The 144,179-nt window shown below is 39.1% G+C and overlaps 1 protein-coding gene and 1 long non-coding RNA gene across 3 annotated transcripts; both read right to left on the reverse strand.

Annotated features, from left to right (window-relative positions):
- Positions 1-3,708: 3,708 nt before the first annotated feature.
- On the reverse strand, positions 3,709-9,932 carry LOC123645939. Its single transcript, XR_006737742.1, has 3 exons — positions 9,893-9,932; positions 7,367-7,474; positions 3,709-3,726 (listed from the first exon to the last, which is right to left on the reverse strand). It is a non-coding gene; the product is annotated as an uncharacterized LOC123645939 (long non-coding RNA).
- Positions 9,933-32,599: 22,667 nt separating this feature from the next.
- MELK (maternal embryonic leucine zipper kinase) lies at positions 32,600-99,360 on the reverse strand. 2 transcript variants are annotated; one of them, XM_045562415.1, is made up of 18 exons: positions 99,254-99,360; positions 92,654-92,749; positions 90,689-90,774; positions 88,854-88,970; positions 85,394-85,537; positions 84,435-84,503; positions 82,584-82,676; positions 77,736-77,834; positions 65,128-65,196; positions 63,606-63,704; positions 58,403-58,489; positions 52,184-52,315; positions 48,185-48,307; positions 43,947-44,178; positions 40,431-40,527; positions 39,241-39,409; positions 35,330-35,433; positions 32,600-33,125 (listed from the first exon to the last, which is right to left on the reverse strand). In XM_045562415.1, exons 2-18 carry the CDS (start codon positions 92,709-92,711, stop codon positions 32,948-32,950), a joined length of 1,956 nt encoding a protein of 651 aa, XP_045418371.1. In that variant the 5' UTR covers positions 92,712-92,749; positions 99,254-99,360; the 3' UTR covers positions 32,600-32,947. The 2 variants fall into 2 exon arrangements, with proteins under 2 accessions (XP_045418371.1, XP_045418372.1); XM_045562416.1 differs by having other exon boundaries at positions 98,668-99,360.
- Positions 99,361-144,179: the final 44,819 nt, after the last annotated feature.

The raw sequence follows: 144,179 nt of genomic DNA on the forward strand, positions 1-144,179 counted from the left end.
CTGCCATCAGGCAGTGCTTCTTGCTGGGATCCCCAACCCCGGCCCGTATTACAATGCAGATTCCTGGGCCCCAGCCCACACTTGATAAATAAACCTTCAGGGATGGAGCCCAGACAGATGCATCTTAAATTAACTCCCCCAGTGGCTCTGATTCACGCTAGAGGTTAGGAGCCACCACAGAGGGTGGGTGCAGACAGCGCATAGCCCCTGCCTCTTGCCTTGCCTCAATCCAGATGCCCCTGCAGCCGGGCCCCATTCAGGAGGGTCCAGAATCCTAGCACCCCCACCACTGGGACCTTTGACCTCAGCTCCTTCCTCTGGGACCTGTCACTGCTGTCCCACAACTGGACAGGTGGCATTCAAAAGCTGCATTTCTACTCTGGCCCCTGGGAAGAGCCCGCAGTCACACCACAAGTACTCACAGGAGCTGAGCGCCACTTTTACTCATCACATGCAGGCAGCATACATGCCCCTCTCCCGCCAGCTTCACCGTGAACTTCACTCCCCACCCTCTCTATCCCCCACACCTGCCTCTGCCTACCGCACCCTCCTCCCTCACCTGGGAGACTCCCACGGCTCGTTGAATTCAGGACATCATGTTCTCCCTTGAAGACCCTGTCCATTTTACGTAAGTCATTAATAGATGGGTACCTGTCACCCCAACCTGACCACTACCCCATCAATACAGAGACAGGATCCAGATGGTGCTGTATCTCCAGTGCTTGGTACCACGCTTGGCATTGTAGAAGCCTAATAAATAATTGAATAAATGAATAAATCCCCACATCCTACAAAACAAGAACTATTATTATCCTCATTTTTACAGCTGAGAAACGGAGGCACAGGGGAAGGAATTCATTCACACTGCTCAGCTACTAATTGGTGGAACCCATCCTGAGGTCCCCAGACCCCCACGCTCTTGCCCACCATGCTAACACAGCCCTGGGGGAGCTGAGGGGCAGGCAGACCTGGGCCTGGCTTGGCAGCTGCTCTGCCCTCTGTCCCCAGACTGGGCAACGTCTCATTTGTAAAGTCTCTCCTGTTCTTGCTCCTAGACTTCCACTTCTGCTTCTCTTTTTTTCTTCTCTCCCCTCTCCCTTCCCAGGGATTCCCTGCCCACTGGGTGCACCGTCTGATGGAGTCACAAAGACCTGATGAGCTCTTAATGGGGAACTTTTCAGAACAAAGGCAGAGTCACAGTGGTCACAGTGGAAGCAGAAAAAGCCCAGCATCACACCCAGGTGAGTTGGAGAAACAAAGGCAAGTAAGTATCTAAAAGAATTGGTGCTTTTTTCCTTGTAAAGTCTGCCTTCAATATGAAAGAAAAATGAGAGGAGGGAAAAAAACAGCTCCTGAAGATGAAAAAAATGAATATTTGGAAAACTTGAAGAAATAGATATAATAATGATAATTGGAAACTGGCTTCCACCCTTTATAGCAAATCCTGATGAGATGCATTCTGAACTGTAAACAGATTTGAACAATAAACTTATTGAACCATATACAATTATTTCTGGAGAGAAATGGATGAGCGGTTGGTTAGACAAACGGAAGAGGTGTGAATGATTCTTAACACTCTGATCTGGCAAAATGGTCCTTGGAAATTAATGGAACAAAAAATTATACCAGGGAAGAGAAGCATCATCAGGAGAAAGTACTAAACATAGGAACCATGAAATGAAAATGCATTCTTATGAATAAGAGAATTAATGAAATGAATTTAAGAAAAGGTCAAGTTGGGGAGAATATCAGATGGGCTGCGCCTCCACAAAGCCCCTAAATTTACTGTGGCATTTGAAGTGCAGGACTTTGGAAGCATAGAGTCCCCGAGAAATCATCCATTCCATGCCCTGTTTCCATAGATGAGGAACTCAGGTCCAGCGAGGGTGAGTGACTTGCCCAAGACCACACAGCCAGGTGAGTTTCAGTCCTTCACCGAATTAATTACTTGGATCAAGGAAAGCTGTGCTTCCATCTGCTTTGGGCTGTTTTTAGTGACAGCTGCTATACTTTAGAGGGGGCTGAGAGGCAAGGGACAGGCGGCAGAGCTGGCTCAGAGTCTCCATGCAGAGAACACACATTCTAGAGTCGGGCATGTGATTCAAATCCTGACTCTACCACTTACCAGCTAGGACCTTGCAAGTCACTCCACCTTTCTGAGCCTCAGTAAATGGGGCCAACGTTGCCTATTTTGCAGAATGAAGTGAGATAGCCCAAGAAAAGCACTAGTACATACAAACTCAATAAATGGTGCTAATATTTTAGGCATGACCACAATTCATTGCCTTGAAATTCTAAAGCTAGCCAAAAAGGAAAAAAATAATTAATGGCAACAAAGGGAAAACAAAACATCATGACAGAAGGAGAAGTCTGACAGGAGGAAATCAGGCAGTTAGCAATGGAATGTGGTGCAAAAGCTCGTCTTTCCTCGGAGAAGTCAAAAGGCCCAGGATTGCAGAAAAAAATATACTCGATGGTGGGCGTGGCCTGGGGAAGTGTCAGCATCTATTTCCCAGCTTGGTTCTCGAGCTGCCTTTGGGGATTCCGGCTGCCTGTCCCCAGGTCATGCCACGGAGGGTCTTGAGGCCAAACTCCCTGTATGGAGCAATCCCCCCATAACGGGTGGTGCCGGTTCTGCGGGGCAGAGGTCTGTGTCACGTCCCCCGCTTTTGGGGGTGGGGGCGGAGTTCAGGTAACAGAGGTAAGAAGGGCCCTGGTGAGGAGGCGCCACTTCCCCCCACAGGGGGCAGCAGGGAGGCGCCGACCTCCCAGGCTGTCTCAGGAGCGGCGCTGCAGGGGCCGCCCGGCTGGGGGTTTCCTGGACATCATCTGTAGCGCACGCGGGGCTGCTGAGGTCTGCGGGGCCCTGAGGTGTCTCCACTCTGCGGGGCCCTGAGCTCTCCTACCTGCGAGGGAAATGAGGCTAAGATCTAATTCTTGCTCTATTCCTATTAGAAGCCAAAGTATATTTAGCAGGAGTTACTTTCACAAAATAGTACCATGAACCGCTTCCTAGAAAAGCTGTAGGGCAATAAACTATTGAGCGGAGTGCTCTGCATGGCCATGACGCAGGACTTGCCCCTTCAGCAGATCCGACAGGCTCGGGCACTGCACCGCGCGCTGAGACCGTATGGTCACAGTTCTCTAGATGCTTCAGATGAAGCTGGCTGTTTTGACTGCATTAACTAAGCAACAGTGACATCCTAGTTCACATCCGGCCATGCTCATGATGCTACCTTGTCAGAATCATTAACTGCCTCCTCTAACTCCTGCGGCTCCCTGTTGACCACCGCCTTTCTGGAATTTAAGACGTGGCTGCAGGTCAAGTGGCAGCAAGTGAGGTCAGGGACCACCTTTTCTTCATCCCCAATGCCTCTAGCAGCACCTAGCTGGGCACCTGGCACTTGGCCAGGGCTCAGAAGTGTTCTTGGAATTAAATGAAATGAAACAATTGTGGCAAATGTGGCACCGGGCCAAATGGACTCAGAGGCCAAAGTTTCCTGCAGTGGCTTTATTGTTTTGATGTGCCTGCTCTCCCTCGGGCAACCCAGCTTATACCAAGGGCCTTACAGGAAAGGGTGCTGGACTCTGTGCTCAGCCGTGGTGGGCTTGGGGTGGCTGGAGGGCTGGCCTAAGGGAGGGGAAAGAGGCTTCCCTTTGGTGATGGATGAACCTAGGGTCAAACTCCAGCTCTACTGTTGACTGCCTCGGGCTTCCTTTCCTCATCTGTAACAAGAAGACGATAGTATTTACTTTGCAGGATTGTAGTGGGATTTAAATTTGACAATGTGCAAAGTACCTGGCTCATAGTAGGCCCATAAAAACTGTTGTTTTATTCTCCTTTCACATTTGAAAGTGACATGAAGGGCTCAAAAAGGGCTCAGGCTTCAGAGCCGGGCTGGCCTGGGCTAGGTCTGGAAGCTGCCTTAGCCATATACCCGTGTGTGACTTTGGGCAAGGTATTTAATATCTGTTGCCCTCTGTTTTCTCATCTGTAGAATGGGAATAATAGTAACTACTTTGTGTTGTTTGGGGCAGATTAAATAAGATTAGTAAAATGCTGAGAATATTGTCTGGCACTTATTTAATTCTAAACAAGCAAGCACTATTAGTATGTTCTTCCTTAGTCTGGAATGAGACATTACCAGGCCCACAGTTAGGGTCAGGCTTTGTGATGGGCTCTATGGATTTGGGGTCCTGACTGAGAGGGCTTGCCAAGACCAAGGGGCAGAGGATCTTGCTAACAGTGGAAAGCCCTCTGTCTGGTCAGCACCGTGGACAGCTCTACCAGTGCTGTCACCTGAGTGTGGAGATAATGCTTTCCAGGGGATTCCTAATACAGACAACTTTAAAGAAATCGATTTCCTAGTTCTCAACTTCCACATGAACTCTCCTAAAACTGATCTGCCTGTGATGGGAGCATCATGCCAGTTTTCCATTCCCGCTTTTCCATCTATAATCCCCCTTCTATGGTACAAAGAAACTTGTATCTTTTTCCCCTTGAATCTTATTCTTGTGCATTGTCCTGTTCAGTCAAAATTTCTGGGATCAAATAAAGGGACAATTTGACAAATGGTGTTTTCAATGTCACCTTTAATCAAGGCACTATAACCACCACTCCCCAAATCCAGGGTGGATAATAGTGGTGGTTTGCAGTGGACAACCTGAACTATGTACAGATGTGCAGGTTGTCCACTGCAAAACTCCAAGGGTCACCATCAACATTATGGTCTATGTGAATGGCTCTTCCAGGAATTTATAGTGCACAGCCTGCATGGGTTATGAGGCAGTCCTGCCCACATCTATCTCAGTAAGAGAAAATTTTCTAATAAAATTTAACTGTTTAATAATTTTTTATCAAAATTTACAGTACATTCATATTATTTTATCAAGTTTATATTACTAATAGTTGAAATAACTCAATCCAGAGAATTATTTTAATATTTAGAGGCTTATGGTCACAGGAAATAAAAATTTCAATTCATATACATCTTTTTGTTGTAGAGAAATATGATAGGAAAATCAATAGAAGACTTTCAAGCATAAAAGTACATTATATTAGGATAAAATTCTGTGGGGGAAGTGGATTGGAAATACAATTTCCTACTGTTAAATGAGAGCTCATTTGCGTATTTTTTAAAAGGATGATGGTGGATATCAAATTGCTATGATATCTGTATTTTATTGGATGCATTTAAAACACCAATGCAAGACTTTTAACTTATAATGTCTATATTATAATATACCAGACATTGCATCCTTTGTAATTATTTAACATTGTTATAAAATATTATAAATGTCAACTTAAAATGTTTCAAGAAGGGACAAAGATTTTCAAAATTATTTGGGGCTACATGGAGCAGAAATGGTTAATCCCACTGATGTTGTCAACCCCATTTTAGACACAAGCCAACCCAGCAAGAAGCTGCATCCTTTGCACAGAAGAACACATGTTTGTTCTTTGCTTCTCTTTGGAGCAAGCTCAGGCCTTCCAGGGTAGGGAGATATTGCTATGTGAGAAGGATGGCCTTTGGCTACCAGATCAGATTTGCCTGGTTGTCTGCTGTCATTCCTTTCCTTGCCAAAGAACTTGGGCTTTCTTCTGTTTGGCAAGTGCTCACCACCGCTGGGGCCCCAGCAATCTCCCTATCAGGCAGATGAAGGGGTCTGATCAGGCCTCTTCCCACACAGACCCTACGTAGGGGACTCAGGTGGTGGTTTGGGACTCTGGTTTCTCCTCCCTTTCTTCACTGTGCATCTGACATCACTCCTGGCACATGACAGGTAAACATGCCTACAGTAAACATGCCTAACCATGTGACAACCCCAAGTATAGAGAGATCTGCCTTTTCCCAATAAGAAGGTCCAAAACAAAGCTTTTAACCAACTTGCATGTATAGACTTTCAGGAATATAGATGAGATAATCAAAGATCCACTTATCGTATTTAATTGATTTAACATTTAATGATACATATATTTAAAGTCACACAAAATATATTACTATAGCAATGTAGTAGTTATAAATTAATGTGTTAACTGGAAATTAAAATATTAATATAAAGTCTTATACTAATTACAAGTATATTTAGAAACATTTTTTTTCTGTGTTCACATTTAATTCATGATCCAATTGAATTCACTCTTCACATACATCTTTGACATTGATATCTTTGTCATCACTACAGCCTCTTCTCAAGTCATCTAACACAGCCTTCCAGAGATACTGTCTTCACTTCCATCCAAGTCATTTATGATACAGGACGTTTTGCATCGTGGATGATGCTGTCACTGAAAATTATGTTCCTAGCCCCAAGTACCCATTCGCTATTCATGAGTTCTGCAAACCAGCCACTTAGTGTATTGTTTTTTAAAGAGATCTTTAAAAGGCTTGTTTACAACATCCAACACTTGCAATTATAAGGAAAAATAACTAAATCTATGCTTAGTGTTTCTGTCTCCGTTTTTGCTCCAATAAGTGACCTTTACAACCATTTGGAATATAGCATTGATTGAAGTTATTTTGGACAAATATGTCATCCCCAATGGTGCTTTATGGGTCAAAATTAAGTGATTGAGAGTAAGCTTTATTACATGAGAGATTCACTAAGGACTTGAAGAGAAGGTAAACCTCACCCTTCTGAGAGATACTGGGTGATGGATGAACAGTTGGAAGTTGAAGTCTTTGGCTAAATTCAACACCGTCCCTCCCAGATTGGGGCTTAGCGAGGGCTGCCCTCTGGGGGCCTCAGTGTCCTTCACTGGAATCTCCCCCAACTGACCCACCATAACACTGGGGGCCAGTCTGCGCAGGGAGAGACTGGTGGCAAGGAAGCCATGTTGACCAGATGTTTCCTCTTTACAAAGTGCTCTAGAGCAGCAGTCCCCAACCTTTTTGGCACCAGGAATGGGTTTCATGGAAGACAATTTTTCCATGGACGAGGGATGGGGATGGGGTAGAGGCAGAGCTCAGGCGGTGATGTGCGGCCCAGTTCCTAACGGGCCACAGACTTGTACCAGGCTGCTGCCCAGGGCTTGGGGACCATAGCTCTAGAGTCTTCTCTGCTGCCACCCTGCTAAGTCTCCCAGCCAGGCTGTGAGGTGGGTGTTTATGTGCATTCAACCACGAGGAAATTGAAGCTGTAGGCATTTTTTAACAGCGTTTACAGAGACATGAAAACCTGGCCAATAATTAACTCCCATGTGGGTACAAACTTCTGCCCACTGGCTCAGAACTAGCTTTGGAGTTAGACATCTCAGGTTTTAATCCTTGTCTTTCCACTTAAAAAATATTTGACCAGTAGTGAGTCATTTAATTTTTCTGGACTTCACTTTTCTTATTTATAAAATAGGGGTGATAATACCTACCTCATAGGGTGTTGTGAGGAGTTAAATGATGGTGCCTACACCAGAACCCAGTACATTGATTGTAAACACTGCCAGTAAGAACCTGGATCCAGGCAGCTCAAGCTCTGCCTGGAGAGAACACAATATAAAAAAAGAATCAGTTTCTCCTTGGGAAGACACAGCTTTCCCTGCACAGCGAGTGACCATATTGTTTATCTTTGCACATGCAAAATTGCAAAAAAGAAGACAGGCTTTAATAACCAAACTGGCCACCCACCCGCCCAGACACAGTACCACATGACTTTAGCAGGGGTGTCAGCATGTGACAACCATCTTAAAAATCATGTTTGTGGCTTGTTTCTCTTATTACAAAAATGATTTTTTTTACAGAGGAGCAAAAGATAAATTACAAACATCTAATCCCCAGGGATAACGTTAGTTATTATTTTAGCATACATCCTTCTAATGCTTTCTGTTTTATTTATTGGTTGTTTGGCTGTTAGCTTGCTTTTCTTTTCAGTTACAAGCATAGGATCATATTCTCCATATTATTTTGTAACTCACTTTCCTGATGTAACACTCCATGAACATCTTTTAATGGCATTAACTATTATTTCACATCATTTTAATTATTATGTAATGTTCTACTGAGTGGCTGTGCCATGCTTTTGAATAACAAGTCCCTTTTTCTGGAGGCTTTTGAGTTGTTTCTCATTTTTCCCGTGGTCTCTTAGAATTTTATGGTGCTGAAAGCACTCCCATCACTTTAGATCTTCTCATTTCTTGGGGGGAGAGCAATGTAATGATCATTCTCCTGTTTAACAGATGAGAAAACTGAGGCTCGTGAAGAAATAGTGGCTTGCTCAAGGTTGCTCAGTAACTGGTAAAGCGGCACCCAACCTAGGTCTCCTGGGCCCCCAGACCAGCCAACTTCTTGACCCTCCTTTTTTTCTCGCAGAGAAATGAATATTCCAAAGGGTGCCTGTGGCTCTTCCTCCCCAGGAGTGTCTGGCTTTAGAGGAACCACTTACCCAAACCAGAAACCCTGGACTTCCAATCCAAAGGAGCCCCTCATCCTCTCTCTAGCCCATCACCCAGTTTTATATTGATCATTATAGTTATTGCTACTTATTTTCTTGCTTATTCACTTGTCCTTTATACAGTTCAGTGACTCTCAGTGGGCAGAACCAACCCTAAGAAGGTATCTGGGTTGTCACACTGATTGGGAGGCAGAGAGGGGCAAGGACACTAGACGTCCCGCAAGGCATGGACTGCCTCACGTCTTCACAACATTTAAATCTTAACAAGGTGTCCAGGTAGGTCAAAAAGCATTTCTAATTATCTAAATCTAGAATCTAACTCCAGTTTGCACACAAACACAGGATAGTCTGCTTGGTTGAATTTACACTGACTTCTCCAGGAATGCAACCAACATGGAAGCTGTGAGTTTGGGGTGTTTTGCTGTTGTCGTGGTGGTTGCTGTTTTTGAGAGATTATTTTACTTTCTTCTACTTGGAGTTTCATTGTTTCAGAAAATGACGTCATAAGTGGCAACCCAGTTCATGGAATTTAAATCACTGACACTACTCTTGCAACAGTTTGCATTTGTGACTGTCACATTCAAAGCGATTCTATTTACCAATATACTTTTTTTAGCCCTTATTTCAAAATGTCAAAGACAAAGAGAAAATGTTATCCACATTCAGTTGGCTATTTTCCAATATTTTCTTAAGTTCAAACATTCATTTTAAGGAAATGTAAGTACCTGAGTGCTTCACTGTGCTTTCTCATGTAGTTATAGGACCTATCATTTTATTCAAATTATTTTTCTTTTCTTTCTCTGTCATATTACAGTTAAAACATTATATTGATTTTTAAAATTATGTGGATAAGTAGAATATATTAACCTGTGAATTTAATTTTAGAATGACAAAGGGCACTTCAACACTATCTGAATTACCAAGGGGCCTCTGGGTCCAGCTGTGCTGAGAGCCACTGGGCTGGTCTGGCTGCCCCACCAGTTCCATGAAGGCAAGGCCTGGTCCCGCTCTCACTACAGATCAGTTGACCCAAGGAATGATGGAGGCATTCCAGGCACTGTAAAAAATTTTGAGTCAGGGAGATACTTATAGTGGGAGTTCAGCCTTAGACAAGCCGATCAGGTAAGATTTCTGAAATTCCTTCTCTCCAAGTACAAAGTGGGGTAGAAACCCTGATCTGCGTGGGGGCCGAGAGGATGCCAGGAGACCCCGGATCTGGAGACAGCTGGTGCAGGGCCTGGCGGAGGCGAGCGCTGAGTAAATGAGGGTTGTTGTTGCCATTATTAGATTTCTCAAGCAGTAAACCTTAACTCTTTATTTTCATCTACCCCTCCTGCTCTGCTCAGAATCTGGTAGTTGTTACTAATCCATTTTCCTAAGTGCCTCCTGTTCCCATTTATTTCCTGCCACCTCCCCCACCCCCAGCCTGGGCCACCTTCAATAATCTCACTCTAATTGGAAATTGGGGCTGTCAGGATGACCTTCCTCTCTCCTCCCCGATTCTCACCTTGGTCCCTGTGTGTGACAGATGCAAGTGTCCCCACAGCTCCAAGCAGAAGCCACAGAGCAGGAGGGTGCCGGGAGGGGCAGACTCCCCCAGGCGCGGTGGCAGGCAGGCCCGTGCCCAGACTTCAGCTGCCACGCGGGGTGTGGACCCGGCTCCTCTGCCAATTCTCGGCGGTGAAGCGCCGCCGTCCCCGGGAGCCGTCTCTAGCCTTCCACGGTGGCTCTGCGGCAGGTTTATCACACTCGCTGAGAGAAGACATAATCAATTCCCCAGCTGGCACTTTGCGCTGAATACCCACTTTTTCAGCTTGATAGCAGGACTAAATTAGTTATTTAGCAACTAGGCCCTAATTTAGAGCGAGCGAGAGCCTTGACAAGGATCATTGTTCAAGGCCATCCCCCCTTTGCCTTCAGATAGGAGGCCCACAATTCCCCAGAAGGTGATAAATAGACAATTAGAAAATAGATATATTTGGTTAGATCTACAAGGCTCCCCAGCGCTGTCAGGCTCACAATGAAGGGGGCCGGGGTAAATTGGTGGCCAATGAACGCCAGCTGCACGGCCATCCGTCCTGCAGACACGCAGCCATATGTGGCCATTTACAGGCCGTCCTGCAGAATAGATCGGACCAATAAGACCAGAGGGAACTAAAAATACTTGACAAAGTTGGCTGCTCTTCATTTAACAAGAATAAAATATCTAATGGGGTGTAATGGAGGCCATCAATCAGCAGCTGCCAGAGCCGGCCGCGACGCCACACGTTTAACTATTAATGCAACTTTTTTCTCTAATAAGTGGGACAGACACATCCGCTTTGTACGCAGGGTGGATGTTTGGGGAGTGGAGATGAATGGGAGATGCTGGAGAGCTGTGGCAGAAGGTGACTTCCAGCCTAAAAATAGAAAAGGGGTGGTGGAAGTGTAAAAGGGTGCAGCTGAATTGGAAAACAGTATGGCGGTTCCTTAAAAAGTTAAGCATAGAATTACCGTATGATCCAGCAATTCCACTCCTAGGTATTCACCCACATTGAAAGCAGGACTCAGATACTTGTCCCCCAATATTCATGGCAGCATTATTCACCACACCCAAAAAGTGGAAGCAACCCAAGTATCCATGGATGGATGGAATGGATAAACCAAATGTGGTCTATACATACACTGGAATACTATACAGCCTTAAACATGAAAGACATTCTGATACATGCTACCACGTGGATGAACCTTGAAAACATTATGCTAAGTAAAATGAGTCAGACACAAAAAGACAAATACTGCATGATTCCACTTATATGAAGTACCTAGAATAGTCAGATTCATAGGGACAGAAAGTAGAATGGTGGTTGCCAGGGCTGGGAGGAGGAGGGAATGGGGAATTATTGTTTAATGGGTACAGAGTTTCTGCATGAGATGACTAAAAAGATCTGGAAATAGATAAAGATGATGGTGGTACAACATTGTGAATGCATTTAATGCCTGAGTAGTATATTTAAAAATGATTAAAATGGTAAATTCTATGTTATATATCTTTTACCACAGTAAAAAAAAGTTTTTAATAGGAAAGGGAGAGCAGGTAAGACATTTGGAATCATCTACTCGAATGGCAAACACTGCATGCAGTGGCTAGGGGCCACTGTGGTTACCTTCTACAAGGTGAAGTTTGTCCATCCGCTTCTTTCAGTTCCCAGAGGCAGTCACTGAGCCCTCCTCTACGCAGAACAAGGTCCTAAGAGGTAGGATTTGTGCAAATCGGGCCACGCCTGCCCTCAAGGAGCTTTTCTTCTACTGGAGGAAACACACATGTGCACAAAGAGCACAGAGGACCATCAGACCCTGCAGCCCGGGAAGTGGCACAGGAGAGTGGCAAGGCGTCCTCAGCATCCCGGGGAAGGAGAAGTGGGGCCTGCTAGGGGGCTCTGGCACTGTGCATGAAGAGCAGGCCCTTCGGATGGGGTGTAGAGGACGGGTCAGATTTGGCCAGAAAGAGATAGAGGAAAGGTCCTCCATGCAGAGGAAAGAATGTAGACAAAGGGAAAGACCCTGGCAGCAGGACACGCATATCCATTTAGCAGGAGTGGAGGGTACGTGAAGGCGAGAAATAGAAGATGAGATGGACTTGAGGTTGGAAGAAGTCAAAGAAAGCCTTAATTTATTCATTTGTCCATTTACTCTACAAATATTTGTTAACTGTGACGTGCCAGATACTGGAATTTGTGGAAGAGAGATATATAGGTATAAAAAATAAAGTTTTTGATATGTCAATGATTTTCACTGTGCTTGGCTTTATAATATCAGATTTAAGAATTTTCTTTTAGGATTCCACGCTCTGTCCCACAACTCCATCAGAAGAGAAAGGTCCAGAACCACTTTACCTGGAATGCTAACATCTGCTTTTCAGTCCAAGTGAAAGCCCTACCCCTATTCCATCCCCTAGTCCTGCAATATGGCCATGAAACCAATTCTGGCCAGCAGGGAGGAGTAGAAAAGAGATCAGCACTTGAAAGTTAAGTTGCATTCAGCCGTAACAAACAGGAACACTGGCTGGAGCTGGCCTAAACAACAAAGAAGTGTATTGAAGTCAGAGACAGAGCCGGCTCCTAGACTGGTTGATTCAGAGGATCAGCCTTGCCATCGAATATCCAAGACCTTTGTGTCTCCAGTGGAGACTGGATGCTCTCTAATCCATTTTCGTTTTTCCAGAGCACACAGCTAGAGTACATTTCCCAGTGGCAGTTGGGTATGGCCACATGACTGAGTTCCAACTAGTAGGATGTGGGTAGAAGTGTGCACCCCTTCGAGCCTGGCACATAGAAACTTCCCACACACAATCCTCCATTGTTCCTTCCCTCATCTGCCAACCAGATCTGGAGGATGCTAATGTCCATGGGGATGGCAGAACCACCTGGATGAAGGAGCTCAATTCCCTGAATTACCACACGGACTCATTTGCTAGGGTTGCCATAACAAAATACCACAGACTAGGTGGTTTAAATAACAGAAATTTATTTTTGCACATTTTTGGAGGCTGGAAGTCCAAGATCAAAATGTCAGCAGGTTTAGTTTCTCCTTGTCTTGAGACGGCCACCTTCTCACTACGTCCTCACATGGTTCTTTCCTCTGTGTATTCACATCCCTGGTTTCTCTCTGTGTCATAATGTCCTCTTATAAGGACACCAGTCAGACTGGATTAGGGCCTACCCTAATTCTAACTCAATCACCTCTTGAAAGACCCTATTCTTTGATACCTCACATTTTAAGGTACTAGGAGTTAGGACTTTAACATACAAATTTGGGGGGAACACAATTCAGTCCATAACACCACATGAAAGGCCTTTGTCCAGACTCCTAATTGGAGTTTACATGATCAAGAAATAAACCTTTGTTGTGTTAAGACATTGAGATCTGGGGGTTTGTTTGTTAAACAGTTGATGATAATTACCCTGACCAATGCACAGTTATTCTGGTTTGTAGTCAACAGTGAGCTTCATCAGGAAGCTGGTTGCAAGACAGCTACTGAGAGAATCAGGGATGTCTGCTTCCTTGTTTACATCCCTTGGTAAAAATAGGGTCACTTCCAGAAGCTCTCCAAAAACAGAGAGTACCCTTCTTTCCCAGAAGCCCCTAGCAAACCTCCCCTCATGTTTCACTGGACAGAAATGGGTAACATGCTCATGATCAATCACCATGACTGGGGAGATGGAGTCATTCTGACTGGCTTACATAATCAAGGTAAATCAATTTCCCCCCAAGTACATGGCTACATGGGAGAAGAGGAGATACTTGAACAAAATTGGAATTTTGTTAGATGGGGGAAGAGAGAACAGATGTTGGGAATGCAACCAAGGACATCTACTCCAACACTTTCATCAATGTTCTCTTTGTTCTAGAGTCTCTAGGGGCCAGCACTCTGTAAAACCCAGCCCTTTGTGGGCAATTTTTAAAAGGACATATGGAATGTAAGGACCAGAAGAGATTTTTGAGATCATCTATTCTAAACTAAACCCTGTATTGTATGGATAAAGAAAATGAGGCCCAAGAAGTCAGCAATGAAGCCAGGACCAGATACAGGGGCCTTGACCTACATCCCATGCTTCCCTCAGCCCACCAGTGGTTACCAAACCTTACTGCGCATCAGGAACTCCTGGGGAAATTGTCAGGAATACAGAGTCCCAAATCGTGGCCCCAGGCTAAATCAGAATCTCCAGAAGTGAATCACAGCACTCCATCTTTTAAAAAATCTCCCTAAAGGTAAAAAGGTTCGGCACAGCAAAGGAAACAGTCAACAAAGTGAATACGCAACTCACAGAATAGGAAGAAATATTTGCGAACTATCCACCTGACAAAGGAGTAATAACCACAGTATACAAGGAGCTCAAACAACTTAATAGCAAAAACATAAATAATCCAGTTAAACAATGGGCAAAAGATCTGAACAGACATTTCTCAAAAGAAGACATACAAATGGTCAACAAGTATATGAGAAAAATGCTCAACATCGCCAGTCATTAGGGAAAAGCAAATCAAAACCACAATGTGATATCATCTCAATCCACTTAGAATGGTTTGTATCAAAAAGACAGGCAAGAACAGATGCTGGTGAGACTGTGGAGAAAGGGGATTCCTCATACAGAGTTAGTGGGAATGTAAATTAGTACAGCCAGTATGGAGAACAGAATGGAGGTTCCTTGGAAAACTAAAACTAGAACTTCCATATGACCCAGCAATTCCACTACTAGGTATATATCCAAAAGAAAGGAAATCAGTATATCAAAGAGTTATCTGCACTCCCACAGTTATTACAGCACTGTTCACAACAGCCAAGATATGGAATCAACTAAGTGTCCATCAACAGATGAATGGATAAGGTTCATATGCACAATGGAGTATTATTAAGCTATATAAAACAATGAAATCTTGTCAAATGTAGCAACATGGATGGGACTGGAGGCCATCATGTTAAGTGAAATAAGCCAAAACAGAAAGACAAACACCACATGTTCTCATTCACATGTGGGAGCTATTAATAAAAAAAAAAAAAGTGGATCTCATGAAAATGAAAATAGAGACTAGGCTAGGCACGGTGGCTTACGCCTGTAATCCTAGCACTCTGGGAGGCCGAGGTGGGAGGATCGCTCAAGGTCAGGAGTTCGAGACCAGCCTGAGCAAGAGCGAGACCCTGTCTCTATTAAAAATAGAAAGAAATTAGCTGGACAGCTAAAAATATATATAGAAAAAAATTAGCCGGGCATGGTGGCACATGCTTGTAGTCCCAGCTGCTCAGGAGGCTGAGGCAGGAGGATCTCTTGAGCCCAGGAGTTTGAGGTTGCTGTGAGCTAGGCTGACACCACAGCACTCTAGCCCAGGCAACAGAGTGAGACTCTGTCTCAAAAAAAAAAAAAATGGAGACTAGATTGGTGGTTACCAGAGGACAGGAATGGGAGGGGGAGGGGGAGAGAAAGGGCAAAAAAAAAAAAAAAAGAATATGAATGTATTTATTACCACTGATCTGTACACTTAAAAATGGTAAATATACATAAAATATATATGTGTATATTTTACTTCAATAAAAATTTTTTTAATCTCCCTAGTTTATCTTGGTTCAAAGATAAACCTTGGGAACCTGAATACCACACTTTTTCTAGAACAGTCGTTCTTATATTCCAGCTTGCCTTTAAGACAAAAAAAATCTCATGATTCAGTTAATCTAGGAGCATTTTTTTTTAAAAAGTCAATTCAGAAGATGGATCTTCTCTTGGGCAAGTCATATTCTGTTGAGGTCTCAGTTTCCTTGTCCACAGATGACAGATAGCAATCCCTGATCCCGCAACTTGCAGAGGTACTGCGAGGCCCACATGAGACGAGAGGGACATGAGCATCCTGCATTAACTGTTAAGCACAATTGTCTAATTTGCCAGCCCGTGCCCCCTTCCAGCCCAGCTAAGCAACATTTAAGGAAACACACTAAAAGTACTTCATCCATATGGACTGAGCCATCAATCTGAAAGATCCCACGGATGGAAAGTCAGGTACCCGCAGATGGAGGCCATACCCTGTCCTCAACCCACCACCAACTTGGGGAGGCTCCCACTTGGCCACTGCTGGTTTCATGCATTATTCAGCCACAAGAGTCACCCTACAGTGGCCTGATGGTGTCCTTCACACAGTCTGAGAGTGTCTCCAGGTTGGGCAGACAAGGAACAAGAAGCTGAATGACTTTGAACACACCTGCAGAATGCAGATGAGCCAGGTGCTCTGGCGGCGTGGGGCTGAGTGCTCTTCGTGGGAAGGCAGAAGAGGTCTGGGCATTAGCGGGAACAATGACAGCTACAGAATGTTGGCCATCACGTTCTTGATAATGCCTGTGGTTCGGGCTTTTGTAGTCTTTTTCTCCCCAGAATGCAATTTGGGTTTATTGTGAAAACATTCCTTCTATTTCAGTTTTTAAGCACTAAACTCATTTGATCCCAAGAAAACACCTTATACATAAATAGATTGAATATTTCCTTCTCTTGAATCCGGCATGCTCTGCTTTAGTCCTGGTTCACCAAGTTTGAAATCAACTCAGTCCCTCTGTTCACTGTTTTGTGCACGATCATGAACAAGTACCCGACGTCCCCTTTCTTTTTCTGTCTGACTCATGCCCAATAACTAATTCATTTAGCAAATGTGCTAGGATTCACAAGTAGCAGAAAACCAACTCAAATGAGCGTAGGGGAGAAAGAAGAAGTTGTTAAAAGGGTAAAAGAGCATCTCATGGAACCCAAGAACAGGACTGTGGTAGGGTCCCAGATGCAAAACTTGTGAGCTCTGACTTTTGCCAGGACACTCTTGATCTCCCGTCTCTGGCTGGGTATCTGTGATTTCTCTCTTTCTGTTTCTCTTTCTCTCTCTCTCCCTCCCTCCCTCTCTCTCTCTCTCTCTCTGTCTGCCTCTTCTCAGAACAGTTTTGTCCAGTTCTCTGGTTCAAAGACAAATAAAGCTGGTGGCCAACAGTTCCTGAGCTTTGCTTCTTCTGTTTCTACCCACTGGGAAGAAAAAAATCTAACCTTCCTTCTATCCCCAATTTTAAAAGATACACTCCTGGCTCAATCTCCAGTGGGAACCACCATGTGGATAAAATAGGGGGTTGGGGGTAATCCTAGAAGAAGGTGGATAGTGGATTAGTGCTGAGAAACAAAATGTGTCCATTACACAAACATTTTTATAGTCTGCCATGTGTGACATTCATTCATTCAAAAATATGTATTGAGTGCCTACTCTGTGCTCATCACTGTAGTAGGAGCCTGAGATAAAGCAGTGAACAAGACATGACCCCTGCTGTCAGGGAGTTTACAGTCTAACTGGCAAGATATAATAGATCATATAAATCATATCCAGTAATTTGTTGCAATTATGGTGTTATGAAAAAGGAGGCCGGGATAGAAAGGATACATTTGGACAGGATACAGAACAAGCCAGGTCAGGAGATATATATGTATATATATCATTTGACCTAGTTTGGATGGAGGAGAGTTCTTCCCTGAGGACGTGAGATTGAAGCAATGACTGAGGATGAGTAGCTGGAAATTACTGAGTGCTCTGAAAATTTAAAGATGAAGACCCTGTCTTCAAGAAATTTCAATCTAACAGAGTAGTGTTTCCTGAAGAATTCCATAGAACACTGAGTCCACAGCATATTCACAAGCTTGTAATTTATGAAAAAGTTTCTGTGGTCAAATACATTTTGGAAACACTGGGTTGGACAAAGTTAAACTGTTCACTTTACTGCAAAACTTAAAGATTTTTATACGCCACAGTGTCCTGAGAAGCTCTTTGGAGATTTCCCAACCAAGACAAGTCTTTATAAGTCTTTAAATGCAGGCCGGGCACGGTGGCTCACACCTGTAATCCTAGCACTCTGGGAGGCCGAGGTGGGAGGATCGCTTGAGGTCAGGAGTTTGAGACCAGCCTGAGCAAAAGCAAGACCCCGTCTCTACTAAAAAATAGAAAGAAATTATCTGGACAACTAAAAATATATAGAAAAAATTAGCCAGGCATGGTGGCGCATGCCTGTAGGCCCAGGTACTCGGGAGGCTGAGGCAGAAGGATTGCTTGAGCCCAGGAGTTTGAGGTTGCTGTGAGCTAGGCTGAAGCCCAGGCACTCTAGCCAGGGCAAAAGAGCAAGACTGCTTCCAAAAAAAAAAAAAAAAAAAGTCTTTAAATGCAAGTGAAAGTGCTCTGTTGGAAAAAATCTACTGATTCATAGAGGGAAAGAGATGTACCCAAGGACACTCAGGTCATTAACAATAGAATCTGGACTCTATTGAGCTTCCCACTAGCCTTTTCTCTTCCCCATCTTCCTTGCAGGATAGAAGATGTAGATGCAAGATAACTACTTTCCAACCTTGTTTATAGCTTTGCATGACCACGTAACCATTTGTGCTAGTGAGATGGCAGGAGGATACTGCTTGAAGGCTTGTGAGAAAGACTTAGCTCCCGATAGAAAAACTATACAGTGAGTTCTCTCTCTGCCCTCCCTTCCTGCTTTTGGACTCTATGGACAGCAGATGTGGGGCTCTGAGCTGCTGCAGCCATCCTGTGACAATGAGGGAAGACATCACCAACACCGTGAGTGTGGTAGAGCATAAAGCAGGTGGGAATGGCGATAGCCCTTTATTACATTGTTAAACTGCTGGACAGTTTAACTGTGACCGTCCACCTCTGTGCTTCTGGCTGTGAACACCCACTTTAATGAGGATGTTCTGTTACAGCCAAAAGAACATCCTTACTAATTCAATTCTCAACGCTGGCCATCTATCTTGGACTTTTAAATACAGAATGTCTTCATGTGTAACATTTTCCTGGTAGAATGCCTCTTAGTTGTAATACCCATATTTCATAGAACATATGTATCTTCTAATATATTATTTCAGCTGGTATTCATAAAGGAAAAAATTTATATTTATGACTTCAAAACCTCATGGTGACATCATTAACAAACCAATGTATGAGGAAAGTCTCAAGTTATATTCCAACTCCAGCTGGTAGATCATCAGAATCACATATGAAATTTTGAAACAACAAAAGGGAGGTGTCTGTCAGATGGAGCTGGCACTAAAAGAAGCCCTGTCACTGCACACAAATGACTGTTAACAACCCAATTTATCATTTAATGATGAGAAGGGGTGTTGTAAGCATTTTTACAGCCTGATGTGATAGTTTACAATGTAAATCAAGGCATTTGATTATGTTGTAGTTATGTTTTAGGGAAATTTGGTTAAAGGTTTTGGGTTGACCTATAACATTTCATTTTCTTCCCATTTAAAATAATGGAAAATAGGCTCCCAGTCAGCATTTTTGTAGAAAATGTCTGATTTTCAGGAATGGATTATCGAAAGTCCAGATACCTGTAATTTCATGTGGCAGGAAACCTGAGTTTGAATTGTTTTAGAAATGTCTTCACTGAAATACAAATCAATACTCCTCTTGTATTAGGAATCGATATGATAATTGGCTACATTAAGAGTTTCTGCTGCTTCTGCAGAATAGCAATTACTCATTAGTTTTTCATAAACTACTGAGCCATAGGCCTGGCTGTGCACCACAACCACCCGAGGAGCTTTTCAAATACATAGATGCACATGCCCCACCCCAGACAAATTAAACAATCTCTGGGGATATCAGTATCAGTATTTTTTAAACTCCCAGATCATTCTAAAGTGTAGTCAGGTTTGAGAACAACTGCTCTAAACAACAAATTCCTCCAAGAACTTAGAAGGCAAACATTGATATGACAAAAAGAATTATGAAACCCACTAGTTGCTCTTTTTATCTTGGCTACCAGGAAGCTCAACTAAACTTAATTATAATATTCTTGTCCCTGGTTCTTACTTCAGTTAACTCTCCAGATGTCCAGATGCTGCTTCTTTTATTTTAATTCACTTGTATTGCAATAAAATCCCAAATCTTCTGTGTCCTGCGATCAGACATTGCACCTACCCTGACCAACCATTCTAGCATACATGACCATACGCTCACACACACCCCCCCAGGGGTTAGCCTACTCCTAGAAGTCACATGTCCTGCTTTTCACTTAATCTTTTTTTTCCCCTTTCCAGAAGTTTGATTGCCTTAAATTTGTTCTACAGTGGTTAAAACCTTGACTAATCCAATTTTCTATGAATCAGGGATATCAAATATTAATATGACTCTACTTTCTACAGCAAAAAAAATATTTTACTTTAGGAACAAAATATATAGCTTCATTTACGCTGGAGTTCATCAACCAGTTAAAATTTTTTGTGTTGTTCTTTTCATCAGCTCTGACAAAGTGATATGGAATTAGACACCCTGTGAACTGTTTCTTTGCTCTAATGTGTGAGCTGCGCTTCACTAGAGGGAATAAAATAATCCACTGCCATTTCTGTTTTTATCATATTCACTTTTGGCAGAGAATTTATTCACTCTTCACTATATAGTTATTTATGTGCTACAGTCTTGCGTTTTTGCATTCCCTAGAGAACGCACCATTAAAACTCTTAATGTGACACCTCATATTTTTTAGTAGACTAGAAAATAGTTACAATTTTAATTTAAATTGAAATGACTGTGTAATAGCTGGACAAATCAGTTTGCGATCCCCAGAGCTCTTAATTATAATTTTCCATTGTTTTCTATGCATAAATTTCTATTCCAAAGTGCTCAGTTTGAAATATTCACTCATTTTTTTCAGCTGTTCCATGCTCATTCCAAACTCACTTATTTAATAATTTTCTATGGTTAACAACTTCATGATTAAACTTTAATGTTAAATATAAATGGTTGAAATAATAAGCTTATTAAAGTGTTTAGAAAAGAAAGAGGATTCGACATTTGAGGAATGATGAATTTAAGTATTAAGAAAAGGAGAGAGATTCTAGCCAAGAACAAAGTAGAGACACAGATTTTGGTAGTTTAAATAAATATATATATTTATATGGTACAGGTCCGGTTGAGTAACCCTTTTTCAAAATACATGGGACCAGAAATGTTTCAGATTTTTTCAGATTTTGGAATATTTACATTTTAATTACTGGTTGGGCATCCCTAATCCAAAAATGTGAAATCCGAAATGCTTCAATGGGCATTCCCTTTGAGCATCATGTCAGTGCTCAAAAAATTTCAGATTTTGGAGTATTTGGGGTTTCAGATTTTCAGATTAGGGATACTCAACCTGTAGATATTAATGTTTAAGTCTTCTCCAAGCAATGGGGACAGACTTTAATATGATTTAATGTGACGACATCAACTTTAACATGATGGAATTCAGGACTGGAAGCAGCAGTGAGAGTATTTAGTCTAACCCACTCATTTTATGAATGAGTAACACAAGGTTCAGAAAAGGAAGTGATTTTTTTCAAAATCAAATGATTTATTAGCCAAGACTAGGCTAAGAGAAGAATCAGAAATGAACTAAAAGAAGAAGGGAAAGAATTCTACGAAAGACAGACAGCCTCATTCCAGAGTCCCCACAGCCACCAACACGTGTCAGACTGAGCAATAAATTATATCATAGCCTCTCATCACTTATGTGCTGAGGAAATGTTTCAGGCTATCTGACTCTTAGTTTAAAAACAACAATAAAAACAATACCTGAGATGCTGTAAGATCAGATTTTAACTTAATCCTGTCTGGCAGTGTTAAGAAGGTGAAAAATGTCTCCAAGAGAAAACTGGTGCAGTGCATCTCAGATAAGCCTTGAAGGGGCTGCTCAGCTCCCTCGAACATTGTTTTCTAAGCAAGAACATCTATTCTTCCTCTCCCTGCCGCACACAAACCCCCCAGGACACACACACACACACACACACACACGCACACACACACGCAAGAAAAGCCTAATGAAGGCTGACTGCTGAGCTGTCACTTTATTTAATGAAGAAGATTTAAACCACCTAGAAAGGAGCCGTGGACAGCTTCCAGGAGATCTGGAGTCTAAAACTGACCCTGCACTAACTGACTGTGACTGGGTCAAGTCCATTTTCCATTCTGGGCCTCAATTTCCACATCTGCAGAATGAAAGTTAGGCCTAAGGACCAACCCTTCCCTCTAATTTTCCATGGTCCCAATTCCATCCCTTAACCCCATCTTCATGCCCTTTATTCGACGTTTATTGAGCATAAACTACAGGCAAGACTGTGCTTAGCACAGGGAATGTCAAAGTGAGTAAGACACCCCTCTGCCCTCCAGGGGCTCAGAGTCTACAGGAGTGAGACAAACAATATAGAATGTGGGAGTTAAGCAAGGGCAAGTTTATGATAAATACGGCATGGGCATTTGAGTGGGTGGTCATGCCATGGTCCAAAATGGATAGAGTGACCATATAATGTATCATACAAACCCAGACACTTTTGAAGTAAAGGATGGGCTTATTAATAATTATGCTGTCTACCACATTGACCATTAAAAGATAATAATAATTATTATTATGTGGGGACAACCAGCTTAAACTGAGACTATCCCAGGCAACCTGGGATGAACGATCACCCTAAAGGTGGGGCCTATAGAGGAGAATAGGTTTGGGAGGATAATAAGGTTGAGTCTAGAATTGTCACCTTCCAGGGTGCTATGGAGCATCCAAAAGGAGTGGTGCAGTGAAGAGGTGGACCCAGGCTTGGAGCTTTGGAGAGAGAGCTGGGCCGGAGATGCAGGTCTGGGAGCCGTCAAGGGCAGATGAGACCATGCAGAGCGATGTGAAGAGTATGAAGAGAAGACAGCGAAAGTCAGAGCCCGCAATTCACAGGCAGCAGAAGAGGCTGGAAAGGAGACGGGGAAGAGTGGTGGGGTGGCGGGAAACCAGGAGAGGATAACAGCAAAAGCAGAAAGACCTCCAGATGGAGGAAGCAGTCAGTAGTGTCAGAGGCCACAAAGAGGAACAACAGTCGTGGAATTCAGCAGCCAGTGGTGCCCTGGAGACTCTTTCCCTGGCGTTTCCTCCACAGCCACACCCCATATCCCCTCTAATCCAAAAGATTGTTCACCTCCCCTTTAGAGCCAGTCCCATCTGCACATCCTCTGTGTGTGCATCTGAAAAATGGAGACACTATCCAAAGGCTTCAGAGTACTACCTAAAAGACCAAATCGCATCGTGGACCTGAAAAGCACTTTGCGAAGGCATAAACGCCGTGCTGAAGTTCTCTCTCTCACCTACCTAACATCTTTTTTGTCTCCAATGTAAAGCTATTTCTCCTCATCTTCATTCTGCTTCCCATCTGCCTTCAATTTTCATAGGTCTCATTGGTCTGGCCTCTACCCGATTGTTCTTGCAGCCAAATCCACAAGCATGTGGCCTGAACTTCTTGCCTCCACCTCCCAGCTGTTGTTGTGTCTTCCTAAGGTCAAGCTTCTTTCCTATCAAACTCTGGAAACTCCTCCTAGTTCCTGCTTGATAGCTCCAAGGCTCTCTTCCCACTCCTCAGTCTGCTTGCCCTCTGTAGCCTCCAGTACTGCTGACTGTCCCTCCCCAAAGGTCTTTGCTCTTGGCTTTGGAGACTCATTGTTCTCTCTCCCATCTGTCTTCCACTCCTTCACCTATTTTTCAGAGCCATGGTTTACAATGGCTGAGTCCAGCCAGTTTGCCCACAGCTTAGATCTTGTCACATAACCCTGGGATTAGGAAGATGCTGAGCTATTAGACAGGGACCAATTTCCCCTTCCTGAAGCCAGAGCCTACACTCAAACTTTCTATCAAAAAACCCCTGGGGCTCCCACTCTACAACCTAACATCCAGGTCCTAGATCCTGAAGTCAAGAACCTCATAGAATTATTGCCTCTCAGGGTTCAAAGGGAACACCAAGTGATTTAGTTCAAACATCACCTAATCCTTATAACCCTTCAACAGTCCCAGCAGAGGGGACTCTCCTGCTTCCGTTGAGCACTCCAGGGACAGGGGACTTGCTACTTCCAGAGCAAGCATCTTTTCTTCCCAGACAGCTGGGTAAAAAATCCCAGCTCATACTGAGCCAAACTAGACTTATTATCCCCATGCATTTGGTCTTCTTTATACTTCATGGGTCTACTCAGAAGCCAAATCCCTCTTGTACACATCTGCCGATTTTTGAAGTTGCCCGTCCCATCTCCTCCCCAGTCTCTCTGTAGAGCCTGGCCACTTCCATTCCTTCCAGCACTCCTCACGTCACACAGCTTCAAATCCTCTCACAACCCTGGCCCGCTCATCTACGTGTAACCATTTCCAGTAGTGAAGAGTGTGTGTGTGTGTGTGTTAAGTGAACAAAGGGAATTTCTTTTAGTTTTTCTTTAAGTAGTTCCTTTTTGCAAACATCAGGGAACAATTTCCAAGAGGCAGCATGACATATGATGACATAGGAACAAGGTTATCCAGAGCCCAGCACATCAGACAGTCTGAAAAACCCTTAAGTGAAGAATGCTTGTCTCCATGAAACCTTGATAATTTAAAAGGGACAATGACTATCTGAAGCAGTCAAGGTCTCCGTTAAATCCAGCAATGCTAGGCGGCTGGAAGGGGGGCTTCTCATGCAAGGGGACCCTTTGGTCTTTAGCGACATCATTATCTGTGGGTTATTATCATTACTACAAATACTAATACACTTTTATTAAGCACTGGCAATGACCCAGGGCAAGTGAGTTTAAGTTCATATTATATCCATTTTCATTATCGAGAGAAAAGAGGAGAATGAACAAAGGACTATAATGTGAAATTCTAAAGTAGGAAAAATGAAAAAAGGTTAATTAAAAAAAAAACTCACAGAGTAAAGAGAAAGGCTCCAACTGTTCATGGTCAGGAGCCATGATGGATGGTGGATCTTGTCACCCTGGACTTGTCCCCTGTGATTTCTTTTCATCTCTCCCTCTAAAAAAAGATCCTCCTCTCAGCTAAGGACATGGCAGGGACAGGAGAGGGGTGAGGAGAAGGGAGTAGACTTTTATCTCAAGGGTCCCTTTTGGATCTGAAATTCTGCAAATCAATGCTTCATAATTCTAGCCCCAAACAAATCAAATTTTACCATCAAGCATACATTAAAATGTAAAAATAAGATAAAAATATTAAATCCTGAGAGACATCCTTTTCCCCAAAGATTATTTTTGTACCTCCGACACTAAAATATTGAAGTATTCCACTCTCACCTTTAAGTACACCCTGGCCTTCTGGTTTATGTCTCTTAGAACATACGTAAGAAGTTTTCCATTAACCACAAACTTCTTTGCAAGTTCCTATGAAATTACATCTTCCTGCTCTATAACTCTGTGCTGATCATTTCGATTAGGTTTCTATGCAAGTTATTTTTCTCCATCAAGGTAATGCCTGAGGTTTTCCAGGTGTATAAACCAGACCAAGCAGGTCAGCAGAATGGACACCTCAATGCAGAGGAAGTATGCTGTCCAGGCCAGTGTCCTTGGAAGGAGTATTGTATTTTGAGTGTATACTTATGTCATATAGTGACGTGATTGTAGCTACCCTGTTGGAGCTACTTATTTTAGCTGAAATGGACCCACCATTTCAAATTATATATCAACCTTTGATGTTCTTTGTGGTGTCACTATGTTATGAGGAACTCTAAAATAGGTGTGTGTCATGTTTGTAGAACAAATCTGGAAATAAGCACTGACTTACCCAAGGTTATTCAGCACAACCAGGTCTGGAGTCCAAGTGCCTGAGTCCCAAAATCCAGTTCTCTTCCTGCTAAAGTACACGGTCTCCTAGACAATGGTAAAAAATACCACAGCTGCTCTTAACAGAATTCTTTACAGTGCCTCAAAGTAGGAATAAAAGGTCATACCCCAACCCCTTCTCCTCACAGGCTATGAGAAACAGGTGTCTCTTAGAAAGTTGGCTTACAGTGAGGCTGTGTAGAAAGGAGACGCCAAAAGAGCCCACCTGTGAACGTGTGTACGTCTTGGCGCTGCCCAGGGTGTTTCTCACTGAGGCCCCAAGCACCTTGATGGCAGGATAATACATGCACTCTTTTCCATATCCCACCTAGTGCCAAGTATGAAGTTCAAATTCAATAAATGTTGACTGAAGAAATGAACTAAACAAAAGTAGGAGTCAAGAGTGAATATTCAATAAATGGATGGTACTGGGTCAACTGGCTAATCACGGGGGGAACAGTGAAGATTGATAATGGAAGAACTAGGGTGGGGGTACATATCAGATTTGTGTTTTGAAAACACGAGAGACAGGAAAATACTCTGATCTGCGGCTGACTTTGGGCAGACTCTGTGCTATGGGTTGCACATATATTCTCATTATTCTTAAAGCCGCCCTTTGAGGAGGGCACTATTTTTTGTGTGTTTTATAGCTGATAGCCTGAAGCTTTAAGAAGCTGACCAATTGCTTAAAGTTACCCTGTTAGGAAGTAACAGAGCTTTTACATAAACTGCCATTTCCAACATCTTAAATTTAAAAAAATCTGCCAATAATCCCAAGTTCTCTTCCACTTATGACATACTCCCATCAATGTGAGTTTTGTTGTTGTTTCGTCACTTCCTTACTTACTAGCACTATAATCTTTCCAGACTTATCTTGTGTATTTCCTACCCCAGTCCCACAATCAGCCATTTCTCCAAGTTACCTGGTTCCTTTTACAGGAGAATGTTATTAGAAACAAAGATCTGGTCACCAGGTGTGCTTATGACTACTGGGATGCCTTTTAGGCCCTCTCACCTGACAGAGCAAAGAAATACATGTGTGTATATTATGGTGCATATATACATATCCATAAGTATTTCTATGTGTAACCATCTCTATCTATGTTAAGCTAAACATGTGGTCATGATGTCTCCTTCTCTAATCCATTATCAACATAGGTTGTTCTAGCCCCCTTCCCTTGCTTATCTGCACATTCCCACTCTAACAGTGAGAAACGTGCTTTTTACCATCTGCCATCTATTTACTTAGTTGTTCAATTCCAGTATACATGTATCAAATTTTCAATCTGTACTCCTACAGGAAACAACTTTATCAGCTAGAGTACAGTGCTTATGTGTGGTTTCATTTGCCTTTAGTCTTACAGACTCTCATTTCTAAAGTTACTTAGGTCAATGCCTTTTTTCCTACCCCCTTCAGTGAGGTTGTTTCATACATTTGCATACAGTTAGATTCTCCTGCCATGATATACATTTCTTCCTGGTATGCCCTAACAGTTTAAATAATTTTTTTAAAAATTTGCATACACTAAGATTTACTTTTTATACAGTAAAGTTCTATAGGTTTTGACAAATGCAAGTATATCACCATGTAATTGTGCACAAGTGTCATGCATCCACCATTATAGTATCATAAAAAATAATGTTACCACCCTAAAAATCCCCTGTGATTCACCCATGCAACACTCCCCCCATCACCGCCACCACTGGCAATCACTGATCTTTTCAACATTTCTATAGTTTTGCCTTTTCCAGAATGTCATATAATTGGAACCATACAGCAGGTAGTTTTTTCAAACTGGCCTTCTTTCACTTAGAAATATGCACTTAAGTTTCCTCTATGTCTTTTTTTTTTTTTTTTTTTTGTGGCTCGATAGCTCATTTCTTTTTAGTGCTGAATAACATTTGTTTGTATAGATGTATCACAGTTTATCCATTTGCCTATTGAAGGACATTTCGTTGCTTCCAATTTTTAGCAGTTATGAATGAAGCTGCTATAAGCATTCATGTGCAGGTTCTTGTGCAGACCTAAGTTTTTTAATCAACTGGGTAACAACCTAGGAGCATAATTACTGGGTTGTATGGTAAGATTACGTTTAGCTTTGTAAGAAACTGTCAAACTGTCTTTCAAAATGGACGTACCATTTTGTATTTCTGCTAGCAATGAAAGAGAGCTCGTGCTGCTCCATATTCTTGTCAGCATTTGGTATCCAGTGTTTTTTTTTTTTTTAATTTTTAACTATTCTAAAAGGACCTATTGGAAGCTGCTGTAAATATAGCAGCTCTCAGTTGAAAGCCTTGGCTCAACTGAAATCATCAGTTCAGTCCTGATGGAACTGCTGTGATCACCTTTGACCCTTTCTGTCTGACAGGGAACACAATGAATTCTCCTTGAGGAAGATATCATCTGGAGCTTTGCCAGTTTTTAATATACAGTATCTAGCATAAAATTCAATAAAAATTACTAGACATGTCAAGAAACATGTTGAATAACCAAGGGAAAAAACAGACAATAATTGACCTACAGGTAACTAACTTTGAATTGGAGTTATTAGACAAGGACTTTTTTTTGAATCTCTGAGATTTATATTCAAGAAAATGAAGACAAAATGAAGAAAACAGATGAAAAGATGGAAAATTTCAACAGAGAATTGAAATCTAGTTTTTAAAAAGAATCAAATAAAAATTTACAAGTTAGAAATATAATTACCACACTTAAAAATCAATAGATGGGTATGACTGCAGATTAGGCACAACAGAAGATAAAATTAGTGAACTGGAAGACATGTCAGTAAGCAAACTGAAGCACACAATGAAAAAGAGGGGAAAATACACAAAAGAGTATAAAAGATAGGTGGGACACAATGAAAAGGCTTACTTTACATGTAACTGGAGCCCCAGAAGCAAAGAATGGAGTAGAAAAACAATATATGAAGAGAGAATGGCTGAGAATTTTTCAAAACTGATTTTTAAAAATGAAGATTCAAGTCTCTCAATAAACCCTAACCAGCATAAATTCCAGGAAACAAAACAAAACAAAAACACATACATCAAAGACAGCCTACTGAAAATCAAAAACAAAGAAAAAAAAAACTTTAAGCAGCTAGAAGAAAAGGAACATTACCTTCAAAGAAGCAACAATAAAATGATTTCCCAAAAGAAATGACAGAAGGCAGAACGCAATGGAATGACATCTTTAAAATGCTTAAAGAGACAGGAAAGCAAACTTGCCCATCTAGAATTCTATACCCAGTGGGAAAATCTTTAAACATGAAAGTAAAACAAAGATGTCTTCAGACAAACAGAAACAGACAATTCACCAACAGCAGACCTGTGCTACAATGCATATAAAAGGGAGTACTTCAGGCAAAGGTCACAGGTAAAAAAAAAAAAATAAAAATGACCCAAGATAAAAACATGGAGATGCAGAAACAAATAAAGAGCAATGAAAAGGGTAAATGTGTGGGTAAATATAAATGAATACTGACTGTAACACATAGTAACTACAATGTCTTTTGAAATTTAAAATGCAGACAACAATAATGCAAAAAGCAGAAGCAGGTAATGTATTTAAACTATTGGAAAGTTTTTGTTTTGTAAAGTGCTATGGTAGATAATAAACTAATGATGCATGTTATAATCCAGTATGAATACTAAAAAGAGAATATCGAAATTATAACAAGTTAATAGATGGCAAATAATAACATAAAGTATTTGATCTAAAGGAAGACAAGAAAGGAGAAAGATGAATATAAAACAGGCAGATTAAAGAAAAACAAATAGTAAAATGGTAGCTTTAAATCCAACTATATCAGTAATTACATCAAAAGTAAATTTATTGTAATTTACCATACAAACAAATTTAAGAGAAAAACCATATGATCATCTCAATAGATACAGAAAAAGCACATGACAAAATTTAACATTCATTCACAGAAAAAAAAATCTAAGCAAAGTAGGAATAGAAGGGCACTTCCTTGATCTGATAGCAAACATCTACAAAAAACCTACAGTTAACATCACACTTAATGGTAAAAGAATGACTCTTTCCCCATAAGATCAGGGACAAGACAAGGACATCTTCTTTCACCACTTTTATCTGACATCATATTGTAGGTTCTGGGCCATGCGATATGGTAAGAAAAGGAATTAAAAGGCATACAGATTGAAAGGGAAGAAAGAAAATGGCCTTATTCACAAATGACATGGTTATTTACACAGAAAACCCTTAAGAATCTACCAAAAAAAGCTACTATAATTAATAAGTGAGTTTAGGAAAATTGCAAAATACAAGGTCAATATATAACTCAATTGTATACACTAGCAATGAACAATTAGAAATTGAAATTTTTAAACTACCATTTTCAAAACCATCAAAAGACATACAAGCATTGATGAGAGAAATAAAGAAGACCAAACACCATGTTTGTGGGTCAAAAGAATCAATATTAAGATTATGTCAGTTCTCCCCAGATTGATCTACACATTCAATATAATCTTAACCAAAATCCCAAAAAGCTTTCTTGTACAAATTGACAAGCTGATTCCAAAATTCACGTGGAAATACCTGTACGATTTTAAGTTGGAAGATCCACACTGGTTGACTTTAAGCTTACTATAAAGTTATAGTAGTAATAAAGATAGTATGATATTGATATAAGGATATAAATGTAGAACAATGGAACAGAATAGAGCCCAGAAATAGACCCACACACATACAGATCATTGACTTCTAACAAAGGTGCCAAAGGAGAAAGGCAACAGAGCAAGACACTATCTCAAAAAAAAAAAAAAACAAAGTAATGTACTAAAAATTTCAATTTAAAGATTACAATCGTCAGACTAGAAAGTTATAAGAGAAAACAGAATAGGAAATAGTATCACTTAAAGTAAGGCTAAGCAGTGTTATGTGTAGTGGATCCCAAAGTCATTAGTGGAATGCAAATTAAAACCAAAATGAAATACTACTAATGCACAAGTGTTTCCATTATGTGTACTTGCTCTTTGCTGTGGTTCATGGTCAAAAAATTTTGGGAATCACTTCTAGACCATGCCATCTCCCATAGGATAGAACATTAATCCTACTCCATGTTTTACAAGAGTAGATAAACTAGACTTCAGAAAATTAAAAAATTTTGTTCAAAATATACCATCAAGAAAGTAAAAAAAAAAACCCACAGAATGGAAAAATTTGCATATCATATATTTAATATTATATCATACATATTATCATACAGTTGATAATGGACTTATATCTAGAATACATAAAGAACTCTTACCATTCAGCAGTAAAAACACAACCCAATTAAAAATGTGAAAGGATCTGTATACTTCTTCAAAAAAGATATACAAATGGCCAATAAGCACATAAAAAGATGCTCAACATCATTATTAGGGAAAAGCAAATCAAAACCACAATAAGACACCACTTCACACACATTAGGATGGCTAAAATTAAAAAGACAGACAATAACAAGTGTTGGGGAGAATGTGGAAAAATTAGAACCCTCATACAATCACTGGGTGCAATCATAAAATGGTGCAGTGACTTCAAAAAACAGTTTGATAGTTCCTCAAAATATTCAATAACCCAGCAATTCTACTCCTAGGTATATATACAAGAGAATTGAAAACATATGTGTACATAAAAATTTGTACACAATGTTCACAGCAGCATTATTCAAAACAGCCAAGTGGAAACAACCCAAATGTCTATCAACTTATAGATAAATGTGATATATGCATACAATGGAATATTATTCAGCTATAAAATGGAAAGAAGTACTAGTATATTCTACAATGTGATAAATCTTGAAAACATTATGCTGAATGAAAGAAGCCAAACCCCAAAGCCTACATATTGTATGATTCCATTCATATGAAATGTCTAAAACAGTCAATTCATAGAGATAAAAAGTAGATAAGGGGTTGCCAAGGGCTGGAGGTGGGGAGGGTGACCACTAATGGGTATGGGGTTTCTTTTGGAGATGTTAAAAATGTTCTAAAATTAGATCATGGTAATGGTTGCACAACTATGAATATATTTTTAAAAAACACTGAATTGTACACGTTTTAAAGGGGTTAAACTTTTATGAATTACATCTCAATAAAGCTATTATAAAAAACCCTTTGACAGCTCTCCTTTGCCAAAAAAAAACCACTTAGTTTAGTGGAGGATTCAAGATCCTTTATCGCTTACTTCCATCTAAACTTTAAACCCTCATCTCCTGCTATTTTCCCTTGGACCACCTTTTCTGCTTCTACTCCAAACACATAATGCTATTTTGGAATTCCATGCCTTTGCACATGCTGCTCTTGCTGTCAAGAACGTCATACTCCCTTTTCTTTTTCTGTTGCACTCCTATATATCCTTCAAGGACAAATGTTGTTTCTTCCAAGAAATCATTCCTAACTCCATAAAAAGTTGATCATCCCCTCTATGCTATAAACACTGGTTTGTGTTGTGCATCTGCCTCTGCTAATAGACTCTGAACTCCTTGAGTTCAGACGGTATCAACTTCAGCCCCAGGACCTAATGCTTGTAAGCACTTAGTAAATGCTTATTGAATAAATAAATGACAAAACACTCTCCTCACTACTGACCAGAAATAGTGCTATTTTTTCTCCAACTAGTTTAATTGTAGTAAAATCCATACAAATGTAACTTGAGATCTGGCCTTTAGAGACCAACAAAATGAAATAAAAATATAAATTTGGGGCCAACACTGAGACTTAGAGAAATTACCATAAAGTAACATTTCATGGGGTTCATGGTTCAGATACTTATCATTGTTGACCGAACATACTTACTGAAGTCAATATTCTTTTATTCAACATATTAAATGTATTGTTTAACTCTGGTAACCACAGCTGTGACTTAGTTAACGATCTCAATAAATCCTACTTAAATCAGAGACAGGAAAAAATTATGCAAATGAATTCTTATCTGTTTTTCTGCCCAAGGCATATTTGATAACATATAAAACATACTCCAAATAGTCTCTACTTAATAGGAAGCCATTTGAGGTTTTATTTGGATCAAAATCAAATACAAAGAAAAGAAGCTTGCTATATGCACAAATGGTTTTATTTCAGAGAGAAATTATACATTAAAAAGAGATGTAGTTAAGAGCTTATACTCACATATGGAAGTGAATCTAGGAAAGTCAACAATTATTAATATACAAAGCCACATGATTTAAAAAGACAGTAACAGATAATGACAGATGGGCTTGCCTTAGATTCATCCACGAAATAATATCTTTTGTTTAAAAACAAAAAGATATTGGTTTTAAGATAGCTCTTTTGAAATGAGTTTGTAGTTCCAATGGACTTTAAAATCAAACCGATCACACCAGTCACCATGTAGATTATATCACACCCACACTCATCCAGTGGGCTAGAAACCATCCATCAATTATACCTTGCAGCTAGACAGGATGTCTTCCACTAATCTCTTGTAAACCCAGGCATCGCCCTTAAGCCGCTGCCTCCTAATACCCACCACATCAGGTTTTTGAAGCTGGCACACTTCTAGTTCAAACTGCATTGTCACTTTGCCAAAATCTGACTGTGTTTGACACTTCAGTGTATAACTGTGAAAAACAAGATAAGAAGCGAGTTAGTAGGAGAACCATTTTCTGTATAATACAAGAGTTTTCTAAGCCTCTAGGAGGCCAGTGGAGAAAATGAACCATTATTTCATATTAAGCAATGTATTACTGTTTACAGTTTCCAAATGACCTAGCTATGCTTTAGTAATGGAGTATGACTGGTGTTTTCCCAGAAGCTGAACTAGGATTCTAAGAAAAAATAAGCATGAAAAGGCTTTACCAGAATTCTCCCGTGCTCTAAAGAAAAGCCCTTCTTTCATAGCTGTACATGCCATTCATGCTCAAGAAATCTGGTGTTCTTCATGCACCCCTTTCAACATTGTAATCCGTGAACATTAGGCGATTTCTACAATGTTCACAACAAAGGAAAGCACAGGGAAGATGAGGAATATTTTGTGTGTGTGCACTTCATCAGAAACTTCTTTTATACAAATAAAGCTGAAGCCACTCACCTGTCAGAAGGCACCCAGGTTTTTGAGGTTTGTCTAATAGTAATAAGAAGTTATGATCATCAAATTTTATGACATAAAGAAAAGCAAAAGAAAGCCCAAGGAGGTGGTACATTCCCATAGCTGAAATGTATGGAATTTATATCTAGAACTGTCACATTAGCTACTTTGATAATGGAAAGCCCAGTCTAAGTGAAACCTTAAACTCACCTTAAGAAATAGGTATGATCCTGAAAAGTTGCATACATTTAATTCATGTCAATAAAATTTTTTGGATTAGTTTACATTATATTAATATTTTAGATTTATATTTGTCTTACTGATCTTAAATAAACAATAAACATAAACAATAGGATCGATTTTAAATTTCAGTTCCCTAAATATTTAAGGGCACATGATTAGGCACTATTCCACAGATGTATGGAGAAATTACATTGTTTATTATGTATTATGAAGTTTGACAAAATATCAATCTTTTTCTTACTAACTTAGTTATGTGTTTTACAGAAAGGGCTTGATCTCTTAAAACTAAGCAGTCAATATCAGAAATGCCAAAAGGAGCTCCCTTAGTTAAGGTTCTTGACAGGATGATGAAGGATAGAACAATTTAGTCATATGGAAGATAGGAGTGAGTAATTCATCCTGATTGGAAAAAGATGATAATGGAATATAACCAAAACTCCTAACACCACTCCACTGAAAAAGTTAACTTTTGTCTTTCTTTCTGCTTTGTGTCAAAGAAGATAAAAACAAACAATGAAGGTAAAAAGAAAAGAAAGAGGTCAAGGCAGAGACCTCCTGGTTGATTAGGAAGTTAGAAGGACAAAGTATTGGTTAATAGCTAGTTAGTAATCTCTTGACAGAGAGCTCATATACTAAAGGAAAGACCATGGAAAAGATAGAGATTTGGCCAGAGGTTCTGGAACCATAGATAAGCCCCAAGCATGAAGAAGAGATCACAATGAGTTAGATGTGTTCTAATGAAGCCTAAAGAGGAAAACCGGGGTTCATGTAAGGAATGCTTGCCAACATTTACAGATAAGTAAAAAATACAATTATATTTGCAAAAGATTGTTTCTTAAAATTGTACTCTATACTGACTATTCTGTTTACATGATTAAATCTATTTGTGGCTCTACTGGTTGCTCAGTAAAAAAATTTTAGAGACATAACTGAATGGAAATGCTTATGAATGTGGACAGCTTGTGTAACCAGAAGATGTCTGGCTATTCAGACCATGAGATCATAACCAAAGAGCCTTTGATAGCAATTCATTCAACAGTAGGAAAGAGTTAAAGTGAAATAACTTCCTGAAGCACTGAAAACCCTGTAAAATAGCCAGTCATAAGGAGGATTCTATATAATTCCCTGATTTGTTTGAAATGTCTCACAAATTTAGATCACAACTTATAAATATTATCATAAAGCTGAAAAATCAAAGGAAATAGAAGATCTAAAAGAAAAATGAAAGAAGTTCAGATTTTCCTATTTTGAAATGAAATGTCTAGCTTTGAAAGTGGGACAACATGTGTGCTTTAAAAACTTTTATAGCTCATACAAAATAAAAGAGAATAAATGATAAACAATGACACTACCTTAAAAGCTTTTTGGAATGAGGTGGGAGAGATGTATTTTTTAAAAAGGACAGAGGGTGGGAGGTAAGGATCAATCCATATTTTTTTAAAGTCCAAAAGATATTAAGTAATAAATGCAACAGCCTGTAAGTGTGCTACTTACCCCTTTTGCACGAAGTCAACATGCTTCTCTGGAAGAATAGACATTATTTCATTCAAGAGTTGATCTGGATTCAGTAATCTGGTTGTAGTCACATTATAGTGAAGCTTAAAGAAAGAAAAAGAAGGGGTGAGAAATAAATCTCTATATCAACACAAAGGCCATCCTACCAGACCTACAGTTCCAAAACTCCTCAACATAGTACTTTTCCAAATGGAACTATTTCCAGAAAAATACCCCAAAAATTTACAGCTAACTCTTGGTAAATTAATGGCACTGTGAAAGCTTAGAGAAATGAATTTACTATCTTTCCTTTTTATACTTCCAACTTCTGCTCCTACCTTTTTTAAAAAAATAAATATTACATAACATCAATCTATTTGAGCTTTACCTGTTTCTCCCTTCCCACACTATGATTGAGACAGTCTTGAAATGTAAACTGTGGGAAGATGAAACAAATACCCTACAAAGTTTGGTTTGTATATAGTTGGGTACGTTTTCTTCATTCTTTCTGGATTATTTAATATTATAGAATTCCAGGAGCTGATTCTTTGACAATTCTATGAGGAAATGAATATAACAGGTACTTCTTTTAAAAAGCATTTTTTCTCATTGACCAAGAGCACAATTCTCAGAGATAATCTTTTTCTTTTCTTTTCTTTCTTTTGAGATAGGATCTCACTCAGTTGCCCAGGCTAAAGTGCAGTGGTGTCATCATTAGTTCACTGCAACCTCAAACTCCTGGGCTCAAGCAATCTTCCTCCCTCAGCCTCCCAAGTAGCTGGGATTACAGGCATGCACCACGACTTCCCACTAATTTTTTAATTTTTTTATAGATAGGGTCTCACTATATTGCTCAGGCTGGATCAGAGATGATTTCATTCCTACTTGGTATGCATTTATTCATTCATCCAATAATTATTTATTGAATGTTTACTATATACCAGGCACTGTTTTAGTAGGTCCTAGAGACATAAAAATCGCCACCTTCTTAGTAGTACCTTCACTGTCAAACAGAATCATAATTTCTACATCTTTCAGATTTGAGTTCTTTTCATAAATAATAAAATGCTGAGATAGGAAAGGAACCAACTACCTTACTTTTCAAAATAAGAACCTGTGGCCTGAAAAAGAGATATAAATTTCTTAAGGTAGGGTTTCCCATAGTATGATGCAAGATATACAAGATGACTCTAGGTGGTACATAGATAAATATTTTTTGCTATTTATGTATTTGCTCCAATCTGATTTAGAAAAATATGCTTAGCAAAAACTAGTAATATGTAGTTTCCTTTTATATAAATTTGAGTTTTAAAAAAGTGGTTTCACAGGTGTTATAGATAATACCAAAGCATATTAATTGTATATTTATTTTATTTTATTTTTATTATTTTAGAGACAGGCTCTTGCTCCGTTACCCAGGCTGGAGTGCAGTGGCACCATCATAGCTCACTGCAGCTTCAACCTCCTGGGCTCAAGTGATCCTCCCGCCTCAGCCTCCCAAGCAGCTGGAACTACAGGTATGAACCATTGTGCCCAGCTTGTACGTTTTTAGTATGTACAGTTTACTATATGTCAGTTATACTTCTACAAATCTTTTTTCAAGAGATGAGGGTCTCACTATGTAGTCTAGTCTGGCCTCAACCTCGCAGGGTCATGCCATCCTGTCTTAGCCTCCCGAATAGCTGGGATTATAGGCACATGCCACCATGCCCAGCTTATAAATCTGTTTTTGAAAAGAGAATCAATATAAAGAGAATACCATATAAATAACAGTGTACATGATATGTTGATATGGCAAACATTGTGAAGGTGAGTGTAAATGATGGGACCCTGGCTCCCAATCTAAGGCTTTTCCATTAAACTAAATTGGCTCTGTCAAGGTAATAATAAACTGAACACTTTCGAATCACAATTTAAATTATTGCTTTTGTAAAATAAAGAATTCATACTCTTATTTAAATTTCAGGTTTTTATAGATTGCTTCCTAAAAGAGGGCTTAACTATATACAATGTGCTATCTTAAAAAACCAAGGTATTTTTCATATTATTCTGTCAACTTTTCTGGTTATAGTTTTTTAATGCTGCATAAGAAGTTAGTGGAAAATACGAAGATAATTTCCTAAAGCAAGTCCTTCAGTTCGGCAAAACTTAAAGCATTAGATTCAAAGTTAGATTAAGTTTCAGATCTAAAGTTTGTGCTAATTAGCATTACAGTTCTGCTACATGGAGGTTAAGATGCTCAACATTGATAATAATAATGACCCCTGATGATGGAACACTGCCTTATATTAATAAAGCATTTCATATGCAATGTAGCACCCCATGTGTGGAGTCCTGTGAGGTTGCTATGACAGGCATTATCTCTAGATTTTACAAAGAAATTGAGCAAGTCAAGGATAGAATGACTTATCAAAGCTATACAGTATAAAGCTGGAGCTAGAACCCAGGACCAATCTTGTGGCTGTTCTCCTACATTCTACAAGTACTGGGTAAGTACCAGGAAAGCTAACAAACACCACAGGAGTTTCTATTGAAAAATGCATTAAGGTTCCAAAAAATTTACATTAGGTGAACATTTTTGGAACATTAGTATTAGTACTTGATAACTGCTTAGCTTCTCAATAATGTATATGGTGAAACAAGTTTCCTTAATTTTATTTATTTAATGTTTTTTAGTGGAATGGTACAGTGGTTTTCTTACTACCATAGTTTGAAGTAGTTCATAACTGTCTCCAACTAGAGAAACCCCAGAATAAAAGGATAAAGAATAGGTCTAACAAATAGCCACATGTAATGTAAACTTAGTGCACTACATAAGTTCAACAAGGCAGTGAATACTAATGGACAAGTCCTATCTTCTTCCACTTTAAGATAGAATATAAATAGGATCTCAGAACATTCTCATTCTCTGCTTAAACACCCTTCTGCCTAACAGCTCAGCATTTTCCTTCTCTCAAACCACCCAGATTTGTTCAGTATAGTAGTCTACTTGCAAAAACTAAACATAGATCCAGTCCCCAAGTCACGGGAACACTACCGACTTCTCTCCTCCCTCTTCTGGAGCCACACCGCTTGGAACATGTTTTCACTATAGCAACGAGCCCAGTGTGTCAGAGCATCACAGCCTGTGTTCACTGTCACTCTATGAGTTCCTCAAGGACATGGGCACCTTTACCTCTTATTTTCTTATACTTCCACTAAACAAAAGTGTCATTCATTAGATGCCTAGATGAATGCTCAGAGAGAATCCAAGAGAGTAAGAAGTATTTTGTATCTCCTAATGACTTATTTTCCTTTCTCTTCTATCAAATATATTGTCCACACCACTGATACATTAATCTTTTTAAAGTATAACAAGTCTAGCAAATAAGATCCAAATCTCTCAGCCAGGCCTTGAGGACATCCCGGCCTACCTTGCTAGCCCACCCACACTATTTTCCTCACACACCATGCTCCAAGTTCAATAATCTTCCCATGCATTCAAGTATTTCCCAAGGGTCTATAAAAGAAGCTATATGTCAAGGACTCTTCTATGTGTCAGAGACACAATTGAGCTCAAGTTCCCCATCCTGAAGGCATCTCTCAGTTTTCCCTATGTGCCCCACGCTTCCTCACCTCCAAGCTGCCTCTGTGATTAATCCTTCCACCTGCTCCTGAATATCTGAATTATAGTTGTTTGGTCCTTGATGGGAGTGACTATATCTAATGAACCTCTGCATTCTCAAAGCCCCCTGCACAGTAACATGCATATGTTAATTGCTCAAAAACTATATATTAACTCAACGAATAAATAAGGAAATAAAAAATACTAATCAATTCATTCAGTACTTTTCTTTTTAAAATAAACAAAAAAGCAATGCAGCGAGCAGTCAGCTTCTGATATTCATATTAAAGAATTCCAGTCGATTTACCTTTAGCCTTCGTGGCCCATCTTTGGCAGAGCCCTTCTTTTTGCTCCTGGTAAGCACAGTGATAACCTTATCTAGTCCCCTTTCAAGGCTCCCAAACACTTTGGCTCCTTTTCTTTTTGGAGTATCCTCCATGTGTGCTTGGTTGAGATCTAGCTCCACTGAGCGGCACCTTAAAAACAAAGCACAAGTAAAGTTGGGCCTCTTGCCTGTTGGGGCCCTCAAGGGTGGGCTTTTGTCCCTTTACACACATTAGGGTGCCTCATTCAGGTACGTCAGGGCCAGATCACCTCAATCCTCCTCAGGGAGCACCAAAGCCATCTCCCTCTAGAAAGGAGCCATCACCCTTCTCCCAGCCAACTGCCACTCAGCAAAACTATTAATATTTTTCCCCTTCCTTTTCATAAAGTGTCAAATAAAAACACTTGAAAAGTTGAAAGAACGGTACAGTGAACACCCACATATCCTCCTAGATTCAACAATTGTTAATATTTTGGCACATTTGCTTTCTGTATGTATACAGATAATAAATACATTAAATATATTACTTATTTGCAAAGCTATGTGAAAGTAACCCAGCTAAAGATATCATGACACTCTACTCTGAAACACTTCAGTATACATCTCCAATGAATAAGGATATTTTCTTACATAATCACAATGCCATATCACATCAAGAAAAATAATAATAATTCCATAGTATCATCTAATAACCAATTTACATTCTACTCTCCCAACGGTCACCAAAATGGATCACACTTTTAAAGAATAGCTATAAAAGACAATGAAGGGTGATATATACTGCAGAACTTTTCAAATAGGAGTGGGTTTTCTTTGAAACACCAGTTAGTATCTTTACTATTTGATATCTATACTCTACTGAGAGAAGCATAGGGAAAGATGGGGCTCAGCAAGGAAAATACATGCCTGGGGTGAGGGCCACTATCTTTCTAGCCTGCTATACTTTAAGGTGCCAGTCCTATTTCTGATCAGTTTCACAATTCCACCCCATGAGGAAAGCAGTGACGACAGGTCCATTAAAAGCCACAGACCATCCTCATATAGACAGATATTCCCACAGTCTCCAACAGAATCTATGTGATGATTCACCTTAATCAAGTTTAACACATATGAAAAAGGAAATCTGGTTATATATACTAATGATCAAAGAGTCTGAAAAACTGAACACTCACCTCCTCTCAGGGCTAATGACACCTGCCATTAACTTGTCTGTTCCTGTTGAATTTACTGGCGTTTTAATTGGGGTTTCTTTCAGGCACTGGTTTCTAGCTATAAGAAACACAATGAACACAAACCTTATGTAGCTGATATACTATGACTCCAAAACTCCTATCAATAATGCATACATCACCTTATTCATTGACTCAAAAATATTGTAATCACTTGGCCAGTGATGTTAAAGGCTCTAACACTTTAAAGAAATGTTTCTGTGTGATTTATAATAAAAAGAAAATCATTTTGCCTTGCATGTATGGCTCCTCTTTTTCTTTACTGCAAACTGAGGCCATGCTTATGATTTTATTATAAATATCATATGATAAATCTAAATAGATCATATAAATACAGATCTCATAATTACCGATTCTTCTTTCTATAAATAAAAGTCAACCTGTAATTATACATGGGCCCAATTTATGCTTTTAATTGATATGGTATTGAAAGGTATTAATTCAATTCATAGCCCTATTCAACTCCTTTTAGGCAAAGAGAACAGTTTCAGGTAAAAGCTTGACATAAGTTATTACAGAAATGTGAGCTTTGATTATTTTTTATATTCCCTGTTCCAGAATTTTGTGTTTTATTCTAAGTAGGGTATTTGCATCCCAGATAGTTTGTGACAAATTTGCATTAACAAATCTGGTTACCACTGACTAGTTAACTTTTTGTTCATGATCTAAAACTTTTATACCCTTTAGAGGTAATAATATTCACATTAGAATAACAAAGATAAGATACCAAGTTTTTAAAAGGAGATCAGGAGTTTGGTTTTATTTATGACTATTTAGCTTTATTCTCTCTAGGCTTTTTTTTTTTTTTTTTTTTTTTTTGAGACAGGGTCTCATTTTGTCGCCCCGGCTGGAGTACAGTGGCGTCATCATAGCTCACTCAACCTCAAGCTCCTGGGCCCAAGTGATCTTCCTGCCTCAGCCTCCCTAGTAGCTGGGACTACAGGCACACACCACCATGCCTAGCTAATTTTTTCTATTTTTAGTAGAGAAGGGTCTTGCTCTTGTTTGGGCTGTTCTCAAACTCCTGAGCTCAAGTGATCCTCATACCTCAGCCTCCCAGAGTGCTAGGCTTACAGGCCTGAGCCACTGTGCCCAGCCTATTCTCTCTAGTTCTATAAGAACTAGAAAATAAGAGCAACCAGAAATATCTGTGAAAACAGTTTTCATCTTTGTATACTGACAGTATCTACCACCACACATAGTTGCCTTTCAACAAACTGTCACTGCCTGGATTGTACAGGAGTCACAAAAATGAAATTAATGTTTCTGTAAAAAATAACTCACAGTGAAAGTAAAATGCAAAGTGCTAATGGAAGCTATCAATTGTGGCTTCAGCCACTTGCTCCCTTAGGTGGTTCTTATGTTTAAAGAAAAACAGCCAATAATAGCTTTTGATCAACACAATCTTTCTCACAGAGACAAGGTATATAAACTGTGGTACTTCAAGATTACAAAATAAATTTCACACTGCCTATATTGCAAAACCTTCAGAGTTACATAAAAAGTAAAAACTATCAATAATGGAAGGGACTATAGCAACAAAAAGTTTTAAAAAAGAAGCCCTTAATGAGCCAAGGTAAGCTTAAGGTCTATCTTCTCTCCCTGCCCAATCCCATGATTCACAAAGGAAGCTATAGTTATATCAAGAGAAATAACAAAAGAGAAAGAGACCCTCTTGTTGGGAAAAAAATGAAATAGCAGCTACTACTGAGGTCCTACCACGTGCAAACATTATCCCACTGAACCCTCACAACAATCCCAGGCAGCCACATACACAAACACACATCATCACACCAAACTGGCCTCACATTTTTTTGGAAAGTATTGAGTTGATAAAATGGAGAATGTCATTGATATAATTGGGATATTTGTCCCCTCTAAATCTCATATTGAAATTTGATCTCCAATGTTGGAGGTAGGGCCCAGTGGGAGGTGTTTGGGTCATGGGGGTGGATTCCTCATGAGTGTCTTGATGCCATCCTTGAAAGAATGAGTGAGTTCTTACTCTATTAGTTCACATGAGAGCTGGTTGTTTAAAAGAGCATGGCACCCCTCTTTCCTCTCCCTTGCTTCCTTCCTCCTGCCATGTGATACCAGCTCCTCTTCCCCTTCCACCATGAGTAGAAGCTTCCTGAAGTTCTTACCAGAAGCAGATGCCAGACCATGCTTCTTAAACAGCCTGCAGAACTGTGAGCCAAATAAACCTCTTTTCTTTACAAATTGCCCAGCCTCAGGTATTTCTTTATAGCAACATGAAACAGACTGAGACAATCATTAACATAATAATGGGACTTCTAGCAAATATTCTAACAAATCTTCCATAATATCTTTATGGATAAGAAGTTGATCTTTTGAACTGGCTATCAGCCCCATCAGCACAATGCAGGATGCAGTTTAGCAGCAGTTCACATGGCAATGCTTCAGAGTTTAGGTTCATTAGGATCTACGTAATACAATAGAGAAGGTCACAATTGCTGGAAAAAAGGCTAATAAAGTTTAAATATTTTAAAATGTCACATAGACTAGATCACGGTAAATAAAATTCCTTCAGACTCTCTCTTATTCTTTCATTCAACAAATATGGCCCCTACTCTGTACTAGGCATCAAATACCTACTATGTGCCAGCCAACAAATATGGCCTCCACTACGTACTATGCCATGCTGCAATAAACATGGCAAAGTCTCTCCTGTCCCAACACTTACCATCTTATCCTAGAGAGACCCACTCCCAGAAAGCTGAGTTCAGGTCTAGGCATTATATTTTAAGAGGCACACTGACAAAATAGACTATGTTCAGATTAGGCCCACAACCAAAAACATTGAGGAGTCACAAAGAAAACAGTTTAAATAACTGGTGATAATTAAACAGAAAAGGAAACCAAGGGAAATGAGGGAGCTGTGGTATCTGGACATACACATAAATATCCATAAGGGCATCACAGATTTTCCCTGCTGCTGGGCATGTGCAGTAAATACAACAGGGCAGAATAGGACCAGACACCAGAACTGGAGATCCAGATGCGCAAGAAGGGCTCAGTAGAGACTTCAGCTTGAGTCATTAAAAATGGGAATAAATGGGCAAGCAAGGTCTAAACCTGGATATGTGACCTTGGACAAATCACATCCCTCCTCTGACTCTCAGGTTCCTTAGCTGTGAAAAAAGGAGTTGGATTAGATAAGCCCTAACTTGCTTTTCAGCTTTGATACTCTAAGATGCTATAATTCAATTTTATAAACGTGAAAAAGAGAAAAACTTAGTATCATTTCAGAAAAATTAGAGGTTAACTAATATGCTTTCATTTCAACTAATGCAAATAACATGATAAAAAATCAGCTTGACTTCTAGAAATTTCTGAGAGCAACATTAATGATTTCTGACCTACTATGTGTTTATTTAATACGGTAAGAAGTATGAAATTTGAAGTTTTTTAGCACTGCTTAATATACTTAGCAAATACCTTTTGAGGGTGTAGTATAACAATTTGGTGTGGTAAGTATTTCTCTCTTATGCTGGTTCTTATTAGCTGGAGTCTTTGGCTCAGGAATTACAAAGTACTCTTCATTCTTTACAGCAGACTTAGGAGTATATACATTCTCTTTGTTCTTTAATTTATTTGCAGATGTTTTGCATAATACTGGAGTTAATGATTTCGATTCCAGCCCATTTGATTCTGTCCAATGCCTGTTAAACTGGAAAAAAAAAAAAGTTACTGGATAAAGCACATTGAAGAAGAAAAGTCAATTTCTTTTACAATATGCCTTAATAATTTGCAAATTACCTTGCACTATTTTTATTAAAATAGAATATTATCAAAAAGACATTATTGGCAATACCAGGAAGTTTGAAAATGTATATTCAGGTCTCTTTAGTACATGTAGATCACTTTAGTCTGTTTTACTGACAGGTAATTTTCAACATGTTTCTTCAGGCCAAAAGTTTGAACATACCCAGATCCCAGGCCTCAAATAAATCCCTAAGAAATGCTTCCCACACCTAGATTGCCATGGTTTGCCTATAATATGTACCAAGTAAAAAAATTTAGTCTTTGATTAGAGCAGAAAAAACATGTTAAAATATTCTAACAGAAATGTTGAATAAAAGGAAATTTTAATCCTTTCAAATTTATGGTTGAGCTTGCAAAAGAGGAAGGAAAATCCTCAGAGGCCAAACTAAAAACATGAGCATGAATCCAAAGATGTAACCAAGGTTGAAACTTTCTGCTGCCCTAAGGGCATCTGCCTACTATCTCTGATAACCTACAGCAAGAGTTTTAACAGTCACAGAAGCCTTAGGCCTATACAAGGTAGTAAGCTAGATCCAAAGCTCCCATGTGAAGTCAGGAGGGGCTATAATTAAAATGAAAGCGTGAATTAAATATAAATCTGCCCTTTAAAGGGAATCAGGGAGAAAATATGTCTGTCTTGGCCTTGGATCTGGGGGAGGAAAAAAAGTCTCTTTTAATAATTTGTAAATAACCAAAGGACAGTCTTCACATAGGTACAAAGTCCAAATTAGTACTACCTGCATGGTCCCAGAAGGGACTTCAGCCTAAATTTAATTTAAAGTCATCCTAAATTGGTTGTTCCCCAGGAAACTGGTAGAAGCAAACATGGTTCCTAGCTGAAAAATAAGCTTAAATACAACCCAATCCAAGCCCTCAACACTTAACCCAAGCCTCAAAGAATTCCCACAGAGTTCAAAGAAAAATGAACCTATAACAAAAATTCCAGAAGATGTAAGCACTATGAGCAAAAGTCAGCACACAAAAATAAAACCAGTACGTACAATCAGACCATAAAGATGTCAGATACTAAAACTATCAAATATAGAACATAAATATGTTCACGTTTAAAATAATGAAAGAAATTAAAAACATGAGAAAAGAAAGAGACTAAAAATGTTCAAATAGATTTGAAAAAGAATAAAAACCTCTAGAAATAAAAAATATAATGATAAAAGTAAAAAACTCAATAGACATATCAAATAACAGATTAGACAGACATAAAAAGAGAATTTCTGAATAGGAAAATAAATTTGAAAACATTATCCAGAATGTAGCCCAGGTAGAAAAGGATATGGGATATAGACAGATGATTTAAGGTAAGTGGAAAATGAAGTGAGATAGTCTAACATATGCCTATTCTAAGTTCCAGAGATAGATAATATGGACAATGCTAAAGAAGCAATTATTCAAGGAATTTTCCAAAATTGATTAAAGATACAAATCCTCATATATAGGAAGCACAATGAATCATAAATAGGATAAATAAAAAGAAATCCACATCTATAATTCCCAGGTTATACAACTCTAGAGGACACTATCCACACAGACAGCACACAGATGGTGTCTGTTCCCTGGAGTTGTACAATGTAGCAGCCCTAATGGAGAAACTCCACAACACCAAAAATAAAGAGAAGATCCTGAAAGGTGCCAGAGAGAAAAGACAGACTAACTAGAAAGAAACTAGTTTGACACTGATTTCTCAACAGCAACAATAGAAGCAAGAAGAGAGTGGAGTAATTATCTTGAATAACTTCCTGTGAATCCATAAATATTTCAAAATAAAAAGCTAAAAAAATTAGAGAGCTAAAACACTGGACACATCACTAGCATGTAATTTAGGAATGGTAATCAGAGATTAAGTGTCCTAAGGCTCCTGTCCCCAACCCCAAGGCCATAGACCAGTACCCGTCTGTGGCCTGTCAGGAATTGGGCCACACAGCAGGAGGTGAGTGGCAGGCCGCGAGCAAGCAAAGTTGCATCTATATTTAAAGCCGCTCCCCATTGCTGGCATCATTGCCTGAGCTCTGCCTCCTGTCAGATCGATCACTCACTGTCTCCTATCACCCTCAGATGGGACTACCTAGTTGCAGAAAAACTAGCTCAGGGCTCCTGCTTTATTCTGCATTATGGTGAGTTATATAATGATTTCATTATATATTACAATGTCATAATAATAATAGAAATAAAGTGCACAATAAATGTCATACACTTAAATCATACCAAAACAATCCCTCCACTCCCCAGTCCATGCAAAAATTATCTTCCATGAAAATGGTCCCTGGTGCCAAAAAGGCTGGGGACCACTGCAGTAGACTAACCAAAAAGATTAAAGGAAAGCTGAAAAATAAGATGTCCATAGTGACTTCAAAAAGCTATGAAATATACCTGGGAATCTAGAAGGCCACGTATTAATACATGTATGGGACTGCACTGACGCCAAAGACTGCATTTACTCAGGAAAGATCTGAGAAGACTCTAAGCTCTCACCTCGAGCTGACCTTGAGGTTCTGTGCAAACAGGAAGCGAAAGCTAAGACAGAGTTGTCAAGTGCCTGGCTGAGAGTTGAAGACATACCCCAGATGTATACAGAGTCGCTTAAAAAGCCTGAAAGACTTACTGATTCCTGGCATCTAAGAAAATCTCTCCAAGCATTAGCTGATCACTATGCTAAATGAGCAGAGACTTCTGTAGCCAAATACAACAAAGTAAACAGACTTTACAGAGATAGTTTAGAAAAGTCACTAAACAAACAACAAAGAGCAACACCACCAAATCCTGAGGAGGGAGGTAAATCTGATTACCAAAGTTGCCACATTATATTATTTGAAATGTTCAGTTTTCAACAACAAAAAAATTATAAGACATAGACTTGCAAATTAATAAGAAAGTATGGCCCATGTACAGGGAAGAAAAGCAGTCAACAGAAAGTGTCCCTGAAGAAGCCCAGACATTGGACTTACCAGGCAAGACTTTTAAATCAATTTTTAAATATGTTCAAAGAACAAAAGGAAACCATTATCTAAAGAACTGAGGAAAGTGTAAAAACAATGTCACAACAGAGAGTATCAATAAAGAGATAAAATTATTAAAAAGAACCAGACAGAAATTCTGGAGTTGAAAAGTACAATAAAAATAACAAAAAACTTACTAGAAGGGTTCACTATCATTTTTAGTAGGCAGAAAAAAGAATTGGAAACTCAGGAAAAAATTCATTTAAATTACCTAGTCTGAAGAACAGAGAGAAAAAAGGAATAAAGAAAAATGAACAGTCTCAGAGAACTGCAGGGCACCATCAAGTGTGCCAATATACACATAAGCCCCAGAAGACAGAAGACATAGAATGGGGCAAAAAAAATAGATTTGAAAAATAATGGCGAAAAACTTCCCAAATTTGATAATAAACATTCATCTACACATCTAAGAAGCTCAACAAACTTCAAGTGGGATGAAAAGATTATCAAAAGGAAAGAAAAACAGATTAATTGCTGCTCAGAGCTGGGGAGTGGGGGTGGACCACAAAGAGGCTTGAGAAAATTTTGAGAAGCAATGGAACTGCTCTATATCTTAATGCTGGTGGTGGTTACACAACTGTATGCATTTGTCAAAACACACAGGACTGCATACTAAAAAGAGTGAATTTAATTATTTAACTACATGTAAATCATACCTCATTTTAAAAAAAGGAAAAGGAAAAAAAAGGAGCAGTAATCCAAAAATGGAATCATCAGCTTTCTTCAACTTGGAAATAACTGACTTCCCTTTCATTTGTATTCCAATAATATATCATTAATGTTTTCAATGGTTTAGGGATTCATTAAATTTGCAAGCACCCACTTGGTTTCCTGTTAGTCTAGTTGTTTTTATAATTGAGACAATATATTCTGCTTTAAATAATAATAAAAATTACCAACCTGTGATGTTTGGGGAGTAGCCACAGCTGTTGATAAATTATCTTCATACCATTCATAGTCTATTAATCCAGCCACATTTCTTTCATCACTTGTGGTCACATCTTCCAGACTCAGATTCTTTGACTATTCGATGAAAAAACAATAGCACTGTGATTCAATTTTTAGAATACAGTTATGCGTCACTTAATGACAAGGATACATCCTGAGGAATGCATTGTTAGGCGATTTTGTCATTGTACAAACATCAGAGCATACTTAACACAAACATAGATAGTATAGCCTACTACACGTTAGGCTATATGGGATAGCCTGCTGCTCCTTAGGCTATATACCTGTACAGCATGTTACCGTATTGAATACTGTAGGCAATTGTAACACAATGGTAAGTATTTGTGTATCTAAACATATCTAAACACAGAAAAGGTACACTAAAAATATAGCATTGTAATCTTATGGGACTACCATTGTATATGTGGTCCAACATTAATCAAAATGTCATTATGTGGCACACAACTTTAGTATATTTCAGGCACAGGGCAAGACCCTGAAAGCAGAAACAAATGAGAGACTGTTATTGAGGAAGCTCACTATCCAGTACGTGAAACAGGAAGTCAGAAAATTTTAGGTCAATTTATGATAGGAAAATCTCTGACTCTCAAATAATATATCTTGCAACATTCTTGTGTTATATGGCATGCTGCCTATCTTATCATTATCACATAATCACTATAATACAAGACACGTCCTTTGCAAATTTACAAATAAAAAGATCTGACAGAGCAGAAGAGATGGAGGGGAAATGACTTTGAAATACGGGTTTCTCAGCTGTAAGAAATACAGAATAGTTTCTACCAGAAATAATTAGCCTTACCAAAGATCTCCCAGGGATAGGACATTTGTGACATATGTATGTTAACACTACCATGAATAATTTATTTTCTGTCAGTCTTCCCCCTCTATAAACTAAGGGTGTATTAGATATACCCTGAATTCAAGACTGTGGGGGTATATTTGGATTTTTTATTTCTCCCTCCTTCCTTTTCTCTGAACTTCTTGTTAACCTGGCGAGGTAATTTTACTTGAATTTCTTATACCCCAGCCTTCTTTACCAGTCCCACTGCCACTATCCTAGTTCAAGGACAAATCTTCTCATATCCGGATTATTCAAACAGACAATATGGTCTCTGCCACTAATCTTTCCACCTTCTCAACCAAGGATGACAGAATTCTCCAGGAGTGTCAACTACCATCAATTACAACTGGCTGCATGGAGTGCCAGGCTAAGAAAAATCTTAAAGCTAAGCCTAGACTTGGTGGGGAAAGTACAGTATTGTACGAATGAGGGCTGTCACTGGTACTACAGTAGGGAGTAACAGCACATACATCACCCCTAACTGAATGAATGATTCTATACACCACTGGATAAATTTTTCAAAATCATAGTCATGTCTCTCTCTCTTGCTCAAAAATCTCCATTTCCTATTGCACAACATCTAAAACTCTGGCATGGCATTTCTAGGTTCTCTACAATCTAGCTCTTGCCTACCTTTTCAGCTCACTTACTCTGTCTCTATCACTCTTCCTCTACTTGAACTCTTCTTTTTAACCAATCAGGTCTAGCCACTGTCAACAGAATAGATCAAGCACAATAATTCCATTTATCTTGCCTTGAATATTGTGCTCCTTCTTTTCCACTTTTCTAAACTTGACTGTTCAGTTTAGATCTCCCATGGTGATGACTCCCATCCTCTAAAGCCCCCACAGCACACTTCTAGACATTCCTCTGGCCCCTATCATCCACTACGATGTAGTGTTATTCATATATATGTCATGCCTCAACTTGACTATTAGAGAGCAAGTACACCACTTTATACTTGTTTCCCAAGAGACTAGCATGGGGCCTGAAAATGCTAATGATGTTGAAGATGATATGGTCTTTTGTGATTCTAGGATCAGACTGAATTACTGTTTCACTGAAAGTGTCATTTATTGATTGGTGGTTCAGGATTACTTACTTTTTTATAAACAACAACTCAGAGAAAAAGGGTGATTCTATCAAGGGGGAGAACAGTATAAAAAGACTATGTGGCTTGCCTTAAGTATCAATAATTTGCATATTGCATAATGATCAGAAAAGAACTCAAACTTTTATTTCTACTTCATTTCTTATCATTAAAATGCCTCTCGATGTGTCATAAAAATTGATTAATATGACTGCCCAAATAATTAAATTATTAGGTAAATGCTTGTTATGTAGTAGATGGAAGATAAGAGTAAATATCTTCCCAGATATTTTCTACTTGGCTACTTTACAAATCATATATGCAGCTCAATTGAGACCAAGCCAATTCAGAGATAAGAAAATCCAATGGCTCAGACCTCTTAAGTGGGGTGTTATCAATTTTAAATTTTAGCTAAAATGATTATCCTAAGTATAGAGGTATCTAATACCTTTCTGAAATTACCTCGATTAGAAGCAAAGTTCTTGGTTTTGCATCCTCCTAGACCCAAATGTGTTACTTGAATCTGAAAGTTTAAAGGGCTTGGCAATGTGAGCAGAATGGGTGATGAGCTGCTTCATGTAGCTCAGATACAAAAGATCTGCCTGGGCATGGGGTATTCACCAGCTTAATAAAACTTTCCAAGAATAGACTAGAAAACCATCCCAGGAATAAGATTGTTTTCCTTCAGAAACTTCTTAACACAATAGCCACTTGCACTGACACTTTTAGTCCTTTGTTTGGTGAAAACACCAGTTGAGAAGGAAATAAGGAAGGCAGGGACATAGGACCCCACTATACCTGTGGTACATGATTGCAAATGTCAAAAAGAGACCTAAATGAGGTGTTAAAGGAATTTGGGGGCATGGGGAGGGTTCAACAAAAGATTGTGAAAGAGGTGACATTTTAACATTTTTTGTTTTACAGTTTTGAGACCTATAGAAAAAAATAATAATAACCTCATCCACACAGTCATTTCGGTTATCTTGGATTCCATAAAGAGAACCAACTTCTCTCTGAAGAAAACAAAAGTACAGTTCCCTAGTGCTAAAATTATTTAAATTGCAACCTGAATTAATCTGGGGAGGATTACATTACAAAGTTCCATACACAGCTGGCATAGCACTTGTATAGCTGAATTTTAAGCCATGGAAGATACAAAGAATCACACAAAAACCAGAAGGCAAATGAAAGCATTTAGGAATGACATGGAGCTTCCAAATATGCAACACTTTTCCACCATTCTAAACGTCCATGACAAAACTGAGACAAAGACAACAAAATAGAGAAAAATAATTTGGTTATAACTAACTCTCTTACAAGGAATTTGAGTTGCATAAGTTATAGCTACTGTTCAAAACAAAAACAAAACAAAAACACAGGAAGAAACACAGAGACTAATAAACATGAAACTGCCCAATCTCCATAAAGGAATGCAAATTTAAAAACAAAAAATATACTCTTAATATAAATATCAAAACATTCCATGTCATATAAAGTACAATATATCCTATGTTCACAGATCTTATTCCCAATAATTTTTAAATTGTTCACTACAATTCAATACTGTGTTCTTTAAAAGCATTTGAATGTACATAAATTATATGAACAAGCACACTAAAAAAACAACTGAAAAGACACAGTAAATATTAACTATTAAATATCATCTAAAGCTAATAGGTTTATAGGTAACTTCTATTTTCCTTTCAGTTCATCTGTCGCTTAAAATTTTTCTACAACAATCAAGAATTGCTTTTATGAAAAAAAAAAAGGAATGGTAGGGGATGAGATTTGTAAAATGTTGTCTTAACTCCAAAATTTTATAGTTCAAGTTCAGAACTTCACATTTTTCTCATCAAAAATGTTTAAATCATAAAATGTCTTTCCTCTAGCTCCTTGACACCAGAAAGTTTACTTTCCCAGTGGTGTATCTACTCATAAACAGGGTAGACACATGGCAAGACCAGCAGGTGTTCACATAAAAGGCTCTAACGTTTACCTTGATGTCTGTGAATGGGGAAGCACTGGCTTGTCCACAGGAAAAAGAAGGAAGCCTTAAACGAACTGGTTTTCCCCGAGCCTTCTTGGTTAGAAGTACAAGATAGGTAGCTGTGAGGTGATCGTATTGCCACTAGAGAAAGAGGAGATCAAATTGTTTAGAAAACTAAAGTTGTTTGTTGAAATAATGTTTTATTTAAAATTAATTTTTTTCCTAAATGTAATAGACATTCAGAATTTAAAAAGCCAATAGCTTTACAAGCCATGCAATGAAAAGTAACAATCCCCTGTACATTTCCACACATAGACAACATCGACTTTCCAGAAGGAACCACTTTTAAACACTTTTAGCTTTTCCTTCTGCTATTATTTAATAATTCTGTGTTTCTAAATTAAGTGCTTATATAGCTTTAAATTTTTTTCAGCTTCAGAGATTATCTATAAATTTCCTAGTATGAAAAATGAGAATTTAGGTCTCCTACAACTTCCTCCCTTCCCCACAAATCTCCTCCCTGGATCCTCCCTCCTACTATAATTTTATCACAAGTTTTAGCTAAATCAATATTTATATTATTATGATTACATAAATAGTATTCACAACTAAATAGGGCTAATGTTCAAAATATTTAATTGGTACCCTGACCCCAACCAATCAGAACAGAGGCCAAGAGGTCAGTAGGGTCCTGAGAGACCCCTGTCTTGCCAATTATTAACCTTTTAATTGCAAGATGAGGGGAGAAGGTGGTACCCAGGGTGTTCAAGGGAGATAACAGGGCAACAGGGAGGTAGTGATTACTTATCAATCATCATATAAATACTCTAATATTTTAACAACCAATATGGCCATACTGGCTGAATATCAGCCCTGCAGCTAAACCACACAGGGTGCTATTCTTGCAGTTCTTTTTTTTTTATAACTTTGTTTTTCCTGAAGTTAAAAATAAAAGAGTCAGTTATTCTCCTTACAAATTCAACCCCACACTCTCCAATACTCTTTACCCCCTCTCAACATATTCACACATATCCACTAACCTGCTTTCCCCCTTCTCTTGGAGACATTCCACCTGATGTTTGTATTCCATGCTCTACTCTAGACTGGCTTCTTTCTCAGCCTGCTACTCAATTGTCAGTCTAGGAATTCCTGTCACCTCTATCCTATGATGTACCTCCAGTTTCCTAGATCCTAAGTATTCCTCTTTCTTGGTTTATTTTCTTGTTTTGGTGAAACACATCCTCCAGTAACTTCCTGAGGATACATGCATGGAAGGTAAATTTTTTGAGTTCCTGCATGGCTGATAAATGATTGCATTCTGTCCTCACTCTTCATTCTGGGGTTTGGCTTAGTATAGAAGTCTAGGTTAATAATTTTCAGTTTTTATGGAATTATGGTCTTCTTGATTCTCGTATAGCTACTGAAAAATCTAGTCTTTCTGATTCCCAGGCCTTTGTGTACGACCTTTTGTTTTTATCTCTGAGTACTTTCTGAATCTTGTTTTCTTACCCAGTTTTCTGAAATTCTACTAGAACAGGCCCTGGTGTGAATCTATTTTCATCCATTGTGCCAAGCCCTGATTAAGCCTCTTCATTCTTAGAAACTCATATCCTTCAGTTCTGGAATATTTCTTCTTGTATTATTTCTTTGATTCTTTCTTTCCCTCTTTCTTCTCTGTTTTGTCTTCCTGTCACTTCTATTATTTGTAGGTTAGACCATTCTTACCCCTTCTCTTCTATTTTTGCATCTCTTTGTCTTTAGGTTCTACTTTTAAAAGATTTCACATTAACTTCATTTTCAAACATTTCTACTGAGTTTTTAATTTCTGTGGTCACATTTTAGATTTTTAAGAGTTATCTCTTGGAATCTTCCTTTTTACTCATCTTACTCTTATTTCAAGAATGAAATAGCTTCTCTTATCTCTGAGAATATTAATTAGTGGTTTTTAGCCATTTTCTTCCATTCCCTGCATTATCCATTTTTTTCTCAGTATCTTTATTTTTCCTTCTTTCCTCCCTCTACCCTACTCCATTTGTTTTGATCTCTAACTTTCATATTAGAAGTTATCCTCAAATTTCTGGCAATCTTTGGTTGTCTGTTTCTATTTAAAAGTGAAGAATTATATCACACAGTTGATTAGAGGGTCTGTGTGTAGGATGCAGCTGCTCATTACCTTGTGGGCTTTTCTCATCAATCTACCATGCTTAACTGAAAATTTCTAAATAATGTACTCATAAGACTATGAGACTCTCTGCCCTACCAAAGTATTAAATTTTAATAATATTTAATAATCTTTAATGCTACGTATCCCCCTCACAAAGTACATGACTGAAAAAAGTCAACTACCAACTTTGTTTTTGTTAATACATTTTATCAGTTAATATTTTAGATGGCCATAATCATATGATTTTAAATTTGCATAACAGCAAGCATAAAATACTGTGACATATTATTATGGAATGTTTTCTTCAGTCCAGACAGGATGAGGGAAAGAAAGGAAAGAAAAAGCTTCACAGAGAAGGTATTGGGAACTGGATGAAAACTATGTAATCACTCTCCACTTTCCAAAAACTACATTAAAGTGTTTTTTTTCCCATCCCACATCTATAGTCTCAGGTATGATAGCTGCCTTTTTGAAAGAGATGTCATAAACTAATTAGAAACAATGGATAAGAAACAAGTTGCCACTTATCAATAATGGCATTGTGTCACTTTCTTATCAATAACGGCACTGTAAACAAATCCCAGATAGTGCTGAGTTCTTTAAACATGCCTAGGAGTTTTACCGCCCTCCTTTTCCCTAAGCAAAAAGCATTCTTTTTATAACTTTTTGCCATAGCCACAGTACACTGCTCATTATGATAAGATACACAGGCAAGTTCTGTGTTCAATAACAGATAAATCAACATATTAGTTTTCAGGTGATGTCAATCCACAAATGTCTCCCTGATCTTATAGGCAATTCCCTCTTATGAAAATCAAATGTCTGAAAGTAAAGTGATAGGTTTACCTATTAGAAAGAAGCTTCCATTTCTAGAAAACTAAATCCATTTCAAAATCTCCAGTTAAATGTTAAAGAAGTTCTAAGGCAGCTGGGCTGAGGAGAGGCAGCTACTAGTCCAGAGCGGCAAAGAAATCGAGGGTGGCCCACTACCCTTCCCCTGACCCTCCTCCTGAAGCTCTCAATCTTTACACACATGGCTATTTGCATCGCCAGGGTGGAGGAAAGGGATCTGTCTTGATCTGACTAGGTTCTCATATGAACATGTGACCCTTAGTGAAGTTTCCTACCAGATGACTGGCTGTTCCCACAATCTAGAGCCACTCACGTCTGGCAGAACGGAGAAAGTAAGGAAAGCAATAAGCTGGAAGCTCTAGCACCACTGTTGGGAATCTCAAAAGGCTACAATTAGATCACTCAAAATCATGAGATATGTGAGACTCTGACTACTGCATATAAAAATCAGTTCAGAGTTCTCCTGTATTCAACATAAAAGTGGGAGTTCTCTAGGAGTCAAATGTTTGAGAATAATATTGTTTCTCCCTCTCTTTGTACACACAAAGATCAGCAGCACCATACCAGCATGGACCCACAATGAACTAACCTCTCTCTGTCCTGCCTAATCAGCCCCAAAAGTAAAGGCAGGGCTTCCAAGATGCCTTAAAAAAAAGTTAACAGACCAAGCTAATCTCAAACTTGGTTTTCTTGAGGCTCTTCAAATTGGAAAGTACGAAGAGGCAACATGAATTCTCTGAGAGTACCTAGACCAGGGTTTCTTAGCCTTGCCACTATTGACATCTGACCTGGATAATTCTTTGTTGCAAGGGGCTCTTCTGTGCATTGTAGGATGTTTAGCAGCATCCCTGGCCTCTACCCACTAGATGCCAGTAGTAACACACACCCCTCGGTTGTGACAATTTAAAACGTCTCTAGACATTGCCAAATATCTCTATATGGGCAAAATCACTCCTGGTTGAGAACAATGGACCTGGACTAATAATTCTCAAGCTTTAATGTACATATGAATCACTTGGGGATTAAGATGCAGATTCCGATTCAGTAGGTGTGAGGCATTTCTAACAAGCACCAAAGGGATACTGATGCTGCTGGTCCTAGACCACGTTTTGAATAGCAAGACACTAGAGCAGTGCTTTTCAACTCCTGGCTGCATATCACAATCATTTGCGATGCTTTTAAAAATTCTGATGCCTTGGCCATATCCCAGGCCAACTGAATCATAACTTCTGGGTGTGAGAGTTATAAATCTAGATTATTTTAAAAGTTCCCAGGTGATTGCATAGTACAACCAAGATGAGAATCTCTGATCTAGAGTGAATAGCCTAAATTCTTCTGGAACTTAAGTACAAACAGGCATTTAAGGATGAAAGAAGATTGGGAGGCCAAGGCAGGAGGACCACTTGAGGCCAAGAGTTTGAGACTAGCCTGGGCAACACAGTGAGACTCTGTCTCCACAAAAATTGATTTTAAAAAATTAGCCAGGCATGGTGGTGCACACCGGTAGTCCTAGCCACTTGGGAAGCTGAGGCAGGAGGGTCACTTGAGCCCAGGTGTGAGAGGTTGCAGAGAGCTCTATGATCACGCTATTACACTCTAGCCTGGGCAACAGAGTGAGACCCTGCCAAAAGAAAGGGAGGAGAAGGAAGAGAAGAGAAGGAAAGGAGAGAAAGAGAGAGAGAGAAAGGAAAAGAGAGAGAGAGAAAGAAAGAAAAGAAACAGAGAGAGAAAGAGAAAAAGAAAAAAGAATGAGAGTACAAAGGAAGAAAAACTATTACGGTCCTCACTGCATTCTGTGTTAGTCACACTTAACTTTCAGAATAACTAAGAAGAGCTTTAGAGATGTAGCACCAGAAAACAACCTCTAATATGCTTCATTATCTATATGTTTTTTCCATCAGAAGGAAAGCAATTCATTCATATTTCCATTTCACTTTTGAGTTTGAAAATTGTAGGTAAAGACCTCATAAAAGATACCATTTGAAAGACTTATTTTTTTCAATGATTCTTTTTTTCAATGATGTTACTTTTAATATTCAGGTTTTAAAAGTTTGTGAATCCCACACTAAATTTTTCCTGGATAAAATGACATGATGTCTGTGATTTGCTTTGAAATACCCCACCTGGAAAGGGTAAATGAGAGAGGGTGCTGGGATACAGATAAAATTGGCAAAATGTTATTAACTGTTGAAACTGGATGATGAGAACATGGAAACCCAAGTGTTATTACACTATTCTATGTTTTTAGGTATTCAAAAATTTCTATAACAAAAATTTTTGGTATCTGAAATATTATCTTCTATTAAAGATCATCCCAAGAAAAAAGTTCTACAATTATTTTTAGATTGCTTAAATGGCAACTTAAATTGATAAAAGACTAAGGACCTGATATATCTTGCCATTATCTTAAAGGCATTACCCATGAAAAAGTAAATTACATTTCCATTTTCCAGACACATTCCAGAACCTTTGCTTATTATGTCATTCAAAAGAATTCTTTTATATTTCATCCTCACTGAAAAGCTTTGTTTAGCCAAAAGAAAAAAAATTGCTTAAGGATTCTACTTTGCAAGTTAAAGAACAGAAAAAACAAATATAAATCATAGATGATGAAAGACTGGGCCAGGAGCAAAGCTAGGTACAATCCTTGCCCACTGCGTTAGACTGCACTCAGAAGCAGCTGAAAATGCCCCATCTCTAGAAAAAAACACAGGTATGATCTAGAGATTGAGCACCTGAAAGAGCTAAAATGATCCAACACCAGAAATCTTAATTATGATTTCATGGTATTTGGTTCATAAGCTTGGGGGCGATGTGATGCTAGTTGCTTTTAGGTTAGAAGAAAACTGCTTTGTGTTTACCTCATTTCCACAGCAGAATCATAGTTGTCTGTTAGAGAACTTTAAAGGGGTAAAAATTAGAACTCTGCTGATCCTCTGTGGACTAGTTTGTTCTGTTTTTTAATTATTTTTTCACTATAATTCTCTATCATCAGTGTCTTAAGTGTAGAGTGTTCATTTTTAAAGAAGATATTCAGCAGACAGCAGAAAATAACCGAGCAGAAGTCATGTATAAATATAAAATAAATGCAATATTTATACCCATAATAAAATCTTAGGCCTGAAAAATGCTATACTATTTTTAATGCACTGATAAAATAAAGAACAATGAAACAAAAGATACTACTCTTAAATTCATGTTGTCTTTCTTACCAATGAAATTAAATCCTCCATTGTTTTCCTGTTGTTTCTGTGATGTACAGAAAGTTCTGTTACACAATCATCATCAAGGTGAATAAACTACAAAAAAAAGTGTAAACCTTATTAACCAAAAATTACAAATACCTTATAGCTTTGAAATTTTAAAATCAGCATAACTACTTTATAAAATCAAACACCAATATGTAAAAACAACATGAATTTGTCAAACTCTTGGGTAAAAATCAACAGTCTTCATAATTTTTTAAGATGCACGCATATGACAACAAGCATTTCCAGATGAACTCTTGCCCAGCTCTTCATATCCCATCATGATCTGACTAATAGTTAAAATTCTGTTGCGCAGCCAAGGGACACTGTAAGACCCACACGGGCATTTTCATCAAAGAGCAGCCAACTAGGCAGCTAAAATCAGTGGCTGTACAATAGGCTAGTAAAAGAGTGACTCAGACTTGTAGCATATTGAACCTCAGGTTATGTTTTAGGTTCAGCACAATCCAAGGAGGCCTTACAATGGTGCCATAGATGCTGCACAATCATTACTATGCTGAAGGTGCCAGCACAAAGCACAATTTTAAAAAAGAATAAGTGAGAGCCTCTATACGAACTTTGTTTTGGTTACGGATAGAAATTACCCAAGTATTCTGATCCTACATGATGGCACCTCACCAAAGGTGGGTCCAGAAATGGGTTCTCAGAACTGAATAGGGATCACCAAGATCAAAAAGGTGGGAATGGCCTGGCCTGGACCTGAAAAAGAACTTATAAGATCATATGGGAAGAGAATCATAAGGAATATAATTTTAAAGTTCATCTTTCCAACATAAAAATTCTCTTCACAACAGCCCCAATAAGTGATGTTTTACTTTCTGCTTAAAGTCCTCCCCTCCAGGGGACTCAGAACAGTTGGGATGGTTAGCTTCTCCCTCCCGTTGTCTGAGGTCTGTCTCCCCGTGATCTCTCTCCACTGCGAGTCAGTACAACCTTACAGCTAAAAGGCTTTGGAATTAGACAAACTTTGGTTTTAATTTCAACATCACTTAATAACCATGTGACCTTGAGCATGTTACTATACCTCTCCAAGTCTCAATTGCATCATCTGTAAAAGACATGGTACATGCCTTGCAATATATGTAACATATGGGGAATTTTCAGTACAACATGGAAACAAAGTATGTCCTCAAAAAATGGTTAATTATTTTCACTAACAATCATAATTCTATTTCCTAGAATTATGAATATAAGAATTATATTGCCTAGAATTATAGACTATAAGAGCCTTTCAGAAGTTTGAAAATTCCTATCATAGGCAAAGTCTTCTCTTTTCCAGTTCCTTCAACCAGTTTTAATGATCAACTCCCCTTACCATTCTGGCCCTTTCTTTAGATCACACACTCCAAGTTGTCACTAACCCTCAAGGTGAGGCATTCAGAACCAAACATTATAAAAGAGGTTTGCCTAGCCCAAGGCAGAGCAATATAACGACCTTCCCTGGTTCTGAACATCATGCTTGTAACGGTAGGCTCAAGAGAGAGTCATGCTGCCATCATGAAAACAAACAGTAAAGACAACTTTGGCCCTTCAAAATCCATATGTTGAAACCTAAACACCATTAGGAAGTGGGTACTTTAGGAAGTGATCAGATCATGAGTAGGCTCTGCCCTCATGAATGGAATTAGTGTCCTAATAAAAGAGGCCCCAGAGAGCTGCCTTTCCCCTTCCACCACGTGAGGACACAGCAAAAAGGAGCCATTCTATGAACCAGAAAGTTGACCCTCACCAGACAACGAAGCTGTTGGCTCCCTGATCTTGGATATCCCAGCCTCCAGAACTGTGAGAAATAAATTTCTGTTCTTTATAAGCCACCCAGCTTATTGTATTTTGTTATAGCAGCTTGAACAGACTGAGACAGCCTTGCATTACTGGCTGGTATAAGCACAACTTCCTGGATTACAGAGAAAATGGAGACCGCAAGGGTTAATACTCGTGCTACTGTGAAGGTCCAAAGCGCTAAGAATAAATTTTCACTGTGTTGCTTTGACCTTTGCAGCTCCTAGAACTATAGATTCCCCCTTCAGGATGGTCTCAACCTCAGAAGCCCAAACACTTTAACACCAAGTTAGGTATCTTCTTGACGTCATCATTGCTCAAGCAAGAAGGGAAAGATTTTGGGGGTCCCCTCCATGATCTTAAGTTACTCCCCTAAAAAAAAAACCTCTCTTCCATGGCCTCCTGCTCTGTACCTTTACCACAAGATATTAATAAGTACGGGAAAGGGAGGAAAGGTAGGAAGGAGGTACTAGCATCTCTGCTGGGCTCCTGAACTGGAGAGAATGAAATGTCTCAGAAACATGGTTAATCTCAAGCTTGGTTTTCCAAAGAGACTCAATACTTTAAATGCTCTGAATTCTCAGCCACAAACACTCAAGTTAAATTAAATACAAAAATGCATACCAAAATCTAGCCAATTATTTTTGATTATCCGTACCTACTACATTTCCTGTTCACTAGGGCAGAAAATAGAACTGAATCTAACTTCTATTGGATACAATACTTGGGTTCTCGAGCTGTGTGTGAAAATGGTAGGAGGAGATCATGTGTAGAGTTATAGAACAGCATCTATACTTTAAATATTAAAGTAAATCTGAATTACTTTTTATAGTTCACTCTTGATGAAACCTAAAACTGAGGAAGAAAAGCAAATACTTCAAAAAGCAACAATAATCTCTTACACCTCTTCTGCATATAACTCATTTGATCCTATAACAGCTCTGCAAGGCAGGCAGATGAATGATACAACACGTAAAGGTACTCTAAAAATGGCAAAACATGACCCAAACATGCATAAGAGATTGGCATTAGAATACCCATATTAGAAGTGATAAAACGAAGACTCAGAAAAGTTACTGTGATCTGTCCAAGACTGGCATTTTCCATTCCTAGCCCAGGGTTTTTCTACCACAACACAATGTCACCTCTCCATAACTCCACTCCAGTAGCTATTTCAACAGAGACCAGACAAGCAATGCTTTGCACAAAGGCTACAGATGCACAGGATACAGGCCCTAAGCTTGAACCAGCTGAACTATCAGATCCATTCCATTCCACAACTCTTCTGTCTGGGTTCAAATCCTGGTTCTACACTTTCTAGTTGTTTGACCTTGGGCAAGTTACTTAATGATTCTGTGTCTCAGTTGCTTCACCTGCAAAATGGGAGCAATAACAATAGCTACTGTGGAGGGTTAGTATGGAGATTAAATGGGTTAAAGGAGTTAAAAAAACATAAAGCCCATAGAATAGGGCCTGACTCTTAAAGGTACTACCCTAAGAGTTTTATTTATATTATACCATAGTATAAAATACAAAGAGCACCTACTATAATGGTATACTATTCTTGTCTAAGTACTCAATAAATATTAGCAATTATTATATTAAGATGTAAGGAAAACTGGCTGGGCACGGTGGCTCATGCCTGTAATCCTAGCACTCTGGAAGGCCTAGGTGGGAGGATGGCTTGAGCTCAGAAATTTGAGACCAGCCTGAGCAAGAGTGAGACCCCATCTCTACTAAAAAAATAGAAAAATTAGCTGGGTGTCATGGCACATGCCTATAGTCCCAGCTACTGTGGAGGCTGAGGCAGGATGGCTTAAGCCCAGAAGGCTGAGGTTGCAGTGAGCTATAATGACTCCACTACACTCTAGCCCGGGCAACAGGAAAAAAAAAAAAGGATGTAAGGAAAACTGTATACCCTTTTGGAACACTCAAAAGTTTATATATTTTTTTCTTTACACTGTGGCCCAAATAAAAAAAACTTTTTGGATTGTAGAAATCAGAGACTTCTTCATTTTGGCATCTGTTCTGTTGCAAATGGTAGTGTATCCTATTCTATTAGGATCATGGCTGAGGGGACATGCAAAGCTCTCCACACACGGAGAAATGATGACCCCCAATGGCTGAACACAGGCATTTGCACCACCCGCTCTCTCCACCTCACAAGGGGCACACCACATCTTCCCTGGCCCTGCTGTTGCACTGCTCAGACACTTTGCTGTTCTCAGCCTCTCAGCGTTGATAGTTGTTAGAATTACATTGTATTTGCTCAGTAGATATTAAAGATGACCTGGAGGGATGGGGAGAATGTGGATAAGAGAAATTTTAGGAGCTGACAGTGGCAGGAAAATCAGGAGAGATTTCAGCTCAGGTTGCACGGCTGTAACAGTGGGCAGAACAGTGAGAAGGGGCTTGAAGCAAGTATAGTCTACTTTTCCAAGACCAGCTGGCCACTGGGAAGAGTATTTACATTTATTGGTGTGATTATTCCAGGAAGCAAATACTCCACAGCTGTACCAAGTCTACACTGTAGCATATCTGAAATCCACTTCCAAGCTGTTCTGTTGGTCCACATACATGTCCCACTCCACTACAGAAGTTTTGGTGGAATATCAGAGAATAGCCCAAATTATCTGGAATGGCTATTCAAATACTTCTCCCTTTTCTAATTATATATCCATGTAAGGCTGCGCTTTGTTCATATGCTTCAATAAAAACAACATACAAAACAGGCTGAATGCAGAAGCAGATATGTATCCAAGTGTCTTCTATTAAGCCAGACTTTAAAGAAATTCACAAAGATGTAAAACAATGCCACTATTTTTGCTAAATTTATTTTTTAAATGGTTATTCTTCATAAAAATATTTGGAATAATATGCAATAGGCTTATTACTGCTACTTTAAAATGACTTAGTAAATAAATATTTAAGAATGTAAATGGGTCCCCAACAGACTAAAAAGTTTGGGAACCACTGTAACCTCATAACTACTCTGGGAAGTAGAACTGGTTTAACATACTTCTTACAGATGAATAGATTTTGCAAAGGTAAGTAACTTGCCTGAGATGCCCAGAGCGCTGTGACTGACTACACGTGAGAAACCGCTGGGAGCTTTTAAAAATACCCATTAGGTGTTCTGGGATACGGAGCAGGCATTTCTTTTCAAGGTCCCAGGAGATTCTCCTGTGCAGACCCAGGTTAAGAAACCACTGACCATTAAGTTATAAGTCTTCAAAACACCAATCTGATGAGTAAGTCTATAAAATATATTTTCTTCTATATTTAGACCATATCATTGTAGGCTATAAATTCACACAAATACCACACAAAGTGAAAAAAAAATTCTGCTGTATTTCATTTTACTTACAGGATTCTTGCTTTGCCACTCAACAGGATAGTTGTAATCCTGCATGATCCAGGGATGGTTCAATAGATTTTTCACAGAAATCCGTTTCTTTGGGTCCACCTAGTGGCCATTAAGAAGTAGCTAGAGATTAACATTTCAAATAGAGACCATAGAACACTTTTCCTCCTAAGAACTGAAAATGCATCAGAACAGATGTAAACTTTATCATCACAAAAATGTTGTCAAAGACCTTAAAATGGCCTTGGAATAAATTCTTTAAAAAATGCAATAGAGGCAAGAAAACTATAGCAGCCACCATAGGCTTAGAAGACAAATGTTTAACAAACATGAACTTCATTGGTATGGACATTATTCATGAAGTTCAGTCAATCTATTGTATGATGTAATAGTCTTTTGCTGGAAAACCTATTCGCAGGAAATATTCACCAATTTAATATTCAAGCACCCACAATGCAGGGCATTCGTACTGAATATGCAATCTCTACCTCCAATGAGCTTACAATCACATAGAACAAGTTGAAAAGCACATCTTTCCTTTCCATTTGTGATTTTCAAATGTGGAGAGAAAAATTAATCAACAAATATTAAATTTTTTGGAATCTAGAAGAAAGAGTGAGGCACTTTCAATCTCATTATGGAGATTTGCTAGCCCGGCCATACTTAATCAAGGTGGGTGAGCCTGAGGTAAATTTTGAATAATAGGTGGAGATGACTTAATAGATGGAAAACCTGGAAGATATTCTGAATACATAATGAAAAAATATTGCACTAATAAGGTACTCATATTTTCAAAGCATTTCCTATCAATCTCATTTTATCCTTATAATACTACATAGCAGTGAGGCTCCCATTTTATAGATGAGAAACAGTTTAGGTGAGATGCCTACTGATCAGTAGGATGGATACCTAGACTTCAGCACTCCTATGTTTCACCCTCAGAGGCTCATTCCACTAAATCAGTGGTTCTCAAAGTGTGATCCCAAGACTAGCAGCATCAGCAGCATCTGGGAACTTGCTAGAAATGCAAATTTTTAGTCCTACCTCAGATCTATGGAATCAGATACCCTGGGGCTGGGGCTCAGCAATCTGTGTTTTAACAAGCTCATCTGGTAATTCTGATACTGTTAGAGATTGAGAACCACTGCACTAGATCATAGGGCCCGTTCAATTGTACATCAACTCCTTCAAGCATTTACTCAGTATCTGCTACATACCTAATGCGCAAGAGTGGGAACAAGAAAGTAAAAGAGTGGAGTAAGAGCTATTAAAGAAAACAGACAATGCTCAAGAAAAAGAAAAACCATACCAGCAAAGATATATGGCAGATGTCTAAAAAATAAAAAGGGAGTAAAACATAATTAAGGATCTAGTAGAAGATATGTGCAAGGTAGATGCATGATGAATGGAATTTTTCCAAGCCAATAGATCATAGTAAATGTAGTAGTAAGACAGATATCTTAAAAAGCTGCATCAAATGATTACAATAGACTTTTTTTATTTTAAAATAAATAACAAAGTTTACCTGTAGCATTTGTTGAAGAAGCAGAATGCTGCTGGGAGAAAGCCATTTAGGAACATCATATTTTCCTCTCTACAAAAAATAAAACATTTAAGAGATTTAAGTTCATTCAGCCTTTACACAAATTTCTAAGGTTTGCCTCCAAGCTTAAAGACTTCACCCAACTGCAAGACTTGGAAAACATTATTAATAACAAGAAATCCATTTCTTGCCTTAAAGAACAGTATCTAGTAAATTAAACACTACTGTCACCTCTAAATTATCCACATATCAGAGAGCGGCTAGAGCAGAGAATGTAACAGTGGAAAACATTCATGTATACTATAGCTTCAAAATCTATAGTATGACTAAATGAACAAGTATACATTGTAGTCAACTTTTGTATTGCTGAAGCCAATTTTAGTTTATAACCTCAGAGTAATTACCAACTGACAAAATGAAGCTGCAGAAAAGCATACTTGGTGGCAGGCACAGGCTGTGGTTAAAAACAGGTCACATTCACATGGCAGAATTAACAATCACTGAGGGAAACAATGAAAGCCACTTTCTAAGTCAAGTACCTTTGGGGAATGGAAGAGACTCAGGAGACAAATGTTTACAACCTCACATACTCAGAAATTATGATTACTAAGTCATCAACCAAAGATAAGACCAAGGACTTGCTAAACACTAATACTACCTCTTTACACAATGTGTCACACCCACCTCTTTTTCAATTCAGAGGAAATGATACAGTAATTTCTCACAGCACGATCACATTGTTTAAAGATGCTCAGATATCAGGTTGATTAGCTGAGAAAAATGATTGAACTATATATAATTCAAAGTATATACCAAAGTTAATTCCATCCAGATTAAATGCAAATACAAAACCATAAGAGTACTTAAAGAAAACATGGGTGATTATTTTTAGAATCTCTCTAGATATGATGGCAATGCCAAAAACTATAAAGACCAATAAATATATGACAAAATAAAAATTTGACATTTCTGTACAACAAAATACCACTAACAAAGCTAACAAACAACAAATTGGGGAAAAAACTTTTCCACCTAAATGGCAAAAGATTAATATACTTAATCATATATAAATCTTTCATAAATCATGAAGATGTCGCTACCACCACCACCAAACCTGTTCTTACCACATTTCTCCCAGTCTCAGTAAATGGTAACTGCATTCTAGCAGTTGCTCAGGCCAAAAACCTTGAAGTCATCTTGAACTCCTCTTTCTCTCATACCCCATATCCAATTCATCAACATCTTTTGACTCTATGTTCAAAATATATCTAGAGTCACTTGTCACTACCTCCACCACCACAACTTCATCCAAGCCACTAAGCATCTCTCATCTGGCATGTTGTAATAGACTCCTATTAACTGTTCTTACAGATTCTACCACTGTCCCCCAAAGTCTAGTCTCTGCTCACTACCATCAATGTTCTTTTAAAACATTGAGTCAAGTCATGTCACTTTACTCAAAATTTTCCAATGGCTTGGTTCCATCTTGCTCCGAATGAAATCCAAATTCCTCACTCTGGCTCCAAGGCTCTGCATGGTCTGCATCCCCACCCCACTCCTTTTTGCCTCTCATACTCACCTGCTAACTCTTCCCCTTACTGGCCAAACTACAGTCCCTTGTGAAACACAGTCTTGCCTTAGGGCCTGTGCACTCATTGTCCCTCTGCCTATAGTGCTTTTCCCAGATATCAGCAGAACTTATGCTTTATCTTCTTCAGGTGTCCACTTAAAACACCTGTGATATCAGTGAGGCCTCCCCTGACCACCTTAATAACATAGCACCTCCATTATCATTCTCTGCCTCCTTCCCTCACCTAATTGTCTTTCCTGTCCTTATCACCACTTTTCATATTATATTTTATTTATTTAGTTTCTGTCTCACTACATTGGAATATAAGCTCCTTAATCACAGGGATTTTTGTCTATTTTGTTCACCTAGAACAGTGTCTGGCCCTAGTATATAAAAGATACTCAATTAATACTTGTTGAATAAATGAAATAATGGGATAAAAAGCACACATTCCAAAACAAAATGGACAAGGGATATTCACAATTCCCAAAAAAGAACTTTTAAATAACCAGTAAACATGAAAATATGTTCAACTAATTTAGCAATAAAAATTAAACAAAAATATGATATTACCCATCATTTATCAAACTGACAAATTTAAAAAAAAATCATCCGACATTAGTAAGAGTTCAGGGACAAGACTGCTTATATTATACACACACACACACACACACACACAACTAGAGAATATAAACTTTTCTGAAAAGTAATTTGGAAATATGTACAAAAAGCATTCAAAATTTCCTATCTTTGATCCAGCAACCTCACTTCTAGCAATTTATCCTAAGCAAACAATTTGGCATACAAAAATTTATGAATGATAACATTCATTACAGAATTGTTTATGATACAAATGGAAACTAAGGAACTAGTATATGGCAAACTCTAGAGGGGCTTCAAAACTAATCAAAGAAGACAAAAATCACTGAATAAAGATTCTGGGTGAGAAATCAAGTCCAAGGGAGACAAGGACAAGTACCAAAAAAAAAAAAAACCCAGCCAACTGTAATTTAATGAGGCTAGAAGGGTGGAGGCAGGTAGGTAGAGAAGCCATCAACTAGCACCAGCACTGGGGTTCCCTGTTCTTATGAACTGTCTAGGATATAATTGTTAGAGAAATCAGTCCAGATTAAAGGTAAGGGGAGAAATGGAGAGGTACGGGTTACTCAGAATCCTAAGATGATCCAGCAGGCTGAATTTTGATTATGTTAAATAAGTTTGCAAAGTCCCAAAGAAGCATTGTCAACCAATGAACTTAAAAAGGTACAGATGTCCAAACTCAACCTCTCTGATGAGAGTAGACAGACTGACCTACAAGTGTTTCCTAGGAAGGACAAAGGCTTTTATTTTATAAATGACATTTACAATTATTAAATTTTTCATTCCCTTTATTTAAAGCACTCACTATCACCCAGAGAGTCTATTCTTATTTATACCTTGCCAGGAGACCTTAATACTTGTCAGAGTCAGAAACTGACAGTTTGTTTTTGAATCATGGTGATGAAGCCTCTAATTCATTTCTCTCTACTGTCCCTCATCTACAGCCAACTGAACCCCAACCTGAAGGCTCGATACTGCTTGGGCCCCACGCCTATCCCTGGGAAGGAAGGATTTTTAGGTGCTTTGGCCAGCTCTCTGGGACTCAGCAGGAAGTCACAGTTGCTGCATGACTGGCCCTGACCTAGTTGGCCCCACTCCCTTATCTGAGCTTTTCTTTATCCCCGAGACCAAGGCTTCTCATGATTGCAACTTATAACTTGACTTGCTCTTTTTCTTGGCAAACTGTCCACTTTCCTGGTCTGTGAAACATTTTAGCTTGCTCTTGCCAGGGTCCCATGGAGAATGTAGAGACCAGCCTGGGACAAGGACCCTCCTCAGTCATGACCTGCCTGAGTCTCTGATCACAACCTGCTCCCAGAGTGTCCTCTGTCATGCTTCACTCACTGGTCAGGACCTTCACGCACTCTAGGTGGTCTTCCCTCATGCTGATTGTTTACAGGGCCATTTGCTGCTTACTGTCTGGATGCCATCTTTACTGGGTTGAATAGTATTCCCCTAACTGTGCGAGAATAAGTTTCTGTTGTTTTAAGGCACCACTCTGTAGTACTTTGTTACAACAACCCTAGCAAACTCATACACCATCTATAAGGGTTTAGCTTCCTCACATTACCTCCCTCCAACCAGCCTCTGTCCACCTTAAGGACAAGTCTGGTTCCAGGTTCCAGTCCTTTCTGCTCTGCTCCAACATACAGATAACAAGCTCATAACCAGACCTATCATAATATAACAGACATTATGCCTTTGAATTCAGAAACTACCATCCAAAACAAAGTAGTCTTAACAAAAAGTAGGAATACTCCACAGAAAACAGATGTAAAAGTAAATAATCAGACCAAAGTACTGAATAAAGAGAGATTCTTGGGATTAATTCCAAGTTCTTCTTTGCCTCTTTTTATCACCCCTTTTTATCATCTCATTTTGAATTCATGAAGTATCTTTTAATAGATCCCCTGTGCTTCGTTATAAACTAGCACCATGGAAGCAATCCTACCCAGAAAAAGGCAAACAAGTGAATGAGAAGTGTGGTGTTTGGCACATTGGAAACAGCAATGGATTGGAATCATACATTATGTCTGAATCCCAGTTCTGCCTCTTACTGGCTCCGTGAACTTGTACAAGCTATTTAATCTGACTCTATTTCCTAAGAGAGTAGGCTCTGAAAACAAATCACCCAGGTTCAAAGCCAGGATCTACCACTTACTAGCAGTGTGACTTTAGATGAGCTATTTAACCTTACTGAGGCTCAGTTTCTTCATCTATAAAAAGAAGTATAATAATAGTACCAACTGCATAGAATTGTTGCTAGGATTCAATGATTTAATATACATAAAGCATTTAGCACAGTGCCAGAGACACAGTAAGAATTGGATAAATGTTAGTTTCTTCTACTAGTACTACTACTACTATTGTTGTTACTATCTGTAAAACAATTAATGCCACTTATAGGATTATAAAAGGCATAAAAGAGAATGTATGTGAAAGCATTTGGCACAACACCTTGCACAAGAGACAATAAATGTTCATTGACTATGAAATAAATAGGAGAAGGAAAAAAGTAGTGGACCAGAGACGGGCATGCTGGCCAAAAGCCATGTATTCCAAAGGGCTAAATACTCAGTATAGCAAGAAAGGCTAAAGCCATTCTGAGGAATGTCACATACCCTCCCAAAGGAACTTTACCCAACTGCACAACCTCAGAATCTCTGAGGATTGTCTGGTAAAGAATATATGATCTAGTCAAGCCCTGTTCACATCACGTCCTGAAATGCACCCACCCACTTTGCCCGTTTGTATAGAACATCTCTGTAGAGTATCATCCACAGCAAGTCATAAAGCCTGTGATGCATTTCCGTGTCCTGACATTCTCAGCTTCATTCTCTGCACTGAAATACCAGCAGAAATAGAGTCCAGAGCAGAGTTTACTGCCAGGCTCAACCCAACCTCTTATTAGTACACAGTACTTTAAAATGCACAGAACACTTATACATATATTTCACCCTGTGCAGTGGGCAGGGATTATTAACCATATTACACAAATGAAGAAACCAAGTCTCAGCAGAAAGATTAACCACTTGTATAATATAACAGGGCATTGGTCCTAGAGTGGGGATGATTTGTCCTGCAGGGTACATCTGGCTGTGTCTGGAGACATTTTTGAGTGTCACAACTTGGGGGCCACTACTAGCATCAGAAGGGTAAAAACATGGATACTGCTAAACATCCTACAATGCACAGAACAGCCCCCAAAACAAGGAATTATCTGTTTCAAAATGTCAATAATGCTGAGGCTGAGAAACATTGTTACAGAGCAAAAAAGGGCAGAGACAGGACCAAAAGAGAGATACAGCACTTTTTCTATTGTACTGTGCTAGAAGGCCCAAGGAAGCTTATAAGCAGAGAGAAAAAGGCTACTTATTTAAATATTAAAACATCTACCCAAAGATAAAACAGAAAAGACCTTGACAGGGACAATTCTGCTAGGGAAGAGCATTTCCACAAAAGGCTCTATGTCAACCAGGGCTGAGCCACCTAAACCCTTGTCTCTGCTAATTCTTTAAAGAATTCTTGTTTGTTTATTTAAAAGACAATTACCTTGCAAATGAGAGCAAGAAAAGGCTAACAGGGGGAGAAATGCAAGGGATGGGCAGGTGGAAGAAAATATCTGTGAGCTAAGAAAGATAATTCTGGGAATTCTAGTGGCTTGAAATTGTTCATTTTTCACATGGTCCTAAGAAAAGCAGGTGATCTCTGCAACACATAATCATAGTACTGTAGTCAACTCTATAATTGCAAAAATATAATCTCATAAAGAGACAACTTGCTCATTTTCTTTAAAATTATAAATTATAATTGTTAGGAAGCAATTTTACTTTCAAGCTACTCAACTTTCATTTACTACATTATTTATATATTTCCCTAATATTTGTAAACCAGGACTGGAGCACAGTCATGCTTGTCTTTGAATGAAGTGATGGCAAATGAATATAGGTGACATTAATAAGATTAATATTCAATCTATTAGTAATCATGCCAGAAATTGCAGTTGAGCATTTTGGTTAAAATAATCAACAAATGCAAAAGCTAAACAAAGTCTGCCTCTTAAACAAGAGTTACATACAGTGTGTCAAATATTGCTGGGTTTTTCAATCAAACCAAGAACTGAGGGAAGTGTTATTCCCAAGTGAGGAATTTTAGAACATTCTAGGCAAAGATACATACTGCATGCAAGTGATACGACACCTTAATTAGATTCAACCAGCAGACTGTATTACACTGCGACTCGGAACAATAGTTCTGAGCCAAGATTACAATAAATTTCAAAATCTATAATGTGTGAAATTAAATTCCACAATAATGCATAAAAGTCCTAATTTGAATCAATTTTCAACTTGCAAATACATGAAAAACTAAAAAATGAAATTCAGAGTAGGAGAAACAAAGAATATACAGCATTAGTAAATAATATTAATTAGGAAGGCCAAATCTCTCCTGAACAAGAATTAGACATTTTCTATCATATTCATTCCACTTCAAAGATATTTGATTTTCCAAAAATATCAGAACTTGGATCTAACATCTACTGTTAGGATGTACCACTTTTGTATTATTTTAAGGTAAGCTTCCTCCCTCAAAGGATCAATCCAGGATCCACTAGTGTATTCAAATAAATAAATAAATAAAAGTAGAAAACACTAAAGTTTGCATGTTGGTACCTTAACCTTTTATTGATGAAACAATATATTAATAATAGCATTAATTCCATGGCTGCCATATGAATGTTAACTTGTATTAACAATAAATGAAGACAAATAAACAACATAGAAGTATATGGTCCAGATATGTAAAAATAAAGCAATGCTTAGGGTTAAGTCAATAAATAAGGAACACCACAGACATAAAGTAGTTCAATTTCTGTAGGGTATTAACAGTCATTTATTTCATCTTTGTGGATAAGACTACAAAATCTTGGTTAAGTGTATCTGATATAGACTAAAAACCAATACCCAGAAAGCTTAGGAGTGGTTTTGTTCTATTCAGTTTTTTAATCAACAACTTAGATCTTTAAGAAGTGTGCAAGTGGGCAGGGCACGGTGGCTCATGCCAGTAATCCCAGCACTTTGGGAGGCTGAAGTGGGAGGATCACTTGGGGCCAGGAGTTCAAGAAGTGTGCAAGTGGTACAATGCTGGAGGGACAGCTATTATGACATCAGTGCAGAATCAAGATTCAAATAACAGAAGAGAATACTAGGTTAAAACAAGAAAAACTGAATGTGAATAAACAGAAGTCAAAGAACTTCAGCTACTCCAGAGCTGGAATGGATCTTGGAAGTACTGATTTCTAACCCTACTGATAAAGGAAACAAGAACCAGTAAGTACCCTTCTGAGGTGACACCTAAAGAGTGGAAAAGCTGATGCACAATAATACATACTATGAACTAGAAAAACTAACTTGTGCCTTGGTAAATCTGAAAAGATGGGATGTCTGGAAACATTCCCAAGTTAATGGGCACAAAAAGAAGCTTGGAGTGGGGATCACTTTTCCTCTAGGCATCCATGATTCTCATGAGACTAGCAACTGGAGCTGAGAAACAGTATTTCATGGTGGTTATAAAAATGGGCTCTGAACCTCACTATCTGGGTTCCAATTCCAGCTCCAGAGCCAGGTGTGGTAGCTCACCTCTGTGATCCCAGAGGCTTGGGAGGCTGAGGTGGGAGGATCACTTGAGCCCAGGAGATAAAGGCTGCAGTGAGCTATGATCACACCACTGCACTCCAGCTTAGGCAACAGTGAGACTCCTTCTTAAAACAAAACAAAACAAAACAAAACAAAACAAAATTCCAGCTCTGCTACTTACTAGCTATAAGACCCTGAGTAAGTCATTTAAGGCCTTTGTCCCTTAGTTTCCTCATCTGTAAGAGGAAGATAATGGTAACAGCTGCCTCACTTAGAGCAGAGACTGCCTGGCAAATAACAAAAGTTCATGAATGTTAAGAAGTATTACTTTTGTAACAATAGAATGAGAATATGCATGCCAGCAAACATTTTATTTTCTTCTGAGTAACCATGTGCAAGGGCCACAAAGATATGGAACATACACACTTCAGAAAGCTCTATCCCCTTGAAGGGGGGAGCAGGGGAAGGGAATAAAAATTCAACAATAAAGAGACTGATACCAATACTCTAGACAGAAGAGATTTCAGCACAACTCAAATAAACATACAGCTCTATTTCTGTACACCTACAGAGACTCAGATCTGGCCTGCATAAGGTACCTCCCCCATTTTCCACATAAGTTTTTGTGGTTCAAAATTCACTGAAAACTTTACTATTCTACTTTTTAAAAAATCAACACTAGCAAACCAAATTCAACAACATAGTAAAAGGATTATACACCATGACCAAGTGGGATTTATCCCTGGGATTGCAAGGATGGTTCAACATACTAAAATCAATCAATGTAATACACTGCCTTAACAAACGAAGAAAAAAACCACATGATCATCTAAATTGATACAGAAAGAGCATTTGACAAAATTCAACACCCTTTCATGATAAAAACACTTAACAAACTAGAAATAGAAGGAAACTAGCTCAACAAAATAAAAGCCATACCTGAAAAACCCACAGTTAATATCATATGCAATGGTAAAAGACTGAAAGCTTTTCCTCTAAGATCAAGAACAAAACAAGGATTCCCACTTCTATTCAACACAGTAATGGAAGTCCTTGCCAGAGCAATGAAGCAAGCAAGAAGTAAAATTTTTACATGATTCAAACTTTAAGAGATACAAAAGGGCACAGAATGAAAAGTCTCCCTTCTCTCCCCTAGTTTTCTTCCCCAGAGAACAACAATTATCCACTTCTGGTATATCCTTCTATATGTGAGCAAATAATATAAATATGCTTCTAATTCCTTTATGTTTTACAAAAATGACAGTACATTAGATGCACTTTTCTACACCTTGCTTTTTCACTTAACAGTATGTCTTGGATATCACTATCAGTATTTAAAGAGCTTCCTAATTAATTTTTATGGCTGTAGAGAATTTCACAATAAAGATGTACATAATTTAACATTTTCTAAAGAAAAATAAAGCACTATTAAGACCCACAGACCCATAAAGAACTAAGAAATAAAAAGGTTAAGTTGTGAACAGCATTATGTTACTATGCTATGAGAATACAGATCCTTGGAGGGGGTATGAACCTCATACAACACAAAAGAACACCCAAACCAGGCCTCCCTGGCTCATTTGTTTGCCATTATCAACACGACAGATATGCTACCAAACCATCCCTTTTTAAAAATGGAGTAGACTTATTCCATTAAATTATGGACCCATTAGCTTTCCAAACATTCCATTTAAAAAATACACCAGGGAAAAACAATCAGGCAAATTCTAATGGAAAAATAGAATAATAAGAGGAAGGTAATACTACCTGGCATTAAATATATGGTACTATAACTGTACAGTAATTAAAAAAATTAAGTATAAGACAAGAATAAACAAAAAGATAAATACAATACAGAGCCTAGAAAGAGAAATGTATAAATATAGAAATTTAGTATATAATAAAACCACCATTTCAAATACTTGGGAAAATGATGAATTACTGAATAAATAGTACTGGCACAACCAGCTAACCAGCTGATAAAAAATAATACTGGATCCCTAGAAACTATCACAGACCGGAGGAGGGTAAGGAGACATGATGACTAAATGTAATATGGTATCCTGGAAGGATCCTGGAAAAGAAAAAGGACATTAGGGAAAAACTAGCAATGGCTATGTTGCCATCACAATTAGATCTTTAAAAGCTAGAATCCAGAATATAAAAACAAATCTCTACAGTTTTTTTAATGATATTTAAAGTCAAGAAACCACAGGCTGGGCACAGTGTCTCACACCTGTTATCCCAGCACTTTGGGAGGCCAAGGCAGGAGGATTGCTTGAGGCCAGGAATTTGAGACCAGTCTGAGCAACACAGCAAGACTCTGTCTCTACAAAAAATTAGCCAGGCATGTGCCTGTAGTCCCAGCTACTCAGGAGGCCGAGGCAAGTGGATCCCTGAGCACAGGAGTTCAAGGTTAGAGTGAGCTATGAGCATGCCACCATACTTCAGCCTAAGTGACAGAGCAAGACCCTGCCCTTAGAAAAAGAAAAAAAAAAGTATAACTGGAAAAATGTTACTGAGCAGCATGCCCAAAGACCATGCTTCCACTTCTGTTGACTGAAGTGAAGCCACAAAGCAATCCTAACACCACTCTCCTCTGTATCCTGCTGTTGACAAAGTGGGGTACAGCTCTATGTAGTCTGAACTGCTGCCAGTCAGCAAGCAGGAGCCAAAGCAGCAACTACCCCTCAAAGCTTAGAGGAGGCTCAAAAAGGGAAAGGAGGAAATACAGGCTGTCTTCGCCCCAGCAGCAGGCCTCCAGCCCACTGCCACATCTGTCTTCCCTTCCCAGGGAGAAGCATGTGCACAACCAGCTCCCCAAAGTAGCTACTGCTAACACCACTTCCCTTTGACCTGCAGAATTAGAGCTCCTCAGCCTTCAAGGAGTTGGAACATGCAATTCCAACTCTTCCCAAAACTATTCATCAATTTTAAAGGGATTTCCAGAGTGGAATATAGAAAAACCTGGTAAGTCAAATAAGCAAAAATTGCAGATTGAACTCAGTGCCCTTAGACTTGGTGATCTACAGAGGGGCAACAAGCCAACCAGGACTACCACTTTCAACTCTGTGCTACTTCCCAGAAATGAGAGTTGACTTAGGTAATCTCCCTACCTAAAGGTGTTAGAGACCCAATGGTCCAGCCACATAAAACTTCTGAACATTGCTCCCCATATCTCTCCCATCTCTACTGTCTGGCTACCAGGAATGCTCTCACCCACACCCTTCTGTGACGCACTTCTACCCTTCTTTTAAAACCTTGCTTAAATCTCATTCCTCTAAGATGTTTTCCCAGACCCCACCCCAATTCTTAATATTACCTTCATTTATAAGTCTGTTATAATATGGCATTCCTCACCCTTTGCCCTTTTCAGACAGCCTTATAGCTGTCTCTAACAAGAAATCAAGCCCTACTGGACAACAATCAAATTTCATAGACCTTTGTCCATGCCTCTCAGCATCTTATACAAAGGAGACATTCAGGAAATATATGATAAACAGAATTGGATTCAAACATTATTCAGAGAAGTTGCTCTGCCAGTCTGACCTTGGTTTGCTATGAAACACAATATGATGCTCTTTTTTCCTCTTTACATATCTTCTTTTCTTAGCTTGATTTGAATATGAACATTTTAAAAGAATTTTACTATTTTCTTTGCTATATATAATTATTTTCTGATTTTTTAACTGAATATAATTCATATACCATAAAATTTACCCTTTAAAAGGGTTTTAATATATTCACAAAGTTGTACAATCACTACCACTACCTAATTCCACAATGTTTTCATCATCTGCCAAAAAACCCCCACATCCACAGGCAGTTATTCCCCACCACCACCCCCATGCAACAACTAATCTGCTTTCTGTCTCTGCTATGTATGATTTTAAGAAAACTTTTGGTAGGTAATCTTAACTGTGTGGTTTTATTATACTGTAAAGCCACATTTTTACCTTCCAAAAAAGAAAAGGGGAGGTTCTTATTTTACCATAACTCAACAGGAAAACGTGATTTAACTTTAACACAGAAACTGACTAAAGTATAATTTCAGGATATAAAACAAAAACTCTTATCAGAAAAATCATCTTACATGCTTACTTACCTCAATTTCAGGACAACCTAAAATACAAAACATTTTCTGTTTGTTTTTGTTAAGCTTTTTATTGAAGAAGTATAATATACATATAGAAGTGTACATGTCATAAGAGTGTACCTTGATAAGTTTTCATAAACTGACTACAGTAGTCCCTGTTTATCAGTGGGTGACACATTCCAAAACACTCAGTGGATTCCTGAAACCGTGAATAGTACAGAACCCTATATATACTATATTTTTTCCTATACATACATACCTATGATAAAGTTTAATTTATAAATTAGGCACAGTAAGAGATTAACAATAACTAATGATAAAATAGAACAATTTTAACTACATACTATAATCAATGTTATGTGAATATGGTCTCTTTCTCTCTCCATCAAGATATCTTATTGTACTATACTCACTTACTTTCAGGCCTTGGTTGACCCTGGGTAACTGGAACCGCAGAAAACGAAATCGCAGATAAGGAGAAACTACCATATACAAGTGTAACCAGCACACTAAACAAGAAACAGAAACCTCCCCAATCCTCCCATAACTGTCTCCAACGAATAACTACTATCTTGACTTCTGACAGCACAGATAACTTTTCCCTGTTTTTATACTTTTAGAAATGGAAGCATACAGTATACAGTAGAGAAAACTTTTACATTGAAATTCTATGCCTTGTAATACTCACCATAATCTTCTTGTATAAAGCCATGACATTATCATCATCAAATGGTAGAAATCCACACATAAGTACATATAAGAGTATCCCCATGCTCCAGACATCAGCCTAAGAGGGAGAAAAAAAAAAAATCACTCAAAAATTCAGAACATATTTCAAATTGGCGGGACACTTAACAGAATTGCAGAATCTTCACAAGGCTGGAAAAGAACTCAGAGATCATCCACTTCAACCTGCTCATTCTACAGTTGGGAAACCTGAAGCCCAGAAAAAGCAGGCTCATCCAAAGTCACCCAGTCAATGGCAGACCATCCCAGAAGGCCTCCTGATTCCAGTTCAGTGCACTTTCCTCTAGCTGAACCTAATACTTAATAGGAAATAATTTCCAGTTGGCTGGGCTGGACTGGGCATGATAGGCAGATGAGGCTACGTCTCTAATTCTGAAAGACAATTTTACAGTGCTACTGACGGTTTAGGTTACATATGAGATTAAGTAAACAGGCATGAGGATGTCAAACAAGTCTTAAAATGTATTGATAATCTGCAAATATGACTAAGCTGCACTGTAAAATCCTCTCTATGTAGAGAAACTTTAATAAAGTTCAATGATTGACTTTTTAAATATAGAGGCTAGAAATTAGCCTGCCAGCACAAATAGTCCTACAAATCTCAAAATCCCAGACAGGAGCTTAACCTTTACATGGAATATCCATGTGTCCCATGAGTCCTGAGCAGTAACTATTTATTCATGCAGTATTTGGCTTTAGTCAACAAGGACACCATCATTAGCTAAGGAAAAGTCACAGCTCCCACCCTCATTTGAGCCTTAGGAAAATTTTAAGAGGTAAGAACAGCATTCAAAAAAAGAAGAAAGAGTTAAAATAACTGGAGCAGCATCACACATTTAGGTAGCACCTATACTAAGTAACCCAAATCTGACTCCTAGTCTTGTCTATTGGATCACATCAAATTATTAGGATTCTATTATGATACCTCAAGTGAACAATTGGCTTTCAAGCAAACAACTGATTTCCCTTCCAAGTTGCAGGTCAGAAACTGACCATTTATGCCTCAGAGATATCAAATATTTAATCCACAGTTGAGGCATGATGGCATGGCATGGGTTGTTAAATTCAGAGCAAAGAGGCTACACAGGAAAGAGTGAGCTAACATGGTCTTATCAAATACCTTAAGAGGTCAATAGAGAGATTATGTCTGGAGTCAGAATAAAAATGAAGAAAATGACAGTAACAGCCCCACAGAAATCTATCAAAGCATACTAGAGAGGAAAGCAGAAAAAGTACTCTTCCATTACCTCATCAAAGCACCTTCACTTCACTGTTTTGAATTAGATAGAGAATAAATTAATCAACTAAAATCATAAACCAAAGCGAATGCAAGTAAATCCACAAACTACCAATTGATAGGAAAAAATGACTGGGGGAAGAGGGATTTGAAAACATTTCCTGTGAGAAATTACTGAAGGAATTAGAGATATTTACCATAGAACATGTCCTCAATGCATGATCTGGAGCATGAGCATCAGAATCAAATATTTTATTTTTAAATGAGGATTCTCAAAACCCCACCTTAGAAACAAAACTAAAATCTCTGAAGGTGTTACCACCCTAAGCTCTGTATCTTTTAACAAGTGCCACAGATGATTCCTTGGTGCACTGTCCTTAAGATACTGTCTTAGAAGAATGGAAAATCGAACATGGACAAGAAAATATAAGATCATATAGGAAAAATTCAGATACACTCAAGCCAGCAAGGGCTCATCGCCAGCCCTCTCAGAATCTCGTAAGATTAAGCACATGATTACCACTCCTTCTGGGAAACAGGATGTAACATTGGAAAGCCCACTTCACTCAGCTCAAATCTTTTTTTGTTTGTTTGTTTTTGAGACAGAGTCTCACTGTGTCGCTGTGGGTAAAGTGCTGTGGCATCAGCCTAGCTCACAGCAACCTCAAACTCCTGGGCTCAAGGGATCCTCCTGCCTCACCCTCCCAAGTAGCTGGGACTACAGGCGTGTGCCACCACACCTGGCTAATTTTTTTCTATTTTCAGTAGAGACGAGGTCTCGCTCTTGCTCAGGCTGGTCTCAAACTCCTAAGCTCAAACAATCTGCCCGCCTCAGCCTCCCAGAGTGCTAGGATTACAGGCGTGAGCCACCAACGCCCGGCTCAATATTTTTTATTTTTTTTTCTTTTTTGAGACAGAGTCTCGCTCTGTCTCCTGGGCTAGAATGCCATGGCATCAGCCTATCAGTGCAAATCTTGATCCATAGTTACCAACTATGTGACCCTATAAAGGCATCTAATTCATATCTCAGTTTCTTCATCTTCCTTATCTTATGGAATAGGGTAATAGTACTCACTTCATAGGATTTTTGTGGAGCTTAACTGAAAATTATAAAAGGAACCTAGCATGTGAAACTCTTGTGTACTGTTGGTGGAAATATAAAATGGTGAAGCCACTGTGGAAAACAGTAGAGGTTCTATAAAAAATTAAAAACAGAATTACCATATGATCCAGCAATTCCATTTCTGCATATATACCCAAAAGAATTGAAAGCAGGATCTCAAAGAAATATTTGTACACTCATATTTCTAGCAACATTATTCACAATAGCCAAAAGACAGAAGTAGCCCAAATGTCCATCAACAGATGAATAGATAAACAAAATGTGGTAGAAACAATGAATATTATTCAGTCTTAAAAAAGAAGGAAATCCGACACATGCTACAACATGGATGAACCTTGAGGATATTATAAGTGAACTAGGCCAGTCACAAAAAGGTAAATATTATATGATCCCATTTTTATGAGGTACCTAGAGTAGTCAAATTCAGAGACAGAAAGTAGAAGCGTAGTTGCCAGGCACATGGGGTAGGTAAGAATGGGAAATTATTGTTCAACAGGTATACACTTTCAGTTTTGCAAGATAAAAAGAGCTCTGGAGATTAGTTGCACAATAATGTAGATGCACTCAACACTACTGAACTGTACACTTAGAAATGGTTAAGATGGTAACTTTTATGTGTATTTTACCACAATTAAAAATAAAAAGTATCTAGCATGATTCCAGGACTATAAATGCTCAGTAAAAGTTTGTTCCCTTTCCTATCATGCACTAAGAAGGCCACAACATCACTTTTGTGGTATTTCTGCCAAAATGTATAACCTGAATCTAATCATAAGGAAACATCAAACAAATTCAAATTGATGGACATTCTACTAACTGGCTTCTTCAAAAACATGAAGGTCAAGGAAAATAAAGAAAGCCTAAGGAAGTCTTTCAGATTAAAGAGGACTAAAGAGACACAACAACTAAACACAATGCATGATCCTGGACGGAATCCTAGACCTGGGGGAAAATAAAATTATAAAGGACATTACTGATACAATTAACACCATTTGAATATGGCCTGTGGATTAAATAAATTGTATCAATGTTAAATTCCCTGATTTTGATAACTAAAATGTGGTTATAAAAGAAAAGGCCCTTGCTTTTAGGAAATATATACAGAAGTATTTAGTGATAAAGGAATATGATGTTTCCAGCTTGCTTTCAAATGATTCAAAAATAGAATATGCATATTTATATATATATAAACATAGAGTGAAAATGATAAAGCAAATAGGAAAAAATGTAAACAACTGTGAATTTGAGTAAAAGATATACCACAGTTCCTCATTCTGTTTTTGCACTATTCTGTAAGTCTGAGATTATATCAAAATAAAAAGTCACCAAAAACAAGTGAGTTCCCATCTTCTCATGTTATGAAGTAAATTTCTCCTACATAACACTAATTCCAAAAGATGTTCCACATAAAAAGTGGATCCCATAGCAAATAAAATCAGGACCGGCAGCTACCTATGATGTTCACTTCCGAAAGGATCACAATAACATACTAAAGATCTGAAGATGACCTGAAATAAGAACCCTGTTCAACACAGCACTTCCTGAGCTTCTGACAGCTAAAGTTTTTGGTTTTTATAACCTTATGATTCTAACATCAGCAAAATTGGTACTCCAGAGAATGGGAAGAGCTCACTAGCTTGAGTTAGCAAGTGTAACGCAGGCAAAGCCCAGGACTTTTGACCCTGGACTCCTACACAGGACTGCCGGCTTAAGAGTGAGCTACGAATAAGTACAGGTTTTCTCTGTGCTAACCAGCGTCTCTGAAGCTGAGCCTGCACCTCTGGCGTTGTGCTCTACCCAGCTGGACTAACCAGTCCAAACTAGGCCCTGTTTAATACAAAAACAACCACAACAAGGACACCAGAAATATATCCCCGCTTCATAAGTATATTATGTTTATTACAAGTTATTCATTCCATTTATGAGTTTACATATCTTACTCTCCAAATAGACTGAACTCTTTGATTAACAAGATTATTTCTTGGGCCAGGCATGGTGGCTCACACCTGTAATCCTAGCACTCTGGGAGGCTGAGGCGGGCAAATTGTTTGAGCTCAGGAGTTCAAGACCAGCCTGAGCAAGAGTGAGACCCCGTCTCTACTAAAAAAACAGAAAGAAATTAGCTGGACAACTAAAAATATATGTAGAAAAAATTAGCCGGGCATGGTGACGCATGTCTGTAATCCTGGCTACTCTGGAAGCTGAGGCAGTAGGATTGCTCGAGCCCAGAAGTTTGAGGTTGCTGTGAGCTAGGCTGACGCCACAGCACTCTAGCCCGGGCAACAGAGTGAGACTCTGTCTCAAAAAAAAAAAAAAAAAAGATTATTTCTTATTTCATTGTTATACCCCCAATGTGCAGTACCTAACTCACCACAGGTCACCAATAAATGCATGTTGATTCTACATTGAATTAATCAATGAATAATTACCTCTGATCCAAGATATGAGTTGCCTTGTATTAATTCAGGTGCTGCATAAGCAAGACTTCCACAGCATGTCTGTAGGTGGTAATCCTTGTCACCCTGTCAATAAGATAAAAATGAAACACTTACAGCCCTTAAGAGAATTAAACCTTGATAAACATTCTTTGAGCACAAGCAAAAAGAAGCTATATGAAGATCCCCAAATATACGGGATTTCTGCAACCAACCCAATACTCCATGCATACATGTATGCATGTATGGTCTCTGCTTCTCTGGATTTCCAATACCACTAAAACCTGAAACAGATATTTTGCCCCTTAGCTCAGTCAAGTCCATTCACATAACAATCAGCCTAGCATATATTCAAGAATATACGTCTTCCCACTCCCAAGTACTTGGGGCAAAAAAATTATTTCTTTACTGGATCCTATCTCCAATATCACATCTTTACAAATACAGAAGAGCTTCTTCTTCCTTAGAGGGACAAAAAGCAATATGGTACATAGAATAGTACACCTTGGATCTGTTTTCTAGACTCAGTTATAAAACAAATCACTACCTTAGCTTCCAGATCTGTCAAAATGAGAAATCTATTCATCCTCCTCTCCCACAGAAATATCAAGACATAATGAAAATGAAGCTACTGCCCAACACCTGTATAAAAGTTCTACAGCAGGCAAAGGACTTGTGAAGTTGTGAGATTTCATTTATAGCTGAAACAACATGCCCAAGAGGGAGTTCCTCAGCAAAAGGCTAAGGCAAGCCTCTCCCAGGCCACCCCTGCTTTCTTAGATGGTGTCTGTGTTGGTTGAATCCCTGGCAGCCATGCAGAAAGGTTCACAGAGTCTGTCACAAACTTTCTCCATTGCCTCCTGTGGAGAACATGACTTAAACAAGTTTATCTGCTCAAAAGTATGTTTTCTCTTTATATGTCTGCCAATCAAAAAAAAAAAAAAAAAACTGCCTTCTCACATTTGGTTCCCAGACAAAAGGCTCCACTGATAATCTTTGAAGAGCCAAGGGAGGGACAGGAGAATCAGAAAGAATCAGACTTTCAGCCAAAGGGGCAAAATCTGCTTCCCTCTGCACCTAGCTAATTCTGACTGGGGCAGGAAACAATCATGGGACTACAAAGGGCTGAGACAAATCTGCAATTTCAACATTCTTAATGAGTGTAGACAGCTCATTTTAGAGATTGTGAGTACCATCATTAGAGAACTCAGGAGGAAGCCTCCAACAGGCAGCCACACAGGAGATCTGCCGAACACAGCAGAGCTGGAAAGTTCAAAGTCACCTCAAAGAGAAGTTATGCTGGAGAACACCAGTACTTAACTATGGAATACAAATTAAGGAAATACATGATATAAATTTAGAAGTGCATATGGACTTTTTCTTCCTTCTTTTACGTGAAAAAGGGATTATCTCTCAAAATGTAACTTGCTGTTATATAACCATTTGGATAACAAAGAATAGATTTATATTAAATTTTCAACTCAAATCTAAATAAACAAAGCCATCAACTAGTGACAACATACTCAAACTGCAAGCACTTGGTCAATTCAGCATTCCTGCTGTAATGGCCTCATGTCATGTCCACACTACAAATTCTCTCACAGTATACCCATGGGGTCTTTAGCAGGACCAACCCTAGTACTAGAGCAGTGGCTCTCAATCTTGGTTGTATATTAGAATCATCCAGAGAACTTACAAAATTTATTAATGCCAGGAATGAAATTTAACATTCTTCACAATGAATGCAACCAGGTTCAATACAGACTAAGTGGAAGTCAATACAACATAACACACTAAGAGATGCATTTAGAAAGAAAATAAATGCATTTTTATATCTGTACTTACCTTGGGTTTTGCACACAGACCAAAGTCAATCAGCTTTAATTTATGATATTCATCAAACAATAAATTTTCCTGGGAAAATAAAGATATTTTGATAACTATACACTGACATCCTTTTATCACATCCCACCTCTAGCCATTTCTAAAAATGTTTTAAGATTATTTACATTAAAAAGCCTGGGTACAATAGAGTGAAAAATCACTAAAAACTAACGAAAAGATAAGAAGTATAGCAGAGGAAAGAGGAAGAATGTTGACAACTCTAACAATTCCCTTCAAACACACTAGCATAAACCATTTGTCCTTTGTGCTCTGAGGTTCAACTATAAGCAAATACAATTTGTGCCAAAAGCAAGTTTAAACCAAAAGAATGAGCTCAAATCAAAGAGTTAGGTATAAACAGACAGAAAAGGATAGTTTCTCAGACCAATTCTAGGTCCCTGACTTTGGTATCAAATAACATTTAAGTCCATATTCACTATCACCCACATTAGTCAGAGCCTGCAAACTTAAAGAGTATCCACATTTTTATTCTGTCCTTAAAAAGTAGAGTCTGTTAATTACATTGACCTGTGACTTTCTGATGAATAATGGAATTAAAATTAAAGGAAAATGGGGTTAGGAAAATAGCACTGAATGGAAAATGCTCAAGTACACAATATACTCATAGAAAATACTCAATACTCCTCTTTTCTGGAGACACAATCCTGATTACAAAGACAAATGTTAGACATAATTGACAAATAAATCAAACACTAATAAATCCATCCAAAAAGTCTACTAAAAGTCAAAGGTAAAGGAGAAAAAAAGGAATGTGAATGATTTTGACTGGACCAACAACAACAAAAAAGAAACAAAGCTAAGATAGATTCCTAAACAGAAAAAAATCTGGAAACCTAAAAATGATAGGTAAATGGTATTGAACACTCAGGTAAGCATCTAGCTGTGATGCAGTCACTTACTGGTTTGAGGTCCCTGTGCGCATAGCCCTGACTGTGTACGTAAGCAACAGCAGATACTATCTGACGGAAGACAACTCGGGTCTCCTCTTCTGACAGGCGATCCTGGGAGATTATGTAGTCAAACAGCTCTCCTCCAGGGCAGTACTTCAATAGAATCACACAGATATTGTTACAACTTACAAAAATCATGTAACAAGAATTTAAAATAAAAAATTATACTTAACTCAAAGATATTATTAATTCAACTGTATAGGCAAGGGAACTGAGTAAGGCATATTCAAAAATACACACTCTCAGGATCAAACAACTCAATAATTATTCCAGGAATGAGAACGATAACTCTTTCCTCAAGCAGTTTTATTACCAGTAAGTAGAAGTAAAACCAACTACCACTGTGATTTTAAAAAGCTCACTCAGGGTTTTATATTTTTATAGCAAAGTACTAAAACCCATTCTCATCTTAATGTACTCACATTTAGTGTAATTACCTAAAATTAAAAAAACCCAGCAATAATTATTGTTTCTCCATCTTAAAGACTAGCGGTTTTCAATCTGTACCAGAAGCAGCCCAGCTGTACAGAAGTACCCCAGCAGCTGTGAGAGAATAGGTACCAGAGCAGAGCCTGAGGCTTTCCATCCCTTCTCCAGAGAAGCTCCACTGTTCTATAAACTGGGTTTCTAGTCAAGATTTCATTCCATTTTAGCAGTATCACTTAAAATTACAAATGCATATAGTCTTTCACCTCATAGTTCCATATTTACGGATTTTTCCTACAGATGTACTCACTCACACGAAAAAACAATGCACATTAAAGATCGTTTGCTGAAGCAGCAATGTGTGTAAAAGCAAAAGACTGGAAAAATTGTCTTAGTTCCTTTGGGCTGCTATAACAAAATACCTTACATTGGGTAATTTATAAACAACAGAAATGTATTGCTCACGGTTCTGGAGGCTGGGAAGTCCAACATCAAGGTGCCAGCAGATTCAGTGCCTGGTGAGGTCCTGTTGCTCATAGTTAGCACCTATTATGTGTCTTCACATGGTAGCAGGGAGCAGATAGGCTCCCTCAAGACTCTTTTGTAAGGGCACTAATCCCATCCATGAAAGCATTACCTACTAAAGGCCCCACCTCTTGCTACTATCATATTAGGGATTAAGTTCCAACATATGAATGTCGAGGGGACACCAACATTCAGACCATAGCAACAACCTAAACTATATAAATTATGACACAGCTGTAAAATGGAATTCCAGGCAACAATTTAAAAAAAAAAAAAAAAGAGAGGAAACTTTTTATAAACTAATAGGGAAGAATCTCCCGTACAAGAGTACATATTGATATGGTGACTTGCAAAAGCATTATGCTGAGCAAAAGAAGCCAGACACAAAAGAATGCATACTGTACAATTCATTTACATTAAATTCTAGAGTGAGTAAAACTAATCTACAGTGACAGAAATCAGGTCAGTGGTTGCTGATAAGGGCAGGATAGGTGCAGTTACAGGGATGAACTTCAAAGGGACAGGAGAAAATTTGCTGGGGTGATGGAAATACTTTATACTTTGCTGTGGGAAGTACATGGGTATACACATTTGTCAAACTGCATACCTAATGTGTATATTTTATTATGTATAAATTGTATCTCAATAGTAAATTTTTTAAAATGCTATCCAGTAAGACTTACAAAAAGAATACAGCCTACTTCATATTTTCAAATAAAGAAATACAAAATAAAGAGAAATAAAAATATCTAAAATCTCTACAAATGTACGTAGATGGTCTCCAAGCTAAAATGTTAAGTGGGAAGAAAACAAGGTGCACAGTATTATTATAGTTTTTGACCATTTGTGAGACAGAAACCAATAAGCTAAACACACACACACACACACACACACACACACACACACAAACATACACATGAAACATACATAGATATCTATAGGAGATACACGAAAAGTAAGTGGATCACTCAGAGGAAAGGAAGTTGGATGGCTGGGACACAGGGCAGAGAAGATTTTAATTTTTAATATATGTCTTCTTGTACCTTTTAAATTTTATCTCAGATTCATGGATATTTTAAGGGTTTTATTTATTTTCTAAGAAGTTAATTTGAACAAAGGGATCAGCTAAAAATAAAAAAGGTTTAAAATCATCAGTGTAGACCATGTGGGTGGATCTGCAGTAAAGAAAAAATAGCTCTAGGTCCAAAACTTTCAATATTATGAATTTCAAAATATGCTTTGAAAACAATGCTAATCTGTGAAAATGATGTGCAGTTACAAATCATTTGGCTGAGACTAAGGAAAATGAAACAAGAGATGAATAAAAGTTCTAAAGACTTTGTTTCAAGCCAAAAAGGGCAGGTTAAAACTTGAAAGAGCTTTTGCATAACATGCACTGGCAGCTACCCATATACCGCGGCTTGAACTGTGTCCCCCCAAAAATATGTTCAAGTCCTCATATTAGGTATCTGTCAATGTGACCTCATTTGTAAAGAGGGTTTTTACAGATATAACATGTTAAGAAGAGGTCATACTGGATTCAGATGGGCCCTAATCCAATGACTTGTGTCCTCTTAAAAAGAGGGAAATTTAGATAGAGACACAGACACACAAAGAGAAAAATACCATTTGAAGATGGAGACAGAGATTGGAGTGGTTCATCTCTAAGCTAACAAATGCCAAGGACTACGAGCAACCACCAGAAACTAGGAAAGAGACATGGAACAGATTTTCCCTCAGAATCTCCAGAAGAACCCAATCTTGTCCACACCTTGATTTCAGACTTCGAGCCTCCAGAACTATGAGACGATACATTTCTGTTGTTTTAAACCACCAAGTTGATAGTAATTTGTTACAACGGCCCTAAGAAATTAATCCATCATATAAAACTGAAACGAATCCTTCCCTCTAGGAAAAAATTCTAACATTCTATCCCCAAAACCACACCACTCCATTAGAGGTATATTGGAAAGATTACATTTGCAATGAATCTCTAATTTATTATATAGGTCTACTTGACCTAAACTGCTGTTACAGATAGAACAGGTAAGCCACTTAACATTTATTCTAATCTTTCAGGTTCAGGTGAACTGTACTTTTCTTTTTTTTTCTGAGATACGATCTCACTCTGTCACCCAGGCTGGAATGCGGTGGCACAATCACAGCTCACTGCAACCTTGAACTCCTGCTCAAGCGATCCTCCTGCCTCAGTCTCCCAAGTAGCTGGGACTACAGGCATGTGCCACCACACCCAGCTAATTTTTTTTTTATTCTTCATAGAGACAGGGTCTTGCTATTGGCCAGGCTGGTTTTGAGTTTCTGGCCTCAAGCGATCCTCCTGCCTTGGCCTCCCAAAGTGCTAGGATTACTAGCATGAGCCACTGAGCCCAGCCTACTTTTCTCTTAACTATTGATAAGGTGCCCAAATGTTTTTAGATCTCTAGAACACACTACTAACCTCAAGAACCATGAATATTTTGTTGGCTGTCTCTAGCACATGGTAGAGTTGACATATATGCTGATGTCTCAGGTTCTTCAAGGCATCAATCTCCGTTTTGATCCGGGGCAAATCACTCTGTGAGAAAACATCATATGGAGTGAGCAATAAGTTTATTTGGCATGTGTTCCAAACATCAATATTAACAGCTTTAATACTAAGTAGCAAAAGCTACCAACAGCCCCAAAACAAATGGTTCAACAACACAGAATACTCTAATCAAACTTATTCATATGTACGTAAACAAGGCCTTGGGGATTTTATGAAAGAGAAGTTCAATGGGAGTCAATAGCACAACGTCCAGAAAACAATCTCAGACTACTTTACAAGGTTAGCATTCCAAAAAAGAAAAATGACAGAAACACTTTACTCAGTTGTTATGCCTATGCTACCACTTTTGGTCTCAGCAATGCCCCTTTAGAAGCATGCTGAGCTAAAAACCAGCGCATTTAGGTAAAAGGTATGTGGCTATTCACTGTCTCAGTCTCCTGACTTTTCTGGAGGCTTGAAAATTTTCAAAACAGGCGGGGTGTGTGGGGAACTCACACCTGTAATCCCAGGCCAAGACAGGAGGATCACTTAAGTCCAGGTGTTTGAGACCAACCTGGGCAACATAGCAAGACCCTGTCTCTACAGAAAAATTTAAAAATTAGCCAGGCACGGTAGTGCACACCTGTAGTCCCAACTACTTGGGAGGCTGAGGTGGGAGGATCACTTGAGCCCAGGAATTTGAGGTTCCCATGAGCTACAATCATGCCACTGCACCCCAGCCTGAGTGACAAAGGGAGAACTTATCTCTAAAAAAATATAAATAAATTTTTTTTTAATTTTTAAAAATGTTTTTAAAAAAGAAAATTTTCAAAATAAAAAGTTAGTTGAGGAGGAGGATAAGCCAAAAATTTAAAAGACAGAAACCTAGAAATCCCATAAAGTAACAAATAAAACTTTATTATAAAAAGGGATTCAATCTAATGATCAGTGACTTAAGCTCCAATTATCTGAGACTATGCAACTAGATGTCAGTCAGGTCTTGATCAAGAACCAACTGTAACTTTGACTATTCTGATATGATAATCTTTCTTTTTCTTTATTGGGGGGCAGGTTGGGGAGCCTGATGACTAAAACCATGGAAGTAATCAAAATATTATTAAAATCCTAGAAAGTAACTAAAATAAGTAACCACAGAAAATACAAAAACAAGTTTAGAAATAAGGAAGGCCCAAGAAGACCATCAAAAGAGACAACATTTTTTACCTCAATATAAAAAAAATTAGGTACGTTGTACCCAAGACTGCAAATTGAATGGGCTGCTTTAGGAGGTAATAAGCTGCTAAATTCTGGAAGCATTAATATAGAGGAATAAGAGGCTGAGTAGAAAAAGGATTTCATTACATAACTTCTAAGGTCACTTTGAGCTTAGGACATAAGCTGGGACATAAGATTTATCTACCTACTTATCTATACTACAAAGTAGATCAACATTTAGTAAGAATATCATGAAAAAATACAGATGGGACATATTAATACCCTGAAACATCTACAAGACTATGAAACAACTATAGAAAAATGGATGCCACAGATTTCAAATATGTGCCATTGCCCTGCATTAAAATCTGAAGGATAAAGTAATCTTTCTCCAGGTTACTTTTTAAAACCACAGATCTATACATTTTTAAAAAGGTATGTACATAATATTCTGAGGAAAGAACAGTTACCAGAACATAAAAACAAATTTGGGTTTTAATTCACAAAACTGATCTATAGATAGAACATTAAAAAAATAATTTTAAACTTACCCCTAGTGCATTTTTATCCATGATTTTTATAGCTACCATTTCTCCAGTAAGGATATGGCAGGCAAGTTTGACCTTTGCAAAGCCACCTAAAAATAGGAAAATGTATCACGAAGACATAAACAAGGACTTAGGCATAAATATCTTTTTATATACTTTTAAAAGGCTCTATCAAGTCATATTTTTCTAGAAGTTTGTGGCTTTCTTCCTATTGCTTCCAAAATGTTAGCCACAGACTCTGCCTCTTCTCATCCAATGTCTAGCTGAAGTTTTGAGGGTTTTTTTTTACCATAATAATGTATCTCTAACTTTGTAATTAAAAAAACAGAATTCACTCTAGAAATTTGCTTTATGATTAACCCTGCAATTAAATTTGCTTTACAATTAACATTACCAGGCTGGGTACAGTGGCTCACACCTTTAATCCTAGCACTTCGGGAGGTCGAGGCAGGAGGGTTGCTTAAGGACAGGAGTTTGGACCAGCCTGGGAAACATAGCAACAAAATATTTAAAAAAAAAAAAAAGCCAGGCATGGCAGAGCACGCCTGTGGTCCCAGCTATTCAGGAGACTGAGGAGGATCACTAGAGCCCAGGAGTTTGAGGTTCAGTGAGCTAGGATGTCATCACTGCCCTGCAGCCTAGGCAACAGAATGAAACCCTGTCTCAAAAAAAAAAAAAATTAAAAGCCTATTAACATTACTAGAATACAATATAAAGTTGCTGAGAAGACAAATTATATGAAAATTCCATTCAACTTTTAAACTATGAAGATTATATTCAAAACTGGATCAAAAGCTGGATAAATGTCTCCACTTAGGTATCTAAAAAAAATTTCCAGGCCAGGCATGGTGGCTCACACCTGTAATCCTAGCACTTTGGGAGGTCAAGACAGGAGGATTGCTTGAGGTCAGGAGTTCAAGACCAGCCTGAACAAGAACAAGATCCCGTAACTACAAAAAATGGAAAAATTTAGCAGGGCTTAGTGGCAGATACCTATAGTCCCAGCTACTCAGGAGGCTGAGGTGGATGGGTTCACTTAAGCCTAAGAGTTTGAGGATGCAGTGAGTTATGATAACACCACTACACTCTAGCCAGGCCAACAGAGTGAGATCCTGTCTAAAAAAATTTTAATTTTAAAAATTTAAAAGTTTACAAATTTACATTTCCAAAAAAAGTTCCTGGTAGTATCTCCCATGGTCTTCCTCATTTCAATAAAAGACAACTCCATTTTCCAGGCACTCAGGCCAAAAACTCTGGAACCATCCTTAGCCCTCTCTTCCTCTAGCACTCCATACCTAATCTGTCAATAAATCCCATTGGCTCTATGTTCAAAATATATCAGTGGTTACCTTGGGAGAAAGGAGGCAAGTACTGACTGGAAATGGTCTATGTCTTCATCTGAGCAGGAAATACATGGTGGGGGCAGTGTATACATATAAATAAAATTCCATCGAGATTAGTATACTTTGCATATTTCACCATATGTTAACACCACAATAAATAAATTAAAATACAAACGCACATACAGAGTATATGTGTAAAGAATCCCACCCCATTCACTACTTTCACTACCATCAACTTGTCCAAGCCACCATAATCTCTGGCATCACTCACCTGAATTACTGCAAAAGCCTGCTAACACCCCTCTCCTTCTGCCCTTGCCATCTCCAACCCAATCTTTTCTCTACCAAGCAGCCAGAGTGACTCTGTAAAAACACAGGTCAGATTACTCCTTTGCTCAAAACTCTCCAATGACTTTGATTTAAAATAAAAGTCAAAGTCTTTGCAATGACCTACAAGGGCTCTCCTACTTCTCTCTACTCTCCTTGTTCCACTTTTTCTTACTAAAGTAGGTAGAAGAATTTTAAAACTACATAGGTTAGACTAAAAAGCTCATGCTTGCCCAAATAGACTATACTTTCAAATAGTTGATCCATCCTCTGCTTCCATGAAAAAAATAACAATTACCTGTCCCAATAGTTTCATATAATTCATAGTATTTGAGAAGTTCATCATAATCTTTCATAGTCCTCCTGGAAGTTTATTCCAAATTCGAAAAAGAACCTATAAGACAGAGATAGTACATAATCAATAAAGGAAATAATACCAGATTATCTCCTCTATTCTTATAACAGCAAATGTAAGTCAGTCTTAGGCATATAATACTGAAAAACTGATCAGCCATATGAAAAGAAAACTGGATTCCTAACTTATACCATACATGAAAATGAATTCCACATAAAGACTTAAGTATGAAAAATAAACCTTTAAACTTTTTTAAAAATATTGTCATTATTTCAGGATAAGAGAGGATCTTTTAAATAAAGTGCTAATCATAAAAAGATTAATACAGTAAACAACATTAAAGTTAATAACTTCTACACATCCAAAGATACCATCAAAAAAGAAAACCATAAATGTGAGAAGATATTTGCAACATGTATAACAATGGATGTATATATGGAATATATAAACCATAACACAATAAGAAAACCCAACAGAAAAATAAGCAAATGATATAAAAAACATTTCATAAAGAAATACAAATGGGCCAGGCGTGGTGGCTCACGTCTGTAATCCTAGCTCTCTGGGAGGCTGAGGCGGGTGGATCGTTTGAGCTCAGGAGTTCTAGACCAGCCTGAGCAAGAGTGAGACCCCATCTCTACTAAAAAAATAGAAAGAAATCAGCTGGACAACTAAAAATATATATATATAGAAAAAATTAGCCAGGCATGGTAGCGCATGCCTGTAGTCCCAGCTACTAGGGAGGCTGAGGCAGGAGGATCGCTTGAGCCCAGGAGTTTAAGGTTGCTGTGAACTAGGCTGACGCCACAGCACTCTAGCCGGGGCAACAGAGTGAGACCCTGTCTCAAAAAAAAAAAAAAAAAGAAAGAAAGAAAGAAATACAAATGAGCAATAAGGACATGAAAAAATGATCATTTCATTGGTCATCAGGGATATGCAAAGTAACACTCTAATGATATACAATTTTATTATGTATAAGATACATATAATGAGTATATTTATTATACTTCACAACTTACATGTTACACATACTCTTAAGTATGTATCAAATAATATATAAAAATTAGTTGTAAAAAAAATCTTAGATAGATAGTACTGATTTTGTTTCCCTAAGTTCTAAAGTTACATAGTATTACAAAAAAACATGGGGATGAGTACGGCCCTATTATGCTCATTAATACACAAATTCACACTCATGCCAGCTTTGTCTTACTTGTGGAGAATATGTTCTTAGTTGACTTTAACTAGAGATCAACAGTGTGTCTGGCAGAACTGCTAATGAGGTTCTAGACTATTAACCCTGAATTTGCTTTTATTCACTCATTTATTCATCTAGATGTTTACTGAGCACCTATGATGTGTCAAATGTATGCCCGGCACTAGGGCTATAATGAAGAAGAAATGTGGTTCTATCTTCATGGAGTGTTCATTCTAGCAGAGAAGACAAAAGGCAAATAAACAAGCAACAAATTAAATAGTTATAATTTGTAATAAACACTAGAACAAAAATAAGCAACAGCTGTTAGAGTGGGTCACAGAGAAGGTAATATTTAAGCCAAGATCTAATCCAAAGGGTAAGAATTGAGAAAAAGAAAATCAGCCCTGCTGGTAATCAGACTGCAATATTCCTATCAAAACTTGAACCACAGTTCCAACAGAACCTGAACGTGACCATGTAAATAATATTTCTGTACAAGACTGTTAAAATGATAATGATCCATTATTTGACTAACTGCTTTCTCATCAATGACATCCTCAGCCCCACCTTATTTTTCCCTTCTCCTGCTTCCTAAGATACACAAATGCAGAAATGCCCCAGTTCTTTGATAGCATCCATTCCAAAACTGCTCCCTGCTTCCCTAATCCCTTCTTAAAATGACCCAGTACAGGCCCAAATCCTCTAAGCCCCTCTCATCTCCCTCTGAGACTACCTAAAGTCCTCAGATGTATAGTTTCTCTTGCTGCAGCAAGCTAAAAACACCCCATGGCTTTTACTACAGCTGTGTTCTTAGTGGTCTTTGGTCTGTAGGCCTTAACAATTGTTAGCCCACAATGAATTAGAGGAAGAACATTCCAGAAAGAGGAAACTTGGGTGCAAAGATCCCATAGGAAGAAAAAGTTGACATGTACTGAACTGAAATTGCTTTTAGAGGAACAGCAAATGGAAATGCATGTTTTGGAGCTGGGACAATTGGTTAGTCGTATAGGAAAAAAACAACAACATTGGATCCCTATCTCATACCATACACAAAACCAGTTAGTTGTTGTAAACACTTAAAAATGAATAACAAATCTTTAAATGTTTAAAACATAGACAGTTAAGGCTTACCCATACCAAATGTATTAGCTAGGAGTGGCAAAAGGAAGCAGGGAGAGAATGTTTAGAAAAATAACAATTAGAAGAAAACACTTCATGAAAGCCAAGAAGGAAGAAAACACTAAAATTATTTAATAATAAAAGAAAGTTTCTAGGAAGTAGATTTCTAAATAAATTTTCTAAAAGTGCTTGAGTTGAGTTTAGGTCCTACAAAGTAGAGCTTTCTTGATAGCTAGACATGGGGTTAAAGCTTTCTGAATCTATACAGAAATGGTTTTTCTAAGGGACTCTTCTTCCCAAAAGCTGGTATAGAAAGAAAGACTTGGGATCTCAACCTTGGGAAGAGATGTCCCCATATCCCTTAGAAAGCCAAGCAGGAATCTGAAGGGCTCAGGGGAAGTGGAAGTCACTGAGACAGGCAGAAAGAATCTCCCACATAGTTCAGCACAGCATACCAGGGCTATAACATTCACAGAGGTTTGAGGCCAAGGCCCAGCTAGTAATGAAATCCTCCTTCTTGCTTGGCCTCTCACCTGAACACAAATCTCCCTTCGTGACCTAGCAATGGACTAGTAATGGCAGCCCAGTGTTCAGAATCTCAGGAACCCCTTCTCTCTAGCACTTCAATAGGTTAAATAAGTACATTCATAGCCACTTGTGACTCAGGAAACAAAGTTCTACCTGGAAAGGACAAAGCCCATGCATCCTGATCACTGCTTCTCAATAGTGAAGACTTGGTGCTAGTGCTCATTTCTGGAGCCAAATAGTCTCACTTCACTAACAGGCAGAGCTCTAGTAATCCCATTTAAGGCTCTGAGATTGAAAAATGGCAGGTAACATGTTTACTACCTTTACCTTCAAGTTCTCTGTTTTTCATCCTGTCCTGATCCAGAACTGAATGCTATTAAGCCTTAATAATAGTCATGAATTTGAAAGACCTAGAACATGAGTTCAAGTTCAGGAGAGTGGTGTGCTTATAAAGGAAGACAGAGTAATGGGGTAGGCCCTTCATACGATGAGGATGGATCATCTCCTTAAATTGAAGTTGAGAAAAATCTGAATGAAATTACCAAAACCCCCAGAGCCACAAAGGATATTTTTTGAATATCATTTTTAAATGCCTAAAACATTGATTCCATGAATCATTTTACTTGAAGAAAAAAGGTAAATTATTAACACAAGTAAAAAGCCTTTAAAATTTATCAATGAACAAAAAATTAGAATAGAAGCTTTGGAAGGAAAAACTCAAGAAAAACTTGAATCAGCTTTAAAAAAACAGGTTTTAGTCTCAATGTCAAAGCAGAAATAGCAAAGAAAATGATAATAGGCAAAAGAGGTTCTGATACAATAAAAAATATTAGCCATTTCCTAGGAAGACATTGCAATTGACTAACTTAATAAGCAGGTTGAATATTTAATCTGGCTGAACCTGCATGAATAAGGTAGGCAAACATCAGAAGAAGTAAGGTCAGGTCCCAGGGCTGAGGGAAAATTGCTAATATAAGGTGAATCTTTTCTGCTTCCACTAGAGTGACAAAAGTTACTCAAGGGAAGGAGATACTACAGAGGACACATTTATTCTCACTGGACACCTGAAGGCACAGGATTAGAAATACTCTTAACAGCAACACTAATTCAGAAATATTTTAAAGGGTATTTGTCAGTGGGCAAATACAAGAGTGAAGTGGAACCCCATTCTAAAAACACAGGAATCACAGTACTAAGAAATTCCAAAACAAGCAATAAAAGCAGAAAAAATATAGAAGTCAACCCAAGGCTCAGAACTCTCTGGGATCCTGAGAAGAGAGAGAATGTCGGGCTATAAATCTGATTAGAAAGTTGCCGGCTATAAAAGTAGACTATCAGGTTCATTAGAGAGCAAAGCCCCCAATTAATGCAGTATTGGGGTACTCAGAACACAGGGGCTAAAGAGGAAACACAGACATTTCAAAGTTTAAAAATCATGGAAGGTGGAGGTGGAAATGGAAAAGGGAAAGTAGGTGTCAGGAAATAGAAGAGTCCTAATTGCCAACACTGCACGTCTAAATTCCATACAAAGGACTGGACTGTTCAAATTCACTCTCAGAAAGAGAAAGCAATTTGTAAAATGTTGGAATTCACTTCCCCAGATTAAGGATCTAAGAGTGTCATAATTAATTTCTTGATAGTTTTCTTCCAAATGAGTTATAAACTTCAGGTCATGGCCTCTGGACAACTAGTTGTCAATCTAACAACTAAGACTGAAACCATGCACCTTTTTTTTCCTTCCATTTTTCTCTATCTACCCCCTTCCCTCAAATTACACTATGTCTTGGATGAGTGAAACCAATGTGGGCCTAGATTACATCTACCAAATCTAAGGAATATCAATTTTGCTACTATTAATATATAAGAAAACTAGTGCTTACCTTACAAACTGCTATACTGATGGCAGATTTTTTTTTAAGAGATAGGGTTTCTGCTCTGTTGCCCAGGCTAGAGTGCAGTGGCCTGATCATAGCTCACTGTAACCTCAACTACTGGGCTCAAGTGATCCTCCTGCCTTACCCTCCCTAGTAGCTAGGACTACAGGCATGCACCACTATGCCTGGCTAATTTTTTGTTGTTGTTGTAGAGATGGGGTCTCACTATGTTACTGAGGCTGATGTCAAACTCCTGGCCTCAAGAGACCCTCCCACGCTGGTCTCCCAAAGTGCTGGGATTACAAGCGTGAGCCACCGCACCTGACCTACTAATAGCAGACTATACTTGATTTTTAAATTTTGTGGATATGGAGTTAGTTCTAAATATTCTTAAGTGCCCTGTTTATTCTCTAGAATTTGCTAATACAGAACACAAGAAAGACTTGTGATTGGAGTAACCTAATTTTGTAGCTGCTAAAGGAAGTATTTTATCAGTCAACCCAGAAGGCAGCCTCTCAACTGTGGATAATGAAGAAGGAAACCAGACCCCAATCAGACACCTGAGTGTCCTTCTGGGTATGACTAAATAGAAGAATTAGGGCGTATATAATTGAGATATTGAACTTCACTGAGGAAACAAGGAATTGGCTTGATAATGGGAGGTTTGCGGTTAAATTTTATAGAATAGTAACAAATTGGGGGCATTTTGTTACCAACATAGTATTATTTGGGCTTCTCTATTACCTGCTGCATAATACATTTATCTTGTCTAGTAAGCTTGGTAAGAATGATGCTGAGGATAATTTCAAATAAGAATACAGAATGGCTTATAATGTAGCCTTGTAATACAATTAATTAGCATCCTGCCCTGTTCCCTTGCAGAGGTTCCTGAGAGCACCGACAAAGAAGCCTTCGTTCCTAAAGGCATTAAGGGATTGATTTGCCCATTAGTTGGTCCACAGTAGTTACACATGGACAGCTCCACTGATGAAACAAGTCCCTGAAAGTGCAATAAGGGCTTTTCTGATTTTCTGATTTCTGCTGCACCCCATGGGAAACAAACCAAAATACGAACAAAACAAAAAAGTTAGCAATACTGGCTTCTAAGCAAACATCCAGGCTCCTCTGATACTTCCCACCTTCCCTCATTCTACTAATCAAAGAGAAATACCAAAGATGAAGCTCAAAAACAATTATTCATCCCAGGTGCTAGGATCCTGATCACTCTCTTGGGATACCTTCTTTGGGGAGTCTCCTCCACAGATTTCTTGCGGGGAAGCAACCTTGCTGCTCCTTTTACTGCTATAGCATTCGGTGCATATTCCCCTTTTAGTGTGCGCCTCTTAAGCCACAACTTCGGGGAGATGAAGGGAGAGGAAGGATTCGGAGTCTGAAAACGGAGTAACAACACACTTTCCTTTTTTACTGGACTGCCCCAGTAAACTGAGTTGCACAAATAGAAATAACCAGAAATCCTTCTTTGAACTTCTTTCGCGGAAACAGGGTCACGGCAACGGAAAACTGGAAATGGGAATTCCCATCTCTCGCAGCCTCCTAGGTGGCAAACGATTTGCCTGAATACCTCTTCAATAACTCTGTGAGGTAGGTACTGTCATTAACGCCACGTACAGAGGAGAAAACCGGGGGTCGGAAAAGCTAAAGATCTCATCCAGGAAGCAGGGCTGGTGATCGGGGTCTCCGATGAAATTTTCCAGTCTCCCGAAGGCCAGCAGCAAAGTGGGCGTGGGCCGCCGCGCCCCGCGCCCCGCACAGCCCAGACCCCAGCCCTCACCTACGGCTGCTGTGGGCAGGCAGAGAACTGACCTGAGGGCGGAGGGCCGGGCGGCGCGGGGCGGGGCCGGACGGCCTGCCAGCCGTCCCGAGCGAAGCGGCGAGTGCGCGGAGTTCCTAGCGAGCTTTTCGATCGTGGGATTCTGGTCGCTTCCGCCCGCCAAGAGACTCAAATCTCCCGGGCCGGAAGGGGCGGGGCGCGCGCGGAAGGCGGGGCCGCGCGCGGCACCGGGGCCCGGGAGGGGGTTGTTCACGGTGTGCTCGGTCGTAGGTCGACCCGGAGCTGCTAGCGGTACCGCGGGGTGGTTCCGTTGGCCTACTGAGGGGTGGTTGAGGGTCTTGGTCTTCAAACTGGGGATGAGCCTGAAGATTTTTCCAAGTGACATGGAAAGTTTCTTACTCAACTTTCTTACGTTTGTTCTGTTTCCTAAAATTGATCTGCCAGAGAAGTCCCTAGTAGTCAGTTCGCATTTTCCTCTTTACTTGCCCAGTGGCGGTGCTCCTATCCAACAAAGACAGGTTTACCTCTCCCCTCTCCTGAATCTTACTAAAATGTGTTGCCACGAGAAATAAGGACCCCCAGGAGCCAGATTGTCCATCAGATAAATCATGGAACCGTAAACACCAACCCAGCATCCCAATGGAAGTCTTTCTGATCCGTTTACTGTTGGTCACTACGTAATTTTGATAGACTGTATGAATTACAGTTGTTATGATAGTTCCATCCAAAATACCAAATTAAAAATTATGGCCTCGGGAAAGAAAAAAATATTAAATTTAAGTATATGCATGTATTTTTATTGCAATGAAGTGTGATAGGGTGCTGGATAGAAGATTTTCAAGCAAAAAGATTGAATTAAGATAACATTCTTTGGAATGGAAATATGACTAAGAAAAAAGGGAGAAAAGGAGCTACTATTAAAGAAGAGGGTGTGTATTTTTTTTAATGAATGATGTTGGGCATCAAATCCCTGGTATTTCCAAAGCTTTGGAGACCCTTAAAAGAGTCATATTACAGCTTTATTTTTAAATGTTTTTAATAATGCAGCTTCTAAAAATACAGGCATACTTCAGAGATATTGTGGGTTCAGTTCTAGACCACCGCAATAAAGCAAATATTGCAATAAAGTGAGTCACACGAATTTTTTGGTTTCCCAGTGCATATAAAAGTTACGTTTACACTATGGTGTAGTTTATTAAGTGTGCAATAGCATTGTGTGTAAAAAAAAAGTACATACCTTAATTTTAAAATAGTTTATTGCTAAAAAATGCTAACGATTGTTAAAAGAAAAACTTTAGGCAAATTAAATTTTACAAAGTTTAACTGAGCAAAGAACGATTTGCAAATAAGCAAATTCCAGAATCACCCAGAACCTGATTAGGTTCAGAGCGACTTCAGGGCTGCCACATAGTTGGATAACATTATGGACAGAAAATGGAAGTGAGGTATAGTAACAGCTGGATTGATGACAGCTCAGCTTCTGCCTTATTTGAACAAGGTTGGAAAAGTTGGCCACCTGTGATTAGCCTAAACTCCACCGCTGAGATTGGCTACTTGTTACCAAAGTAAGTTACAGTCTGTTTATGCCTTCAGTTGGGTTACAGTACACTATGTATGGAGAAGTCTTTAGGCCAAACTTAAAATATGTAAGGAGGCAGCTTTAGGCTAAACTTAATTTAACACAATTACCTGAGCCTTCATGAAGTCATAAGCTTTATGCTGATGGAGGGTCTTTCTTCAATGTTATGGTTGCTGACTGATCAGGGTGGTGGTTGCTGACTGTTAGGGTGGCTGTGGCAATTTCCTAAAATAAGACAACAATTAAGTTTGCGATATCAATCGACCCTTCCTTTCACGAGATTTCTCTGTAGCATGTGATGCTGTTTGATAACATATTCCCACAGTAGAACTTCTTTCAAAATTGGAGTCAGTCCTTTCAAATCCTGCCACTGCTTTATCAACTAAGTTTATGTAATATTTTAAATCCGTTGTTGCATTTCAATGAATGTTCACAGCATCTTCACCAGTAGATTCCATCTCAAGAATCCTCTTTCATTGCTCATCCATAAAAAGAAACTCTTCAACTGTTCAAGTTTTATCACGAGATTGCAGCAATTCAGTCACATCTTCTAGTTCCACTTCTAATTCTAGTTCTCTTGATATTTCCACCAAATCTGCAGCGACTTCCTCCACTGAAGTCCAGTTGGTGGAGCAGTCAGAACATACACAACATTTATGGATTAACTTTGCCATCTCATATGGGCACCTTTCATGGCACCCCAAAACAATTGTAATAGTAACGTCAAGCATCACTGATCACAGTTCATAACAGATATAATAATGAAAAATTTTGAAATATTGTGAGAATTACCAAAATGCAACACAGAGACACAAAGTGAGCACATGCTGTTAGAAAAATGACACTGATAGACTTGTTCAACACAGGGTTGCCACAAATCTCCAACCTGTAGAAAACGTAATATCCACAAAATGCAATAAATCAATGTGCGATAAAATGAGGTATGCCCATATATTTATATTTACAATAATAGGAAATTACATCCTTTGTAACCATTCAAAATTATGATGAAAAATTTAGATGTCTGCTTAAAATTTTCAGGATTATTTTGAGTGTACCTATTCAAAACAGTTTGAATACCACTGAATTAGGCAGAGTAATTATGCAGCAAGAGAAAACAGCCCAGTGCAAGGAGGCAGCAGCTCTGAGGTGTAGGGCCTGAAAGATGAGCATGATCCTCTGTCGGCCTCTTTCCTCACCATGACAATAAGGAGGCTGTATCATGATTTTGCTGCTCCCTGTTTCAAGAATCACTAACAGGGTGGGTCAGGGCACTTGGGATTTAACATCTCTACCAATAATAACATTAGCAACAATAATAAAACCTACTATAGTTTTTTGAGTGATTAATGTGCACTTACATGCTTCATCTCTATACCCAAATACCTGCTACTCTCACACAGGATAATTTGTGCTATTCATTCTTTCATAGGTCACCAGTGACTACCCTATCCTAGGCCCTGTTCAGGACAATGGCAGAGAAAGGAAGAAAAGAGTTGTGGCTTCTGTCCATGGGAGCTCAGAGAGGAGTCAGATCCACAAACAGACTCATATTAGAGTTGGTAAACTATTAAGGATCAAATAGAAATGCTAAATACAAGTGCATGCAGCCATCCTGTATAGAGCTCAGAGGAGAGCAATGAATTGTGACCAGGGGATTGAAATATTTTGTACTGGAGATAGGCTTTGAAAATAATTTTTAAAAAATTGACAAAGGAAGAAGAACATTGCTCAGGTAGGGGAAACTGCATGTGCAGAAGCATAGCGGCGAGAAAACACAAGTCTCCACGGAGAAGGACAAGCTGGGGGTACACAGGATACAGGGGTATGGCAAGAAAGGAAGGGCTGGTAAGCAGGGGACCCTGTGGGAGGGCGTGTGTGCCAGGCTAGAGGGAGGGGCGCTGACCAGGAAAGGGAAAGGAGCAGATTTGCATTTTAAAGAGAGCCAGAGCAGCCACTCTTTCAGCAAAGGTGTGTGCCAGGCCTGCCAAGGTGGGGTGAGAGTTGTGGTTCTGTGGTGGCAGAATGAATGCTCTGAATGTGCAGCTGAATCATCCATGGATGAGAAACAACTGCTGCAGTCCAATCTCTGAAGGCACCATTCAGAGCAACGCTCTTTGCCTTCCAAGGTCATCCAAATTTGCTGACCTCAGGCTACAAGCCATGCCCTGATTTTATACCCAATCCAAAAGCAAGCAGGAAGCCACACGAAATTAAGTGCTAGAAAAGGAAATAGCTGGGAAGGGGGAAAAAAACTATTAAATCCTAGCTACTCCAAAGGCTTGAGCCCAGGAGTTCCAGGCTGTAGTGAACTATGATCATGCCTATTAATATTGCACTCCAGCCTGGGCAACACAGCAAGACACCATCTCTTTAAAAAAAAAAAAAAAAAAAACTTCGGGGATTTGAATTTGGAAATTACTTTGGGAATTTGTGAAATTTTCTAATTTTGATAGTTGGTGAGGTTATCTAAGAGAATGTCCTTGCTCTTGGAAAAACACACTAAAGTATTTGTCCACAACCTACTTTCAGATGGTTCAGCATATAAGTTTCACACACACATATATATATATGGAGGGGCAAAATGTAGAATTAGTGAATCTGGATAAAGGGTATATGGGCATTACTTGCTCTATTCTTATAACTTTCCAATAAGTTTGAAATTATATCAAAATAAAAAATAACCAAAAAATTTCAGAAATATGTTTCTTAACTGTTTATTTCTTAGTACCCATCAAGACTCTTAACATTACTATAAGTAAACAGTGATTTATCTCTTGAGTTTCCATTTTCTGCTAGCCACTGTATTAGGGGTTGTATTAACATTATTTCTAATCCTGAAGAGTAACTATTACTATTCCCATTTTACAGATGAGGAAACCAAGACTGTAGGAGGATAGGTATCTGGTAGGAGGTAGAGTCCAGGCTTTTTCTGTTGTAGTTCTCAGTTAATGTTTGCCGAATTGAATATGGAAAAGCTTGAACAATGAAAGTTCCATGCAAATGGACTTTCTATATTAATGAGAATGATGATGGACACTGTGACCTAAAGGGCACCCTCATCACTTGGCAAAGGCTAGATGTTACGCTGTGGAATGTCATGCAATCAATTGCTCAAAAGAATAGGTAAGCATACTGCCATTAGTGTTGCCAGATAAAATGGCAACATATTAGGGTCATATGTATGCTAAAATATCAGCCATTTTTTATCCAAATTTCAAATTCAACTGGACAACCTGTATTATTATTTGCTATATCTGACAACCCTAGATGCCATGGAAAGGTGTCTGTTTTTTCTAAGTGAACATAATAAGCTATGGAGGTTCATAAATAGCACAGCCCCACTATAGTTTAGGAAAAAATGTGTAAGTATAGGAAAAAGTCTGGAAGGATTTACATTATAGTATTAATGTTCCCTCTCTAGAGAATGAAATTCTCTATGGTAAGGCATAGAGGGAAGACTGTTAGTTTTCACTTTCTAAACTACTATATATACATTTTAATTGAAATTTATATTGAGATAGTTGTAAAGTCACATGCAGTAGTAAAAAATGATACAAAGAGATCCCTTGTACATTTGGCTCAGTTTCCCCCAATGGTAACAGTTTGCGGAACTAAAGAACAATATCACAACCAGGATATTCACATTGATTGAATAATCCACTGTTCTTATTCAGATTTCCCCAGTTGTACTCATTTGAGTGTGTGTGCATTAAGTTCTGTGTAATATTATTATCTGTGTAAGTTCGTGTGTCTACCAACATAGTCAAGATAACGAAAAGTTCCAACATCACAAGGATCCCATATATTGCCCTTTTATAATCACATCCACCTCCCACTGGACCTATCCACCCTACCTCCCACCCTAACTTCTGGCAACCACTAATCTGTCCCTCTATTTCCAAAGTTTTATCATTTCAAAAATATTACATAAATAGAATCTTACAGTATATAACCTTTGGGGATTGGCTTTTTTTCGCCCAGAATAAATCCCTGGAAATTCATCCAAGTTGTATGTATCAATAGTTCATTCCTTTTTATTGATAAGTCATATTCCATGATATGTCGGTACTACAATTTGTTTAGCCACTCACCACCTGTTGAAGGACATCTGAGATAATTTCAGTTTTGGGCTGTTACAAATACAGTTGCTATGAACATTTGTGTGCAGGTTATTGCATGCATTTTAAAACAATATTTTCTATCAAAAAATAATAGACTGTTGTATTAGGGTTCTCCAGAGAGATGGAACCATTAGGAGATATAAAGATATATAAATATAGATATATGAGAGGAGATTTATTAGGGGAATTGGCTCATGCAATTATGAAGGCTGAGGAGTCCCATGGCAGGCCATCTGCAAGCTGGAGGCCCTGGGTTACTGGTAGCATGTCTCAGTCCAAGTTCGAAAGCCTCAGAACCAGTGAAGCTGATAGTGTGATTCTCACTCAGTCCAAGGCCAAAAGCTTGAGAACCGGAGGGTTGGGAGGAGTGGGCACTGGCATCCCAAGGCCAGAGAGCCTGGAGTTCTGATGTGCAAGGGCAGGAGGAGGAGAATATCCCAGCTCTGAGGGGAGCGGGTGTGTGACAGAGGGAGAGGAAATCCTTTTCTCTCCGTTTTTGTTCTATCCAGGCTCCCAGCCAATTGGAGAGTGCCTGCCAACATTCAGGATGAATCTTCCCCAGTTAGTCCACTGATTCACAAACCAGTCTCCTCTGGAGACACCCTCACAGACACACTGAGAAGTAATGCTTTACCAGTTCTCTAGATATTCCTTAATCCAGTAAAGGCAACACCTAAAATTAACCATCCTGACTATAAAAAAGTGTTAAAACATCAACATAACCAAAAACACAAATAAATTCAAATGCAAGTGGAAAATACTACTTACACACAAAGGGCTAGCCTCTTTAGTACACAGTTTCTACAAATCAATAAGGAAAACTAAATCAATAGGAAAACTAACAACCTAGAATAACAATAGACAAAGGATATGAACAGACAGTATAAACAAATGGCTCTGAAACATATGAAAATATGTTCAGCTTCGCTCCTAATAAGAGAAATGCAAACTGAAACTTTGATAAGATACCATGCTTTACTAACAGATTGTCAGATATCAAAGAGTTTGATAATATGCTATGTTAACAAGGGTGTGGGGGACCTCCTTGTTAATAGGAGTGTAAATTATCACCTACTAGTAGCTTGTCATTATCTATCAAATTTGAAAAGGCTCATGGCTTTGGTGCAGAAATTTGAATTCTAGTTCTTTCTTGTACAGATATACTTGTCCATGTACAAAATGATAAATGACAAGGATATTCATTGTAGCATTATCTTTTGTATAGAAAAAGATAAAAACAACTTAAACACCCACCAATAAGGGACTAGTTTTAACTAAATTATGGTGCATCCAATTAAAGGAATTATAAGCAGCTGACATAAAGAATGAGGGCACACTGTCATGATTAAGAGTGGCATCCTAGTGTACCTGAGCTCAAATCCCAGCCTCAGTTTCCTCAAATGTAAAATGGGGATAATCTTACTCAAAAGGTTGTTATGAGGCTGGGTGCAGTGGCTCACACGTGTAATCCTAGAACTCTGGGAGGCTGAGGAGGGAGGACCGTTTGTGGTCAGGAGTTTGAGACCAGCCTGAGCAAGAATGAGACCTTGTCTGTACTAAAAATAGAAAAAATTAGCTGGGCGTGGTGGGACCTGCCTGTAGTTCCAGCTACTCAGGAGGCTGAGGCAGGAGGATCACTTGAGCCTAGGAGTTTGAGGTTAAAAAAAAAAAAGTTTGTTGTGAGGATTGAGTTACTATAGTAAGTTATTACTTAGACCAGGGCTTGGTATATGCTAACTGCTATGTAAATATTAGGTATTATCATTAAATGTATAGGGGGAAAGCAAATTACAGTCTAGTATATATAGTATTCTATAATTTATGTGAAGAAAAATGTAAATATATAAAGTGAAGACCTCTCAAAGGATGTACACATGAAATAACCTGGTAGTAGAGACTGCCTTAAGAGAGGGCAACTGATATTGGAGACTTCTTATACATCACTTCAACTTCGTACCATTTGAATTCTATACCAAGCTTGTCTATTACTTTTTCAAAACTGAAATGTTTTTGTTTTTTAAAAAAGGAAGAAAGGCATACACGCACTTTTTAACTTTTTGCAATAAGCATGATTACTTCTAATACAAAAGTTTTTTTAAATTACCTTCTGGATGAAACCAAAAACAAACCTGTATATGGACAGTGATTTCAGAGCTATATAATCCTCTTCAAATGGTTTGTACTCCTAGAACCTAGAGACCTGATCAGGAAATGCTAGTCTGATTGGAATTAGTAAGAATTCACCAAAATTTAGGAATCTTGCCCACCCAAGATGGGCAAGATGTGTAAGGAGATAATGTGTAAGTATGTTGCTGATGAAATGAAGGTGCTTCTTTCAAACCTTAGCCAGAAGAACAGAAACCAGATAAGTAATTATCAGAGAAATGATAATCCAAGAAACTGTAAATTATTGGTGACAAAAGTGGTGAAGGAAAAGGCCCTGCATGGAACCCAGAGGAAAAAGGGTCAATTTTTAAGAAATGGATACCGCGGGTCCAGTGCCTGTGGCTGGAGGGCTTGTTACCAAAGGAGAGATTGAGCATCAGGGAGCAGTAGGGACAATTCTCTGAGTCTGAGCCCAAGAGGAGGGAGGCAAAAGCATCCCTGCACCTTATCTCGGCGGTAAGCCTGCACTCTGTAAGCAACCTTCTGAGGGTTGATGGTGGCCAGTCTCCAAAGGTCTGTCATCCTCATATGAATTAATCCACAAGCTCTGGGAGTTTAGTGACTGATGTAAGCGTCCTTCCCAACTGGGCCTTCTGAATCTGCAAAGCCTGAGCCGTAGGTCCCAGGAGAATGCATGCTTCACCTCAGATCATACAGCCTTACACACCCACCTCCAGTGATCCACTGAGCACCAAGGCACATGACCAGTTGGTCAGCATTACTCCCCCACACAAGATTCTTCCAGGGATAGTGAACATGTGGCTGTCTACGTCCTTAAGTATGGCTTTTTGACTGAATCCAAATTTTCCAGAACAAATCCTTTTATTAAAAGGGGTGCAGCAGAGAAAGAGGAAGCTTTTCTTGCCTCTTGTGGTGCTTAAAAAAACAATCCTGAAATCAGAAGGCCACGGTTTCCCCACCCCTGCCGGAGGCCAGAGACCATGTCTATGTCTATATGGCTGATCCCAGAATGGTATATAGTAGGAGCTCAATAAACTTTCTTTTTTTCTCTCTCTTTGTCCTTCCTTTGGCTCTCCCTTTGCTGTGACAACGGGTCTGGTTGTCATCTGTGGCGTATGTATCATGCTCTGTAAACCTGTATCTTGCTTTTGCCCTATAATCCTATCTTTCAATCCTCAATAAACCTCATTTTCATGCTTGCCTTAAAAAAGTTAAAGTTTCTTTTTGAAATGTGTGTGTGTGTGTGTGTGTGTGTGTGTGTGTGTGTGTGTGTGTGTGTGTGTGAAAACTGTTTCGTTTTGAGTTTGAGTTCCCATTCTGCCAAGGGAGCAGAAACTTAATCTCAGTCTTTTGGAGTCCACCCTGCAATTGCTCCCTACTCCACTAAGCCCAAGCTCTGCAGGCGTTTGTAATATAACGATGGAGGAGGGCTGGGCATGGTGGCTCACGCCTGTAATCCCAGCACTTTGAGAGACCTAGGAAGGAGGATTGCTTGAAGCCAGGAGGTAAAGACCCACCTGAGCAACATAGACCCTGTCACTGCAAAAATAAAAATAAAAAATTAGCCAGGCGTGGTGGTGTGCACCTGCAGTCCCAGCTACTTGGGAGTCTGAGCCATGCAGCTAAGGCAGGAGGATACCTTCGTTTGAGCCCAGCATTTCAAGGCTGCAATGAGCTATGATTGTGCCACTGTACACCAGCCTGGGTGACAGAGCAAGATCATTTGGCCTTTGGTCATCAGCCCATGCCAGTGGCCACTGCTATTTCTCTCATTCCTGACAGTGAGACCCTGCAGGCCTGGAAGCTGTCTTCCCTTCTCTGCCACATCTAAGAGTGTGGGACTTAGGCTGCTCCTTCCTTAGGGTAAAGAAATCACTAAGTTTTAGCTTTGCCCCTGGGGGCCCTGTCCAGAAAGGAGGGCTTGTCCCTCCACACATCACCAAGGTCTCTATCCCCCATTACTTGTCCTTGGTCTTCTCTCTCCTGGGCGTGGGAGCGTTCTTCTTTTTTTTATTTTTTTGAGACAGAGTGTTGCTCTACTGCCTGGGCTAGAGTGCCATGGCGTCAGCCTAGCTCACAGCAACCTCAAACTCCTGGGCCCAAGTGATCCTCCTGCCTCAGCCTCCCAGGTAACTGGGACTAAGCCTCAAACCACCATGCCCAGCTAATTTTTTTCTATTTTTATTAGAGACAGGGTCTTGCTCTCACTCAGGCTGGTCTCAAACTCCCAACCTCAACTGATCCTCCCGTCTCAGCTTCCCAAAGTGCTAGGATTACAGGTGTGAGCCATCGCACCTGGCCAAGGGGGAACTCTTCTTTGTTTGATGGTGGAGTTTGGAAAACTCTGCTCTCTCTTATAGAGATTCTGTCTATTCTTGTAGTCTTCTTTATTTATGGAAAGGCATAGATTTTTTAACACCAAAGCAAGAAAGACTCTTTTGATTTTTCTTTCATCTGTAGCACACCCTGTCCCTGGGGACACAGACAGTGAAAAAGGCAGCACCTTGAATGAAGGAGGGGGTGATAGGTGCGAGGAGGATGAGTTGAGGGGAGGGTGGTAAACTACATTAAGAAAGCAATATTGTTAAACATGCCCCAAAATATTAGCCCACCACACATAAAGATTCAAGATTTTTTCCCTAGCTTTATTGAAGTATAATTGACAAATTAAAATTGTATATATTTACAGTATACAATGTGATGCTTGATATATGTATACACTGTGAAATGATTACCACAATCAAGCTAATTAACATATCCATCACCTCACGTAGTTATTTTTGTGTGTGGTGAGATTATTTAAGATCTACTCTTTTAGCAGTTTTCAAGGATACACTATCATTGACTATAGTCATTATGCTGTACAACAGATCTTCAGAACCCAACACATTCGTAATGGCATGTGAATGAATGAGCATCTATACTCACCATGGAGAAAAGCAATCTTGCACTGTCTCACAGTTCCAACTCAGCTGCAATGGTGTGTGTACCTGACAGCCAAGAGCACCAGAGAGGGGTCATCTGGAGGGTCATCTTGTGCTGAAACCAGAGGCCACAGGTCACCCTCCTTGGGCATAAATAAATCTGGAAACAGCTTTAACTCTTAGTTCAGAAGTTATTCGTGCCAGCAAGGATCCCTAGAATACCTGAAGCTGGGGTGGAGGATGGAAGGCCCAATCTGCTCACTCTGAGGGAATATTCCTAGGTTAAAGTGAGGAAGCAGGTCCAAGGTCAGAAAACTTCAGGACAGTGCATTGGGACCACATGGGCTGCCCGGTCAGGCACCTTTAGGCCTGGCTGCTTGGCCTCTATTGTGCCCTTGCCTCCTGTGACGGATTCTGTGGGCCCCTCCTTGCCATGAGTTCCACACAGTGAAGTTTCCTTGGCTCTGCGCCCCAACAGCAGGACCAGCAGAGGACTCTGGGATGGGTACAGAACTGCAGAGAAGGACAAAAAGGGGGCTTAGGCCAAGAAATGGCTGTGGTCGCCATAAGAAGACTCACTGACAATCCTCCAAAGCCTCAACCCTTTAGCCACAATACCTTGAAAAGGGGGTACAGAGCACTCAGGGGACACCAATGAGTTCACACCTTCCACCCCCCCAGGCAGGGAGGGGCCTGCACCCCACCTGGATTCCAAGGGTCTCCAAGGGTCTCCACTGAGCAAATATGTACCTAGCACGTGCTGTCAGTAGAGGGAGGAAAGTGATATCACTCACTCATTAATCCAGCCAGCAAATATTTACTGGGCACCTACAAATTCCCGCTTTTACAAAGCTAACCTTCTAGTGGGCAAGACAGAGAACAAACACATCAACAAATAAATGATTTCATTTCAGGCGAGTGACACTTGCTGCCTGAGAAAATGAGCCAGGGGCAGGGGCTGGGAAGTGATGTGGGGGAGGGAGCTGCTACTTTAGATAGAGTGGAAAGCCCCCTCTGAGGTGGTGACAATAGAGCAGAGGTCTGCAAGGTAAAAAATGAAGAGCCATGAGCAGGTGGGAAAAGAACATTCCACACAGAGGGAACAACAGAGAGAGGCAGGACAAGGCCCAACAGGTTCAAAGAGAGCCTGAAGGCCAGCGTGGCTGGAGCCAAAGCAGGCAGGGCAGGAGGGCTGGCAGAGGTGAAGAGGGAGGAACAACCAGATCACACAGGGCCCTGCAGCCCATGCAAGGACTGGGTTCCATTTTAAGTGTGATGTGGAGTCATTATATGAATAGGGGAAGGATGAGACCTGAGACTTGATGTCCTTTTTTTTTTTTAAGAGGCTAAGTCTTACTCTGTCACCCAGGCTGGAGTACAGAGGTGCAATCACAGCTCACTGCAGCCTTGAACTCCTGGGCTCAAGCGATCCTCCTGCCTCAGCCTCCCAAGTAGCTAGGACAACAGGTAGAACCACCATGCCCAGGTAATTTTTCAATTTTTTTTTTTTTTTAGAGATGGGGTCTCACTATGTTGCCTAGGCAGGTCTAGAACTCCTGGCCTCAAGTCATCCTCCCTCCTTGGCCTCCCAGAGTGCTGGGATTACAGGCATGAGCCACCGCACCCAACCCTTACATTTTGTAAAGACCAGCAGGCAGCTATATGGAAAATAGACCCGAAGAGGGAAGAGCTTAAGCAGTAAGACCAGTCAAGAAAGCTACTGCTGGCTTGGATTTGGGTGGCAGCAGTGGATAGTGAAAAGCTGTCAAGATCCTGGATAGATTTTAAAGGAAGAACCTACAGGACTTCCTGAGGGATTTGATTTTGGGAAGTGAGAAGAGAGGAGTCAAAGATAACTCCAAGTCTTTGGGGCTGAGCAACTGGGTGAACAGTGATGCCTTTGACACAGAAAGTTGTATGCAGGGGTAGGGAAGGGCAGAGGTCTACTAATTGTGCCATGTCAGGTAGGCAGCTAGATATAAGCATCTGGACCTCTGGAGGTAGGTTGGGACTAGAGGCAGACTGGGGAGTAGTCAGCCAGAGGTGGATGAGATGAGTAGGAAGAGTAGAGATGGAGAAGAGGTTTCTGACTTGAAACCTGGGACGTGCCACTGTGATGAGGTCAGGCAGAGAAGGTACAAGGACAACCAAGTGGGAAGCCAGTAAAGGAAGTGCTTCAAGAGGAGCACATCAAAGCTGCCAGTAGATTAAAAGTAAGATGAGAACTGAGAATTAACCATTGGCTAGCAAAGATGGAGACAGTGGTGACCTTTCAGTGAAGTGCTAGGGTGCCAGTCTCACTCCAGTGGACTGAGGAGAAAATGAAAGGTAAGGAAGTTAAGTGAAGAGGATGAGAGAATCCCTGCAGGAAACAGAGGGCGCCGTTGGCTGGGATGTTTTAAGAGACATTTTTATGAAAGTACAGTCATGCACTGCTTAAGATGGGGCCGTGTTCTGAGAAATGCGTTGTTAGGCGATTTGGTGGTTGTGCGAACATCACAGAGTGGACTGTACCACTGACCAAGGTAGGGTGGAGTTAAGGATACTAAAGGCAAAGTTGACACTCCCAGGGAATAGCAATAGTGGGAATCTGTTAAAACCCTGATTTCCTAATTGTATTAACTGAAGCCAGGTGACAAGCCACGGAGGAGGAGGCACATGTAGCAGGAGTTGTAGCTGTCCAGGGAAGTGGCCCCTCAAACATACAGCAAAGTAGGAAAACAGCAGGACAGGTGACTTGGGTGAACTCAGTTGGAAGCCAGCAGGTAAGGAAACCTGGTGGTAGAGTCCACAGAAGCCAATCTCCAGGGCAGAGACAGGTGAATGGATAGGGATGTAGGAGAGCAGGACAAAAGGAAAAAAAAAATCAGTGCACAGCTGTAGGGAGTTGTGGGTGGAGACAGAAGGTCCCGGTGCCTCCAACACAGACCACAAAGGAAGATGGCACAGAAATGGTTAAGAGAACAAATCTTGACATTAAACCCCAACGTCACCACTATTTTACCATGAATACAGTGATTTAATATTCCTGGGTGTTGGGAGAATTAAACGAGTTCATGGATATAAAGTTCTTGGGGCTCAATAAATTGTAGCTATGACTACGTGCTATAAAGACACAGCCATTAAGTAGCTTTGAAGTATTATGTTTAAGAATCATGGCACTTGAACGTCATGATGTATAGTACCAAGAAAAAAAGAATCATAGTGATTTATTGTAGGTTCAGTGAGGAGGACAAGTCTTGCCTTCTGGATCTCACAGCAGAGAGTGTTTTTTCTCTTTGCTACTACAACCTGTGGCTATGGCGGGCTGTTGCCACCTGGTGGCAGCATACCCCAATCACGGATTCCATTGTTTGGAGAAATGACTCCTTTAAACAGATGATGGACAGAAAGACAACCAGACAATAGGCACCTCCTGATGAACGTGCACAGCACCATCTATGAAGTACCCTTGCCAAAAAATTCAAACCTAACTCCCATTAAGGCTGGATCCAACTACCAATTTATAGGAAATACAGGAGAGAAAGAGACATGCTAAACATCATGAGGATGTGAGCAGCAAAATCCAGAGTATGGAAAAGTCTACAGGATAAACACCTAGTTTCTTTGGAAAAAAAAAAAAAAAAAAAAAGAGCAAGGATAAGAAAGAGGTGGAAGGAGACTCTTCAGATTAAAAAAGACTGAAGAGGCAAATTAACAAATCACAATAAAAAAGCATTTATGGGACAATCAGGGAAAGGTGAATGCTGTCTAGATATTGGATGATATTAAAGAATCATTGTTAAATTTTTGGTGGGGGTACTGGTGGTATTGTGGTTATATTTTTCAAAGGAAGTACTTTGAAGTCTTTTTAAAAGAGATACATAATGACATACAGGTATAATGATAGGATGTCTGAGATTTACTTCAAAATAATCTAGAAGGTGGGGAGAAATGGAAGAGGAGGTGAAAACAAAATTGGCCATTCGTTAGCAATTGTTGAGACTGAGCTGTGATTCTTGGAAGCTCACAGTCTCCTTGCTACTCCAAACGTCAGCAGACCAGCAGCATGAGAATTACCTAAGAGCTTGTTAGAGTGCAGAGTCTCAGACCCCAGCCCAGACCTACTGAATCAAAAACTGCAGTTTAAAAAGATCCGTGGGTGATTTATAGGCACACTAAACCTTGACAAGCCCCAAATTATATTATTCTTTCCACTTTTTATGTTTGAAATTTTCACAGCAAAAAATATAAAAACTAAGAAATTAAAACAGTTGATAATGTATATTAAATATTACAAAAGGGTACTCATCAAATATTAGTTGGGGTGAGTTGGACGCGGCCCACATATCAAATATTTCTAATTTTCTTATCACTAATAATTGTATCACAATTGCAGTGTGTGATGGCCAAAACTACAGTACATATCAACATATTTAATCTTTGCAAAAAGCCCCTAAAATTACCATAATTGCAGATTTCAGGAATAGTAAACTAAAGTTTAGAGAGGTCAAATGATTCATCCAAGATCCCAGTCCTTAAGTGGAAAAACCAGAGTTCAAAATCAGGACTTTTAACTCCAAAACTCATCTCTTTATACCACTACACCATATTTTAGGAATTGAAATGCGTGTGAGACATTTGTGGTTTGTTTTTATATAATTTGGTTTTAGTTTTTATATGTCTATAAAAATTTTTCTTCTTATAACACAGCATGTTAGGCTACAGTTACTTTTGCTTCCCCTTTAGGCTCTGCTGACACTCTGCTGGGAAAATAATGCAGCTCTGCCTTTAAATCTTATCTTATTCCAGAGAAAATGATCTCAACCCTTGATTTATCTCATTCACATGGTCCTGAAAATTTAGGACTAAAATGACTGAGGCATGGGAATGCTATCAGTGACTCATGAATTTGTTTGTACCTTGAAATACCTGGGGAACTTTTACAATTCCTGATGGCAGGTCACATCTCAGACCAATTAAACCAGAATCTCTGAGGGAGAGACCTAGCTGTGGATATATTTATAAAGTTCCCTAGGCAGGCCAGGTGTCGTGGCTCACTCCTATAATCCTAGCACTCTGGGAGGCTGAGGCGGGAAGATTGCTTGAGCTCAGGAGTTCAAGACCAACCTGAACAAGAGTGAGACCCCATCTCTACTAAAAATAGAAAAAATTAGCTGGGCAATTAAAAAAAATAGAAAAAATTAGCTAGGCGTGGTGGTGCACGCCTGCAGTCCCAGCTACTCGGGAGGCTGAGGCAGGAGGATCACTTGAGTCCAGAAGTCTGAGGTTGCAATAAGCTATGATGACACCACTGAACTCTAGCTGGGGCAACAGAGTAAGACTCTGTCTCAAAAAATAAAAATAAAAAATAAAGTTCCCTAGGCAATCCAATGTGCAGCCTAGTTTGAGAGCCAGTCATCTAATGATTCTCAGTTGAAGCAATGCTACCACCTAGGGAATATTTTGGAAATTTGTGGTGGAATTTTGATTGTCAAAATATTAAGAATGGCTAAAATTAAAAATAGTGACAACACTAAGTGCTGGTGAAGATGCAGAGAAACTGAATCACTCATACTTTGCTGGTTAGATTATAACATGGTACAGCTGCTCTGAAAAATAGTTGGGCAGTTTCTTTTAAAACCAAAAAGGGCTTACCATATGACCCAGCAATTTCACTGTTGGGCATTTATCTCAGAGAAATAATTTTTTTCCACAGAAACTTGTACATAATGTTGATAGCTATTCATAATAGCTGAAAACTGGAAACTAAATTTCTTTCAGTAAATGAATGGCTGAACTGTTGTACACCCAGACATGGAATACTACTCAACAATAAAAAAAAAATGAAACATTAATATACACAGCTTAGATGAACCTTAAGGGAATTATGTTGAGTGAAGAAAAGCCAATCTCAAAAGGATACATAATATATGATTCCATTTATTAAACATTCATGAAATAACAGAGATGGGGAACAGATTAGTGGTTGCCAGAGGTTAGGGATGAGGGGGAGGGGTGAGATGTCACTATAAAGGAGTTACATAAGGGAGCCTTGTGGCGATGGTACAATGATGTATCTTAATTGTGCTGATAATTACACAAAGCTATGCATGTTATAATATTACATAGAGCTACACACACACACACACACACACACACACACACACACACACTCTAATGAGTGCAAGTATAACTGGTGAAGTCTGAATGAGCTCTGTGGATTGCACCAGTGTTGATTTCCTGGTTTTGATATTGCACCATAGCTATGGAAGATATTAACATCAACGGAGATTGGGGTGAAGGGTGCACTGGACCTCCCTGCACATTTCTTTTTTGCAAGTTTCTATGAATCCATAATTATTAAAAAACATATTGAGATGCTAGAGGCAATTAATGGGCAAGGGCCACACTATGTCCACAGCAAAGAATTGCCCTGTGTTCTTTAGGATTTTCCACCACCTCACTAGAGATTTGTTTAAGTGAAAAATCTGTTTATAATTAGCTAAGCCCAGAATCTAACTGTTTTACATACTTCCCTCCCCAAAGAAAAGGCTTTTTTGCATGGTTTTAACATTCACTAAATTTTCCAGGAACCAAACTGCTGTTTAAATGGAAGGAATACAATACTTTGTTTTGTTAGGAATCTTACCAAGGGTTGCTGACCATTTTGGAAAATCAAGTTGGTTTTGGCTATGCATCTACAAGAATGTGGGGGTCAATGCAACATCTCTGGGTCACTGCATTTGTAATTGCAAATACACATACAAGTAGGTAACAGAAGATTCCAGATTCCTTTTTTTTTTTTTTTTTGAGACAAGGTCTCACTTTGTTACCCAGACACAAGGGCAGTGGCATGATCATAGCTCACTGCAACCTCAAACTCCTGGGCTCAAGTGATTCTCCTGCCTTAGCCTCCCAAGTAGCTGGGACTATAGGCGCACACCATCACACGTGGCTAATTTTTCTATTTTTTGTGGAGACTAAATCTTACTATGTTGCTCAAGCTGTTCCTGAACTCATGACCTCAAGCAATCCTCCCGCCTCAGCCTCCCAAAGTGCTAGGATTACAGGCATGAGCCACTGAACCTGGCCCAGACTCCTTCTAACAGACTTAGAACCAAATACAATATTAAATTGTTGGAGACAAATGAAATGCAAGGTGAATTTCATTAATAAAGGTTATTTTATGAAAATCTAAAGTTTCTGCCACTTTATAATTTTTAAAATTTTGAAACATAATGAGAAAAAATGTACTTGAAATTTACTTATTAAACTATTTTAGGTTTTCCACGTATTTCAACTTTACTCTGATACTTTCCTTATAGGTCTTCCTCATAATTCCTCTCTAGCAGTGCTAGCCAGTAGAAATGTAATGCAAGTCACATATACAACGTTAAATTTTCTAGTAGCCATATTAAAAAGTTTTCTTAGTGAGAAATTAATTTTATTTAACCCAGTAGATACATAATATTATAATTTCAACATGTAATCACTTAGAAAAAATTTAATGAAATATTTTGCATTCTTTTTTTACTAAATATTTGAAATTAGATGTGTGTTTTATACTTATAACACAACTCAGACTAGCTTTACATCAAGTGCTCAATAGCCATGTGTGGCTAGTGGCTACTGCATTAGACAGCATAGTTTTATAGGTTTATTTATTTATCCATCCTCACTTTTCTGCAACCTATCAAGAAATACGGTCTCTTGAATCTTTTTCAAAACTAGAGACTCAATATGTGCCTCCAATATTATATATAAGGTAGAATTTTAAGATAAAAAATTTGGATGTAATACTATCCTGTCCTTTATAAAAACAAACAGAAATATCATTTTTTTTCAGTTTGACATCTATAATTTGCCTTTGCATGTGTTACCCCTCCTTCAGTTAAGATTTCTCTTTTTCTCTTATCATATACAAATAAATCTAGTCTGACATAACTTAACTCTAGTTTTTCATTCCATTGTCTATCTATAAATTTACTCTTTCAATCTTCTGAAAGTCTTTACCTGAATGGCTTCCAAGTCTCTTAGTTCTCTTAATTGGAAATGGATTCATAATAAACTAAAGCAAATATCTTATTCATCATATCTGGTAGTGTAGTTGTACAGAAGCATTTACTGTACATCATTACATATAGATTATATTATATTTTGAAATTTTTCCTTTATATTATGGTTAAGATATTACATTTTATTTTTTTGAAGTTATGAGCTTTGGTAGGGTATGTTTTCTGTGAATTTTATTTCAGGATAGTAAAAGTGGTGTTACCAAACATTTGTTATTAATGTTTGTTGGATTGTATACTGACCTAGATCATTCTTATTTAACAAGGAAACTAAGGGTTAGAGAGGAGAAGAACTTTTTTAAGGTCTATGATTCTAAGGGTTTCCTTTTTAGTCTAGTGTTAACAAAAAATGTATGAATTTTACTAATCAGGATAGGATATATAAGAGGTCAGCAAACTACAGCCACCTGTTTTTTATAAATAAAGTTTTATTGAAACTCAGCCATGCCCACTCATTTACATATTACTATGTAGTGTTTTTAGCACCACAATGGCAAAATTGTGTAGTTACTACAGAGATGTTATGGCCTGCAAAGCTTAAAATATTTATTCTCTGGACCTTTACAAAAACTTCTGCTGACCCCTGGGCTAGGTTATATTGTGGTAACCAGCAACCCCAACATCTCAGTGCTTATAAAAGTTCATTTCTTTCCCACACAACATGTCCAGCATAGGTAGGCTGCAGCTCTAGTTCTTTCACCTTCACTCTGGGAATCTAGGCTGACATATCAGCCTATATCTGAAACATGGCTGGTCTAGGGGCAGAGAAAAAAAAAATGTGAACCACAAATGGGCAGAGAAAAAAAGGTGTGAACCACAAACAGGCTCGTAGAGTTTCTGTCTAGACATAACACACATTGTTTCTACTCCTGTTTCACTGGCCAGAATGGAGTGAGGAAGCATAATTCTTCCCCGGACAGGGGTAACAGATATTTGTGAATAAGAGTCCACCATACTATTCACTATCAAATACTATGTATGCAAGTAGGTTATAAAATCCTGGTGGAGGCCGGGCGCGGTGGCTCACACCTGCAATCCTAGCACTCTGGGAGGCCGAGGCAGGAAGATCACTTGAGCTCAGGGGTTTGAGACCAGCCTGAGCAAGAGTGAGACTCTGTCTCTACTAAAAATAGAAAAAATTAGCCAGGTGCAGTGGCACATGCCTATAGTTCTGGCTACTTGAGAGGCTGAGGCAGAAGGATCGCTTGAGCCCAGGAGTTTGAGGTTGCAGTGAGCTAGGATGAAGCCACTACACTCTAGCTGGGGCAACAGAGTGAGACTCTGGCTCTAAAAAAAAAAAAAAATCCTGGTGGAAATAACTGTTGTTCCCTGCCTTGCATCCTAAACAAGGAACATTCTTTGACCCTAGAACAGGGGGATCTGATGACATGTGCCCAGCTGGATTTCATGATTGTTGTGAATCAGTAACTTCTGTGTGCTGTTCTCTGGCTTGGTAAATGATGGTGTCTAATGTGGTTATTTTATCCCTACCTCACACTGTATATTGCATGTGTGGGGAAAGATAACTTTAACTAGTCCTTTTTATCTTTTTTTTTTTTAACCCTGCATCTGAAGAGCTGGACCTGAGGAGCCTCTGCCACATTGGACCTGATTTGGATGATGAGACCCTAGACTTCACACCAATGCCTTAATGGGATGAGCCCTTCAGAGGAGGATGAGAGTGTATTTTATATGTGGGAGGATGTGAATTGTTGTGGCCAGAGGCGTGACAGCGGTAAATTGATTCCAAACATGACTTTCATCAGTATCTTCCCTCCCTGTACACACATGCCTTTCCTCTTAACAAGAGGTAAATCTACTTTCCTATTCCTAGAATCTGAGCTAGCTTTAGGATTTGCTTTGACCAAAACAATATGGTAGAAGTGACACTGGCAGTTTCTACTTGATGCCCTCTTATAAGCCAGGCACCGTGTAAACATGTGAGTAACCTGGGACCCCCATACTGAGGAAGCCCAAGCTAGCCACGTGGAGAAAAAGACCATGTGGAGGAGCACTGAAGCACCTTTAGCACAGCCCAGACCAGCTGTCAACTGAATGACCCCAGCCATTGCCATGTGGAACAGAAGCACTGCCCAGCCAAGCCTGGCCTTCATTCCTGACCCACAGAGTTGTGAGAATAGTATATTGTGACTGTTTTAAGCCACTGAGTTTTGAAGTGGTTTGTTAGGTAGCAAGAAATAATTATTCTCTGAATGGCTCAAGGCATTTCCCCACAGCAAAGTATTATACTATTACCTTTGACACAAAAAGATCATACAGTTGACCCTTGAACAACATGGGTTTGAACCTGAAGGGTCCACTTACACATGGATTTTCTTCCACCTCTGCTACTACTGAGACGGCAAAACCAACCCCTCTTCTTGCTCCTCCTTAGCCTATTCAATGTGAAGATGATGAGGATGAAGATCTTTATGATGATCCACTTCCACTTAATGAATAGTAAATATATTTTCTCTTCCTTATGATTTTCTTAACATTTTATGTTAACATTTTCTATAAGTAACATTTTCTTACTGGTCAACAGTATGCTATTAGTAGTTAAGTTTGGGGAGAGTTAAAAGTTAATATGTGATAGCCAGGCATGGTGGCTCACGCCTGTAATCCTAGCACTCTGGGAGGCTGAAGCAGGAGGATTGCTTGAGGTCAGGAGTTTGAGACAGGCCTGAGCAAGAGTGAGACATATCTTTACCAAAAATAGAAACCATTAGCCTGGCATCGTGGTGTGTGTGCCTGTAGTTCCAGCTACTTGGGAGGCAGAGGCAGGAGGATCGCTTGAGCCTGGGAGTTTGAGGTTGCAGTGATCTATCATGGTGTCACTGCACTCTAGCCAGGGTGACAGACTGAGACTCTGTTTCAAAAAAAAAAGTTATATGTAGATTTTTGACTGCTTGGGTGGTCTGTACCCCTACCCTCTGTATTGTTCAAGGATCAACTATAATTCCTCCCTGAGAAATTTCTCTTAATGTAGATCAGACTAACTTTCTCATTTTATAGGACAAACTCTCCAACATGTGTATAAAAACTTCAGGATCAAATTTTAACCACATATTCTGCATCATCCCTAAAATTCTGGCAAATAGACTGTAAAGCAAAGGCTAAGTAAACTTTGCCAGAAGACAGCCTGAAATAGCTGAACCACTTCCAATGACCATGATATACATGCAAACTGCAATATAAAGAACCACGGACCTCAGCAGGCTTCCAGGCCAAGATTGGACTACGTGCCAACACATCCATTCCAGCTGGGAACTGGGTCTACAAAAGGAATTCTGAAGAAAGACCTGCCAAGCCCATTTGTTCAGCCTTATGAAATTTTTCTGACCACTCCCACAGCTGTCTTTTGTACAGACCACCCACATAGATACACACATCTTGTTGTAAGCCTGCCTGGAGACAAGACACAGCCACATCAAAACCACTAAAAACTAGGTACTCAGGAATCCTCTGCAAATCACAGGTACCGGTTAGGAACACAGTAGCCTGAAAGAGAACTCCTAAGTTTTCACTGCTCCGTGGTGACGTTAGCCTGGAAAGAGAAATAGTGTTCATAACTAAGAGATATTCACAGTGAAGTCTTCTTGGAGAACTGTGTGGAGATGCAGGATAAATAACCCTAGGACTAATCGTGTGAACTAGGAAAACACTGAGTGAATCTTGACTGTAGGATTCTGTACAATGTGGTTTGCTGCTGCCCACCCACAAAGTCTTCCTTCCACCCACTCAACTTCCCCATTATATAGTGATGAGGAACAATACTCCCTAGAAAGGTATATGCACGGCCCTATGAATGCTTAGGTGTGAATATGTGGATTTGTCTATGCAAAGAGGGAGAAGAGGATGTGGAAAGCAGTCCCTCTGTAATACAACAATGCTGCATATCACACAGGCAAAATCTCAATCATCAAAAATATCCTTAACGTTTTACTGACTTGCACAAATACTGTAATGCCTTTATAAAGATTACAAATACAGTATTTTATTGGACAAGTAACTGACTTCTATCAAATAAATATTACTACTTCCTTTCCAATAGCCTTTAAAAGAAACTTTATATTCAAAAATTTTAAACATGCACAGGAGTGAACAGAATAGTATAACGACCCCACGCGTTCATCACCAAGTTACGTTTATTGATTTGTCATCAGTCTGGTTTCATCTATATCCCTGCCTACTACCCTCTTGCCCAATATTATTGTGAAGCACAGCTCACATATCTTTTCATGTAAATATTTGAGAATGTATTTCTAAAAACTAAGAATTATTATTATTTTTAGATGTGGGGTCTCTCTATGTTACTCAGGCTGGAATGAACTCATGGGCTCAAGTGATCCTGCCGTCTCAGCCTCCTGAGTAGCTAGGACTACAGGTGTGTGCCACTTCAGCCAGCCTTAAAAACTAAGAATTGTTTTTTAAAACATAATCACAATGCATTCTCATATGTAAAAAAAAAATTCCTTATTATAATCAAATAGTCAGAATACATATTTCCTCAATGGTCTTATTGTTTCAGTTTGTTCAAGTCAGGGTTCAAATAAGATGTATACTTTGCGAGTAGTTGAAATGTTTGTTTCTTTTAATCTATAGGATTTTTCTTATCCTCTTTTGCTTGTGATTTTTTGAAAGAAACAGTATCATGTATCTGCACAGTTTTGTAATCAAATAGCCCTTTGAAATGTGTTAACGTTTGTGCCCACTGCAGAGTGTCATAATGCCTCATCTTCCCTACTTGTGTCATAGGGTTCTCCTTCACTCCTGACCACAAGGTGATTTTGGAGGAGAATCTGAGGTTTTACTCAGGGGTAAAAGGATATCTCTATTTTGATGGGTTATGGGACTGGAGCATGATGGTCCCAGCCTCTGTCTGGTGAACACTCCCTTCTTTCCTGTAATGCATGTGTTACAAATAGCAAGGTCTTGTTTTTAAATTCAGAGTCCAGGGTCACAGTTCCATAACAGTTTACTACCAGTTCACAATATAAGGCCTTGAACTTTTCCCCAGAGTAGTCCTTATGTCCCCACACTCTCCCTAAAACAGCCAACATTTATTAAACATATAGCAAGCACAAATTTCAGTTCACCAGTTTCTTTTTCAAGAAATAAAAATTTATTTTATCTGTACTTAAATTCTGTTATTTCTGTAGTATGGCAAAAACCAATCTCGGTCAGCTTGGGGATCCAGCCTCTTTTCTTCAGTGTGGCTTCTCTCCACGCTCTTGTTGCCATCCCTCCCCCATGGCACCACAGAGCTGTCTCTCCCACCCGGTCTTCAGTCCCTGCTCCATGCTTTGCTACCGTATCGTCCTTTGACCCCAACCGTGTATCTTCTTTGAGCCCAGTTCTCCTTCAGCTACTTCTGTGCCCCTCTCGGGTGCAAGGGGATCATTCAGCATCTCCAATGCCATGCACAGTCACAGGGACTTCAAGCTGCTGTCTAAGGTTCTGCCTGCCTAGCTTCTCAAAGTCCCCTGTGCATCAGAACACTGTGTGCTGGGCCCTACTTCATACTCCCAAAGTTCCTGATTCAGTGCATCTGGGGCAAAGCTAGAGAATTTACATTTCAAACAAGCTTCCAGGTGATGCTGGGGCTAAAAGTCTGGGGACCGAACCTTGAGAACCAGGAGCCTAGATTCACCAGACAGTCACTTATTCTCTGGGGCACTAACCAGAAAGGGGGTCACCCCTATACATTCACAAAAAAAATTGTAAGTTCCATTATTTACTACTATTTATTCCTTATCCCCCCAGGGCTTGGCTTAGTGGGAGTGTGGGTAGACAGGAGGGCTCACTCTTTGTGAAAGACCCGTAATGTCTATGTATTCCTCAATTCTCCAATTCTCCTCTTCCCCTTTTCAGAGAATCTTTCTCTAAACCATGTGTCAGCACATCTTTTCCATGAAGTTCCAGGTAAAAAATGTATCAGGCTTTGTGGGCCATACAGTTTCTTTTGCAACTACTCAATTCTGCCACTTGAGTACAAAGGTAGCCATAAATAATAAGTGAAGAACATGGCTGTGTTCCAATAAAAGTTTATTTATGGACCCTGAAATTTGGTTTTCATGTAATTATTTTTCTCATTTTGGCTTTTTTCAATCATTCAAAAATGTAAAAACCATTCTTAGCTCACAGACTTTACAAAAATAGGCAACAAACTAGATTTGGCCCACTAGTTGTAGTTTGCTGACCCTGGCCCTACATCATAATTTCTGCACAACTTTTTCCAAATTTGAAATCTGGCTTTTTTGGGAATGGAACTTGGCAGCAAGTTACAAATACATGGTAGGTCTCCATATCAGCTTACAGCAAGAAATAGAGATAACTCTTGGCCGGCTATGGTGGCTGATGCCTATAATCCTAGCGCTCTGGGAGGCCAAGGCAGGGGAACTGCTTGAAGTCAGGAGTTCGAGACCAGCCTAAGCAAGAGTGAGACCCCTATCTCAACAAAAAAATAGAAAAATTAGCTGGGCATGGTGGTGCATGCCTGTAGTCCCAGCTACTCAGGAGGCTGAGGCAGGAGGATTGCTTTTGCCCAGGAGTTTGAGGTTGCAGTGAGCTAGGACGAAGCCACTGCACTCTAGCCAGGGTGACAGAGAAAGACTCTATCTCAAAAAAGAAAAAGATAACTCTTATACCTCATTTTAACTGCTGGGTGAATGTGTCTAGAACTATAAGGGCTACATTCTCACTTATTTCAAACACTATTATTATAGATGAAATGGGGCCTTGAGAGAATTATGAAGACAACAAAGTAACTCATTATGGTCCACATTCTACAGTCTAATACTTGATGTTGATAAAGAACTAAAAATCTCCAGCTGCCCTAACTTTTCCATGTGAAAAAAACACCTAATATTCTGTTTAAATTAGCTTGATGTTTTCGCAAAATAGCATAGCAGATGCTTAGTAATGAGTGAATGTCTTTCCTTTTAGAACAGTGATTTCAACCTTGGCTGCATATTAGAATCACCTGGAAAGCTGTTAAAACTCCAAATGCCCAGACTGAACCTCCACCAATTAAATCAGAATCTGGGGATGAGAACTCCCCTGGGTGTTTCTAATTTACATCCAAGGTTACAAACCACTACTGTAGTATAACAGTCAGGAGTTCTACTCTTTGTCCAGGTGCACTGTGTCATGTGCAATGCCAGAAGACACAGTTTGCAACACTTGCATGATCCTGTGTAGCCCAACTAACTCTACCTAGGTTCAGATCCTTCAAATTATACAAACCTGGGGCCAGGCACAGTGGTGTGGAGAGTCAAGCCATAGCACCTGTAGTCCCAGCTACTTGGGAGGCTGGGGTGGGAGGATCACATGAGCTCAGGACTTCAAGATCAGGCCACTGCACTCCAGCCTGGGCAACAGAGTGAGACCCTGTTTCAAAAAAATAAATTAAAAAAATGTAGACACTTGGCCTTTCTTCTCACCTTGAACCTGTGTGCCAGGGTGAGGTGAATTCCAGGTGGACTTCTGTAACCACGACAACAAAGTAGGCTGCAGGTACAAATAAATTTAAAAAATAGCAAAAGACATGAACAAACTCTTCACAAAAATATATAAATAAACAAATGTAAAGCTTTTTTCAACATCTTTAGTCACTAGGGAAATTCATATTAAACCGCAATGAGATACAATTTCCCACCTACTGATAATACCAAAAGACTAACAATACCAAATATTGGCAAGGATAGAGCAACTGGAACTCCCATGCACTGTTGGTGAGAGCAAAAATAACACAACTACTTAGATAAACTGTTTAGCAATTTCTTATAAAATTAAATATTCACTTATCCAATGACCCAGCAATTCCACTCCTGGGAAGTAAAAACATATCCACCAGAAATGTTGAAGAATATTCATAGATTTATTAAGAATAGTTCAAAATTTAAAACAACTCCAAGGTACATCAATAGAATGGATAAACAAATTGTGCTGTATTTGCCAGGCAATGTGGCTCATGCCTGTAATCTCAGCAACTCCGGAGGCTAGGGCAGGAGGATCGCTTGAAGCCAGGAGTTTGAGACCAGCCTGGGCAACATAGCAAGACCTTGTCTAAAAAAAAATAAGAAAAATTAGCCAGGCATGGTTGTGCATGCTACCTGTAGTTCCAGCTACTTGGGAGGCTGAGGCAGGAGGATCATTTGAGCCCAGGAGTCCGAGGCTGCCACTGCTATGATTGCACCTGCATTGTAGCCTGGGCAACATTTTTAGAGATCCTGTCTCTATATAAAAACATAGCAAAAAAACCATTGTGCTATATTCATACAATGGAATACGACTCAGCAATAAAAAGGAAAAATTAAGGCATACAAAAGCATGGGTGAATCTCAAAAATATTATGTTGAGTGAAAGAAGCATGACACAGAATACATACTATGCATTTCCATTTACGTGAAGTTCAGAGAGGTACTATGGTGATAGAAATCAAGAGTAGTTGTTTTCTGGGGAGTGAAGAGGGGAAGTAGCCAAGCATTGACTAGAAAGTGGAAGGGGAATGAGGAACTTTTTGGAGTGATAGAAATACAGCAGATTCTCTAACGCTGTTGTTTTGTTCAACGTCATTTTGTCACAACATTGATGAGGGGAAAAAATTGCTTCCTAGCTGAGGCCACTGTGCAGTTTGTACACTCTCCCCCTGTCCGCGTGGGTTTTCTCCAGGTACTCCATTTTCCTCCCACGCCCCAGAGATGTGCACATTAGGTGAATTGGCACATCCAATTGTCTCAGTCTGAGCAAGTGTCGGTGTGAGTGTGTCCTCATGGAAGGGTGTCCTGTCCAGAGTTGAGTCCCACCTTGCTCCTGTCACTCAGAGTCACCAAAAATTGGATAAATAATTATCGTGTTTTCATTAATCTTTCTTAAGTGTATGTAGAGCTCGCATCTATTTCGGTGTTTAATATTAGAAGTGTTTTGGGTCTTTATTTAGAAGTTTGGTATTGTTTTTGTGACCAGAAATCTGCCAGAGGAATTCAACTCTTGTTTATACACATTCACCTATGCTAAAATTGGTTTCATTATACATCATTTAGCTTAAAGTCACAGTTTCCAAGAACCTCTTGACAACATTGAGAACTTACTGTATTCTAAAGCCTCATTGACTTGGTAGTTACCCAAGTGAATACAATTGTCAAACTCATAGAACAGTAGGCCTAAGATCTATGCATTTTGTTGTATATAAATTATACATCAATTTAAAAATCATATTAGAAGAAGCCTGCAGGCCCTACAACCACGCATCACTGATCCCTCACTGCAGGAGGCATCTCTACTTTGGCTGAGGGAATCATGGGCACAGGCTCTGAAGAATACTCTGACCATAGCTGGTGTTCCAGAACTTCTTCCTTCTTCAGAGGTCTAGAGGTGGCACAGTGAAGGGAGGAGGAGTTTGGAGACCATCAAGTAGTGCCGTTGTCAAGCAATGCGGTTTTGCTGGACCATAGGGTATGTAAAGGGGATGACTGGGAAACAGAAATGGCAAGAAGGCCCTCAAATGCCAGACTGAAGAGTTTAATCTTTATCAGAGGCAATGGAGTCTGCTGGAGGTTTTGAGCAGAGAATGCTTCTCAAATAAATGCCTTCTTGAGGGTTTCACTGATTCTCCTAATGAATCCTTCTACATGCCTTTTGGAATGCAGAGAAATTCACAAAACCTGTTAGTGAAAGCTCCTCCTCCTGAATTCTATCAAACTCATAGCCTTTGGTCCTCTCATGGTCAGCAGGAGTGTGCATGGTTGCTGTTAGCTCCGCATTCTGACTCGTTTTATCCTTTCCTAACACCAGGGAGATGCTTTCATGGAAATATTCCAGAATATCTTACTTTCTGGCTCCATTTTTCGCATCTCCCATTCATTCCTCATGCTTTGCAATCTTATTTCCCATTCTGCTATTCTTCTTAAATCACTCTCACATAGAACATCAATTCTACTAATTAGGACTCTGTATATCTATTGCTAGGGTTTTAAATTTTACTTTTTATAGTATATCTATTGCTATGTTACAAATTACCCCAAGACTTAGTTTCCAAAACACAATCATAATTTGGCCAGGCACAGTGGCTCACACCTGTAATCCTAGCACTATGGGAAGCTGGGGCAGGAGGATCACTTTAGCACAGGAGTTTGAGGTTGCAGTGAGCTATGCTGATGCCACTGCCCTCTAGTCTGGGCAACAGAGTGAGACTTTGTCTCAAACAATGACAACAACAACAAAATACAATGATAATCTTTTATTATCTTTTATGCTCTCTGTGGGCTGAGATGTCAGACAGGACACAGCCAGAATGGCTTGTCTCTGTTTCATGATGTCTGGGGTCTCAGCTGGAAGACTTGAAGGCTGAGGGTTAGACTCACCTGAAGTCTCGTTCACTCATATCTGGTGATTGGTTGTGGCTGTCCTGAGACCTTAGCTGGGATGGTTGGCTAGAACACCTACATGTAACCTCTCCAAGTGGCTTAGGTTTCTTTACAATATAGAGGCTGGGTTACAAAGGCAAGCAATGAGAGAGATGAAGAGAGAGAGAGAGAGAGAGAGAGAGAGAGGGAAAGACAGACTGCCTGTACCTTGGAAATCACATGGCATCCTAGTACCATACTCCATGATTAGTGCAGTCACAAGCCCCACCCAGACTCAAAGGGTGGGAACACAGACCCCACCATCAGTTGGAAGAGTATCAGTCACATGACACATTGCAAGAAGAGCATGTGAAAGGGGATAAATATATCGATGGAGTCATCTTTGGAAAATACTATCTGCCATTGATTCTTTTGGTTTCATGTTACAGAAAACCCAAACCTAATTGGCTTAAACAAAGAGGAAATTTACTGGCTCACATATGTGAAAACCCTGGGGGTACAGATGACTCCAAATAAGGCTTGAATGAATCCCACGCTATGTCACCAGAACCCAGTTTCTCTTTCTTCATCTCTTGGTTCAGCTTTTTCTGTTCTGGCTCAAGCCTCAGGCAGATTCTCCCCCTCAAGATGCTGCCACGGCTCCATCCACACATATCTTTTCTTGCTCAATTACTGCAGAAAAAGAGAAATTTGCTTCTCTGATAGTTCACAAAAATGTTCTGGCAAATGAGTTTCTTTGACTCTAACTGTCCTGACTTGGCTCTTGTGCCCATCCCTGAACAATTCACCGTCCCCAAGGAAATCTTCTTTGTGAATTGGCTTAGGCCTAACTCACATATCCACCTCTGGAGCTAGGGACAAAGTCAGCATCACCATAAGCTACAAGTCTTCTGTAACTGAGATTAATTCAGCTACAAGGACAGATTTGACATCTGGAGTTGATATCAGGGGTGTATTTATCTTATATCATAGAAAGTCTGGAGTCATATAGCTAATGATTAGGTGGCTCAAGGACTCGGGGCTGATAGAGCTGTGATTCTCTTGAGCTTTCACTTGTTCTCACAGGATGGATGCCCCAGTTCTAGTCATCACATCTGTCTGGACATCATTTCTCTGGGGCCATAGACCACCCTGCCACTGTTTGCTGTAAGGTGGTTGGGAAAGTGAGCACAGGTGAGGAATGGGAGTCAGCTTATCCAACCCACAGTCTGCCACATCAACCCCTGGACGTGGACTGCATGATCTGCACCTGAACCACATGGCTAAAAGTAAGAAGCCAGGTCTTTTCCGTAGCAAAGTTGGAGTACACGTGCTATAAGAAAGCTAGCAAGATTCTGGATGGCAAATGTAAGAAATGACCACTACTCCAGTGTCTTTTCTTTTCATTCTGCAAAAGTATTTTCTTTCTGTGGGAAACTCAGAAGTAACCCCAGTGACCTCTTACTGGTAATTTCCAAATTCCGTAGAAAATTTAAGTCATTTTCTTATTGGATCTCTCTTTTGCATTTAATACTGTTGATTATTCCCTCCCTTCTGTAACTCACTACTTATTTGTTAAAACTCTGTGTCCCTTGCTTCTGTGACACTGAGCTCTTTTGGTTGTCCTTGCACCTCTCTGATCATGTTATTTGTGCATTCAAGAGGCCCTTCCTTTCCCTGTCCCACATCCATGGACCAGACTACAGCCAAACACCCTTCTCATTCTGTATGCTCCTTTCTCTTTGTCATGTTTCTTAAATTGACTGCTCAGTTCAAGTATTTTTATTCTTATTTCTATAATAAGGAAATCTATGGTTGTTAATCTTTTTGTAAGTAGAGATTTGGCCCATTCCCATAAGCTTTGTTTGTAGTGTTCTCCTTTTGGTAAATATCTAAATAGATTTTGCTTTCCTTGAATTTATTTTGTAGTATGAATAATGCATATTCTGCCTTCTTTTTGTTTGCACTTGCCTGTTGTCTTTTCCTAAAGGTTATGTTTAATGTTTCTGCTCATTCATATGTTGCATACACTTGACTTAAATACATACACTTGACTTCCATCTACTACACATACAGACCCTCTTGATTCACCGTTCATTTAAATAATAGCTGCATACCCTGGGATTTCTGAACTTGTGGCCCACAGCACTTTGGATGTCCTTGATATTCTTCATAGAAGAGGTACTGAGGAGCTGAACTACGGCAACTGAATCGGCCACAGTTCTTTGGTTGCAAGTAACAGAAAACAGCTATGGTTAATTTAAGAAAAACTGATATGGGCTAGCTCACAAAAGAAAGGGAATGGGTGAAAACCAAACCCCCATCCCTGCAGAGGAACATGCAAATTCATTAAACATCATGTTAAATGTCTTTCATTCCTTTCCCTGATCCAGGCACAGTTATAAGCACCAGTAAATCTGTGGGGAACTTGATATACACAATTCCTGCTTTGAAGACATATATGTCTATCATTAATCTAGACCAAGCCTATGGTTCAAGAGCCTCTTTTCCTGCCACTTTCCAACACACACCCTAAATAATACTTCAGCCACGCACTTCACTGGTGCATCAGGCTCTTTAATGTTTCCATAACTTTGATTACGCTACTTTTTCTTCCCTCATTTCTCTTTCCTATAATGTCCTTTCTCACATCTTTACTTGGTGACCTTCTACTCAGTCTTCAAAACTCAAGCCAAATGTCACCACTATTAGGAAATCAATAAACAACTCCCCCTTTTTCCCTGCTCAGTTCAAATCTCTTTGAGTTGTAGTCAGAGGAGTTGGCTGATTGAGATTAAAATGCCATTTTTATTACTAATAAAGTCTGAATAGTAGAACATGGCTTATGTTTGAAGCCAAATGATCTTGTTAATATATTTGGCTCTAGAATTAGATTTTTTAATATTTAACATTTTATTGTATGTATTGAATCACTATTTTTAAAAAGTTTTAAAAGCTCTCATTAGCTATAGAAAAAACATTTTTATTACCGGTGATAATACTGTAGTGAGTAAAATGTAGTGGGATGCATTCCGTTATTTAAAAAAATTTTTTAAATATTTTGTGGTGTAGAAATTTGAAGGTCTGTTCTCGTTTCAGCTTTTTGGGATGCTTTATTTAAAGACTATCGTAGCTAAAAAAGATGTCTCACAGTGATATGTAGATCCAAGACTACATTAAAACTTTATTTTCTCTTTCAATTGTATATACCTATTGTGCACAGCATTTTGTTGAAATTCAGCTAGTAAATTTCCATCTTCCTATATGTTAATCAATTTTTCTTGCAAACCATTTGGAAGATGTGGCATTTCAATAATTTTTAAAAAATGGATTCAGAAACTCACTGAGACTCTTTATCTGGAAGATTTTTAAATAGTTAGCATTTTTTCCCATTTTCTATGAGTGAATTATAAATTATATAGGTGACTCTCTTGTTTTTACAATAAAATCATGTAATTATAGAAAATGCTTTTCCACAATTATAAATGCTTTTTTTTACAATTATTTCTGCATTTACCTATTTAGGTTTTTCTAGTTTTATTGAGGTATAATTGACACATAATTAGCTATACCTATTTACAGTGTACGACTTGATGAATTTTGACATTCCTCCATACCTGTGAAACCATCAACACAATCAAGAAAACGAACACATTCATCACACCCAAAAGTATCTCATACCCCTTTACGATACATCTCCTGACCCTCTCTCACTCAGGTCTAGGCAATCATTGATCTCCTGTAACACGTAAGGTATAAAGAACAGATCAGAATATGTGTGAGGTCCATGTGAGCTTGTGCCAAAGAAAGAAAGAGAAAGAAATGCTAAGCCCTGTATATGCTGTTCCTTCTTCCAAACTCACCAATTATATAAGCCACCACTCCCGTAAAGGAGGCCACTCCACATGAATGCATGAAATCTGGAAGGTTTCTTCCTCAACAATATCCCTGTGATGCCTTGCCCTCCTCCTCACACAGAGTCGGGAACTCCTCTGGGCTCCTATTTTGTAAACACCTCTGTAAAAAGATGGAGAAAACATCATTCAGCAGAATTCCTGGAGGACTGGGAAATGATATGTTGAGACTGCTCTCCATCAGAGAAGCAACTGATTTGTTCCTCTTGCATATGTCACTAACCTAGGATTGTCCTCAAAGTAACAAGATACATCTCAGTTAAGAAAGAATAATTTTAATACTGCTACTACTAATAGCAACTACTTTTTGTTGAGTGTCTATCATATGCCAGGTCCAGACACTTTTGTAAAATAATCTTGTTAGTTGCATTTAAAATTTTATTAATCGACTGCAGATAATTTTGTATGATAGTTGATTCATAGGCAATTGCAGTAACTTTCTAATCTTGGCGTCATAAGCTCATTTGTGTAAAGGAGACAGACTCCAGTGAAGTGAGCTAGATTTAACAGTATAAAATTGGCATTGACCATGGGGGTCAGGTGATAAAAGGAAAGGATAGAGACTGACCAGCTGGACAGTCTCTGCCCTAAGTCTTAGCCCCAGCCAATTTTTGCCCTGAGGAAATGTGGGCTCATCGCTACAGGGTCTTGTAAATGTTCCCAAGATGTCAGAAATGCCTTTTCATATAGTCCTAATTTTTAAATTTGTCTTCTCTCTGAAACATTTTAAATATAAATATTTAGGGTGGCTATCTTGTATCCTCTCTTTATTAAAATAGGCCAAAGAAGAAAAGATAAAATTAATGTCATCTGGTCAGAAAAGCTTAAGCCCTTGAGAAAAAAAGAAGACCAGAATGAGGACAGGGTTGGTTGCAAGGTTTTTGTGGAACTTGATTTTTCCTTTCTTTTTTTTTTCAGAGACAGAGTTTTGTTCTGTCACCCAGGCTGGGGTGCAGTGGCACGCTCATAGCTCACTGTAACCTCAAACTCCTGGGCTCAAGCAATTCTCCTGCCTCAGCCTGTCTAATAGCAAAGACTACAGCCCGGCTAATTTTTAAATTTTTTTGTAGAGATAGGGTCTCACTATGTTGCCCAGGCTAGTCTTGAACTCCTGGCCTCAAGTGATCCTCCCACCTCAGCCTCCCAAAGTGCTAGAGTTACAGGTATGAGCCACTGCACCTGGCCAGAACTTGAGTTTTTTATTACACAGCTTGCACACTTTTAAGTCTGCAGTTCTCTGACTCACACTGCTGGATTTCCCAAAAGAAAATTGGGTACTAGATGGGGACGACATTATAAAGAAAAGTGCTCAAATGAAAAGATAGGCTAAGTTCCAACTAAGTGAGGCAACCAGATCTGTTCTGTGCTTCCCTACATATTTCCAGCTATATTCATTTCTGGGACCAGATCCTACAGGGTGACCAAAGGAAAAGTACATTTCTTACAATCCTTCTACCTGCATTGGTGCACTCTTGCTGGGGTTTTGCATTCCAAGGCCAAAGAAAGAGAGGCTAGGGATGGAGGAAGGGACTGGGAATGGGGGAGGAGAGGAAGATTTAGAGTCTCAGGTTCAAATAATATCAGAGCAAGGAGGGACATTACATAGCAATCTAGTCCAATTTTTAAAAATCTTTTATTTCTTTACATTACAAAATTAAGATATACTTGTGGAAATGGACTGCTATAAATAGAAAGTAGATATTTCTTCCTCTCCTGCCTTCATTTACAGATGGAAAAACAAGCTCAGAGAGGGAAGTGACTGTGCAATGTCATCTGGTTAATGAGTGCAGGGGATGTCTTCATGGAAGCAGACACTGGGATTGAGTAGGATTGTTTCCCACAGAAAGGGAAGAGGCTGGAATGTTAAGAAGGTTTATTCAATTATCCATGTTCATATAAGTGAAGAGCCTGGGAGGAAAAATAAAAAGACTAGCACTGTCTTCTAAAAAAAATATCAAGTGCTTATTATGGTACTCTGCTAAGAGTTTTCTGTGCTTTTTTATTTAAGCCTTGTCACATCCATGGGAAGGAGGTATAGTTATTCTCATATTTGAAGTGAGGAAACTGGGGGTCAGAGAGCTAATTAATTTGCCCAAAGTCACACTGCTAGAAAACTGGAGTAACTAGAACCCAGGTCTTTCTGACCCTTAAGCCTCAATCCCATATGGCATCTGGGATTAAAAACAGGGGTCCCTAACTCCGAGCACATGAAGCCTTGCGCCATAGTTCATGAACATAGGCAGTACATTCCACTCCACCCATGGCTCTTAACCACTACGCAATATGGTTTATCCAACAAAGGACAGTATTTTCATTACAATGCTTATAATAATTCTGCAAATTTTCTCTTTCATTTTTTATTCTGAAGTGAGAGAATGGGGAATAGAGGTACAGTACCTGCTGATACACAGTAAGACCCAGATACCAGGAAAGGAAAGAGAGTCACAGTGTTCAGACACGGTGGCACTGTAGTTTGGTCACCAAGAACCCTGGAGATCTGGGTTCTAGGGCTGTCTCCACCATAATCTTGTTATCTGACTTGGGTCTTCATTTTCCCATCTGCAGAGTGGTACAAAGAAGGGATTGAATCAAATAATTTCTGAGATTCCGTCCAGTTCTAAGGTCTAGGGTTCCAAGAATGAATAGAGGTACCTAATGGGAAAATGTATTTAAATCAACCAGAAACCTAACAAGCAGAAGAGAAGAGACATATAAGAAGAGTAAAAGACAGTCAGATCACAGAGATCATCTACTTCTGTGTCTGAATCGTTGAAAAGTAGTATCTAGTCTCTGCTTGAATGAGTTTGTCTTCTTGAGATAAACCATTACAGTGCTGGCCAGTTCTGGTAGTTAGAATTCCTCATGGTAGCCTGAGCAACATAGTGAGATCCTGTCTCTACAAAAAATTTAAAAAGATTAGTGGGGTGTGGTGGCATGCACCTGTAGTTCTAGCTACTTGACAGGCTGAGGCAGGAGGATCACTTGAGCCCAAGCATTGCAGGTTGCAGTGAGCTGTGATGGCACCACTGCATAGAGCAAGACCTTGCCTCAAAAACAAACAAACCAAAAGAATTCCTTAAGGTGAGCCGAGACTTGGTTTCTTTATTCCTAAATTAATTAATTAATTAAACTGACAAATAAAAATTATATCTATTTATCATGTACAACATGATGTTTTGAAATATGTATAGATCGTGGAATAACTAAATTGAGCTAATTAACATATACATTACCTCACATACTTATCATTTTTTGTGGTGAGAACACTTAAAATCTACCCTCTTAGAAACTTTCAAGAATACAATACATTGTTTTTAACTGTAGTCATGTGTTGTACAATACATTTCATAAGACTTGCTTTCTTAGTCCGACCTGTGCCACTGGGACCACAGAACACATTTCAAATACACTTCCCCACAACAGTCTTTCAAATATTGGAAAACGGTGAGTATATCTCCCCAGAGTTATCTCTTCTCTAGGCTAAGTGTCCTCTGGACCTCCATTTATCCCCCAAAGGTCATGGCTTTAAGACCCTAGAACTAGGCTCATTCATTCAACAGACATTTGCCAAACATTTCATATGTTCCAGGTCCTGTGGGAAGTATGGGGAATATAGAACATGAGTAAGACATGGTACCAGCACTCAAAGCATTTTTAATCTAATGGAATGGCACAAAGAGAGATACTCCTAAACCACTGCACTGGCCCTAGGAAAAGACAGTCATTTCCACCTAGGAGGTCAGGAGAGCTTCATGGAGGAGGTAGGACTTCTGCCTCTCTGGGTCCATGCATGAATCCCTTTATCTTCCTCTTCATTCAAGGACTTTACCTCCTTCTGCCTTCTTTTCTTGGCATTTCTCTAACACATCCTGTTGGAGTGTTATGTTTCAGGAAAAATTTTAAAAATATATTCATCTGCCACCTTAGAAATGTTTTCTCATAAGAAGAAAATCTAGCAGCTTGTGACAAGAATGACTATTTCAGCACATACAGTCTGAAATAATTTTACCAGCTCCCATTCTTCTTATAGTCCCTACAACCTGGCTTCCTCTCTTTTGTCATTTTTTTTCTTTTTCTTCTCTTTTTCAGTCTTTCTCTAATTCTCCCTTTCAAGGCATTTTGACATTCTCATAGTTATTCCTCACAGCACAGCTTTTTCACATACTCAGTGGGGTTAAGTGACTTGGCAGCGGGCACAAGTTGGAAAGTGGCAGGAGCACGATTTGAACCCAGCTCTTCTGGTAAATATTCATATTCAATTACAAGAAAGGAGGTCACAGGGTTTCTGCTTGACTCTTTGCTCATCCAAGAGTGCATATTTGAAAATATAATCATTTCTATTGCATGCTAAAACTTAGGCCTAACTCTCCCATCTAGTTGCGTTCTCTTCTTTCTGAATAAAAAAACCTACACCTAACTGTGCTTATCCCATTTCTGCTGTATGTGCACATATTCAACTATTCATCTTGTACAGGAAAGGGTTGTCTTCTCATAATGTTCTGAGCAAGTAAATTTGTCAAAGTCTTTACCTTTTTTAATTTTTTAAATTTTATTTTATTTTTAGAGATAGGGTCTTGCTATGTTGCCCTGGCTGGAGTGCAGTGGCTATTCATAGGTGCAATCATTGCACACTATAACCTCAAACTCCTGGGCTCAAGGCATCCTTGTGCCTCAGCCTCTGAAGTAGCTGGGCCTACAGGTGCACGTCGCAGTGCCTGGCTTCAAAGTCCTTTATCTTATATTGGAGAGATGCAGTATAATAAACATGATGTTTTCTAAACTTCAATAACATGCACACCATTTTCATAATTTTTTACTCTATTCTTGTACTAACTACCTTACTTTTAAAAATATTTTATTTTAATTCACTCACTTTTTAACTTAAAATTTAAAGCAAACTTTTGATCACTGTATAATATCCCTATCTAAACTTGATCTTAGCCAAAAGGCTGAGAAGCAATGTATAATATCCCTATCTATAAAATCAAAGTTAGATGTGCTTTTTATGTTTCCTAAACATTAAAATAAATACATAATTATTTGTACCTTTCAAAGTTCGTCCTGCACTACTTAAAATAATCTGAAGAGAACACCAGTGAAGTCAGAGCTGCTACATGCAAAACTCCAGTGGTGCCAATTGCATCATGGTCATGTCAGAACCGTTCAGGGCACAGCCTGTGGTCATACATATCAGCATGGAATAAACCTTGGGGACTTTAAGAAATAGTGAAAAATAGAAAAAGTGCTTAATGGGAGCCTATAAATCTGTGCTCTAGTCCTGGCATTGGCAGTGATTTGCTGGGTAACCACAAGCAGATCCTTTTGCCTCTCTGGATTCCAGCTTCCAGATCTGAGAAATGAGGTAGTTGGATTGGAAGATCTATAAGGCCTCTTCCAGTTGTTTAAATCTTTCTCCTGAATAGCTGTAGTCATTGTGAATATTGTTCTAAGGCTTTTCCTAGCTTTCAATCCCAGAGGAAAGCCCTGCTGTTATTTTAGTTCAGTTGGATACAATAAGTATTTACAGATAAGGAGAAGAATTTTCTTTGCTCTCTTGTTCCTGTGCTCTGGAAACAAGATCAGGCAAGACTCCCAAGATAGGATTCATGGTGGGCAAGAGGGCATTTCAGGGCAAAATTGTGAGTCTGATGTTATTATAGAAAGTCAGATGTTGTCACTATGATTATAGATACTGCCATTTGTGACCTTTTTTCCTCTTGACTAAAGAGTAAACTCTTTAAAGGCAGGAGATGAAATCCTCATAGTGCATTAATTCAGTAGGATCTCAGTAAATGCTGAAAATGGGACCAGAAGGGGAAGATGAGGAAGGAGGGATAGAGGGGAGGAAAAGGAGAGAGGAGAAGGAGAGGGACAGGAGGGCTTATCCTTTTATTCCTTAGAATAAACTAAATTATTTTGGTTTATCACAGGAGTGATACCTAGGTGTAAAGAGGGATTATTTCACTATTTCTGTTCCTTGTCTTAATTTTCAAGAATGCATTATTTCATATAGTAGAAACTGCATGTAGAATTTTTTCCTAACCTTTTCATCACACTTAAGACTATTTTGAGATTTCCCTTATGTATCATCGATCTATTATGCATAAATACACCCTGTTTAAATGATTCAAATGCAACACTAATTATTATACATTTCCATTAATTCATTCATTTATACAAAAAATACTTTGAGCCCCTACTATGTGTCAGGAACCATGCTAGGTATTGTTGAGAATATAATGATTAATAAGATATGGTTCATGACTTCAAAGCCTTCATAGGCTATTTTGGGAGACAGACAGGTAAATTAGAATAGACCCTTGACATTCGTGAATTACTATTCATTGTTTCAACTATTCACAAACAGCCTCAAAGATCCATGACATGAATTTAATTGTAATGAGAATAATTATACTGATATTGTGGGCTGTTGAGAGGATTAACTGAGATTATGCATTTTTAAACACCTACCATGAATTTGAATCAAGAGCAATGTAAGAATCTTATGCAGCAGGGAATCACTTGGCTAGCCAAGACAAACACAGGGTGAGCAACTGGGATGAGTTGCAAGGAGGAAGGAGATGTAGGAAGAAAATTCCATTCTCCACATTTGGGGGAGGTAAAACATTTCTTGTGACCAATAAAAATATGGTAGACTATTTTAAAAACCTGAAAAATATTGACAAGGAAAAGCATGAGCATGCCAGTCTAAATGCAGTGAAGATCACTCCTCCTGCCTTCTCCACATGGGTGATATTCTGCTTCCCTGTCTGCACAAATATAGATGTTCATGTCAATACTTGCACAGCTTTGCATCGCTTAGAACACAAATTTATGACTCATCTTTAGCTGTCCATCTTTGTTAAGTCTGATGACATTATTTGAAAATGTCAAATGAAAAGTGTTTTTTTTTGTTTGTTTGTTTTTTCATTTTTCTTCCTTGGCCTCCTCTCAGTGGCTATGCTCTGAGCAGCCTCTGTTCTCTGTTTGTCTCTCTCTTTTAGAGCTCACCGTTTTCTCCTAACTGGCCTCTTCCTGGCCTAGTCAGAATTGCTTAGTGAGGTTGGTCAGGTCTAAGTAGTGCCTCAAAGACGGGAAAACAACTGTGTCCTAGTGTGCTTTGAGGGATCAGGACCTTGGACAGCAACGCGAGTGCCCGCCCCATTTAAACACTCTCATAATGCTATGCCTATGCAGCATAATGAATAGTAATCATAAATGTGTGTGTCAGAGTCTTGTCATAAAACCCAATTTGATAAGCATTATTCTTTCAGAATAAACAAAGTTCTGTGGAAGAACCAAGGAGGGAGAGATTGAGTTTCCTAAAGAATCTGGGAAAATTTCATATGGAAGGTGACATCACACTGGGACCCAGGAGAATAACAGCCATAAGTATCCAGATGCTTGATATAAAAGGGATATCATTTGTTACTTTATACAGTTTTGGCTAAAAAGTTTTTTGCTTGGTGTGCCAGGAATAGGATTGTTTGCACATAATAGAAAACCTAAATAAATAACTTAAAAACAAGGTAGGAATTTGTTTCTCTTATATAAGAAAAGTCCAGAGACAGTTAATCTAGAGCCATATGCAGAATCCACAGTCATTGGAGATCCAAGGTACTTATGTTTTTTCTTCCACTGTCCTTAGTGGCTTCAATCTTGAAGGGCAACTCATGGTCCAAGATGGCAACTAAAACTTCAGCCATCACATCTTCAGCCATACACAGCTCCGTAAGGGACCTGTGGGTTGTGTTCTCCTCTGTATCCCAGAGTCTAGCACATGAAATGAATAAATGCATGAATAAACTGAATTTTAGGAAAATCATGAAGTGTCTGATTCCTTGTGAAGGGTTCTCTTCATTGTCTTCTATTTCCCAGAATTTCTACTCACTAGTCCTTGTTCTCCTCTGCAGTCACTTTGAACAAATCTGCCTTTTTCTTACATGGCTCTTCTCATATCCTGCACCCGTCCTCCAGAACTTTGCTTCTCCAGGACAGTGGCTCCATGCTTTCAGCAATTTCTTATAAGACATAACTCCTGCATTTTCCCTTTCAATTTGGTCTTATGGCAGAAGTTTTGTCCCATCCCAAAGCCAGGAATAAATTAGTCCATTTCAACAAGAGCAGGGCCTAATTTCAGGTGATGGTTGGGCTCTGAACTGACTAAAATAAAGCCTTATGTATTAATTTATTTAATTTCCCTTCAATTAAACCTCTTACAATATAGATGGGGAAAAATGAGACACATAAAAAGTGAAATAGCATCCAAAAGCTGTCACTTGATAGCCACAAAATATTACCTCTCCTGTCTTTTATATTAATAGCCCCTTGCATAGTGGAGTTTTGCCTTTTGGTTGCAGCCCCAGGCTGCTTCCCTGCTTCCCTTGAGTGTTGAACATCCAGGTCCCATGCCCCTAGTTTTCCTCTCTGCAAAGTCTTGGGTCCCTCTAATTGAAATACCATTCACACATCTTACCACAGGGCTCACAGTCTCTACCCTACAATGTCAGTGGGGGCTTTTCCAGAAGATGCTGCCTCCAGCCCAGGTCTCAAATCTCCAATTAAGCCCCTCAGCCACCTTTGGGTTCAGCCTATCTTTCTGCTTCTAGATTCCCTGATTAAGACTGCTTTCACATATTTTATGAATGTATACCACCCATGTAACCACCACACAGAATATTTATAGCCCCCTAAAAGGCTCCCTTCTGCCAGTCAATACTCACCCCTCAATCATAGCCACTATTCCGGTTAGTTTTACCTGTGTTTGAACTTCAGATAAGTGAAATTATCCAGTTGGCACTCTTTTTGTGTCTGCCTCTTTTCTTTCATCATTATATCGAGAAATTCATCCATGTTGTGCATAATAGTATTCTGTTCTTTTTCATTGCTGTGTCCACTGTGGCAAGTGATTCAATATCATTTCATTGTGAGTCCAATGTGTGGTCAAGATTGAGAACAATGACTCTAGAATCAGACAAAATGGACTTGGAATTCTATCTTCAAAACTACTTGCCTTGGATTTGCCCCTGAAATGTCCACTATCAGGTGGTCTTTGGACTCAATTAGACATTTAGCCTCACTCAATGACCATAGGCCTCATTTGGCATCAGATTAACCCAGAAGGATCCAAGACAAGAAACACTGTGCCAGCAGGTTAGCACCTGGCACTTCTCTCGACCAGGAGTTTCTGTAGTAATCCAGCAATTAGTCTACTTGGCCTCCCAGGTGAGAGCACAGGTGCAAGGAGACAAGATCACATCAGTGAGTGTGGTGACAATCTTAGTTTAAAAATGCACTGTCCCAAATAGGAATTAATATCTTATGTGCTATGGGCATAACTTTCAGGTTTCCCATAGGAGATGAGCCTAGTTTACAAGAGTCACTGCAATTAGGGCGGCCCAAGGCCATAGCTTCCCACCAGGTACTTATATATCCTGGCCCAGAGGCAGTTTACCAATCAGGAGTTATTTTTACCATAAGCAGTGCTGCCTAATATCATAGCTGACATTGCCCCTTTATTAAACTTCCAGGGGGACAGAGCTAGAAAGTTAACCCAAATTCAGCCTAAGAGAAGAAGAAAGAGAAAACCCTTTATTCATAACCCCTTTAACTGACACACTGACCTTTATAGAGTAGCTACCCAACATGATTATTTCTGAAAATGTCCCTGTTCCTTGAGCCAAAAATGGTATTTGGCACATGAAGATGCTTAATAGATGTTTTTAAATGAGTGAATTAATTACAAATAACTATATTAAAGGGTTATACTCAATTCAAACCAACCACAGCAAACTACTTGATTACTATGTTACTTTTGGTGAGTCTTAATTTCTCTAAATCCCTGCTACCTCCTTTATAAAATGGGAATAATTGGAATAAATAATAGTTCCCATCTCATTGGAATCACTATAAAAATTAAATGAGATAATGCATATAAAATCATTACAAAAAGCTACACTTAAACTTTATTGTTATAGATGGAGAGAGGAGGCCTAGAGACAGTGCGGGATTTGTATCCAAGTCACATAGGGTGGGAGGACCGCCCAGGTCTCCTGAGTCCCAGCCCAATGCCTGTTCCATGATGCTGTGTGGCCCCATTATACAAATTGACTTACCCAATTAATGTTTAGAAATTCAGAAATCTTGAACTAATTGTTCAGGAGAGAACACTTTTGTGAATGTCCACTATTCCTTGTGGACTCCTCACCCATCCTTCATAGAACACAGTCCATTCAGGTGCACTCCTCCTAGCACTAAGGGAGAAATCAAGATTTTTCTCAAGGGCATAAGAGAAAGTGAAAATTATGTTCTCAGCTTGCTGCTGATTAGCAGACATAGGGCAAATAGAACCTCTAAGCATTCATTGTTGAAGGCTCTGGTTCCTTTTTCCTCCCCAACAGCCTCTGCAGGGAGGGGGATGTGTAGAGCAGTATGATCAGAATGTAATGAAGGAACAAATCTCACTGGGAGTCAAATACCATTGTTAAAAAAAAAAAAAGACACCATGGGCAGAATCCCAAAAATCAGAGGCTTCCCCCAGTGTTCTTCGAATCCATTTTTTAAGCTGTTAAAAACACCCTTAAAATAAACCTGCCATCTTGTGAGGACAGGAAGAAGGTTACCAGTCTTCCCGCCACCATCTGCAGGACTGGCTCAGCTTTAGGATTCCTTGAGCCATACTCACCCACCCCCAGCCTGTTCTTATAACATGTCAGGGTGGGGTTGATTGTAGTCTCTTTCCCTAACTTAGCAAAATTCATCACAATTAAATTAGTGAACCAAGGAGAGACCGTAGAGATAGTAGTTTGCTTTACAATGCATTTTATTCTTGCAATTTCACATTTTGTAATAATTTCTGGCACTGTGCTTGGCCCTTTTGTGTTTATCAGACTGATTTTGGATCAGGTCAGTTTAAACCTCTATGTAGTATTGGAGCTCAGTCTGTTGCTGGGGTCATGGCTTTGGTTGGAATCAGGGTTCACCCTATAGCTGTGATTAGGGCTCAGTGTGTGGAGGGCTAAGATCATAGTCTATGATTAGGGTAGTGACCAGTCTATGATTAGCATTAGGACTTAATCTGTGCTGGAATCAATTCTCAGCCTGTGGCAAAGATCAGATTTGTTTGTGGTGAGCACTAGGATTCAGTCAGGGATGGGGTCAAAGCAGGATAGGGCTCTGTTCCAGGAAAGAAATGGCATGAGGATGGCTGGGTGTGGTGGCTCCTGCCTGTGATCCCAGCACTTTGGGAGGTAGAGGCGGGAGGATTACTTGATGCCAGAGAAGCCAAAGAACCAAGAAAGATTTAAAACAGAGTTGGTGACCCCACCAAAACGGCTAAAGTTAAAAGGATTGACATCAAGTGTGTGTGAGGATATAGAGTAACTGGAACTTTCTTACCTTACTAGTGGGAGTAGAAATTGTACAACTGTATCAGACAATTGTTTGGCAGTATATATAAATGTATGTGTACCATATGATTCAGCACTTCCAATCCTGGAATGAACAAACAACTGCTACATGCAACAACATAGATAAATCTTAAAAACTAGTGTTAAGCAAAAGAAACCAGACACCAAAGGTAGATATTGTGTGATTCCATTTATATGAAGTTCAGAAACAGGCAAAAATCAATCTATGATGATGGGCATGGTTACATTTAGAAGCGGTATGGACTGAAGGGGGCATGAGGCAGCCTTTCCAAGTATGATCTATATTTTGATCTGGGTGGTGTTTACATAGCTCAAATGTTCATTGAATTGAACATTTAATATTTGCTGAGGAGTTAATTCCACAGTCATGACTTTTCTGCTACGGCAATTGTGACATTACTGCCATGGCTTATTGAGTCTGCAGGTGGGCCTGGGGATGTTGGGCTTGTGAGGGTGCA

This window comes from Lemur catta, chromosome 10 (genome assembly GCF_020740605.2).
Source record: "Lemur catta isolate mLemCat1 chromosome 10, mLemCat1.pri, whole genome shotgun sequence".
Lineage (NCBI taxonomy): Eukaryota > Metazoa > Chordata > Mammalia > Primates > Lemuridae > Lemur > Lemur catta.

Excerpts from the sequence above, each read along its gene's own strand:
- MELK (XM_045562415.1), bottom strand. The coding sequence starts at position 92,711 with ATGAAAGATTATGATGAACTTCTCAAATACTATGAATTATATGAAACT. Across the intron at positions 77,835-82,583 it reads ACTCATATCTTGGATCAGAG|GCTGATGTCTGGAGCATGGG; the intron begins GTAATTATTCAT and ends TCTCCCTCTTAG. Across the intron at positions 58,490-63,605 it reads AGTGGCAAAGCAAGAATCCT|TTTATTCACCTTGATGATGA; the intron begins GTAAGTAAAATG and ends TTTTTTTTGTAG.